Source organism: Siphateles boraxobius, unplaced genomic scaffold (assembly GCF_051911475.1).
Source record: "Siphateles boraxobius isolate OS27281-9 unplaced genomic scaffold, OSU_SipBor_1 9, whole genome shotgun sequence".
In the NCBI taxonomy this organism is placed as follows: domain Eukaryota; kingdom Metazoa; phylum Chordata; class Actinopteri; order Cypriniformes; family Leuciscidae; genus Siphateles; species Siphateles boraxobius.
In genome coordinates this window covers 14,737,853-14,882,031 of record NW_027509219.1, presented here as the reverse complement: position 1 = coordinate 14,882,031, position 144,179 = coordinate 14,737,853, and the positions used below count along the sequence as shown (strand labels likewise).

Genomic DNA, 144,179 nt, shown 5'->3' with positions numbered 1-144,179 from the left:
GTGGGAAAATGCCCTCACATGGAAGATTAGAATGCCCTGCTACAGATGCTGTGTGTCACAACTGTGGAAAAACGGGACATTATGGGAAAGTGTGCAGAACCAGTGTGAAATCTTTGAATACTGTCACTACAGAAGAAGAAGAGAGTTTATTCCTGGGTGCCGTGGATCCGGGAAAAGACCCGTGGACCGTGCAGCTGCAAGTGAGAGACAAAAAAGTGTGCTTTAAAATTGACACTGGTGCTGACGTTACCGCCCTGCCAGCCGAGGTGTATTATGACATTACAGGGGGACCTGATATGAAGCACCTGGCAGTGTCGACCCGCCCATTGTTTGGGCCAGGTGGCAATGTATTATCTGTCCTAGGTGTAGCCAGAGAAACACTGCGTAGAGGCGCACAGACAGCCACAGAGGACATTTATATAGTAAAAGACCTGCACACTGCACTTCTGGGAAGGCCGGCCATAGAACAGCTTCAGCTTGTGTGCAGGGTTGACAACATCACCATGGAATCGCTGAAACAACAGTATCCGAAGCTGTGCAGCGGCTTGGGTCTTGTACGGAGGCCGTACTCAATTAAATTAAAGCCAGAGGCTGTGCCCTTCTCTCTTCACGCACCACGCAGAGTCCCTCTGCCTCTTATGGGAAAAGTGAAGGAGGAGATAGACCGTATGGAGGAGATGGGCGTAATCACCAAGATTGAGGAGCCGACTGATTGGTGCGCCAGGATGGTGGTGGTTGTCCCGAAAAAAACAGGTACTGTTCGCATTTGTGTGGATTTCACAAGGATGAATGAATCAGTATGCAGAGAGAAGTTTATCCTGCCTTCTGTCGAGCACACTCTGGGCATGCTAGCTGGCGCAACAGTATTCAGCAAATTAGATGCCAATATGGGCTTTTGGCAAGTACCGTTGACAAAAGAGTCTGCCAAATACACCACCTTCATCACGCCTTTTGGGGGCTACTATTTTAACCGGCTACCCTTTGGCATAGCTTCAGCCCCCGAGCACTTTCAAAGGATGATGATGACAGAAGTGGGGTAGAAGAAGGGGTACTGTGTCACATGGATGACATCCTGGTCTGGGGACAGACGCAGGTCGAGCATGATATACGGCTACAGGCGGTGCTTGTGAAGGCACAAAAGGCCGGTATTACGCTCAACATGGACAAATGTGAGCTTGCACGCCATACAGTCAGATTCCTAGGTCATGTGATTTCAGCAGAGGGAGTGAAGCCAGATCCGGAGAAGACGAGAGCTGTGCAAGAGATGGACGCACCCAAAAATGTCAGCGAACTAAGGAGTTTTCTGGGCATGGTCAAACAGTTGGGCCGCTTCTTGCCTAACCTGGCTGAAAAAGACAAAGTGCTAGGAGACCTGCTGTCTAAGAAAAACCACTGGTACTGGGGGACGGAGCAGCAGGCGTTCTTTGATCAGTTGAAAACAGAGCTGTCATCCAAACCAGTGCTTGCACTATACAATCCAAACAGTGCATTAAAGATCTCTGCTGATGCCTCTTCCTTTGGCCTGGGGGCAGTCCTGCTGCAGAAGAATGATGCCAGGTGGTCACCGGTGGCATATGCGTCCAGGTCAATGACACCGACAGAGCAGCGCTATGCTCAAGTAGAGAAGGAGGCATTAGCTGCAACGTGGGCTTGTGAAAGGTTCAGCTGTTTTATCCTGGGAAGACCATTCGAGCTGGAAACTGACCATAAGCCGTTGGTGAGTCTGCTGGGCGGGAAGGCTCTGGATGACCTCCCACCAAGAATCCAAAGATTTAGGATGCGACTCATGAGGTATAATTATACAGTCAATCATGTCCCTGGAAAAAGCCTGTGGACAGCCGACACCTTATCTCGTGTTCCCATAAGAACCGCAGAGGCACACACCGATACAAGCCTTCTAGAGGACACCAACATCTATGTAGACTCTGTCATCTGCAATATTCCTGCCAATGGAGATTATCTGAGCAGCTTACGCGAGCACCTGAGGGCAGATGGCGCATGTTCTGCACTGATGAAGTACTGCACAGACGGCTGGCCTGACAAAAGCCAACTGCAGGGAGAGCTGAGACATTACTGGCCCGAGAGAACAGTGTTGACGGTGCATGATGGACTGCTGCTGCGGGGCACAAGGCTCGTCATTCCATCTGCCTAACAAGGTGATATGCTACAGAGACTACATGAGGGGCACCTGGGGGTGACAAAGTGCAGGGGCCTGGCCAAACAGACGGTATGGTGGCCAGGGCTCAGCAGCCAGCTGAATGACATGGTACGGAAATGTAGAACCTGCATTTAAGAGAGAAGGAATGTCAAACAGCCGCTGATGACGACGGAGATGCCAGACAGGCCGTGGCAAACGGACCTATTCATGCTGAAAGGCAAGACATACCTACTCGTAGTAGATTACTTCTCAAGGTATGTGGAAATTGCGCTGTTGTCACCCACAAAGTCTACAAATGTGGTGGTGCACCTGAAATCCATTTTTTCTCGTCATGGAATTTGTGAAGTTCTTCGAAGTGACAATGGGCCCCAGTTCTCTGGTAGCCATTTTAAAGCCTTTGCAGCAGAGTATGGCTTTGTGCATATTACAAGCAGCCCCAAGTTTCCCCAGAGTAATGGGGAGGCGGAACGCGCGGTACAAACCGTGAAAACCCTACTAACAAAGGCATCAGACCCATATCTAGCATTGCTGGCTTACAGAGCAACCCCTCTACAGAATGGCTATAGTCCAGCGGACCTGTTGATGGGGCGCTGCCTCCGCACTACTGTTCCTGCCCTTCCAACCCTGCTGACTCCAGTGTTGCCTGACTACAACGTGCTGGAGGCTAAAGAAAGGGAGAAGAGGGGGAACGACGCAAAATACTTCAACAAGAGACATGGCGCGAGAAACCTGGAGCCGTTAGTCCCTGGAGAGGATGTGTGGATCACTGATTCACAAGTTCAGGGCACAGTGTTATCTACACACATCACCTCTCGCTCGTATATCGTCCAGGTGCCTCAGGGCACGCTGAGGAGGAACCGGCATCACTTGGTGTCACTGCAGACCCTGCATTACCCTATTCATAGATGCCACCTACGTCACTAGAAATAGAACGCCGCCATATTGACGACCGATCTCGCCCGGCGCCGCCCAAACTGCCCATTTGACTGAGAGATAAAGACAGAGATAGACAGATAAAATTTTAATTTTAGGCTCCGATCCTTATTTGTTAACCCCAGTTCTCTTTTGTCCTTTATCATCTGCCCCAGACTTGCCCCAATTTGCCTTCCATGATATATATTTACCTTGTGCATAACCCCTCCGCATACAGTGGGGATCGCTTGAAGTCTTTCAAAGAGTACAGACGCGTATCAATATGCTGTGGCTGGATGGGTAAAAGACGTAAAAGTGTGGCACCTGGCCACCAAGGATTTATATTTAATCATGGGAAATGTTGGTATTATAAAAAAAAAAATCAAATGTATGATTTTGGTGGTAGTTTGCTCTGACTAAGTAGCGAGTTGTTAGCTAAGTGGCTCAGCTGGTAGCTTGCTAGCTGTTAGCCACGGCTCACAGCTAGCTGTCATTAATCTGAATTAGGCCTGTCGTGATAGTCAATAAATCAATTAATCGCACGATAAAAAAATGAGCTCGATAATTTTTCTGGCCGCGATAATTTCCTTTTGCATGCTTTGTTTTCCTCGATCGTCTCTCTCTCTCTCTCTCTCTCTCTCTCTCTCTCTCTCTCTCTCTCTCTCTCTCTCTCTCTCTCTCTCTCTCTCTACACCAAAGAGACTGGATGACAACCCTGTTTAAGACATAACCGACATATTTTACGTGAATACTCTCCAAAACGGACATTTAAACATAATGTTGTGTGTATTTGTCCATTTAGACACGAAACAGAGCTAAATTCATTACTCACGCACTGTATACAAGTCTATAGCTGCATGCTTCGGGTCGGGTGTGTGCGCACAGAAAGATGAGACATGATACAATATTAGACATTCATACAATATGAGACATTTATTCTATCCTTTTCTTTTGGTATAGAATAAAATACCAGTTCGGGGTTCCTCTTTCAGCTGTTGTTGCAGCTAACTGCACAACATATTGCAGGCAGTACTGGGACGCCGGTCGTCAAGATGGCGGCGCAAAGCTACAGTGACGTCATGTGAACCGAACGAATAGTTTATTTTTATTCTTTTTACAAATGTAATCAACATTTTCGTAAGTACTAGATGTGTTGGGATATTTAACATGCCATTTTAATTATATTATGCTGAAATGAACGAAATGACTCGAAAAAAGATTCGTTCATTTTGCTGAACAAAACTCAAAGATCCGAGTCAGTAAAATGATCCGAACTTCCCACTACTAGTTTGAGGCGCTCAAAGAATCGCCCATAGCTGACCTGATTGGAGCTCGCTGATTGGCTACAGATTATGTCAAACATTTATATCTTAAATCAGCAATTGGCTAAACTGCTCCAGAGACCCGCCTTTCTGGGGCATTTCTCCAGCGCCCCAGAGCTGATCACGTGCGCAGCGCTGGAGGGGGCGTGTAGAAAAAACAGACTTTTTTGAATTTTTATCGTATTTTTCACATATACTGGGTGCATTTAATATCTCAAGCACACAAATATTGACAATTTGTATATATTATTTATTTATGTATTTACAGTACATGTATTTATTTATGAATGTGGCTCATAAACTGTGGTCTGGCCAAAGAGTATAGAAGAACAAGAGGCGAAACTCTGATGCTTTTTTGGAAACAGCCACTAGGTGGCGCTTGGGTAGCGCGGCCGCCATTTTGGGGTGAAAATTCCAACTGGAGTCGCTGGACAACAGCACAGTTAACAGTTTTTTGAGGTAGTTTTTTCTTATTTATTGAGCATTTCCATTTTATGCAACTTTACACATTTACTACTATTATCAGTTACCAACTCCACTAGGCCTGAAATATATTTTGTACGTTTTAATCCCCTGGATCATGCTACAAACATGATGATCTTATAGAACATGATGGACAGTGGCTGTGTTTTTTTGTTTACATAGTCTTGCTTTAACGGTCATTAATAGTAGTACTGCAAGATAATACTGCAAAAAAACAAACAAACAAAAAACAGTTGACTGTAAAGCTATTTTATTGCTGTTATATATATTTATTGTCCAAGATTACAATTATCTGATATAGCATGTTCTTTACTTCATTTTATATGTCGGTATTAATTCAGTGTTTGTAATGCTAATAGCCTACTAAAGGTTTTGTGGGGAAAAAGTAGAAAACTTGTCTAAGTCTGTGAAGTAAACTGTTAAAAGAGATTTGATGATCACTAAGTTAGATATTCTGTGTTGTCATCATTCAGTTTGGATTTGATCTTGAACGTAGCCTACTTTAAAAACAAAAAATAAAAAATGACAAAGCAGCTTATATTGCCATAGCGACAGCAAAAAGCTAGAGGATAGTGATGGGAAGTCCGGCTCTTTTCAAAGAATCGGCTTTTAGAGCGGCTCGTTCGCAAACGACATTAACACTAGTGGACTGCCAAGTCGCTTTCACCCCAAAATGGCGGAAGCGTAGCGCTGCTGCTGGGCGCATTTGTTGCAATGGAACGTTCTATTGAGTTTCGCCTCTTTTTCTTCTATACTCTTTGGTCTGGCTCATGGGGGGGCGGCGCCCTAGCCCCCTCTATTGGCCGGCCCCCCCTGCAGAAATAGCAATACTGTGTAGTTGAAAACACTGTTTGTGTTCCAATCCATGCAAAATTCTGTTTGTGTTCCAATCCATGCAATGTTGGGAAAATAGGTGCATGCAATGATAGGCACATATAGTGACTGGTTTGTGTGTGCACACATTGCTTATTCTCCTCACAGAAAGACTTCAGAGAGGAGAAGTGTTCAGTTTGTGATGTCTGGCATCCAGTCATGGGCAGTTATGAGTAATGTAATTGAGTTTGTGTGTGTGTCTGTTGGTCCAACTGACCTTCTTGCCAGGCGAAAGAAGTGGGTCGGTGTGCATTCATTCTCTTGCATTCTGTCAAATACACACACTCACCGCGTACTGAGAGACCACATTACTACAACACCTGTACAAACACAGAGGTAAACCCAAACTGGCATTACCACTGTTAAAGAGAGAGAGAGAGAGAGAGAGAGAGAGAGAGAGAGAGAGAGAGAGAGAGAGAGAGAGAGAGAGAGAGAGAGAGAGAGAGAATGAGAATACTCAAAACAAATACTCAAAACAATCATAGTTTCAGACTTTTAATAATTTTATTCAAGGAATATTATTTTCAGCAATTGCCTTGATCACAATACACATTTTCATTATTTTTTAAACACTTTTGATATATTGGATCCTACAGCAGTACAAATAAATTGTATAAAAAAATGATTGTGAAAAAAATAAGTGTTACAAAGAGGGCTTATCTTGCATATATGTTGATTATATAATTAAAAGAATATACTTAACTGCAAACTGAATGTAATGTAGTCAGTATACTTAATTGCATGTTTACAATTAAATGAAAATGTATTATAGTTTAAATTTATATTAAATGCAATTAGTTGAACATAAGAGTGTTTTCACTTAAAGGTGCTCTAAGCGATGTCACACATTTTTTAGGACAAAACATTTTTTGTCACATACAGCAAACATCTCCTCACTATCTGCTAGCTGCCTGTCCCCTGAACACACTGTAAAAAAACGCGGTCTCTGCAGACACCCCAGGCTCCACAAACGGCAACAAAAACAAACTGAGCTAACCCGCACCGAGAAACATAACAAACTGTTCCAACCAATAACCGACAAGAAGGATTTGGGGTGCTACTCCGTTCTGATTGGCCAGACAGCTCAGTCTGTTGTGATTGGTCTACCGCGTACAGCGCGCGTCGAAAACAAAAAGCTGATTGCCATAACAACGTCAGCTCTGCTTGTCCTGAGGCTTCCTACACCGTAAACTAAACACAGTAACGAACAATGACGTCAATTTTACCAATGCGAGCTTGAGTCCGATGATGAAACATTGGAAGAACTAGTTATTCAACCCGAACCTCCATCGCAAGGACAACTCGAGCAGGACATTTCTCAGTGATACGCTACTCAGTTTGAGGAACATTATGGGATGTTGCAACTGTAATTCCTCACCATCAGCATTTACAAGTGCATTTTCATCAACAAACCATTTATTTTACTTATTTATTTACAGAGTATGTTTCTAATTTATTGCGGTGAACATGTGGAAACTGTATCAATAACAGTGCATGTATACATTAGCCGAGCTCTAGCGTGAATGACTGATGTAACATAAACATTTGTAAAACAAATCTTGCTCCATGCTTAAATCTTTACTCAAAGTAGTGAGAACGACAGACAATCTTGCATTAACACAACTTTAGGTAATAGTGTCCCACAACTGATTAGCAGAAGTATTTCAGTAAGACAATAAATATGTGAGTTAACCAGTTAGCAGGAGACCTACACAAAATAAAACTCAAAACTAAGTATTTTGAACACCATCTTTCAAGAGCAAGCGGTTTACGAATCTTGCATAGAACTGAGATTTGAGAAGCAGTCGTCAGTAAAATAAAGGGAACACAGCAAAAGATTAGGATTATACTGCTGTGGTATCTTTGTAAAGATGAGTTTTAACCACTGATTCTTCACATGCTCGTCCTTGGCATGCTCATCTTCTCGACATGATGCTGTCCAGCCTCCACAGGAATCAGCTGCAGTGTTTGAGGGGTTTCAAGTTTTCCCTGGTGTCTTCACGCGCAATATGATAAACACAGATTAGCTAAACACAGGTGGAACAAATGAACTTAATGACAGTGACCATAGAAACAGACGAGTGCGGGAAAATATAACAAAGGAAGATATGTGAGTGAAGAAAACAAAATACACAACACGACAGATGAACATAACAGTAACAGAAGCTCCCCCTCCCGCAAGGGGCGACCTCGCGCCGTATTGCATCAAAAGGGGTGGGAGCCCTTGGATGCTGACGAGTGCGTGGCCTATCTGGAGCAGGAAGCCTCCAGGGTGGAGCAGGCTGTGCAGGCGGCCAGGGCGGAGCTGGCAGTTCAGGGGACCAGGGCGGAGCTGGCTTTGCAGGTGGCCATTGCATAGATGACCCTTCAGGTGGCCACGGCGGAGATGGCTTTGCAGGTGGCCATGACGTAGATGACCCTTCAGGCTGTCATGGCGGAGATGGCTCTGCAGGCGGCCATGGTGGAGAAGACCCTTCTGGCAGCCACGCGGAGATGACCCTTCAGACGGCCATGGTGGAGAAGACCCTTCTGACGGCCATGGCGGAGAGGACCCCTCGGACAGCCATGGCGGAGATGAACCTTCGGTCGGCCATGGCGGAGAGGACCCTTCTGGCGGCCATGGCGGAGAGGACCCTTCGTGCGGCCATGGCGGAGAGGACCTTTCGGGCGGCCATGGTGGAGAGGACCCTTCGGGCGGCCGTGGCGGAGAGGGCCCTTCGGGCGGCCGTGGCGGAAACGGGCCTTCAGTCGGCCATGGTGGAAATGGCCCTTCAGGCGGCCACGGCGAGGACGTATAAAGCCCCGCCTCCACAAATTTTTTTTTTCTTGGGAGGAGGGAGTGACAGACTCAGGGACAGGCTCTGGGACAGGCTCTGGTACTGGGACAGGCTCAGGTACAGGCTTAGGGACAGGCTCTAGTGCAGGCTCAGGGACAGAAAGCTCGGGAACCATGACATTGACAGTCTCTGGCTCGGCGGACATGACGTGAACAGTCTCTGGCTCAGCAGGACTGACGTGAAGTGCGGGCTCGGTTAGGACTGACGTGGAGTGCAGGCTCGGCAGGGCTGACGAGGAGGGCAGGCTCGACAGGGCTGATGTGAAGCTCAGGCTCGACAGGGCTGACATGAAGGTCAGGCTCAACAAGGCCGACGTGAACTCAGGCTCGACAGGGCTGACGTGAAGCTCAGGCTCTGTGAAAAAGTTTGTCAAATTAACCTCTGTCGAGTCTTGGACGAGGATGGGAACGGAGGATTCAGGAGAGGCGATCTCGGCGAGACGAGATCATGAACTTGGAACGAACACCGAGGTGGTGACATGGCGTGCCACAGGAGGAAGCTCTCCAGACAACTGGAGAGTGCCTCTCTTAAGTCCAGACCGGAGAGATCTGAGAGCTCCCTTGGATTGACCTTAGCCCCCCGCCCGTAACACGCCTTGATCGTCTCGTCGTTTAAGGTACAGGTGATAGCGAGAAGACAAAACTTCTCCGTATATACGAACAGATCGCGGCTATCCTGAGCCATAGCCGTGATCTGTCCAGCGAGTTCCCAACTCATATTCTGGTCCGTTCTTCTGTTACGGTGTGGTGGTGGTAGGAATCACGAGAAGACGAAGATGAACAGGTAACAGGATTTAATGAGAACAAAACTTGCAGGAACCACTACACACACTATGCATAAACAAGACAGGCTGAACTGAAAGGAACTAAATACAGACACTGATGAACACAAGATTAGCTAAACACAGATGGAACAAATGAACTTAATGACAGTGACCATAAAAACAGATGAGTGGCGGGAAAACATAACAAAGGAAGACATGTGAGTGAAGAAAACAAGATACACAACATGACAGATGAACATAACAGTGACACAGTTAATGCATGCAAAGTGTGTAAATATTGCTGTCATGTGCATACAGTAAATAGCAAAGGTGCTGCAGTATGGAAGTAAACAAAGCTGTTATATTTGGGTAAAGATTACCAGCAGTGTAACTGACAGTGATTTGGGGGAATCTGTATCACATGTTATGATTTTGGATGTAAACTCATTTAACAAACTTTTTCATATTGTTTAAACATGTCTGTCATAATGCTAAAATATTACATTGGCCCTTATTTTTCACCCACACACTCCTCACAAGGACTTACTCCAAATCTAAGGCGGCCAAAAGACCATAAGCTTTGAATAATAGTAAACAAGTTGCCTGGAATTGACTATGTTCCCAAGTTTCAGTAGACTTGTAAAGCAGCAGCTGAAAATTTACTCATTTGCACTCCTCGTGGCCAGTTTTACAATGAACAGCTTTTCTGATAACCTGCCCTCAGATGATTTTACTTGTTCCCATAAAACTTTAGGCCACGCTCTCCTTTTCTGTCTCGCTCTGTCTGACAGTTTTCCGAAACTGAGTTCAAGGACTTTTTTTTATCGTGGGAAGCTCATAAAACAAACTCCAGTAAAGTTACTGTATTAAAACTTTAACAGCGAGTGGTTTTAATTAAAGGACTTTTATTTCCAAAACAGAGATTATTGTTGCGTATTGACCACCGTTGTATGAAGACGTACTGTTTTTAAATGAATAATTTTGCATGGCTCGAGTGAGCGAAACTGTTAGTAGGCCTACATTAGATGAGAACTAGTACTTCAAAAAGTTAAGGTGTTTTATAAATTAGTTTGAATTTCAGATGAATCAGTTTTCTTACTCCTTCTTTTGTGTGTTGCCCTTGAAGTGACCCAAAATACTTGCACACTTTATAATAATGTAATTTGGGATGAAAAATATGGCATCAAATCAGTTATTGGATATTTACAGTAGGCCTAATATTTAGTTTTTACATCTAGAACACACTCTTGTCATTATCCAATGTTTCTTTTAAAATGAAATCTAACAATGTTAGATGCCATCTTTAGTTTTAGTTTCATGTTTTAAAACATACTTTGACAAAATATAATTTTAATAGTATTATAAACATAATTTATCTGTAGTGTTCTGAATTTTAATATCAGCGCATTCCTTGGTCATTGCAATGTATAACTAAAACATCTGTAAAGCATCATATAACACAAATGTGAGTATCCAATTCAACTGATTTAATGTTCACCTCAATCACCTTTTATGTGAATTAAGTGAAAGACTCACACACTAACACATTCCTCATCTCTCCTCTGCTTTAATTTGCTCTCTATCAGATGATGTCACAGCTATAAACACCTAACATGAGAAGATAAAAAAAGATTTGTGGTCACGTTAATTTGACCAGAGGTCCTCTGATTCAGCAAAACTAGGGCCAGAAGCAGGTCTCTCTCACCTGTCCAAACAGTCACACACACACACACACACACACACACACACACACACACACACACACACACACACACACACACACACACACACACACACACACACACACACACACACACACACACACACACACACACACACACACACACACACACACACACACACACACACACACACACACACACACAAACAGAGCTGTGCTGATTTAATTGTCTTTGCCAAGCTGTAGAACTAATGTAAAGAAAAAAGAGTGGACCTCTCGACCTCTGAGCTGCAGTACAATCAACAGTCTCTTCCCAAACACAGCTGCTGGTCCCTACCCTCTAAAAGAAGAAAAACACGGCTGAACGAAAGGGTAAAAACTGACATGAAAAGGTGCGTGGAGCTGACATGAATTGTGGCTAATTCAGGTGAATTGTCCCCTTTTTGACATTGAAATGACAACCAAAATATGGGCCAATTTACCCTACCGTTCAAAAGTTTGGGGGTCGGTACCAAAAGCAGTTTCAGTATGCTGGATGCAGATCCTCTTGATGGAAGTGAGCATGGTCAGAAGGGCCATCTTCAAAGAAAGGGTACCTAACTCAACTGAATGTAGTGGCTCAAAAGGGGCTCTCTGCACACCCAGCAAGACTACAGAGAAGTCACAGGAGAGAATTAGGTTAGGCCTTGGAGGATTTCACCTCCTGGCACCTCTGAGGAACTTACCGTCCACTTCAATATAATGTAACACTTTTAAGGTGGATGAGGATAGCCGCCTCTCCAACCTCTCCTGCAAAGATTTGCGCATCTCTGTGGGTCTTCACCTCAGGATGAACACCAGTTCCCGAACTTATGCCACTTCAAAGCATTCAGCAACCTCGTAGAGGGTGATAGTCACCATCACCGCTGAAGATAGTCCACTTAGGTCTTCACTTAGGTTCCAGAGGTCTGGACGCGGGTGCCTAATTGTGCATTGCCCCTGACAAAGAGGTTCCTTCCTCAGGGGAATTCACTAGGGAGGGGCTGATGCAAGGAGCGTAAGCTCTAAGAACCAAGTCTGGGTGGGACAGTATGGTGCAACCAGCAAGTTGAGGGCAGTGGGAGGCTTCCTAGGATGCGAACAGGGTTACCTGTGCTTCACCGCATAGACTCCATATCAGCTGGACAAACTGTGGATGGACTCTCTAGTCTCCTTGAAGCACCACACTTTGTTAAAGCGTATACACTCGCAATTGAGTTTGCTTGGGATATGAGTGGCGCTGCTGGGATATGATTCAGTCGCTGCTGACTCCAAAGGAGGAGATAGCGGGTGAGTTGCGACATGAGCGTAAACCGCCTTGGTGATTTATATATGCCATTGTCGCTGTGTTGTCCCTCAGGACCAATACATGCTTGCCTTCAAACAATGGCCGAAACATCTGCAGGGCCTGTACGTCTGCAAGTAACTCGCGGCAGTTGATGTGCCAACTCAGTTGAGGTCCTGTTCTGGACCTCGAAGCTGCATGCCCATTGAATATAGCGCCCCTCCCTGACTTGAATGCATCTGTTGCAACTACAACAGGCCTGGACACTAACCCTGCCCATAGAAATGCAAAGTCGGTCCAAGGGCTGAACGTGCAGCAATTGATCGCCGTGATAGCCACACAATGCATGCCGTGGCGCCATGTCCATCTCGGGTCTCGGGTCTGAAGCCAGTACTGATGGCCATGTTATGCAGGGCAGAGGTGGCCTGTCCAGCACCACTGTAAGTCTTCGCCGTGAGGGACTATATGTACCTACTGGGCTTGGACTGAAGTCTGAGACGATTATGCCAGGTGGCTGTGTTTTGCAGGCATAAATGCACCGCAAATACAACCGCTCAGCTCCGAAGAACAAATCTGAATGATTGGATGCAAGCCATCTCCATTCATGCAAAATTCCACTTGCCAAATCTCATTGGACTTTTCAGAAGTATCAGAGGTGTTTAAAGCTCCCAAGTGTCCCAAGCTCCATAGTGTAATTTCATCGACAATGCCAAAGTGAGTGACAGCTAGGGAACAAAACAATTATCTTCTTTGTTATACCAAATTACGGCAAATGTGTCAAAGAACAGTGTATACTGTACAATAAGACTAAACGTGGACCCTTGACAGAGAGGGAGAGATTTGGAAGAAATGTCTTTTTACTTTGTGGACTCTCACTTCTTTGAGTATCATGTGTTGGATCAACAGTAGCAGGTTCACTGGACACCATTGCACAGGGTCAATTACACCTTACAGGATTCCTCAGTGGCATTAGAAAATATTTAGAGAATGAGGGAGATAGCCTAAATGTGCACGCCGCAATGCGAATGAAAGAGAAAATATGTCGCTTGCATGGACTCACAATAAAAAGCTTTTGATGCAATATTAAATGCTGATACAGTATGTGCATAATTTCACATGCTCCACTATTTATTTGACTGTAACATACAGTTTAACTGTTTCAGCTGAGTGTAATCTTTCAAATGTGCTATAAAAGCTGTAGCTGTAGTGCCATAAATCACAGAAACTCGATCTATCTGTCTGTCCATCTGTCCATCCATTAATTTGCCTCCTACTTTCAGTTTGAGGCCAATTAATCTTGTGGCATAAGACTGCGAAATATTCACCATCTTGTTCAGCTTTGCTTATTTTATTTTCTCAGATGATTTATGAAAATCATGGATTGGTGTAAAGTTTTTGGACTGCACCCACACACCCTCCAGCAGTACATTTTCTGTTCTTTCTTCAAACTCTCTCATTCTGGAAAGCAGGGACAATTTATCCTCTATTTCACATACCGCTGAAAGAAAAAAAATCTTATCACAAAGCTCTGATTGTTCAGTTTGAATGCTCCCTCCAACAGTAGAGTGCACTCACACAAACAGGCAGGAAAAATTTACAGTGTTTATTTTCTACTGGCTATATCCTGCTTCATGTGTTTCGTCCCAGCTGCTCAGAGCTTGTTTGAGAGACGTTGTTCGGAGAGCTGTAGCAGGAGTTTGATAAATGTGAGAAGCAAGGGTTTGTGGCGAGCTGTCAGTCAAAAAGGAGAAAGCTAAAACAAGCCCTTTTTATGAAACTGTTTCCATGCAGACCTGCAGATTTGTGGCCTCCATTAAATTAAGAGGAAATGAACCTCACTTCCTGATGAAATTTTAGCCTGTGTACTTATAAGTGATAATAAACTGTTCATGACGATTAGCAGATCTTATGGTTTGTATTTGATGAGTTCCTGACGGCTATGTCCATGTCTTCAGGGGGGAACACTCGAAGATATAGTGTATAAGGAAGTTTTGAATAAATGTTTCATTTTGTTTATGCACTTGTTTTCTTAATTTTACCAATGTATCTTGTTACCGATTAGATAAACAGATTTAATACATTACTACATAATCTGACAATATTAATTATATTAAAATAATATTCCAGGATAATTACAAGTAAAAAATATATAGATGGACCTCATTGAGTTCCATAGACGAGTCTGTGGTAAAAAATAATTTTCAGTGGTAACAGGCCACTTTTACCATCTGTGCTTCGCTGATGAAGTCCCTCCACTTTTACACATCTGCTCAAAATATTTTTGTTATAAACTTGTTATTGTTTGTATTTTTATATCATAAACTTATTTTTATCTTTTATTATACATTTATTTAGTTTTTTTTAATATTTGCATTATAAAAATAATACAAAGATTTGAAAACTAATAATATTTATATTATACATTTTTATATTATAAATATATTTATGCAGTATTTAAACATGCATATTTTGATAACCGCTGCTCTGTTTTGCTGTTGGTAATAGTTCAGGATTTGAACTCTCTGAAAAAAGCAAAGTCCACTGGTCCAACAAACAATCCATATAATAATATAGATTTGTTTCAGCATTTGTAATGCGAATTCTACACATTGGACAGAACAGACTCACTTGTTTTAAAGTCAGCATGAAATCAAAATGCAACGTTCTTGTTTTTTATTGAATATTGTAGTATTTATTATAACTGATTCATCTGTGAACATCATTATTTTTTATTAATTATTTTATTAACACTGTTTGTGTTTTATTAATTAATTATTTAATTAATGTGCCCTCGTATTAGTTAATAATATAAGTGAACTAATAATTAAACTAGGCTAAATTCAATAATTAATTAACTTTACACAGTTGTTGAACCGTACTGAATTAACACTAAACTGATTTCAGTTGAATGATGACACTATTGTCTTTTTAGAGCTGATTTACAGCAGAATTGAATTCTGTTTGCATCATTGAATCAATTTCTTGTTTATCACTGTAAACCTGCTTTGAATCAATCTGTCTTATCTGAGTGCTATAAATGTAACACTTGGTTTATTTTGGTATTATAAGTTATCTTCACAGTTCTTACCAAGTGCTTAAGCATGGGTTCTTGACTTTAATCTCTCGATATTACCATAGTATGGACGACACCAGTGAGAACCAGTCACAACACTTGCTTTTATTGAACACTTGAGTCTCTTTCTCCTTCCATGGCACTGCACTCACAACTTTTTACTAAATACTAATACCCCATACTAAATAGTCTTTAAAGCCTTACACTTTATTCAAACACTTATATTTTACTCTGTGCATAAATAAAGTTGACTTGACTTAATAATAGGGAAGAAAAAACGATTAAAACTTCCGTTTCATGCCGACTTCAATATTAAATACACTTGGTGTGAAGCAGTCCATAGGAATCTTTATCAATTTTAGATGAAAATTTGTGCTCTGTGTGAACCACATGTCAATCTTCTCAACCATTCACCCATTAATATTCACAGGCTGCAGCTTCCTAAAGTACGATCTTGTTTGCCTTATATAACTTCACTAATTTCCATGAACTATTTAAGCATTTTCATGGTTGTATCTTTATTAATTACATTTGAAAATCTCCCATGAGCAGTTGCTCCACTGACTGTGTCCAAGGGATCGGTTCTGAAGGCACTGTCCCACTGGAGGCATTAATCCAGAGAGCCTGCAGGGTATTTGGTTACTCCTTCGAGGCAGCTGGGTATGGGTGGGGGGCAGCTTGTGGTCTGGTCTGATTCTCTTTGAAAGAGGATAGTGGGTGTCGAACCCAGAGTGGATACACTGGGATGTGTGGTAAGGCTATGCTACGCTGAACAGACAAACATGTCTTAGTATGGCTCAGTCAACATCCATTTAACTGACAGACAATCATCAGGGAGTGTAAGAGATGAATATCTGGGGTTAATGGAGTGTTTCAGAGGCCGTGAGGGTTTGAATGAGTGGCTGCTGAAGGGCTTTAAGCTAGCGGTTAGCTTGGTAAAGTGGCAGTCAGATGATTGTTGCTTCATATCTCAGTCAAGTTTTAACTGGTGCTGTAACTGTTGATGAAGGACCGGAGTCAACTGTTGTTGATATCTTTCAACAAATGTGCACTTCACAAAATGAGTTGCAGATGTGTGTGCTGTACTGTAAGTGAGCTTTTGGATTGGATGAATCTGACCTTTAAATATTGAAGCTGTAGGCTGTAATACAGAAATGACATGTACTTACAGTATATTAGAATAATGATTTTCAACTTAGAGGCTGGATGCTGTACAGTGGTTCTCATCTGGTTTTGCGTCAAGATCCAGATTTACAGTCGACATCAAGTGGCAATTCAACACCAAACATTTTAATGTAGAAGAATAAACAACACTCTATGGAGAACAATTGTGGCTTTACGTCTCAAATTTGTTACTTTATTTCTACTATTTGTACCTTTATATTATCAATTGCTTTAGTTTAGACTTTAGTTCTCACAATGGGATGTTATTTCTCACAAGTGTGAATTTATTTCTAGTAATTGTGACTTTTTTCCCCACAGCTAGTTTATACCTCATCACTATATCTCCTAGTTTGGACTTTATTTGACATTTTTGCTATATTTGTGATAAGTATCTTCTTTGGGACTATTTCTTTATTACAATTGTGATTTTCATTTCTCACAATGTGACCTTTATTTTATTACACTGAGATGGTATTCCATTAAAAATATCCAAAGAATCAAACACTTAAATGTATTAATATAACCATGACATGCATAATTATGCTAAATTATGACTTTTATAATTTTGTGTAAAATACTGTTTGATTATAGACCTTCAATGCATGTATATATGGTTATTTGAATTTTGTAATTTGCATTATTTTGGGTTGCAACCTAAACTGAGAACCACTGTTGAAATAGATGCTTTTAGGTGTTTCATCATGCCCAATAGTACAACCCTTGCTGGAGGAGCGGACATATCTAGAAAGAAAAATGACAGCACGTTGATTGGTTCTTTTCGTTAATCTCACTCTAGTCCACTTTGCCTGCCTTAGTCCACAAATCACTTTTTTTGGATGGTGGGACTCAATCCTTCTGTACAGTATTTGGTCTGGCCACACAGTGGATGTGGAAAATAGCTCTGAGGTGCAGTCTGCCTGGCTTTGCTTGGCTGCTGCACTCCTGTTTTCCTTGGACATTGGTGTTAAAAGATGAGTAGCCGGAGTCGGAGGCAGCAAAAGACCCAGAAGCATTTGAGGATCAGACAAGGCCCTATAGCCCATGTGTGGAACATATAAACAGCTCCTCTAATGTTTACATAATGGCACATGACTCTCCCAGCATGCATTTCTTCCTCCCACTGATGGCTCAAATCCAGACAGGAGGACAAAAAGAAAGGAAAAATAGAGGAGAGAGACAGGACATTCCAGAAGGCTGCAACTGGAGTTCCTGTTATACAGAGAAATCAAGAGGAACACTGTGTGAGACCGACAGTTAGTTAGTGGACACATTTGGCTGCTAAGGGCTTTCCCAGATTTTATAGCCAATACATTAGCTAATCATCTTGGCTGGATATGGAATAATTCTCAAAACAACAAATCAAAAGAAATGAATGGATCTCCAGCTGCTATAAATATACCTCACTGCTTCCAAAGACTGAATGTCTTTCAAACAATGTATGAAATTCTTTATACAATGATTAGTTCTGGTCGTTCAAATGGATTGGTCTAGCAGCTAGGCTGATATACATTCAGGTGTAGGTGGACGAGAAACTGTCTTTATAAACAAGTTATTGAATCATTCATCTCATCATCCTATTTGTTTTAAATACTGATTCATTCAGGAATGAAACAAATTACTTTCTTTATAAATAATTAATTGAATCATTCTCTCAACCTTGTGCTTCAGAAACATTTATTCAGGAAAAATACGCTACTGCGTTTTGCTCAGACTTGTAGCAGTCATTTCTGATTTGACCTCACTTGGCAGTTCACTTCACAACTACTTTGGAACGATATATAATGTGTATAAAATACTAAAAACTATATGTCTAAAATACTGTGTTTTAATATCTTGTTTATTGAACTGTTGTATAAGATTAATGTTACCTGTGGCCGAATAAATCACAGCTGTGAGGTTCAGAACAACAGCACCTTTGCTTGTGTGATATTGCGTAAATATAAAATAATTTCCTGACAAAATAGTATTGACATGATTTCAACACAATTATTTTCAAAAGGTCTTAAATGTACAATGCTTTTCGCTGCCAACATACTCAAACACGCTCACCTAGAGCTGCCAGAGGCCATTTTAAAACCAAATACACCAACTGACACATGACCTATTATCAACAATAACATGTGAAGTTTTACCAGTCTCCAAATAAGTTTTGTGTTATTTCAAATGTCTCTCAGTTGGTCTGACTGAATCTAAATATGTAGTTTTTGTCATGTGTGTTTTATTTCAACCGAGCCAATGACAGTTGTGACAGCTGTATAAAGAAATGGCCGTATGGTGAAATTAGTTTCTAAATGGCAATGAGGTGAGTGTTTTTCACTGACAGAATAGAATGTAATGATGATTCTGTGGACCACACAATAATAGCTTTCTAAAACAGGTTCTAAATGGCACCAGATTGGGAATTTTGCTTTAACAACAACATAACCATTTTTGCTGCTAAACAATGATTTTAAATTCCACAAAGAACAGTAACATCTACCTAAAGAACCATTTTATGATTTTTTAGAACCATTTATCAGTTGATATGTATATAATAGACACACTATATTTCAGAAGTTTGAATCAGAAGTTTTTTTTTTTAAATAAAGAAATTAATTAACATTTTTATTCAGTGACAGTAAAGGTATTTATGTTACAGATTTTTTCAGATAATGTATCTCAGTTTCCACAAAAAATATTAAGCAGCAAAACCACTTTTAACTGTGATAATAATAAGAAATGTTTCTTAAGCACCAAATCAGCATATTAGAATGGTTTCTGACGGATCATGTGACACTGAAGACTAGAGTAATGATGCTGAAAATTCAGCTTTACCAATGTGAGAATAAATTGCATTATTTTATGTAGTTGAATGTAGTTGTTTAAAATTTTAATAATAAAATCACAATATTACTGTTTTTGAAATAAATAAATAAATAAATAAATACATGCAGATGTGGTGAGCATAGACTTTCTTCAAAAAAATTTTTTTTATCGAACGCACAACTTTTGTACGGTAGTATATATATAGCCTACAGTAAATATTTTCCATTGTATAACATATGACATTATGAGTCTCTAATGCCGAGCTCACACTGCACGATTTTCAAAGTAGTCGGGTCACTGTTCTTTTCACACTGCATGACTATCTGGGGCAGCATTCAGTTGCTGCTGTGTGCACATCACTGAACAATGGGTTTTTACATTGCATGACTTAACAAAAGAAGGAATCACCGCCAACTTCTGTCTTGTCTGCAAACTACGTTTCACAACCAAACACATGCGAGAAGTGATAAGGAAATAACGCAAGATCATGCGTGCGTGAGACCGAAGTTGTTATCAAAAATATTAGCCTGCAAGAAGATTGCGATCCAAATTGTATGTGCGCTGATTTGCAGTGAAAAGGAGAAAAAAAAAAAGATTATCCAGGAGGAAATTGTTGGGGAGCAATGATTGAATGTTCTGCAAAGAGAGTTTGGGGTAAATGAATAATTTTGCAATGTACTGCTGTTGCTGCTGGTCAAGCAAATGTTGGTGCTTTGTTTCTGTTTGATATAATTGTTAATATATCTAATAAAATACTGATATTCTCTCAGATCACGTCTTTGATAATTCACACTGCGTGATTGTCACTCACGTGAACGAGCACCGATTTGCCTATGATTTCGGGCATTTGTCTACAATCTCACAAAACCTGTCGGCGAGGAAAACTCTGCCCTAAAATCGTTCAGTGTGAACTTGGCATTAGTCTCTTTAAAAAGGGGAGCAAGGGACCCTACTTTAATACCCAAGAAGACATTTAGGGAGGGAGTTAAAAACCACAATCAACCCTAGAGTTCAAAGGGCAGCTTACCAAAGGGAGCCCGCGATGTTGTTAAAAAACCCTCAGCGGCTACCATCTTTGATGTTTCTGCCTCTCCACAAGAGAGGCTCAACCCCAAGGGAACCACAGGGGAGCCTGGTGTCACCGGGTGAACAACCCAGGAACCAAAAAATTGTTAACTCGTTTCTAGGGGGAAGAAATGCTGGTGTAACACCGGGCCGGCTCTGGGTTTACCTGTCATGGCCGCCGACCATAATGAGCGCCAGCTGAAGCCAATGATTAGCGCTTCATTGAACCACATGCCTGGGAGAAAGGAGTATAAAGAGAGAGACTTGAAGCACAGAAGTCCCCCGCGACATGCTCATTAAGTGAGTCTTTTTAAAGAAACCACGAACAGCAACGCAACGAAGTAAGTGAGAAAACTTCACAGAGGAAGAAGGAGAGTGACTGGCAGAAAAGAGAGTGGAAACCCGCTGCAGGATTCACGTGATTCACCGAGGAAAAGTTAAGTGCACCCCTTTTATGATTCACCTTTTGGAGAAAGACACATGTGAAGATTGCCATCATCAGTGTACGACTAACCTGTGTTTGTGGGCAGTGTGGGTTATCCTGTTGACAGTAAGAGTAGTGGCTGGGAAGATCGCTGAATCCATGTTCATCTTCTGAGTCCACTATTCTTTGGTTCATCCATCCTATGAAGAAAAGAGAAACGAGTTGATTAATCGCTGTGAAGAGAGAGTGGGTTTGCAGTGTCTGAAAGAGTGAACTAAACACGTGTGGAGATTTACAAGAGTGATTTATGCACGAGTGCGGTGAAATCAAACAACTGTGTTCTCTCTGAGTTTCTGACGGATAAAATTGACCCATAACTTTGAAGATTGTTTTGAATTGATCTGTCCCCTCAGCTGTGTCCAGGTCTCTGGGACTGTGTGTATGGTGCAGAGGAGAACAGCTCAACGCACCTCTATTGCCACCGTTCACGAGCACTGTACTCCACGCCAAAGAAGGTCCAGCCTCCCTATTTCTCCCAACGGCGCCGTTCTAATCTACCTAGAACGAGAGCGAAGGCTGTTAAAGTACCCCGTTTCTGTCTTCGAAGTCACTGCCTGTCCCACGAGCTTATCCAACGAGTCTGACGACGAGAGAAGTCACTGTCTGTCCCACGAGCTTATGCAACGAGTCTGACGACGAGAGGAGCCACTGCCTGGTCCACGAGCTTATTCAACGAGTCTGCTGACGAGAGAAGTCACTGTCTGTCCCACGAGCTTATTCTACGAGTCTGACGACGAGAGAAGTCACTGTCTGTCCCACGAGCTTATTCAACGAATCTGATGACGAAAGAAGTCACTGTCTGCACTATCTGTCCCACGAGCTTATGCAACGAGTCTGACGACGAGAAGAGCCATTACCCGTCCCATGAGCCACCAGGAGAGGGATATACTTACTTGAAGAACGGAAGAGTACCTACCAGCACTCCCCTCCCCGGTTCGCACCAAAGCCCCAGCCACGAACGTCCCTGCCCCTGCTTTTATCCCTTTTCAATTTTAATAAAAACTTACCTTGATTGTCTGCCTCTGGTGTCTGCTCCTCCGGAGTGTGGTAAATAACCCTTGGCCTTAACATCGGTGACACTAGCCTTACTTCAAGACTCCTGAAGTCTGGGGGTGGTGGCTCGAAGCCTTCTTTTGGTAGAACATTCCTAGGACCTGATATATTAATATTTTAGTAGCGATTCCCGTAGTAAGTGACAGATAACAAGGAGGGACACCACCTAGGCGAACTTCTTCAACTCATTAGCGTTGTCGTATTAGAAATATAAGGCCATCTCGAGGTGCACAGGAGGGGGCCATGATGATAAGGTAGAGTCCGAACATCAAGGGGGATAATGCATGGTCCGAACCTCTACAATCTATCAATCCGACCCTGGACCTAGGCCTCAGAGGAGCATACTGAACCCCAGCATTGCTTTAGACAATAAAATGAATAATTCATCTTTCCCCTTATCACAAATGTATCTCAGTGGCAACTATTGCAACATTTCATTGCCCGTGTGCTTTGTAGCAAGGATGGCTATATCTGCCTCAGGAGATATTTCAACCTTAACCTGTGTGTGGACAGCAGAGGTCACAGATTTATTAATAACATCCGCCTCAACTCTCTCTGCATCTAGTTCCTCAGAACTAGACATTCCACATTAATCAGTGAGATTGGAAACCTACATGAAAGTATTACAGCTAGCAAGGCAAGTCTCGAAAATGGAAAGGACTTCTCGTCAGTTTCCTCCCATGCCCCATCTACAATCCCCATAATCGATCCCCCTTGGCCTCTACAGCGACCTTGGGGCCCAAATTGCGAGTTGTAGGTGCTCAATTCTCATCCATCAAGAGAGAGTCAAGCATAGGTGGAGCTTCTCACCGTGACTGCTTCACAAAGCATGTATTCAACTCCCTCGAGAGCTGAACGCACTCCGTTCAAATGCTAGATTCTTATCACTTTATCAAGAATCAGATGAGAACAGTGTCTGCTGCCATGAATGCATCGCTATGAGTGCCCTCATCTCCCTCGAGAGCCGAACATGCTCATGCAAACGCTGACTACTATCCCTTTGGGTGAGAATCAAAAAACAACAAAACTTCTTACCATTCTCTTTCAGGAAGTCTCGTGAATCTCTCAAGGAGTCAAACGCGCTCCACCTGTAGCATTTGTCTTACACGCGCATACAAAGAAACGTCTCATGAAGACAAAAAGAGCTGATGACGTGTATTCAGGTTCCCCCTTTATTGTGACCTCATGGACTGCCGTCTGCCAATGGTTTATTTGTGTTTGTTGTCACACTGATGGCATTCCCCATAACATCAATCCAAGTGTTGAGATTCACTTTGAAAGGGAAATATTTCTATTATTAAAGTACAATGGTGGAGCCCTTATATGGGAATAATGAAAACTACATTGTTTAGTACTTTTTACATTGTTTCGTTTTTTTTTGTTCCTTGTTGTTTTGTACATTTATTTTACTCGTCTTCTTTACTGTGCTTTTTTTGTGTCAGCGTTCACCATCTGCACAGAATTCAAATGTCCAAATCACAGAGGGAGGAAAAGGATCCTCTGACCCTGATTAGTTGTTCAAACTCCTGACCCCCTATCAGTCTGATCTTAGATCAGATATCCAGAGCTCTGAGAGCAGCAAATAAACAGTGGAAGACTGTCGACCTGCTTCAGTAGGCCCGGGTAACGGAGCCCTGGTGAGCCATTTGGTCTTCTCTACACTTTTGCTCCGCTCACTGTGGAGTTTAATAGTGTGTTTTTTTAACAGCCTCCATCATTCTGGGAGAGTTTAGGGCGAGCAGCTGCAAGCCACGCAGGGGGAACTTGGTCAGATTCCAGTGCTTTCATTAACTATTACTTAAGGCACTGTATGAGAGGGGCTTGAACATACAGTACAGTACAAAATGCCTCTGTGAAAGTGCTGATCTGAGATAATATCCCTTAGGATCATTCAGTTAAAACTGTGGAAGCTTGATTCTGCCTCAAAATAAAAATAAAAATAAAATAAAAATGTAATATTGAGATAAAAAAGTTACACCGTGTCCTAACCAGATAAGATGCGATAAGATTCCTGCGACAAATAATTTGTCTGTCCACACTAGACGTGACGCGACTGCGAGATGTGTCAGTATCAATCAAAACCCTCAGCCAATCAGAACAGTGTGTGGGCGGAGTCTCACGGCAAGTGCACAGCACCAGAGCAGTGTTGCCAACTTAGCGCCTTTGTCGCTATTTTTAGCGACTTTTCAGACCCCTTTAGCGAATTTTTTTTTTAAAGCGACTAGCGACAAATCTAGCGACTTTTTTAGACAAACCTCAGTAACCTCCAGATGTTGCCAGTACTGTTCTGCGAGCGCGAGCTCTTGCTTTCCCCCTGCCGTCACTGTCTCTAACTGCGTCTACCTTGTTCAGTGAATGGCTGAGACGAGCAACAGCACATTCATGTGTTGAGCGCGCGACATTTTTTTTTTTTCCCACGGACTTGTCACTTATCTGCTTCTCTTTTGTTTTATTTTTAAAGAGTTTTGTTTGACAATTTTAATTTACTTTCTTTTCTTGTGCTTATTACTTGTAATACTCGCTATCACAGAGCTTTCACCCAGTTCCCGAACTCTCTCAATTCAGATAATTTTACACATATAAAAAGATTTAGTCATTCACTATATCATAGCTACTTGTTCTATTGTCTGACAAAAATAATATAGGCAATGAGAACAGCTTTATTGGAAATTCGGCTATATTATATTATATTAAAATACAGAATGTTAGCATTAATTTAGAGGGAAAACACATTAGGCAGGCAGAGCGCAAGTACGACGCGATGACGTCATGGATATGCTAATTAGCATATGACGTCATCTAGCGACATTTGGCGACTTTTAGGGAAGGCGTCAGCTACTTTCCTTTGAAAATAGTTGGCAACAGTGCACCAGAGAGTAATCTTAACGACACTCGCAAGAAAATGGATAAGTAGGCTACATAATCAAATTCACAAATATTACACCATTTAAACAGTATTCAAATAAATAGGCTACTGAGTTACTAAAACAATCTTTGTCAAATAATAAACTTGTTTGTTCACAGTTTTAACGTACATTCTTGTTTCCATTTGTTTAATTTCAAGATCTGAGGTGAATTATCCATTGTTGCTTTTACAGTTACAAAGCTGGGAGCACTAAGTGATATACAAAGTCACATTACACTCTTTTAACATTAAATAAAGCACATACACAGTACCTGAGATTATCATCACTTTGTGTTTGTTGTCCAGCGCGACGTCGCAGAAAAATTGAAACAGTTTCTAAAATAGAATCGCCGTGTGTCGCCGCCGCAGCTGGTTAGGACAAAAACATGATTAACATGGAAAAGATACCTTTTATTGCGTGTTGCGGTGTCGCAGCGTGTGTAGTTAGGACACGGTGTTCGAATAAGAAACAAAGTCAGATCGGTAAGATATAAAATTTCCTTTTCTTTTTTTTATTCTGAAGCTGGCTTCTAACAAATCAGCACAAAGAAACTTTATACAAAATCTATACCCAGAGTTAATAAAGAACATTATGCAGTGGATGTGAAGCAAGCCCATTTTTCAGATGGATTAGTGGCTTCCATGCCTCCTCTGACATGAGTTAAGCAGAACATGCAAATGAGCAGAAGAATTTCAAGCATTTCAAAATCCCCTCTGCTATAACTCTAAATTTGACTTATGTCTCATCTTCCAATCTCACTTTCTTTAAAGCATCTTTATATATATAAATGTATTCAACTCTTTTGTATGTAATGTTGCTGTTTGAGCATGAAAATGTCTGTCACATCCGCCAGCTGGAGTGCCCATGATCTCAACAGAGGACACTCCTCCCGACTCCTGCGATATTTCATCATGAACTTCAATTCCCATTAGTGTCATTAGCTTGTTACGACCTGCCTATATGCCCTGTGTTTACACTATTTCTTTGCGAAGTCTTGTTTGTGTCACCACTGTATTTCTGAATGCTCTTTCTGATTTTCCTGTGTAATGATTCCGACTTTTCTGGATTTCCCTGTTTACCTGATTTCTGTCTTGTGTTTTGACATTTTGCCTGTACTATAATTGTAGATTACCCAAATAATGCTGCATTTAGATCTCTTCAACCTGAGTGTGTCAGAGCAGTTTCGGACTGAAAAGTTAGTGAGTTATCTATATCAGTACGTATCAGATTGTAGTCTTAACAATCAAGCATGAAAACCTATTCTAGTAGCCCCCAAAAACAAAATCAAGATGTTGTAAAAGGCATAATAGGTCGTCTTTAAAAAAGAAACAGTCAAATGTTGCTCTATTTGGGCTAGATTAGAGCCAACATCAGATTCTTGAAAAGACAGTGAAGGTTGGAAAAATTGCAGTATATAGATTTTTCTAAACTACCAAATCTAAGCGAATTGGTATCACCAATTAAGGCAATGTAACATACTAAAGCAAAACTATTGGACTTTTGAAAATAAGGAATACTGGAATATGTGATGAGCTGAGGAAAGCAGGCGAAGACGAGGATCTTCACGCAGGATGATTTAATAAAGTAACACATAAAACAGAGACCAGGGGAATCACGGAGGCAATAATAACACATACAACAACTGACAAAGTAACAAGTGAAACACAAGGGCTATAAATACACAGGGACAAACAAGCTTAACTAAGAAATTAGGAAGCAAGATACACCTGGAAACAATCATGAACTAATCAACAGGAAAAACTACAAAGGACTACAAAACAGGAAATAATAAAAGTCCACACAAGACAAGGGGAACACAAGACAGGAATCGTGATAGAGTGTTACTCTACATTATCCTGTAACAAACTTCTGGAATGTTTAAATGTATAACAGTGGAAAAGATAACATTGAATCTTTTGCTAAATCTGTGTATTGGAACAAAACCAAGCAGAACAAGCACAGAGAAACCGTTCTATATTTAAGCCACCATGATGACAGGATAGCTTGAACACCGACAGCATTGATCTGTCTGAGCTTAGGCCAGGATCTCCCAGACACATGTGGGCTGCTCATGGGACTCAACATGCTTTAGTTTCCCAACAGTGCTGTAAGATGTTCTTATCTTTGCCTTTATTTGTGCTGAAAGATTCATTGTGAGTTTTGAATTGTGGGCCACCCTGATTCATTGCAAGCATTCACATACAGTATACACTTTCATTCACCTTTAAAAAAGGGAAGTGGCACAAAAATGGTTGTGGTGTGTGCCCTGTTACTCCATAGTGTTTAAAGTGTCAGCACCTGAAGCTATGAACCACTTTACCTGCATGGTCTATAAAGTCTCTGACTGAGCCAAATGAACCTTTTAACCTGTCAAAGCCCAATCATTTAGTTCTCAGTAACACTCAAATAGGAATAAAAAGGTTTCACAAGAGTTTAATTTGTTAAATACATCAATCACATGCCCTAACCAATTAGATATTCCTCATCAGTTCCAAAAAACAGTTTACTTTCACTGTTCATTTCTTCTCACTTACACTATGCAGTATGCATTCGCCCATACAAAAAAAAAGAGAGAATTGAACTACAATTAGTATACTTCTTTTAATCTAAAAATAAGAGAGTACACTTTGTCTATTTTTATGTATCAGAGATATATAACAAATGTGTACTTGGCTTATATAAGTAATACTTCGAAGTGTACTTTCATTAACCCAAAAATGAGCTAATGGTATAGCTATTATTAGTTGTGTCTACAACTGTTACTTAAAGAACACTCAAAAGTATACTTTTATAAACTAAAAGTTGTTCAGTTTAGTACTGAATTAGTACTGTATTAGTACACTTACAAGTATACAACTATAACTACATACACGCATATAAGTACATTGATTAGTATGTTTATTAGATAAAATATGCTTGGAAAATGTACTTGAAAAAATAGGGTAAAAATAACTAATAAATATCACCATACTTCACCAGTTGACTCATTACATTAATAATAGCAAACATTTATTCTATTACAAGTTTTTTTGTTGTTGAAATTTTGGTTTAAAAAAGCAAATGAGGCATTGTCTAATTAAATATACACTAATTTGGATACATTTCTTGAAACAAAATCTAAACATTGGATGAAGTCAGGTTAAAAATGATTGTTTCATTTATTTGATATATTAGATATGTTTTTACAGAGGGGATTTTGGATATCTCTATTTATCACTCATAATTAAATGTCCGCCATTTTTTTAGGAATAAAATGTTGTATAAATCAGGTAAATTATATTTGAACAACCCCCTTTGTAAAAACCTTCACAATATAGATAACAATAAAACGTCTCGGTTACGTATGTAACCCTCGTTCCCTGAGTAGGGAACGGAGACGTTACGTCGGATGACGACAAATGGGGGTTTCGCTTAGAACACCTATCGACTTCGAGTATTACAAAACGAGCCAATGGCGATGAAATGCCATGGGTCTGCGGAATTTGCATAGCGTATCTCCGCCCCACCGCGTGGGTATAAAGGAGGACGCCGGCAACATGCAGGTATGTCTTCGCTGAGGAGCCGAGACTGAACTCAGGCGTCTGCCCAGCGGTACAGCGGAAGTGGCAGGGAGACGTAACGTCTCCGTTCCCTACTCAGGGAACGAGGGTTACATACGTAACCGAGACGTTCCCTTTCGTAGTCACTCCGAGTTACGTCGGATGACGACGAATGGGGGTCCCCGTGAAATCACGCCACCTTCACAGCTGTCTTCCAGTGCCCTGCGAAAGTCTGATCCCCCTGTCGTGATACTGGCACAGACGAAGGAGTCCTACTTAACACAGGAATACCAAGGTACACTGGGAAGCATATCTCAGAGGAGATATGCCGCAGCATGCCTACCCGTAGGGAGGACTTAAGGTACACATATGGCCGGAGGGCTACATATGGAGGAACACTGGAGTGACCAGCCCGAGGGGTGGCAACTTTCAACTCCAGGAGGGCAAGATGGCTGCCAAGGGAAAGACACATGCTCAAGGAGGCTTACAGTGGAAATACACATGTGGGGGTTACTCAGGGAGGAACCATGCACACGGAGGCACCTAGCCGACGCCCAGGCAATAGACACTGGCGCCAGCGTCAACAGTGCAGGAGGAACTCAGGGCTTCAAAGAGGAAGGCTCACCTGAGGAATAATCGCACGTATCCAGTCCGTGGAGTGGAATGGCGAGCAAGCGAAGACACCTGAGCGGGTCCAGCACGAGAGGACACAGGCTCCACTCGGAGATTATAGAATCTGGCGAATGTGTTGGGTGTCGCCCAGCCTGCAGCTCTACAAATGTCTGCCAGCGAGGCGCCATGTGCTAGAGCCCAAGAGGAAGCCACACTCCGAGTGGAGTGGGCTGTCACACCAAGGGGGCACGGTCGGCCTTGCTGTTGGTAAGCCAAAGCAATGGCGTCCACTATCCAGTGAGACAACCTCTGCTTTGAGAGAGCCTTTCCCTTCAGTCTCCCACCATAACAGACAAAGAGCTGGTCTGAGGTCCTGAAACACTGCGTTCTGTCTACGTAAGCGCGGAGAGCGCGTACTGGACAGAGCAGTGCCAAGGCTGGGTCTGCCTCCTCCCGGGGCAGCGCTTGCAGGTCCACCACCTGGTCCCGGAAGGGAGTGGTGGGAACCTTGGGCACATATCCAGGCCGGGGTCTCAGGATCACGTGAGAGTGACCGGGCCCGAATTCCAGGCACGCTTCGTCAACGGAGAATGCGTGCAGGTCCCCTACCCTCTTGATGGAGGCCAATGCAACCAGGAGCGCTGTCTTCATAGACAGGAACTTAAGCTCAACTGGTTGCAGAGGCTCAAAGGGAGCCCTCTGCAGGGCATTTAAGACCACTGAAGGGTCCCAAGAGGGAACGAGAGGAGGGCGAGGAGGATTCAGTCTCCTCGCTCCTCTCAGGAACCTGACGATCAGGTCGTGCTTCCCCAGAGACTTACCTTGAACTGCTTCGTGATATGCGGCGATAGCGGCCACATACACCTTCAGGGTGGAGGGAGACAGCCTTCGCTCCAACCCATCTTGCAGGAAGGAAAGCACGACAGAGATCGAGCATCTCCTGGGGTCTTCTCGACGAGAAGAGCACCAGTTGACGAAGAGGTTCCACTTCAACGCATAGACATGTCTCGTGGACGATGCTCTAGCGGAAGTGATGGTAGCCGCCACCGCTGGTGGCAGGGTACTCAAACCTGCCTCGTCCCGTCCAGGAGCCACACGTGGAGCCTCCAGAGATCGGGTCGAGGGTGCCAAAGGGTGCCCCGTCTCTGAGAAAGGAGATCCTTCCTCAGAGGAATTGGCCAAGGAGGTGCTGTCGCGAGGAGTAACAGTTCGGAGAACCAGGTCCGGGTGGGCCAATACGGCGCAACCAGAATGAGCTGCTCCTCGTCCTCCTTGATCTTGCACAAGGTCTGTGCGAGAAGGCTCACTGGGGGAAACGCATATTTGCGTAGGCCCCGCGGCCAGCTGTGCGCCAGTGCATCCGTGCCGAGAGAGCCCTCGGTCAGGGAATAGAACAGGGCGCAATGGGTCGAGTCGTGAGAGGCAAACAGATCTATCTGTCCGTCCCCGAACTGGTCCCAAATCAGCTGAACCGACTGGGGATGGAGTCTCCATTCGCCGGAGATGGGCCGAAACCGTGACAGCTCGTCGGCTGCAAAGCTCCGATCTCCCGGAATGTAGATAGCACGAAGGGACCTCAGGTGCTTCTGACCCCATAAGAGGAGGTGGCGTGCGAGTTGCGACATACGGCGGGAGCGTAGACCACCCTGACGGTTGATGTACGCTACAGTCGCGGTATTGTCTGAACGGACTAGTACGTGTTGACCCCTGAGCAACGTGAGGAAACGGTGCAGGGCAAGGTGTACTGCCAGCAACTCGAGGCAATTGACAAGCAGAAGGCGCTGGGGTCCTGTCCAGGAGCCCGCGGCAGCATGTCCGTTGCACATGGCGCCTCAGCCCGTGGAAGAGGCATCTGTGGAGACAACAACATGCCTGGAAACTCGTTCTAGGGGAACACCGGCCCGTAGAAACTGAGGTTCCACCACGGGGTGAAGGTCTGACGACAGGTCGGAGTTACTGTAACTCGGAGCGTGCCATGATGCCATGCCCACCTCGGGACTCGATCGCGAAGCCACAGCTGAAGCGGTCTCATATGAAGCAATCCGAGCGGCGTTGCCGCAGCTGCAGATGCCATATGCCCCAGGAGCCTCTGAAACAATTTCAGTGGGACCGCACTCTTGTTTAATGGCTGAGTGGAGAAGGCGACCAAGTCCATGCCGAGAAAAGAGCTCCCCTGCACGGGGCAAAGTTACTCCTTTCCCAGTTGACCCGAAGGCCCAGACGAGCTAGGTGCCGGAGCACTGGGTCCCTGTATTCACAAACCTGGTCTCAGGAGTGAGCTTAAGACAGCCAGTCACCGAGATAGTTCAGGATGCGAACCCCGTGTTCCCATGGAGGAACAAGGGCTGCCTCAACAACCTTGTGAAGGCGCGAGGAGACAGGGCTAGCCTGAATGGGAGAACAGCGTACTGACATGCGCGCGCCCTGACAGCAGAACGTAGGTACGGTCTGAGTCGAAGGAGAACGGAGAAGTAAGAGTAGGCGTCCTTCAGGTCGATCGCTGCAAACCAATCCTGTGGCCGCACACATCCAGAAATGCGTTTGGCCAGGAGCATCTTGAACGGCAGCCTGAGAAGGGAGCGGTTCAGATGCATAGGTCCAGGATTGGCCGTAACCCACCAGACTTCTCCGGGACAATGAGGTAGGGACTGTTAACCCGGACCTCATCTCGGCTGGAGGGACAGTCTCAATCGCACCCTTCGCCAGTAGGGAGCAACCTCCGCTCTCATGATAGGGGCATAGCCACCGACGAAAGTGGAGCGGACTCCCGTGAAGCCGGGAGGAGACCGTGCGAACTGAATCGCAAAGCCGAGCCGATGGTTCGCACGACCCAGCGGAACAGATAGGGAGCTCTAGTGCAGGCTCCCAACTGTGCCAGCGGAGTGAAGAACCACAGACGTCCCCCCGGTGGTGCAGCGAAGCGGAAATGACCAGCCCAGACGAGGGCGGCATAGCGGCCCGGTGTGGGGGCAAGGTCATAACCGCACCCTGACAGAGGAGGCCAGGGAAGGACCAGCGTTCCACGGGGGCCTGCTCTGTCAGGGGTCTGGCGACAGAGGGGGACAGGGGCGAAACGGTCCGTGGACGGCACGCCGTGTCAACCACCTCTGGGGCAGAGGGGGAAGAGGAGAGCACGGCTTGTGGGCGGCGCTCTGTGTCGTCCGAGAACTCTTTATGCTCAGAGAGGAGAGAGTCAGTTCTTCCTGAATAAGGATTCTTCCCCAGCCCTCCACCGGGGAAAGGAGTGGCCCTGCTACCAACTCCTGGACAGAACTGAGTCTCATCTCTGAGCAGCCCATCTCAAAAGTGCCGCTTAACCCGGCGTTTAGCGGGGTGCGGGGCTGGAGAGGGCTGTGGCATCCCCCTACGGTCTTCCAGAGCCAGGCCCGGGTGAACGGGCGGGGTTGGAACCGTGGGAGGGAGCCTTCGGCGGTGGGCAGACTGAGGGATCTGAGCGGACGGCGGGGCCGTCGGGCAGAATAACCTCAATCTGCTCACGGGCGGTTGAGAACTGTGGGCAGAAGCACTCAATCGCACCGCCGAAGAGGCCGACCTGGGAGATGGGGGTGTCGAGCAGACGGATCCGCCCGACATCTTGCACATCAGACCGGTCAGCCCCAAACTGGTGAACATCACCTGACTCCGAGAGCGTACGGCCACTTTCGTCGCTCGGAGAGCAAGGTCAGTGGCGGCGCGCAGCTCACTGAAGAGCCTCGGGTCAGTCCCGCCCTCCTGCATGTCCATGAGCGTCTGGGTCAGGTAGACCAGCAGAACGGTCACGGGATGCAGTGAGGCAGCTGCCTGTCCTGTGGCACTATAGGATTTCGCCACAGATACTGTGACGAAAAGAACTACAGGCTTGGACGGGTGCTTAGGATTGCGCCGGGAAGCACTCTGAGGACACAGTAGCATGGCAACAGAGCGTTCAACCGGGGGAACCCCAGTGTACCCATGGGCAGCGGCCCCTGAGGGGAGGAAAGGCGGATGAGACCAACGAGAGGACCCGTGAACTCATCATGCACGTCCGGGAGGAAAGATATTGGGGTTTGCCGTGGACGCGTCGGCGGCCTCACCCAAAAACCAATCGTCCCGGGAAAGCATGGCCATCATCCCCGGATCAGACTCAGGCACAGCCGTATGCACACCAAAGGGTGGCAGCTGTGAAGAGTCGTCATTTCCAGAAGAATCAAGCCCACCTAGTGATGCTGCTACAGACACAGCATCATCCTCTGTAGCTTCAAATGAAAACACACGGGCCACCCGAGGGTAGACTCGTGGAATCATCAGTTCGCTAGCGGGCACCGTCATTAAAGAGGGGGGGCTGGGGCGTGGACACAGAGTCGGCGCCTTGTTCCAGACCAACACCCTCAGGTCACCCTGTCCACCAGCCGAAGATCGGGTAGTGGATGAGGGGACTCTCACTCTTGCGAGTTCACCGAGTCTCGACCTATATATGACGCGATGATCACGTTCCCAGAGAGAACATGAGTCATCCACGAGCGCTGTTCAAGCATGATCAAAGCCCAAACACACTAGACAGCGCTCGTGCCCATCAGAGTCCGATACCAGTCCGCTGCAACCAGAAATGCACGGGCGAGCCGTCTTTAAAAAGACGTGCCGCGTGCGAGCTCTTTTATGAGAGGAGAAAAAAACTCCGCGATGTTGAAGCGCACAGGGAGACACACACACACTGGCAGATCACTGCACAGATCAGCAGGCACTGTGAGCTCGCTGCAGATCGCCGTCACACCAACACCGGAGAGAGAAGCTCGTCTCATAGAGCGAAGTCAGAGATGATTGTGGAGTGAAGAAATATTCTTGGCTCCGAAGCGAAAACATACCTGCATGTTGCCGGCGTCCTCCTTTATACCCACGCGGTGGGGCGGAGATACGCTATGCAAATTCCGCAGACCCATGGCATTTCATCGCCATTGGCTCGTTTTGTAATACTCGAAGTCGATAGGTGTTCTAAGCGAAACCCCCATTCGTCGTCATCCGACGTAAATCGGAGTGACTACGAAAGGGAACTGTAAAGTTTGGTGTATGTAAGAGTTACTGAAGTGGTGATTTCTGACTAAATGTAGGAGGAAAAACTCATTTTGAGAAAACGGCCTTTAAAGATATGTACTGTAACTGAAATTTTCAGATGCAAATAGATAAAGAGCTCTAAAAGATACAGTTAAAAGTGTATTTTGGATGTTTTCTGTCCACTTATGAAAAACCAAAAAGCCAAAAATCTCAAAATTGACAGATGCATGAAAAAACACCTGTAATGTTCCCCTCAATGTATACTTCTTTTGTGTAAAGGCATCCATCTTCTTTTCAATCTTTTCAATCGGCCTGTATTTCGGTCTTTCGAGGCAGACCACAACAATTTCACCAGGCTTTTCTGTCCCTGGCCAGACGGTTTTTTAATGTCAAGTGGCAGCCATTCGGTCACGGTCCGCGTCCATCGACCGTCCGAACTCCTGGCCACGTGTCCGGCCCAGCGCTTTTTGGCCTGTTCGGCCTGGTTGACAGTATCATTGACCTTGCTCATCTTCCTCAGTTGCTCATTGCTGATGTGGTCTGTTCTCTTGACGCCGATCATCCGCCGCTCCAGGGCACGTTCGGTCACTGTCAGCTTCTGCCTGTTGGCCGCAGTCAGTGACCAGGTCTCAGCCCCGTAGAGCATGGCCGGTAGGACGGTGCTGTTGAACAGGTGGGCGCGCAGGGGGGCGTTTGTCGTGTTGGTGACTACCTCTGCTATGGACGCATAACTGACCCAGGTGGCCCTCCGTCGGCGTGCCAGCTCACGGTTGTTCTTGTGCCCTGCAGTCAGCTCCTGGCCGAGGTAAACGTAGCTGTCGACCTGCTCAATCTCCTTCTGGCCGATGTGGATGTTGTTGTTGGCGGCCTGGGGATTGCGCATCCACTTTGTCTTGGCCAGGTTAATTTTCAGGCCACCCGCCGCGCCGGCCTGGTCGAGCTGGTTCGAGTCGCAGCTGCACGTCGGCTGCTGACTCGCCGATTATGACGATGTCGTCGGCGAAGCGCAGATGGCTGAGCCACTTGCCGTTAACGCTAATGCCCTTGTTGTCCCAGTCGAGTTGTCGCCTTGACGCCTCTGGCGACGGGGATGTACAGTGGCCGGTCGAACAGGGTGATGTTGATGGCGCATCCACTGTTCATCTCCTGCAAAAGGGCCACGTACTCGTCCGCAACGCCCTATCATTGGAGGGCAAGCAGTACGACGTTGATCTCCACACTGTCGAAGGCCTTCTCATAATCTACGAAGGCCAGCACCAAGGGGATCTTGTACTCCCGGCAGCGTTCGAGCAGTTGATTCAGCACGTGTATGTGGTCCATCGTGCTGTAGCCAGACCGAAAGCCGGCATGTTCAGTTGGCTGTTGTTCGTCCAACTGCCTGGCTTGTCGGTTGTACAACACCCTGGTGAATACCTTGTACGTGGTCGGCAGGAGCCAGATGGGCCGATAATTGCTCAGCTGTTCGCAGTCACCCTTCTTGTACAGCAGCACTGTCTCGGCCGTCTTCCATTGATCCGGTGTTCGTCTCAGCGCCATGTATTGGCTGAAACGGCTGGCCAATGCTGCTCAGAGCGTCGGTCCGCCCCCAGCTCGGCATCGATTCCGTCCAGCCCTGGCGCCCGGTCTTTCTGGATGTACTGGATCGCGTGCCTGACCTCACTGGTCAACACTGACGGAATGGCTGGTATGTCGTCGTGCTGCATTTCGGGCGGGTCGACTGGCGTCTTGCTGGCAAACAGGTCCTTGTAGAAAAGGCTGCACTCAGCCTCGATGCCCAGCCGGGTTCTTGTCGTCCGTCTGTCTGGTATCTTTAGTGCCGGCACCTGAATGCGCTTCAGCTGCATAAGCCGTCTGCATACATTTTCTAAGAGCAGTAAAAACATTTTTTTGTTATTACACAAAAACTATTTGTCATTTTTCAGTGCACATCGTCTTTTTGTTTTGTGTTGCCATTTTTTAAGTTAAACACAAGTATCCAAGTCCTATTTAGTATGGAGAATTTATATTCACTATTAACTACGACTTTTGCCTCAATAAACTCCTAATTTACTACTTATTAATAGTTATTAAGATTGTTTTTGTTTTTTGCTGCATTTAATTTTACAGGTTGGGTAGGATTAAGGGATGTAGAATAAGGTCATATACTAAATACTAAAATACTAAACAGACAATAAACTAGTAATATGCAAGCTAATAAGCAACTAGTTATTGAGAATTTGACCTTAAAATAAAGTAGCTTACTTTTTTTTAGCAGCTTACCCGTTACCCGTTTTAGTACCCCCCCCCCCCCCCCCCCCCCCCCCCAATGGGACAGACATTAGCACCATCATTCTGTCGATCATGAGCCAAAACAGCAAAACAGCTTTGTTTGATTTTGCATGTTTGCCATCACATACATTATCTAATGGCTCAATACACCAATGACATTCGGTCCACCACTGCCCAGTTTTCTCACATTTCTCCTGAGCTCCTTCTCTCCAGTGTTAATGTGCTATCTCTCTATCTTTCTTGCTTCCTCCCTGTGTGTTCCAGCTGCAGAGCCCTCAGAGGAACCCGGCAAATACTTTCCATACCTCACCACAGACGAGAGAAAGAGAGTCTCGTTTTGCTTTAACATCTGGTCTGAACATGATGAGGGGTATTAATGAAATAGACGGATGTCTCTTTGGAGAGCGCTCATGGGGAAAAGGTTTAGCTCAATGGTTAGGATTAACCCCTTGAGTTGAGCTTCGCAATGTGTATTTTTTCCCCCCTGAATTTTTGCCACTGATTGTGTTTTATGACTAAAACATGTGCACCTATACATTATGAAACAAAAGAATATGTCTGGCACCAGAATGCAATATGTGCATTTTGATGTAAGTCGCTTTGGGAAGACGGTGTCTACTAAAACCATAATGCAATGATCACAGATGCAGTTATGTTAGTGCATGTGGATGTCAAGTGCATACTGCATCATATAAAGCAGTGATTCCTAAGCAATGGCAAAATGTTGTGTTAGAGTATGTTTGGATGGATTTTGTGTTTGCTTATTACTATCATTTGAAAAACAAATGCTCCATTTTGTCTCTCTAAAAGTAATTTCACTCTTGGCAAGCAGACAATATTAAGCAGTCAGTTATTTTATAGTGCATTTGAAAAACCAAGGAGTTCAAATTCAAACTCTAGGCTGTACAGTAATGAGGGCTGAAAAACTCCATTGTGGACCACGGTTTGCTGAAACCTGTCATTTTATTCAGTGGCTGTGAATACATTGGCAGCCTTGCTAGCTTTGAACTAATCAAATAAATGACACTTTCAATCCGATCTCAGAGCGATTATGACTTCCCTTTTTAAATGAAGGGGGAAAAAATGTTTGGAAAATTAAATTAGCTTTACATTTTTGGGGGAGAGATAGGCCCTGCCAACTCCAATATAATAACTGTAAGACTATTACTACCTAAAAATGGTTGGTTTTGGCAGCATGTCAGAAAGAGGGCAATAAAAAGTTGGTTTATTTGCCATCGTCCGATCTGCATCTGTGGGATTGAGTTCCTGAGCTTTTTACCAGCACTGAACCCACAACCTGAACACCACCCAATCCAGATCAGCCAAACAGGACCTGTTCACACATACTCTATTCTGCTGATTTCATGTTCATTCCTCCTCACAACCTGCTTCTACTGTAAACCACACCTGACCTCATTTCTGGCCTGGCACATACTAGACACTGCTGGGCTTGTAGTTTTAGACAGGTACGGTGTGCATAGGGGCACTGTTTCACAGAGCACTGTGTTTCCTCACGGTGACACTCGTAATGTGTGATTTCTCATTTTAGAATGTGAGCAGTAAATCATTCTCACACATTTATGACACTCTCTGTCTGTTCAATAAAATTGCTGACTTTGGTTGAGGAACTTGTGTGTGCTTGGATGTTTGCTTGTGAATAGAGAACATAAGCATCCCAAACCCTTCACAACTGTTCCTAAAATGTTGCTCCTAAATTGTTCAATAAAGCAATATTACAAAAGTGTTTTTTTAGAGCGCTGTAATTCAAATCAGCATGCTATGATAATATTGTCAAGTTAATATTGAATAACTCAAATTTTAGGCACAATATTGCAAGCTACCAAAAAAAAGAAAAAGAAAAAAAAGACCAAAACAAGCCACATAATTAACAAAATCTCTGATCAGCACACAGAAATGCCTTTTCCGAATGAATCATTGCTTATAAACAAATTAGCTGAGGGAATTTATTCAATGAATCACTTGTTTCATTCCTGAATGAATCAGCTGTTGGTAAGTCTGAAATCCCATGCTTTCTGAGTTGGTATACATTTAATGAGGAATTAACTTTATGACCATTGCGACGGAAGTGAATCAATCAAAACTAACTTTAGCTAGACAATAACTTTATTCTAGAGCTGCTGTAAAGCCAAACAATCTCTGTTACTTTAATTTCCTATTATCACTGTAAAGCTGCTTTGAAACAGTCCATATTGTTAAAAGCGCTATATAAATGAAGGTGACTTGACTTGACCATTAAAAATTTCTGTTCTAGTATGAATGTGAGTTGTATGAATGTAGGCTGTACTACATTTGTCATGTTGTCATTATCATGTGACTTTCAGCGTCAGTTGTGTCGCTTCAGTGCCATTCACAACTCCTCCAGTGGCCTCATGGAGTAGTAAAGTGTCCATTGGATGCACACTTCACTCTTGCAAGTAGTAAGCAATCTGGGTACTTTTCACCTGCTTTATGAATGCTATGGCTGCATTTGAAAGCTAAAAAATGCTGCTTTGCCTCCCTAGGCAGCATAAGTCATGTTGGAATCCTTGGAACGTTACATTCTGTTTGCTGAGATACCTTCATCTCACAGATGCAGTCTATGAATTCAGACATAGGCCTACTACTTAAATCACATGCTGTTTTTAACCTGCTTTGATTTAAGAAAATATGCATATTCATACTCGGGGCGTCACTTCTTGCCACATAGTGGCATATCTACTCTTGAAAAAAAAAAGAGAACTGTGTAAAAACAAGTTGGGTGTGCTCTTCTAGTTTAAATCTTATAAGTATATTCCGTTTAAAAAAAATGTTTACTTGCGGTTTATAAAATATTAACAAAATATACAGCCACTATACAGTGTACTTCAAGAGAGTACATTTTCATGACTATGAAAACAAATTATGTGATGTATATCCGAGTGAAATATCTTTTTGGACAATAAAAAAGGTGGGGTGGAACTCGATTTTGTCCAACGGAAATTGATTGGATCGTTGGATGGTTGTGGTTTGCTATTGGTCGATCTCATGTGATTGACAGGTTATCCCGCTCTCGTGCCAGTAAACACGTCATCAGAGAAGAGAAGAGATGGCGCTTCAAGAGAAAAGGGAAGTTATTTTAAGATTACAAAAAAGCACAGGAATTAAAAATATATATTTTTTGCATGGATAAGTCATTTATAATAAATACTGCAATATTCCATAAAATTAAGCATGGTCAATTTTGATATCATGGTGACAGTTAAGTGCACTTTGTAATCCTGTCAAATTACATTTTACATCGTTATGTTTTAATAATATTTTGTTGTGCTTTAAAGAAGTACACTTATTTTGATTTTGAGCAACATACTAAAGCACATCCAAAGTACTTTATCATTTTAATTATAATCTGTTATTTTATACATTTAAAGAAAATATAATTGCAACTTCATTACAAAAATGTGCAGTTAAATATAATATACATACAAGGTTCAATAGAAACAATATTTGTATATTTTATGTTTAGCATAAATGTTTGTCAGATCATTCGGCAGTACACTTTGTGCTTAAGTCCTACTTAAGTGGATCAAAAAAGCACTCTTAAGTTATAATACATTTATATTTAATTATAAATAACATGCAATTAAGTGTCCAAAAACAATATATTCCATTTACACTTCAGTATATTATTTCAAAGTATGTTATTTCCATAATAAGAACTCTTTTTAAAAGTATGCTAAAGTGTACTTTTTTTCACAACGGTATGTAACCTGCTAAAAGAGTCATTGAAAAATCATCACCACTGAAGTACAGACAGTCTGTCTGGAACGCACAAACATTGGAGCGGAGTCATACTAACAGTATCTGTCACAAGACGGATGAAGACTGGATACAAATATAAACATGATTTAACAAAAAGGCAGACAGGCATAACAGTGTGCATAACAGAGCATACACAAACAACCAAACCAAAGACTAAAAAAGTAGGAACTAAATATACAGAGATAATGAAATGAATACGAACAGGTGCGATACTGATGAGTGTGTGCAGAGGTGAGCCAGGAGGGATTATGGGAACTGTAGTGCGAGGTGACTAGGGATTGTGACAGTATCAGTATCTGTTCTTTTCTTTTCTTTTTCTTGTAGATGAGAGTGGAAGAAAAAAAAGTCATCAAAGTCTCTTTCACTAGATTAGCTGGAGTTGCCTGAACGGTGCATTTTTTGCATGGTTGGAATAGCTGATGGTAGTTTGACTGGGAATTTTTTGGAAAACTGTGCCAAAAGTTCTGGAAATCACTTCAGGGAGTTGAGGAGACTGATCGCATTTACAGGCATACATCTTTAACTAGTACCATAGCGCCTGACAGCGGTATGTGTGTGTGTGTGTGCTGAAAGCATGCTGGTATTTAAACTTGACCCACGTCGCACAAGACTTCTCTCTTATGATTCAGTGTGTTTTGAAACACTAGACCGATTTCCTCTGGATGGACGTTTACTGTGGTCTTCATGTTTTGTTTGGGGAGTCCTCCTTTCCCCTTCTGAACTTTTATGGCTACCTGTTATGAAACATAAATAACTCAAAAGTCACAAAGTAAAACAAATCTTGAATGAGGTATGTGTTTCAGTGGAGAAGTTTGCTTTCATGGGAAAAGAGACGGTTGTGCCCTCAACCACCTTTTTCTCTCTCTCTCTCTTACTCATTTCTCTCTCCTTTCCAAATTCTGGGCTTTTAGCCAGACGCCCTAAAAATAAAGACATGAGAACAATTTAATCCAGGTCAAGAGACTGAAAGCTGGGTAAAGATTCAAACAAGAACATCTCGGAAGTAGGACAACAATTCCATTAATCCCACAGACCTGCTGCCTTTTATTTGAGACTGTCCTCAAGTCTCGCTCTCTTCTTCGTGAGTGGTTATGAAAATTGATTTCTTGTTTGGTTCATATCACTTTACACAGTAGCTGGGCCACTGCGGAATTCACCATGCCAAATGTAATTTCAGGAAGAGAGAGGTCTGTTTGTGTGGAGAGAGAAGTACAGAGGGACTTCTGTTCTTGGCCTCAGTCGTTCAGTGAACGGTTTTGAGGGTTTGGGCTTGGGGAATAGACACTCTTCGTTTTCGAAATGTAAACTGTAAAGTGGAAACTGAACATGGGTGATTTGTTTCTTTAAGGGTATCAGCATGTCCACAGCAGGGTAGGTGCAGACATGTCATCAAGTGACAGAGTGACACCGTATATGGACTTTTTAACCACTGTTGGTTAAGCTTTATAAGTGCACTAAATGTAATTTAAACCAAACAATACAAAATCTGAACAGCCTGCTTTGTTTCATAGTTAGACTGAGCGATGAATAAACAACAGATTCAGCTTCTTTTTCCCCCCACAAAGTGGTTCAAGTTTTAGATGGATGGTTGGCATTGTGTTTGACTTAGATGTAGCCCATGAATCCGGATCTGTGTTTGTTAGATAAAAAAAAGCTTTCGCAAAAACCACAGCATGCTCTCCAGCCTTAACTGTTCTTTGGAAAAAGAAAGAAATGTGTATTCTCACTCAGGTCTTACTCTGTCATGCCTGTCTGCAAAAGGCATGTGAAATGTTACTGAAATGTTAACTTGTCAGTTGCATCTATACACTGTAAGAAAAAGAAAAAAAACGTTGCTGACTTCAAATTTTAAGTACAATCAACTTGGATGTTTAAGTTGCAACTTGCATTAAACTGCCTTTAAAAAATTAAGATGAATCTTGTATAACTTATAAAAAAAAGTTGAAAAATGCGTAACTTATTTTGATGAGTTAAAACAAAACATATGTTGTCATAACTTATTGATCATACCATTTTTTTCAGTGAGAGAGTGAGTGTATTCGTCTGCTTTTGTGCAAGGTCAAAGTCAAGATGTCCAAATGAAATGGTAAAACACTGCTCTCTTGTGGACATTCTCTGCTCAGAATGTTGAAGTCATGATGAACTTGTGAATATAATTCCCCACTGCTCTAAGAATTGATTTGATGTTGTTATGAACTCTCAAAATAATTTGTACAACTGCCTCAAATTAGCTAAGATTTTATTTAAACTGGGCAGCAGGAGAGGACTGAAGGACACGTCTGTTTTTTGTTTTCAGAAAATGCAGAGGCTTCACTCAAGCAGATTGGTTTTGTTGTGGAATTTTCCACTTGGTGGAGTTCCAGTCTGCACTTTTGAAGGCTTTTATAAATTGACTAATCCAGGAGATTGTATCTTGGCAAGAAGATGCTCCTCATGTTCTCATGATCAGACACTAACCTAAACAAGATTCATATTGTGTAGTGAAAAATATCTTACGATAACTTGGCTTCTTAAATAGTTATGAGCAGTTATGGCGTCACGGAATACAATTCCTTTTAAAGATTATTAAAATATTGGCTATTCATCCAAACGTTTATTACTGATAACTTTACACATGCTTAAAATTAGTTTTATTTGTAAAAGACTTAAAGAATAATGAGAATAATGATTAAAATATGTTTACTGAAGTTTAAGTTTATTGACTGTTGTGGAAAAAAAGGAAATGTATTAAATGAAAATATATGTTTTATTGGCTTACATTAGCCTACATAGGCCTATTCTAAAAATGACAAAAAAAAAACTAACAGTGGATCAGGTGATCTTTTTCCACTAGTTGGCAACTGTGAAATTCAAAGCAACTGTGAAATTCAAAGCAACTGTGAAATTCAAAGGAAATTCAAGTTTTTTTTTTACATTTATGAACATCTTTTTAAGCAATTTATTTTATATATTTTTTTATTAAGAACTTATAGCACTACAAACTAAACTATCATATACGCTCATAATTAGGCTACATTTAGCAGATGCCTTTAGACATAGGCTAATTGCCATGTACATTGTTTCTAGCCTAGGCCTACTGTAGATCCAAGATCAGTGTTTGAGCTACAGAATGAATGAGTCTTTCTTGTTTTTGTTTTTTTAGACATGTTGATTCAATAATTAAAAGGGCTATTACAAATTTTTAACTTTAATTTTCATAATCAGACAGAAATGAAGACTTCTCGGAGACGTGCATCAAGCGCGTTTCTATAGTGATGATGACGCTTCGGATCAAATACATTTCGGTTGACACAATTAACTCGCCATCGCCAGATATCATAGTTTATATCATATTAACAACCATTAAACTATTGATCACTAAAAGCCGATAATAAAGAGACTTGTGTGTGCGTTTCACCTGCGCCAGAGGCCCTCAGAGGTGCGCGCGCGCGTTTTCCTCAGTATCCCGGCATGCACCGCTTTATTTAGTGTTGTATCTCCGGGAGATGACAGACAGAGCCCTCTCTCTGCCCCTGCGAGGAGGAACCCCCCCCCGCGAAGACAGCCCGCAGACAGCAGAACCAAGCCCATCTCTACCCATCAGCCATATACTAATCTCAGCCCGTCTTTCTGGTAGGTGTCGGACGCATCTTTGAGCTTCGCTCCCGGTGTAAAGCGCATCTCAGCTGCACCTGCTCGCGCTCGAGCCCGAGCCGCTGACTGAAACAAGCGATGTGTTTCAAAGAATGCCTACTGTATGCTACTACATTATTCTGAAAAGAGTACTGGCACGTATAGTGTAAGTATGCAGCTTAGCGATGGGACAGATAGCGGTTGTTGTTGTTGTTGCTTTTGGTTGCTGCTTGTTGCGTATTTTCGGACGGATGAGGTCATTAATCGACTCGAATGAGCCGTTGGCTGATTATTGTGACAGTGCTAGACGATGGTGTGGAAGATGGGTGTTATAAAGTGGAATAACTTATAGATGTCATTGAACACATTATTGACACATTCTGGCTGCTTGTTTTGGATGTTGTGTGTAGGATACATTTTGGAGCAGAATGCATTTTAGGATAGGCTATTTGTGTTTAATTATTTATCATGATTGTCAGCTTACTTGTATTATAAAAAATGAACTGCTTTGATATAACTATCAATTGAAATTGTTATATATTTATAATATTTTTGTATTAATGCGTCAGCCTTTGTTTTATTAAAATGGTCTTAACTGAAAATCTATAGATTTTACTTAGCAGATACATTATGCAGTATTGTTTTGAACACGTGCTGTCGTTTCTCCAATGTTCACAGTTTTTGAGCAAAGCGCAACAGACACGGTCTTGTGTTTCTAGCCTTTTGAAGGTCTTATGATGTATCTATTATTTTTTAGGATGGTGGTTTATCTCGATTGTTGCGCTGTCCGCAATGCAGGTGCCGTTTATGACCCTGCTCATCCCCAGCCATTCTCACGTGCTTGTGTTGATGTGCACTGGCCAATCAGATGCTGCCATGAAAGTCCCACATTTTATTTAGCATGATTTTTGTACTGTCTTCTTCATATATGCTCCATATTCAGTTATAAGTGTTTTATTTAATAATTAAAACAAAAAGCAGTGACATCTATAGCCTAATAATATCTGATATTCAGTTGCTATTAATCTGCTGCTGTTTTTTGTGCAGTGCATAATATGTCATCATCTAGCTTACATCATGCTGGAGAATGAAGGCCTAGTGGGTGTGACTCAAGGGCTGGTCCTCTCCAAAGCACTGGATGTTTGTGTGCGTGAAGTGTCTATCAGGACTAGGATATAACAGTGTTTTAGAGTCTCCTCTAACGCTGCAGCTCATTGATTATTAATGCGAGAGGAGAGATAATTTGGAGGTCAAGAAAAAGGGAGAGAGTGAGAGACAGTACGGGGGAGAAAGAACAACAGAGTTAAGTACTAATGTCAGGGGGATTCTTTTGTCTCATGGGGAGCGGGGCGGTAGAGGCCTCACCCTCTGACTGAAGGGACAAACGTCAGTCAGATCAGAGCAAATGTCAGCATCAGCGCTATAAAATGTCTACCGGCCCATAAATGGCCCCTAAAGGAGGGGCGAGGGAGTGAGTCGTGACATATGCCGTGGGATATCACTTCTAAAGTGCTTCCAGTGCCTGTGATTGAACGGTTATTTTACGGTAAGCAGTTAGATACGGGATACAGATGGTGATGCGGTGCACTCTGATTCTGATGCTTGCTTGATGCCTCTCATCAGTCAATTATGATTTATTGTGTTATAACACTCAGAAAAATGGTACAAAAGCTGTTTCTGGGACAGTACCCTTTAAAAAGGTTCTAATTTTGGTACCTTTGAGGTACTAATATGCACTATTTAGGTACAAATGTGTGTCTTTTTAAAGGGTTCCGCTCCAGTGACCGCTTTTGTAAAAACAAATTCTGAGAACAAATTAAAATAGAATGCCTGTTGTGTTAAGGACTTGAATAATGGTCAGAGGCTTTAAAGAAAGGTGTCAATGAAATCCGAAAACAATGTGGGCTAATTGGGAAAAAAGTGCTCTTCCTACATTTTTGCTGAGCACCGCAAACGTACGTATGCATACTGTTCACTGCAGTTTCCTGCTGAAATTAATGCAGTGAAACACCAACAACTTTTATTTCACAAGTTCACATTCACAAATAAGTCAAATGGTATGCGTATTTGGCATGCTGTCCGATGAGAGGGCTCAGAGCTCGGCATTTGGCCCGAACGCAGAGTACTTCCCCCCGTATTCCTGGCTGTGATAGGAACAGGCCAAGAGTGAGAAGACGGATGGGGGGGTGGGAGAGACTATCGAGGAATGTAGGTGAGTTGACTGTGTGTATAGCTAGGCTTTCTCTCATGCTGATAGGATAGACGTGTTAATTGCTTAATCAGTTGAACGTGCTTCTCCCAAACTTTGTTAATGAAAACACTTCTTTTTTGACACAAATTATATGATCGCAGATTATCGATTAATAGTAGGGGTGTAACAATATATCGTGCAGTGTTTCCCCTACAATGTATTCAGCAGCAGCGGCGCCGCTGGATTTTCAGCGCCGCTGCAAAATCTTTCCATGATCAGCAATATCACGACATTCACTTACACACCTAAAAACACTGTCATGGCGACCGGCGGCGCTGCATGCGGTGGCTCTGAATCCCGTTGTTAACAAGGAGGAAAGAGCCACATATGGAAATATTTTCGATTAGACTAATGTCACGTTGCCATAAGGGGCCGTTCACATAGCACGTTTTTTTGCGCGTGCAAATTCATTATTTCAAATGCGGCTGGCGCGCTCGTTTTTTCAAGCGCGCCTCTGTTCATGGTTGCATAGCAACGACAGACGCCACGGGAGAGCAAGCGCTTGTGGAAAGGAGAAAGTGGTACGAACCGCGCTCTCCATGAGGACGAGGAAGTATCACCTACTGCTCATAGTCCTGATAATTAACGTTAAATCATATTTAATTTTTCAGATGAGTCTACTAAACTTGTTGGTGTCCTTCAGAAATCATTCTAATATGATGATACGTGATGCTCTTTTTTTTTTTTAAGATTCTTTGATTAATAAAAAGTTAAAAAGAACATCATGTAATAATTAGTGCTGTCAAACGATTAAAATATTTAATCGCGATTAATCGCATTAATGCCATAGTTAACTCGCGATTAATCGCACATTTTTATCTATTCTAAATGTCCCTTGATTTCTATTTGTCTCATTATTTTTTCTAATTTTAATGCTCTTATCAACATGGAAAAGTGGATCAGCATTAAGTTTTTTCTTAGCTGTGGTATCCATGTGCTTCTGTCTGAAGTCATCCATTGTAGAGCTTAGATCGGGCCCAAAAAAATCAAGCCCGACCCGAGCCCGTGCGCATTGTGTCCGAGCCCGGCCCGACACATAAACTGTAATTATGAGCCCGAGCCCGATTTAAACCCGTCAATTTTTTTCATACGTGGGTCGTTATAACTGACGTTCTCAACTATTTTCTATGTTACTTTCTCCCGCCCGCAACATTTTTGTCCCGCTCCCGCCCGCAAATACACTCTTTTTTTTGTAGGCTACCTCCAAATACTTTCGCCTACGTGTCGCCACCATACACATCAGCATAAATGCTCCTGATAAATTATTTGTTATTAAAGCATTAACACACAAACCACTGTTATAACATAAAAGCAAGCAGGCTACTGAGTGCATGGTTTGGCATGACTGAATGCGCGCAAAGTGCGCTCCCTTAATAATTCCTAAAAAGCTGACATCAGTTCATCGCAATCTCACACATCTGTTATTATCAGTGAAGCTGACTGCACAATGCATCTTTCATAATATATACACTTTGTTTGTTATAATTTGAGGATTTGCCAGCTTACAGAATTCAGCACTGAACAAAAAGTCTGTCTTGAGCGGTGAGGGGAGTCTATTTTAAATGCTTCTGATGCTTCTTCATATGTCTGTGATTGGCTACATCCCTCAACGCTGCAAACATGTTATAAAAAGAAACTCTGGCCTGTAAATCGTTTCTATTTTGTTTTAGTTGTTCTTGTAGCTTTTCTGCAACATATGAATAAAAATGTATTAGTTTTTATGTTTTATTCATAGATATTTCTAGTTTGCGGGAGTCCCGCGAATCGTTTTATTCTCCCGTATCCGCACACACAGTGAGTGCATTACCGCTCGAGCCCGCCCTCGCACTCGGCCATCAAATCTAGTCCCGCGCCGCACTCTATTGCGTTGAGAGTGCACGTCTCTAGATCGGCGTCTCGCGCTCGCGCCATCCACTCAAAACGTAACGTTAGCCTACTACTCTTTGGCCGGCGCGCAAGCCCAAACAAGTACGTGCGGCGTGCCTGTTGTTTTGTTTCCGGTCTAGCTATCCGGTGTGGTGTTGTTTGCTAGGCCAAAAAGAGCGTTAATCTCGCGATAAAAAAATTGACGCCGTTAAAATGTGTTTGCGTTAACGCCGTTAATAACGCGTTTAACGCACAGCACTAGTAATAATATTTCACTATATTAGGCTACTGTTTTTTCTGGATTTTGATTAAATAAATGCAGGCTAGATGAGCATAAGACTTCTTGCAAAAACAAAAAATACCCCCACAATATCATTCAATTACCAAAGAGCCTTAGAGATCTTCTATAAAAAGCCCAGAAAAATTAAGTGCTCACAGATTGGGTGTGGCCTTTCCCATTAAGATAAAATTTTCAATAAATTGTAAATAATCTTTTTCTGGGTTGTGCCGTTTCATTTTTCCCCTAAACAATTTCTACCAAGCTGAAAATGAACACAAAAGAAAACATGAACAGTCCTGTCTAAAATTATAAATGAAGGTTTCTGTTTGTGACTGCAGTTCAAGGTACGTGCTGCAATAATCATGCCTTGAATCAGTTGATGGTATGTCATATTTGTTTTTCTCAAAATGTCCATTTCTATCCACAAAACTTGCCAGAAGTCATGGTTTAAGGGGTTATTTTTAAAAAAAAATCTTCCAGGGTGCATGCCCCCGGACCCCACCACACGCGGCTTGGTAACAAGCTCGGGCACGTAACAGCACCGCTGCTGGAAAAATTTCTAGGGGAAACACTGTCGTGTCACTGTATACCGCAATACAAAAATGCAACAATATGTATTTTGAATAGTGACAATGTGTATAGTGTACAGGCTAGTTCACCCAAAATGAAAATTACTGTGCATGAAAAAATTCAAGTTTACAAAGTTGTCAGTACTACATTAAACTACTATATATAATGTTGAATATAATTTATAATAATGCAATGGGGGAATATTTGTGGGTCCTTATAATGCCACATGGCTTATGTTACCAATAAAAATGTGGCCTACATTATTTTAAATACATCTAGTCAGTGAAAGTGTGCAATTATATTTGTCTAAAATAATGTATTCATGAAAAATAAATCATGAATATTTTTATTCTGGTGTCACCATTGTTCTGTGCATTGGGTTAACAGCGCCAAGTCCAAGCCTATTCATTTACACACCCAAAGTAATACCAAATTTAGCATTTTAATCAACAGTTAATTTTTTGTTTAAGCTTTTACCATATGTCTTGGAGTATCGTATCGTGATATGTATCGAATCGTGACATGAGGGTATTGTTACACCCCTAATTAATAGTGAGACGGCCACAAGTCATATACGGAAAAAAGTCATAACCATTCCAATAACTCTGAAGCTGTTCAGTTAAGTTAAAAAACTGCATAGTTCCCCTTTAATATGTGAGTAACATTGCTTTTTACTATAACCAAGATATGCTGTTGTTGAATCACAGGTAATTCATCCATATTAGGGCTGCACAATTAATCGCAATGAAATCGCACACGATTCACACAGTGCTTTCAGATGGAGCAGCGTTTACAGGGCCGTACGTCAATGACAAGCTGCGCATAAAAAAATATTTGCAGCATTTGCGATTTCAAAATCGTGATAAACCAAATCGGTTTAAAGGGTTAGTTCACCCAAAAATGAAAATGATATCATTAATGACTCACCCTCATGTCGCTCCAAGCCCGTAAGACCTCCGTTCATCTTCAGAACACAGTTTAAAGGTTGTATAAGTGATTTCTGGCCCAAAAATAAATGTCTAATCTTTCCTAACGATCCGCTAGCTGCCCGTCCCATAAGCATGCCGTCCAAAAACCGCGTCTCTGTAGGCAGCGTAGGCTCTGAGATCTGCACACAAAAACAAATGGGACAACCACCACTCAAAACCAAAATAAACAGTGTTCCAACCAATCACTGACAGGGCGGGTGTTGCTCCGATTTCGCGTCCAGCCGTGCACGAGCGCAAAACCTCACAACACCCGCCCCTGTCAGTGATTGGTTGGAACACTGTTTATTTTGGTTTTGAGTGGTGGTTGTCCCATTTGTTTTTGTGTGCAGATCTCAGAGCCTACGCTGCCTACAGAGACGCGGTTTTTGGACGGCATGCTTATGGGGCGGGCAGCTAGCGGATCGTTAGGAAAGATTAGACATTTATTTTTAGGCCTGAAATCACTGATACAACCTTTAAGATATTTTAGATTTAGTCCGAGAGCTTTCTGTCCCTCCATTGAAAATGTATGAACGGTATACTGTCCTTGTCCAGAAAGGAAATAAAGACATCATCAAAGTAGTCCATGTGACATCAGCGGGTTAGTTAGAATGTTTTGAAGCATCGGAAATACATTTTGGTCCAAAAATAACCAAAACTAGGACTTTATTCAGCATTGTATTGTCTTCCGGTTCTGTTGGGGATCCGCGTTCACGAGTCCCCAGTGACGCTGATGACGTAAGACGCTGCTGACGTGTATCTGGTGCGTCCGTGTATTCGGGTTCAAATAAATATGGCTGGGCAAAAAAATGCAAGTCTTACTCTGTGTGGAAATCCTTAGACATGTTTGTGAAGATTGTTTTGTTTCCAGCGTATGTCTCCCTCAGACTGTAAACAAAGCTCGGGCGCACCAGACACACGTCAGCAGCGTCTTACGTCAGCAGCGTCACTGAACGCGGATCCCCAACAGAACCGGAAGACAATACAATGCTGAATAAAGTCCTAGTTTTTGTTATTTTTGGACCAAAATGTATTTCCGATGCTTCAAAACATTCTAACTAACCCACTGATGTCACATGGACTACTTTGATGATGTCTTTATTTCCTTTCTGGACAAGGACAGTATACCGTTCATACATTTTCAATGGAGGGACAGAAAACTCTCGGACTAAATCTAAAATATCTTAAACTGTGTTCTGAAGATGAACGGAGGTCTTACGGGCTTGGAGCGACATGAGGGTGAGTCATTAATAACATCATTTTCATTTTTGGGTGAACTAACCCTTTAAGTGCGATTACATGGAAATTGTGATTACTTGTGCAGCCCTAATATATTCTATAATATAATCTATTGCTGGAATTGTCTGATACACCAATTGTTAATGGGTTCCTGTTTCAGCGTGTCCATTATTTTAGGGGCGGAGCAATGAAGAGGGGAGTGTGTTTGTTTGTGTGTCAATTTCAAAAATCGCTTAGTTCAACTCACTGGACATTTCAATTTGAAAGTGCGATACGTGAGCACGTTTTTTCCAGTGAGCCTGGGTTGAACAAAAGTCTGTCCACATTAAAAATCTAAGAGGTAAAATTAGAATTTTAGAATTTAGAAAATTTTAAACCAAACAAATGGTATGATGTAAAATGAATAAGAAATATGTCAGATTCGGCACTATTTCTTGGACATTAATCAAAGTGAATTTGGGATGTTGATCATGTGACTCTGTGCAGCTAGTCAGATGTTCTTGCTTTCATTGAAGCTCAAGATGCTCTTTGGATCTTCTCATAACAGTCTGGAGAACACGGTCATCAGGTTTTACACAAACGTTTGGAGTTCATGCAACCCGAGTGTTGCTGTCATTCAAGCAAAACCAAATTTTAGTAGCTCAGTATATGATGTTTTTATGATGTCATGGCTGGTGCTGGGAAGCTCTCTTGTGTCAGGAAGTGCTCATGTCATTTACGAGGTGACACCATCACTTGCAGTTGTAGTACATTATTATAAGTATTACTCATAGTAGGCATACAAACTCCTACACTTTTCATTATTCATAAAATATTCATAGAATTTGCCTTCTCCAAGGAGCCTCGTAGTCTCTCTCTTTCTGTCTTTAAGTAATGGAGGTCATCTGTCAAAGTCCTTTGTTATGTAGCGGTCGTCTTGAGCATTACTGTACACAGCAGGTTTGACCGTGGCAAAGTCATTCTGACTGTGTGTAACGTCTGTATGCACTGTGCTGGGGAAAAACAGATGCGCTATTAACGACACCCAGCTAATGTTATAAGTGGATTGTGTAGGTGTCCACCTACAGTATAACTTGGAAGAACTGAAAAATGATTCTTCATCAGGATGTGTGTGTATGAGCAATATGGAATTTTACAGTGATTTCTGTAGGATCATGTCATGTGACACTGAAGACTGGAGGAATGATGCTGAAAATTCTGCGTTGACATCACTGGAATAAATTATATTTTGAAATATATTTAAATAGAAAAAAAGTTATTTCAAATTGTAATATTATTTGCACATGCATTTTTGATCAAATAAATACAGCCTTGGTGAGCATAAAATACTTTAAAAACCATATACCGATCCCAAACTTTTGAACAGTACTGTATATATTTCATTATATTTATTAAAGCTTAGGCCTATTTCATGGACCACCACTGTTCAAAATGGATGCAAACAACAAAAAGCGGGCTTACGTTATTAAAGACATCATTAATGATTATTCATTATTATTTATAAATATTCATAATTATTTTAGTTTTGTCACAAAACTTGGGTTGGACAAATGAAATTCCTCTTTTGTGTGACCGTGTCGAGTCTCTTTGAATTGCAAATCAGTAAATTCCTGTAATTCTGATTCAACTTCCTGCAGGGTGCTGCAACTCATTTCAGGTTCACGCTCATTCAAGTCTCACTCCTAAATTGAAGAGAATTTTTTTCTAAATTCTGAATTTTGCCAACCCTGCTTGTTGTTAGTTCACTGTTTCTGTAAATCTTCACCTTTGCATACTGTACGTGGTGATATAGGAGAAATCGAAAGGGCACAGGAGGGAAGACAGCAAGTGAATGAATAAAAGAGTGGGACAGAGTCTACTGTAGTCCGCACCCATAGCCTTCCATTACTCATTCATGCTCATAGGCTTTTCATGAGTTCCACTGACTAACTCCAACATCGTCTTACCCTTTTTTAGCCATACCGTTCATTTTCAAATATATGCATGTTGTTGTTTTTTTCAGAAACCCACAGTGCTTTTGTTTTCCCTTTCAGGGATTCCAGTCTTCCTTTTGTTGTCTGTCTGGTGAAGGGCTGTGGTTAGTCTGTCAGAGTGAGACTGTGTTTAAAGCGTCTGTTCCTGTCTTCTGACCAACCACACTACCAGTTTCGGCTGCTCCTTTTTCTCGTTTTCAACTTGATCTCATGACAAAAACGTGACTCTATGCTGTATAAGTATAAATCACTGCGGCGTCCAGATGAAATGTCCAGAATAGCAGAGTCAAATAGTGTAATTATCAATGCGGACCCTCAACATACCGAGGCGCTTTCTTCAATCTTTTTGTTTCTCCTCTGGATTCGTCAGTTTTATTCTGTTGCATTATCATGATAGAAAGAAGTGCACCCAAAAGGAAGAGTGTGCCGAAATACAATTGAGGCAATAAGATCTCTGTTAATAATTCATACTAAACACAGGGCTTTATGAGTACCCTTTTACTAAATCAAAGGAGCCATGAATGGGACACTTTTTATCTTCTGGTAGAAGCAAGAAAAATATTTAATGTGTTAGATTAATAAATTAACCCAGAAGTGAGTTTCATTTAGGTAGTACAAACTGGAATATGTTATATTAGGCTGGGCCAAAGTGTTATATCATGAGAAATTTAAGTTTATTTGATTTTTGTAATAAGAGACAAACGTTTAATGTACTGTAAATGTGGTTTTGTTTATTGTGATTTTGATTTGATTGAGTTCTGTCATGATTTGATCTGATTTCCTAGTTTGTCACCTAGGTTACCCATTAATTAATCATTCTGCTCAGCTGGTCTTGATTAGTTCCCTTTGTTTGCTCCTTGTATTTAAACCCTGTATTTCATTCTGGTCCTTGTCTGGTATTGTTTATATTAAAGTGTAGTTGTCTTGTTCTTTTTTACTCCTGGATTTTAAAAAAAGACTTTCTGCGTTCATCCTGAGTGGTGCGAGTTATACTACTCTTGACAGTAATCATATAACTTTTTAGAACGCAAATCTTCTGTCTCAGTTTAAAAAAATTTTTTTTAATGTTGACATTTTATTTAAACTAAGAAACTCAGCATTACAAAGTTACATTTCAGATATGACCAGAGAATTTGCATAAAAGTCAAAGTCACAGCAGTGAAATTATTTAAAATAATTAACACATAGTTTTTCACTAAATGAGCACGAGGAAAATCTTTTAACCTAGTCATTTTCATTTAATTGATATGCTATTTTTTTATTACTCTTATGCCCACCAAGCATTGTATCATATTTTTTTTGTAAAAATAAAATCTAAAAACAGTAATATTGTGAAATATTACAATTTAAAATAAAGTGTAATTTTAAAGCATAATCCTTTAGAAATCATTCTAATTGGCTGAATTAATGCCAATGAAACATTTCTTATTATCTGGGTTGGAAACAATTGTGCTGTTTAATATTTTTGTGAAAACCATGCTTCTTTTTTAAAGAATTTTTCAATTAATAGAAAGTTTGGGCAAAAAAGAAAAGAAAAAGGGCAGCATTTATTTGAAATAGAAATATTTTGTGACATTATAAATATCTATACTGTCACTTTTGAAGATTTACTGAATAAAAAAATAAATATATTTTAATATTTGAAAAATGCCATACAGAGACTGATGATAGTCAAACGAACTATACTGCACTGTCTTTACAACTCAAGTGTACATGACTATTAAAGCATTTTTAACACTTCCACAGTCATGAGGCAAGAAAGGATCGCAAAAGTAATCAAATAACAATAATGGCCAGAAAAAATTTGAATCACCAGCTATATACCGTACACATCCAATACAACCTAGCCCTACTTACACTTTAAGTGGATCAGAGAACTTAAAATGATGAAATATGTATGATCCTCTTCTGGATGGGAGAGGATACTTGAGCATTTCAGGGTCTGTGGAAACCAGCGTTCACCCCCTTAAATCAATACTATCTCCCTCGCTTCTCTGCCTCATCTGAAAGGCATTACGTAATGTCAAACCATTATGCTGTCATTTAGCTAAATATAGCTCTTTGTCCTTTCAGACAGAGGAACGATGATTCGGGGAAGGCTTTGTGATATCCGGAGTAAACTTAATTTGATTGCTGTAATGTATTTGTGTGTGACAGTGTCCTGACCTCACTATGGCTGTCACTCCATTGCGTCAGACATTTAAGCATTTGTCTCCGTGTAAACCTATCATTGGAGTGTAGCTTTAGCCAGGACTGTGGCATATGCTGTTTTAAAGAAGTACAGTCACAAATATTTCACTGCTGGTGAATTGTAGGATGATTGACTGTTATTTTGAACTATTTTAAAGGTTACACTTACTGAAAGAGTAGGAGAGAAACTGCACACAGTGCCAAAGCTACCAGTGCCTGATTTAAGGACCATGGTATCCCTGGTCTTAATTGGCCAGCAAACTCGCCTAACCTTAATCCTATAGAAAATCGATGGGGTATTGTGAAGAGGAAGATGCGATACGTCAGACCCAACAATGCAGAAGAGCCACTATCAGAGCAACCTGAGTAGTGCCACAGACTGATCGACTCCATGCCACGCCGCATTGCTGCAGTAATTCAGGCAAAAGCAGCCCCAACTAAGTATTGAGTGCTGTACAGGCTCATACTTTTCATGTTCATACTTTTCAGTTGGCCAACATTTCTAAAAATCGTTTTTTTGTATTGGTTTTTGTAATATTCTAATTTCCGGAGATATTGAATTTGGGATTTTCATTAGTTGTCAGTTTTAATCATAACAATTAAATGAAATAAACATTTGAAATATATCAGTCTGTGTGTAATGAATGAATATAATATCCAAGTTTCACTTTTTGAATGGAATTACTGTAATAAACTTTTTGATGATATTATAATTATATGACCAGAACCTGTATTTTCTATTCTTGTGTTTACAGGTGTCCTGGGCTAGTGTGTGTGCCCGTGTGAGTGAGTTTATTTCTACATGTGAGTGTGACCGTGTATTATCATAATGGCCTCGGCGAGTGTGACCTTGGAGAATCAACTGCACAGTGCACAGAAGAACCTGCTGTTCCTGCAACAAGACCATGCCAACACATTAAAAGGCCTTCACGCTGAGATCCGCCGCCTACAGCAGCACTGCACAGGTGCACACACATGCCAATACACTTACAGCATACAAGCATACACATACATTATTCACTTGTAAAATGTCTACAGTAAACAAAGCACTATAATCATTAAAATGAAGTCTAATTTATTTAATGGCTCAAATTCTTATTATAATTACTTGCTTGCGTAAAATAGTTTTGCTGAGCAATGAAGTTAAATTAATTCCAATTTACAGTGCATTTATTCATATTTTATTAGGCCACTTTGTATTGTTTTTTATTTTATTTTTGGACTTTTGACACTTTTTATTCAGAGGACAACTGAGATTTGACAAAATAAGGAGGAAGAGGGTAGGATGGGATTAGCATGTGACTCGAGTTGGATTTTAACTCGCCCACACACTTGCCCTCATGAAATGTTTCCAAGCCTGTGTATTACATGACCAGGTCTCTTTGGTGTCATTTTAAACATCTTCATCAGAAACAAACACAAGTCTCTGGCACATACTGCACGTACATCTTATGCAGTCCTGCCACGCTAATAGAGTAAAACAGTGCAACAGGGATTAATATTCAGGCCTGGGAGAATACACTTCATCTCATAGAGGCTCGATCCTCATTAATGCTGCCTCACACTCCAATCAACATGAAATCCTGGTCCTATTGTGTGTAATTCATTAATACACACACAAAAAAAACAACAACAGCAAAGTAAAAGCAAAATAACAAAAGAAAGTCACCATGAAATCCAGGTCCTATTTTGTGCATAAAAAAACAACCAAACCAGCAAAGTAAAGCAAAATAGGAAAAGAAAGTCAACGTGAAATCCTGGTCCTTTTGTGTGTGGTTTATTAATGCGCAAAAATAGAACAAACAAACAAACAAAAAACAATATAAAACAGCTAAGCAAAACAAATAAGTAAAGCAAAAAACAACGACAAATCAAATCTAAGTCAACATGAAATCCTGGTCCTCTTGTCTGCTGTTCATTAACGTGCTAAGCAAAACAGCAGATTAAAGCATAGCAAATCAAATCAAAACAGTCAGCATAAAATCCAGGTCAGTATTCACTCAAAGTACAGATTTTAAAGTTTCATGTTGTTTGACTCCTACATGCTCTTTTATCCCTGGTTGACTCTGTCTTCTGTTGCTCTCACTCTCTTGATCTCCTCCTGTTGCAGGTGATGTCTTGTGTCATGTGATCTTCAACTGCTGTCATTGACGGTAGTGTGATTCTCTGTGCTGCCAGCCTAACATTTGATCGCTCTCCCCTCCCTCCCTCACACTCCTCCTTTTGTCGTCCTGTCCACTCCCTCTGTCCTCTCTTTTGCTTCACAGAACTGACATATGAGCTGACAATGCGGAGCTCGGATCCAGGCGGTAAGATTTCTCACGCACACTTTGTGTGCCTGCATTCACACTCACATGTGGTCAGAACAAAATGCTTATGCAAGGGCGCTATGTGTGTCAGGTGTTGCTAGGATGCTGTTAAAGTGCCAAAAATTCACCCGTTAAAAGAAATCTCAGATAGCCTGGTAGATGGACATACAACCAGGAGAAGAAAGGCCGCTCATTTTTAGCTTCTTGTTTGTCTGGCAGTCTCTTTATTTATCTTCCACTGTCTTGCTCTCTTTGCAGAAGGCTGTAAATAAGCCTCTTTTTTTGTTTTCCCGCAAAGAAAGAGAACTGTGTTCCTCAACGGCGCACGTATACCACCACAGCCGTGCCTTGCAACCTGGCAACCAGCGACCCACCCAGCAAACACACACACATACACAGTCATTTCCCTCTCTCTCCCTTTATGTATTACCCTGTATAATATATGTTAGCCTTTCAGTCACAGCACAGACACACAATGCACTGATGAAACGTTTAGGCATCTGAATGCTCAACGCAGTTCCCACAGACATGACTTCCAAGTCTTCCAATGTTCTTCTGTACATGATAATGACTGACTGACTGTACATTATTAGCAAAATAGTAAGAAGAAATAAAAGTCCATTAAAAAAGAAACAAAGTAACAGCAAAAACACTGCAATCGACCAATCAGAATCAAGTATTCCAGAGAGCTTTGTAATATTGCTGTATAATGAATTTGTTTCACATTTGTTTGGCGTCTGTATGGTTGTTTGTGTTCCCGCATGTGAGCCAGTTTTGAGTCTAGCACAGGAAATGAGATTATGAATGACTGCGCTAATACAGCATTAATGCAAAAGGCTAATGCATCATCTGCAACCTGCTGACTAGATCCCTACGCTCATGTTCCTAACAATAGAAATGAGATTCAAGACCAACAGCACAGCCATACATCATAACACTTGTTTTTCATGTGCAAAGACATTCACAAATGACACTAGAGGGTTTGTAAATGAGAATCACATATTCCTCTCACTTCAGAGATCAAGCATCACCCTTAATCCAGCCATCACATAATAATTGAGATTATTTCTGTTACAACTTAAACCCAGCTCTTGACTGAAGTAACGGCAGAAGGTTCATTCTCATTACACTAAATGTCCGTAACGGATAACTACAAGCAATCTCTCACACTGAAGCTGTCGCTTTGACCTCAGATGACTGTGCTGGAGTGTGTTTTCGTGGTGGATATGTTATGGTCCAACTGGGTTTGTGTGAATAAGAAGGTGACCTCATTAACTTGTGTGGCTATTGCTAAGTGGTAATGAAGCGGTCAGGGAAAGTGAGAGAAAGAGAGCGAAAAATGAGCTAAAAAAAACCATGTCTTAAACTAGACGCTTATATGCACTGCTCTTGGTAGATTGGGCTGGTCATTATGGAAATGATCTGCATCTGTGTTCTTTAATTTGCGCGTCGTCAGTATTTCCACCGCTCCCATCAGCGCTTTTTTGGAACTGTGCTTTCACACTAATTTGCCCTGTTTAATAAATTTGTCCCTTTTTGGGTAAATTTTCTTCATTTTTCTGATTAATTTGATACATTTTGCTGATTTAGATTTTGAGTCACATTTGCTAAATCTTTTGTTACTTTTCCTGGTTAGTGCCTGGTTAGCAAATGCTTAGTTTTTGTAATGCAAATAAAGCACACTAAATTTAAATTTGAGAGAAAGCAGGAGAGTACATGAGAGAGGAATCCTCCCCTGAGTGCAATTGTTTAGACTGTTGCAAAGCTGAAGGTCAGTAAAGCAGGACACTGCTATTCCCTCAACCTTTATTTTCCATTATCAGTGTAATGGGAGATAGGATCTGTGTCTGTGTCTGCCTTGCACTCCCCCCCTCCTCTCTCTCTCTGAGGTGCCCCATCTAAGACGCACCCTATTCGCCTGCTAAATCTCAAGTGTTTAACATGACATTTATAAGACTAAAACAGTGTTCCACAGATTCCAAATGGATAACATGCTGTAAAAGATGCTTCAGAATTATCCGGTTTAATTTCAGTGTCTATCCAGCTAAATTTATGGAGAAATCGATCAAATCTGTGCTGAGCTAAGCTAAACGAGCTGTTCCCATAATACAACAAATGCTGTTTGTCAAAAGCTGAACATCGGATCTTAAGGGAGCGCTGGGAGAGAGTTCCTGTTCCTGGTTTGATGTTTCATAGCCATTAGTTTCTCAGAGGTAATTGGTTTATTGATATCTGATTCACAGTTCAGTGCTGCCCTCTATAGGCTAATGTAGAATGTTTTTAGTTTTTTTCAGTTTTTTTTTTTCAGTTTGCAGAAATATCTTTATTTGAACGTATTATTTCAGACTTTGTTTTTAACACAATAGCTTTATTCCAAAACCTAGTGAACTGCTACTCTGCCTAGATAGGCAGCTGCCTTCTATGATCATCACAGAACCTCACAAGCGATCAATTTAAAAACACACAATATAGCTATTAACTCATGCGTCACACAGATAGCACTGGAGACTAGAGACTCAGCTATTGATTTTTGAGTTTGACGTTATCATTTTACTAAGCTAACAAGGCTATACTTTAATAAGCATAATACACAGCACACACACATTTGATTAAATAGTCTTTTTTTAAATATACTGAAACTGTCAATACTTTTCAGTAGTGAATGAAACAGTTTTTTTTTTGGTAAGCTTTCCACACATTCTCCACCCCAGTCCTGGGGAGCCAGTGTCCTGCATGCATTAGTACCAATCCCAATGTAACCCACCTGCCTGTATTTTTCAGATAATTCTAAATACCTTGATTAGCTTGTTTGCTTGTGTTTGGTGCGGGTTAGCGATAAACTTAACAGGACACTGGCAATCCAGGACTGGAGTTGAAAATCGAAGTATATTATATATGTGTAAAGCATCCTTTTAAATGTTTGCATGTATCGTCTTTCTCTCTCTCAGATGATGGCGAGGCTCGCTGCAGAGAGCTCCACCAGCGCTGTGAGGAGCTGGAGGCTCAGCTGAAGGCTAAAGAGCAGGAGAACACGGAGCTCCTGCGGGATCTGGAGCAGAAGAACGCCATGATCTCAGTGTTGGAGAACACCATCCGTGAGCGAGAGAAGAAGTACCTGGATGAGCTGAAGTTGAAGAGCCATAAGTTGGCTGTGCTGTCCGGAGAGCTGGAGCAGAGAGCCAGCACCATCGCCTACCTCACTTCCCAGCTCCACGCCACCAAAAAACGCCTTCTCGCCGGCGGGGCGGCAGGTATAAGCCCCTCCGTCAGTCCCGTCAGCTCTTTCAAACCCAGCCCTCCCCCGGCTCCCGTGCCCGTGCCGTCGGGAAACGACAAGGACGTCCGGCAACCCGAGACTCCACGCAGGCGCATGCGCAAAAGCCTTTCGCAGCCGCTGCACTCTGAATACACAGAGCTGTACCGGTTGGGCGCTACAGACGGCCGTAGGGTGGTACTGAGAGATTCGGTAGATGCCATGCCAGATCCTACACCGTTCCTCCAAGCCAGAGAGCCAGCGGCCCCTGCAGAGTCTCAACCGGTGCTGCGGGAACGCCCCTCTGTGATCCCGCCCATCGCTTCTTCAGCCACACCCCCTACACCTTCAAGCCCCGCCCACATCCCTGTGCCTCCGAGCCCTAGGAATAGTCCAGCGCGGGACGGACCCCATCCCCGTGCTAACGCGCATATAGGAGTGGCCCATCGGATCCACCGCTCACCCTCATCAGGTGGAGGAGCAGCTCGGAAACAGGCGGAGGTGGAGACCCTGGCCGTGGACCAGGTCAATGGAGAACAGGTGGTTCGCAAACGCTCAGGTGCAGACAGAACTGTTTAAGACTGACAACTACGTCCTAAAACATCCTAAAACATAGTATATCAACATAGATGTATTAAGACCAATGCAGTATATGTGGAGCTCCTTATGACTGTGAAAACACACACACACATACACCCATACAAATCATCAACAAATCACTTGTCAATAAACGTATCAAACACAAACACACCCCTTGATACACTACGGATAGATATAGACAACTACCAAACACAGTCACGCAGCACAAACTTGGGAAATGCTGAACAATACACACTGGCGAGGTTTAGGCAAAGACTGTTTTTCCGGGAATGTGAGAGAATTTGAAAGATTGAGAGACTACGGATGGCAGCAAGAGCTTCTGTATGTCCTGCTGCTTTTATGCAACACTGTATAAACGGAAAGACTTTTGTTCATGGTCATTTGAATGACGTCTTTGTCTCACGTCGGTTGAGAAGGAGAACTGTGAGCATGCCAAATGATTGTTTTCCTGTTTTCCTTTCCCATTTGACTTTTTAGACTCTTTTTTGCGCGATCTGTTCTTCTCGTCATTAATGTCCCGCTGCGTTTTACTCAAGGTGCAAGCACGCACACACACACGCACACACACACTCATATATTGCCAAATCTCGTCATTGCCTGCTGATTTAATGTTCTAATGCATATTCATATCTACTCATATTTATTCATAAGCACTGCAGTAGTACTGGAATCTCCACTCTCCTTCAGCTCTCCTTCCCCTCTCACTCGCATATCTACTGGCTAATGTGAACAATCCTGCTGCTCCTTATTAAACTCCTACTGAAATCAACGTCTTAAAGAGGTCACTTCTATTCATAATCTCATTGCTGCACTTACTTTTATTAATAATTAGGGCTGGGTTGTGTTTACATAATATATGTGTGTGCACTGTGTATAATTATTTTGTATATATAAATACACACACATGCATGTATACATATAAGAAAAAAATTATATTTATATATAAAAAAAATTATATTTATATATAATATATAAATTATAAATAAATATATACAGTATATACATGCAAATATTTCTTAAATATATACATGCATGTGTGTATTTATATATATACAAAATAATTATACACAGTGCACACACATATATTATGTAAACACAAACTTTTATGTTGGATGCGATTAATCGCGATTAATCTTTTCCCAGCCCTATTAATAATACTCTACACATAATAATAATTAAAGATGTTGTGCTATTTGTTGTGGAAGGTGAACAAAAGTTAGAGCTCCATTAACATATATTGGGAAGAAATGCCTCCTGCCTAATTCTGAACACAGAGGGTAAATATTTCTGTGAATATTAAAGGGTTAGTTCACCCAAAAATGAAAATGATATCATTAATGACTCACCCTCATGTCGCTCCAAGCCCGTAAGACCTCCGTTCATCTTCAGAACACAGTTTAAGATATTTTAGATTTAGTCCGAGAGCTTTCTGTCCCTCCATTGAAAATGTATGTTCGATATACTGTCCTTGTCCAGAAAGGAAATAAAGACATCATCAAAGTAGTCCATGTGACATCAGTGGGTTAGTTAGAATGTTTTGAAGCATCGGAAATACATTTTGGTCCAAAAATAACAAACTAGGACTTTATTCAGCATTGTATTGTCTTCCGGTTCTGTTGGGGATCCGCGTTCAGTGACGCTGCTGACGTAAGACGCTGCTGACGTGTGTCTGGTGCGCCCGAGCTTCGTTTACAGTCTGAGGGAGACGTACGCTGGAAACAAAACAATCTTCACAACATGTCTAAGGATTTCCACACAGAGGAAGACTTGCATTTTTTTGCCCAGCCATATTTATTTGAACCCGAATACACGGACGCACCAGATACACGTCAGCAGCGTCTTACGTCATCAGCGTCACTGGGGACTCGTGAACGCGGATCCCCAACAGAACCGGAAGACAATACAATGCTGAATAAAGTCCTAGTTTTTGTTATTTTTGGACCAAAATGTATTTCCGATGCTTCAAAACATTCTAACTAACCCACTGATGACACATGGACTACTTTGATGATGTCTTTATTTCCTTTCTGGACAAGGACAGTATACCGTTCATACATTTTCAATGGAGGGACAGAAAACTCTTGGACTAAATCTAAAATATCTTAAACTGTGTTCTGAAGATGAACGGAGGTCTTATGGCCTTGGAGCGACATGAGGGTGAGTCATTAATGACATCATTTTTCATTTTTGGGTGAACTAACCCTTTAAGTGCGAGACAATGCTGTTTGTTAGGGTTATTTTGCACATTACATGTTTTTGGGATCATGCATTAAAGGAATAGTTCACCCAAAAATTAAGGTTATTTTATATTTTACTCAGCCTTTTGTATTTCAAAGGATCAAAATTAGAATATTTAAAGTGTAATGATCTTTTATTTATTTATTACTATTTATTATTTAAATGCAGTTTTAAATAATGAAGACTTGTATAGTGCGTTTAGGCTTGAAAGCTCAGGTCCTCGTTCATTGTAATTGCACCAGTTGCATGAACACCAGTTCATTCTTTATTTTATTTTAATTTTTTTATTCGTTATCCACTGAAGAACGAATTTTTGGGGGTGAACTATCCCTTTGAAACTTGACATTTTCCCTGTTATCCTCACACTTCCTCCCAGTTTATTGTTATTTGAAAAAAAACTGCATGTGCCTCAGATTCTATGACTCAATTTGCATAAGTTTATTCTGATTTATTTCACGTTCCAGATTATTTTTTTTTTTTAGTTTGCAGATAGAGAGAGGAAGCTGGTTGAGTGCTAATACACACCTAATGTAACCGCTCCATTCATACTGTATATGTTTCACATGTTAAGTGTAATCACGTCTGTTTATATTACTCTATGATGTACATTTAAAATTCTTGACTGAGAATCAGAAACGAAAAGTCTGATATGGCCAGAGCGAAGAACACATGGATTTCAATGTGTGTTTTACTTGAATCAAGCTACATTTACCCATATTTCCGACTGAAAAATCCAGGTATGTTTTGCATGCTGGGAAAAGGGGTAGGGATACATAATGTATCAAATAATGAGAATTTTACTGTACTTGCATGTCTCGCCCATTTGAATAGAAGTGTCCTAATGCAATTTGTTTGCATTTGTCTTTACTGATGTTGTCTTGATGTGAGAGAACCAGTTGTCTCAGCATCATCTTCACGTCAGAATTTCTCAGAATCCTCCCGTGATCGATGATCTTTTAAAGTGTGCAGCTCCAGGAGGTCAGTGAGCCAAGGGTAACTTATGCTTTCAGAGGAAAAGTTTATGATCCTTTATCTTTGAGCATGGTGTTTTGCATATGTAATTTGTTTGGATGTTGATGGAGAAACTTAAAGATTCTTCGAATACTAATATTCTGCACAGGTATCGACTTATAATGTAAATGATCATTTAAGAAATTAAAATAGAAACTTTAGATACCTCACATGGTATATGGTATGTGATCTTGATGAAGTAATTAAGGCTAAAACATGCATTCAAAGAGTTTAGAATAGATTAATATACATAGGCAAAACACTGTAAAGAAATATATGCTAGGAAATTTGGATACATGACTGTGCATATCTCAAGTGCTTATAAATAGAGGGTATAGGATATAAAAGGGGTACATTTGTCTATTCTACATTCCTTTGAGTTGTAAACCTGTCTTATCAGAACTCTACCTCATGGTTTGCTTATGGGTGAGGGGTATTGTGGATTATTTGTTAGATATAACAAATAATTGTGCGTCTGATCCGTCTCAGTCCCTATACCAGCATGGAAAATGGGATTGTTTTCAGTTTTTCATGAGTTGGTCCACCAGCTCTAGTCCAACACTATACCAGCTCTAACAGCATAAATGGACCAACATGGATTTTATCCTGTGTATCACTCACGAAATGAAATATGACAAAAAGTCAGGTATTGTAGGAAGTACATTTCATTTATTTTAGCAGTACAAAAATAAACATACATACTGATAAACAGATCTAAGAAGGTGTACAAGCAAAAGCAATGAGATCTTATTGGTTTAAGCCAATCAGCTGGTTGGTGAAGAGCTCGGGGAAGTGAGGTAGAACGCGCCCGAGCCCCTTTAACAAGATTTGCTCTCGACTCGACACACTTCGTCAAGCTTAATTATTGTTAATGTGATTTTACCATAAGCCTTGTTTTATTTGGAATGTTCAGTGACGTAAACGGCAGGAACAAACAGATTAAAACATTGAGAAGGTTGAAAAGGCTCAGTAGAGAACTAAACAATCAGTGAACAATATACAGGAAATATATACAGGTATAGGCCTATATATATATATCCATGATGCTCTGAAAAACTCTTTAGATAATAAACTACCTGCTCTTTATCATATATTTTAAATGGTACAAAATTCCATTATTCAAGGAAACTAAATGATGAAAAATCTACATTGTTCATTTAAAAAATAAACATCAATCTGATGTTTAAATAATGTACAAACTTCTGACTTCAGGCTTGTGCTCATCATAACTCGCTTCCAAGCCAAAACACATGAAACAATGTAAATGGACGTGGTCTATTTCTCGTGCAGAAATCCTTGATAGTGCTGTTTGATTGCATTTAGTCCGTGTTTTAACACTGCATGTCACAAATTTTTATCTAATTAGACAATTTTTTATTGACAGATGCAAAAAGGTGCCCAAGAATGACCTGTGCCAATTGCAAAAAGTGCCCTTTATGACAGAAAGTACCCAAGTAAGAATGACATCACGAGTCCCAAGACTGTCACGCAGTTATACAGGGGTCCGGCACTGGCAGCACCCGTGTAGTAATCCACATCTGTCCCGTTATGATCTCCTGAATACCCACCACCATGCCCCTGTCCATGCCCGTGCCCATACCCAGCGCCATAGCCTCCGTATCCTCCATAGCCTCCGTGCCCGTACCCGTATCCGGGTCGAGCCATTGAGCTCAAGCCGTGGCCGACCAGCATTCCCCCCAGAGCTCCAGCAGCAGCCGCTCCTGCTACCTTCCCAGTGCTGTGTCCTGAGGAGCCTCCGGTGTGGACAGGTGGGGCACGGTAATGCCCTCCTCCGCCTCCTCCTCCTCCCCAGCCCGCACGACCAGAGCTGCTGCCGCCCCAACCTCCACCTCGACCCCCGCCACGGCCGAAGCCCCCGCCCCGACGCGACTGGACCGCCGGGAGCATCACAGTCAGGAGTAACAGGCAGTTCATCAGAGAGAAGATTTTATAATGGGAAGACATGTCGGGAGACGCTGTGGAAACAGAAGGTCAGAGGTTGACTACATCCACGTGTACCGTGTAGACTGGTTGCAATTTACTAGATGAGATCATCTGAACGGCGTGTGCATGCACACTTTCTTTGAAAGAGTTTAACATAATCCGGAAAACCAATAAGTCTTTTGACTCGTCGGTCACAATGAGAAGATTTGTCCTTCAGTGATTAGTGGACACAGACAGTGTCATGAGAGGGATGTAGACAAAGCCAATGCCAAGAAGAGAAATTAGTCTTATCTACTGAAATGTGTAGAGGCTCTTAATGGCAAAAAAACTGTATTTTGTCTTGTATTTCAGTAAAAAAAATTCTTAAAACAAGACAAATGTACAAACCACAAACTGTTTTCAGATATAACTTTTTTTAATAGGTATATTAGTATTTTTAGTACCCTATTGGCAAGTCTTTTAAAAATCATTTTCAATGATATAATAATGAATATTATAATTATTAATGATTAATGAAAAATAATGTCTTTAATCAGTATTGTGTCTGTATATATATATATATATATATATATATATATATATATATATATATATATATATATATATATATATACACACAATACTGATTAAGGACATTATTTTTGTTGTAAATCAGGTTCTGTATTGACTAATTTATTGCTTAATTAGAACTTGAGAACCTTATGATCTTCCACCATGACGCACTATAAAATATCTCTATGAATGTTATGATCCAGAGTCAGACAATAAAATGAGAAGCACATGATCTGAAACTGGGCCGCCAGTCTGGCAGCTTTAGAAAGCTAATCTGTTTTTGTTCAGTGTTTGGTTATCTCATAAGAACATTCTCATCCCCTGCACAAATCGCACACATGCAACAAGACTTCGTTCATTTTAAAAATTGTTCGATTTTGGACTTTTACAATTAAATGAGTTAAAAATGTATAAGGTCACAAGGACCCTAATGTAAACCAATGGAATTTGCATGAAAAGCAAATATTTTATTTCTATCTTCATTGACCTGATATACAAGCATTTGATTTAAAATATGAACAGAAATAAACAAGAATACAACATTCTGCACTAGAATGTATGGCTATTGTACTTTCCTCCAGAAATAACAATATAAATAATTATGCATAGTAGATATTCTTATAAAATAAAATAGCTTAGTTCCTCCAAAGGAGAATACACTGACTTACGTTGAATACGTGTCTGCAGGAAATGTATTTTTGGAAGGTTCAGGGTGGCTGTCTAAGCGTCGTCCTCCTCTCTAGTCTGCTGTGCTTGAATGGATGAGAGTATGAGACAGAACTCACACATTTACACGTACACAGTGGCATTAACTGACTGTTGCTCATTCTCTGATTGGCTGAATGAATGAACCTACGTCGGTCCGTCTCACCGGCATAGGATCAGAACACTGCTCTAATCCGTCAACAGGATTAAGAAAGTCTGGATTTGACATACGTGTTTAGGCCCAGGGGTCATAGTGTGGTGTCGCTGTGTCTCTCCATGAGCTCAGAGATGGTTAGGTAACGCATTAGAGGACCTACAGTCAAATCATGTGGAAGACTGAGAGTTCTTACATTTACGCTGTTGTTGGTAGTGTGTGCTACAAAAACATTGGCCATTATAAGAAAAGCAATGTGGTCCAAAAGTCTGAGAAGACACATGTAAAACAGAAGCCAGATAACGTAGGCCTACATATCCAGGCCTCATCTGGGCTAACTATGTCACATATGGCTCAGTTCCGGCAGCAGAAAAGGTCATTTTGGGCTGTATCTGGCCCACACACATCAAGCTGGTTTTAGTGCGACTCAGGTTGAGTCATTGCCGTCATTCCATGAGGTATGTGGGCCAGAAGGATGTCGGAGATGTGGGCCACAACTGGGCCAGATGTCATTTGCTATTTGGGTACTGTGGGTATAATTTTAACTTGCGGTCTTTTGGACTTTCACTGTTAAATCCGTAGTGGGCATATTCACAAATATGTGTAGACCTAGATAACAAGATGTTACAAACGTAAATTGTCATAATATGAATATATCATTTATCAATATCATTTACTCTACTGTAGATGGAAATGTATGGAAGCCTGTTTCCACCACATAAAAAAGATAATTGCGACTTTTTATCTCCCAATTCTGACTTTTTCCATTCAAAATTATGAGATAAAAACTCGCATATAACTCAATTGTGATTTTTTTTTTTTTTATAATTGTGAAATAAAAAGTCGTGATTACCTTTTTTATCTTTTCTTCAGTGACGGAAACAAGGTTCCTAATGCATATAATGCATAACACATTTGTATTTTACCAGATTTGTCGTGCATATTAGGTGTAGGCACTGGGTGTAGCGATTGTATTGGAAGGGTTGGTGTAAACCCGAAATAATCTGATCTACAGATACAAATTAAGAATGTAAACTATTTTCTCAATCGGATTCGAAAAGTCCTTGCCAACATGCGCCGTGTCGTGATGCGTAGTATAATGATATAGCCTAGTACGAACTGGATATTTACTAAATATTTGCTGATCAAGTTCTTCTGACATAAATGTCAGCTTTCTTTTTTGATATAAAAAAATGACAATTAGCTACTCGGCACTACGTTTGCACTTAGATTTTATTTGGAATACATGTTGGCACATGTAAACAAATATGTGAATCGGACTGCAGTCTTTAGGGTTCATACTGTAGGCAGAAATGTTATTTAAAGTGGAAAAAGGTTCTTTAGAATATTAAAATGTTTTTCCCACTAAGAAAAAAAAAAGGTTCTTGAACTTTTCACTAAAAGTTTCTTTGGGGAACCAAAAATGGTTCTTCTCTGGCATCACTGCAAAAAACAAAAACAAAACAAAAAACATTTGGAAACCTTTCTTTTTTTTTATAGCATAAACTTTCAGAACCGGAAATCGGATTGGATTCATTCTGATTGATGGATATTAGTGATGTAAACAAACCTAATACACACGCACACATTTATGCCAATAACAGATAAATTTGGTTTTGGAGGTTTTTAATTTTGCCGATGATAACATTTTATTCAAATATAATTATCACCATATTCTTAGTTTTACAATCAGTATCATAATACAGACAAAAACATGCCAGATGTCAAAAGAAAAATATGAACCTCTTATCTTAGCAACTACAGCCAGGCTGTCCTCCTCAGGAACCCAAGTCACCATGATTTTGCCAAGAAAGACGTGTTCCTGGATCAACATATATTGTTGAGCCCGGAACAACATTCCTGCCCGAAAACAGTCATAAACTTATCAGCGGGAAATGATGGGTGAATAACAGTGGTGTAGAAGCACATCATTGACGTTGATCCAGGAACATGTACTTGGTGAAATCACATTCACCTCAGGTACCCAATCATGCATACTAGTCATACTAACTCACTCACGCTACATTCCCTTGTGCTTCTTCACTCTGTTCTCAGTCATCCTTTAAATTCACAGTCTTTTGCTTCAGTATGTGATACACCTCTTACCATCCTGGTACAGAAAGATCTGAATCACCTTCTAATAGAGACGTTGCTCAGTTGCAGTTCTGTGATCCGCTCACACTTCAGACAGGTTGGCTCAGACCGCATGTTTTCTCAATACATCCATGCAATGTGATCAGTCAGTCATGACCCTTTATAATGGGTTTAACCAAACAAATAATACTAAAGTTGTAAGCATTTCTCTTTGTTACTTTGTGCTTGTCATTGTAATATAAATTCCCTGGTTTAGTGGAATGTGCTTCTATATTATTGTACCTGGATTCACTACAGCACCAAGTAATGCAAAGGAAAAAATATACAAAGAATTTTTATATTACAAGATGTACCATCCATCTTCACTGGTCAGCAAATATCAATGCATATTTAGTGGTTTCGATTAAAAACCATTGAGGGAGGAAGGGGCTGATGACATTGTGTCTGGAAGCTCTGAGAGAGTCACATACACGTGGAAGCCTCTGGTAAACACTGGAGCTGCTTCTCAATGATACACCGCAGATACTTATATCTATTCAGAAACAGAGAGAGAGAGAAAGTTATTTAACCCTCTGATGCATGGATTATTCAATCACAAAGAAAACAAAATGATTATTTTTTACAAAAATGGCAACACTTGTAACACAATAAGGTCTCATTTGTTAACAACATGAACTGACAATGAGCAATACATTTGTTAATGTTAGTTAATAAAAAATACAGCTGTTTATTGTTTGTTCATGTTAGTTCACATGTAAGTCGCAATTCTGACGTTTTTTCTTGCAATTGTAAATTTATATCTTGACATTCTGACTTTATTTCTCACAATTTGGAATTTATTTCTCGCAATTGCAAGTTTAATTCTTGCAATTTTGCGGGGAAAAAAATCTGAATTGTGAGATGTAAACTCACAGTTGCAGGAACAAAAATCCAGAATTATGAGATTAAAAGTTGTGATAACCTTTTCTATTTTTATTTCGCGGCGGACACAAGCTTCCATTAAAAATTAAAAATAAATCCGTAATATTGGTAAATATTATTACAATTTTAAAAAATAAAGTTTTCTAATTTAATATATAGTAAAATGTAATTTATTCCTGTGATGACAAATCTGAATTTTCAGCATAGTTACTCCAGTATTCAGTCACATGATCCTTCAAAAATCATTCTAATTATGCTGATTAGTTGCTCAAGAAACATTCCTTGTTATCATCAATGTTTAAAACTGTTGTGCTGATTCAAATTTTTGTGGAAACCATGATACATTCTTTTCAGGATTCATTGATAAATAGAAAGTTCAAAAGAAAAGTATTTAAAATAGAAATCTTTTTTTGACAATAAAAATGTCTTTACTGTGACTGTATTAATTACTTTCAATAAATATATAATAAATACATAAATAAAAATCATACGGCCCTTCAAACTTTCGAACGGTAGCGCATTAGGCTATATTAAACAATAAAAACATGGCATTCAGCTTCAAAAAGTCCTGTCAGAAGACCTGAGCCTCCATGAGCAAAGACGACACATTTCTATCACAAACTTTAAATAAAAATATGCCTGCAATTTCCGACGTCCAGTATTGTGTCGTTGTAGCTGACAGCAGAGTCATGTGCTCTGAAACACTGAACAATGTTTTAACTGATGCAAAGCTTCTCCCATCTACTTAAATAAGGTAAATCATACCTGCTTCTCAGCTTCTGCACCTCCCTATCCTCCTCTTCCTTCAGTTTGGTTATGAAGCTCTGCAGGACAGGCATCTCAAATTTGATGTACTGTGCCACCTAGAGCAGTGGAGAGCAACTGCAGTCAGCTATGTCAATTTATTTGTATTTCAGTAATAGCAACCTCACACACACACGCACGCACACACACACTCACTTCAAAGGGAATCTCTTCTCCCAGATCCTGCTCCATGAGAAAGATCTTGCAGACGTGTTCACATGGTCCCTGAAGTATTCTCACCACTAAAGGGTAGTCTGTACGCTTCAACTGAACACGCTCTGAAACATAGAACACATAAACAACTAGATTTATACATTTTCTGAAAAAATTAAATAAAAAATAAAATGTATTGAGTCAACCAGCTATTTATTATCATAATTATTGTCCCTTTAGCACCAACAATACTTTAACATATTCTTCATTTATTAAAAAAACTGTTGATTTAAATACCTTAAACAAAACTGAAAATCATTAACAAGACCTTTTTTTTCCCTAAATATATTGTGTAATGTTCATTGATTTTCATTTACTACATAAATCAACATTTGTCGACATTAGAATCAACTTTGCGTTGCTGCCTGTGATCAAGGATCAGATTTCAAATGTCTACGTACAGAGTGAAACGCATATGTTTACCCTTTTACCCTAGTGTGCTTTTAGCCCAGTTGTACCCTAATTTTTTCTGAAGAAAATGTAATTGGCGCTTGTTCTTTCCAAAACTCTTCCTCATGGTGCAGTGGGGGGTTGCTTTGGTGTTTTGGTTACTGGTTAAAAAGATTTCTGGTTTCTAGATTTGTCTTGGGTCCCTCCTTCAATGTTAACCTATGTTATTCTTTGCCACCTTTAACATCAGCCAGGCAAATTTACCAAACATCAACATCAGCCAGAAGATATGAGGTATCATTCATGTCTGTTCCACAAATATCAAGTTTAATACTCAGGCTTGCGGTTTGTTCACATTTGATCCACAAATCTAAGGCTATGATCCCACTGCAATCATTAGCGCTCAATTCTGATTTATTGCTCAGATCCATTTTTGTTGTTGTTGTCCATCCAAAATCAGATTCTAGTCTGAAACTGGTCACAATCTTAAACTGACCTGCATGTGCAAAAGAACAATAACAATGTCGGCACGCAGTAGGTGTGTTGAAATTAATCGTTCAAAAACAAACCGTCAAACTCTGGTACCAATGTTATTTCTCTGTAACAGACTCTGTAACAGAGTTGACAAACAATACTATAAAGAAATTACTTTTTTCTTAAAAGTAAAAAAGGATGAAACTTATGTTTGGCATGCACTAATTTTTTTTTTGTTGAAATATGTTTTCAAGATACTGGAAAGAATTTCTGTTAGTGAACAGTTTTTTTGTTGAACTTTTTGAAATGCAAAATGTATCTTCAATTATAGAATCACTCATTTACAGCGTGTGAGCATGTCCCTGCGTGCGAGTAGCCTGTGTGTGTGTGTGTGTGCGTGCGAGTGTGTGTGGGCGTGTGTGACTTGTAACTTAAGTACACTACTTGACAGTTTAATGCTAGTGTTTATTAGTTTTTAAATGCTCCTATCATCTGCTGTGTTCAGACTTAACTTTTGTTTAACTACATTCAGGAAGTGAACTTTCTTGGAGCAGATCAAATAAAAAAAGGGAGTTCATATATCAGACTGATTGTATACCTTGACGAAAATGTAGCCATTTGCAGTAATATATTGCAACGCATCGTGATGCATCATGATATCGAATTATTGATTTGAAAATTGTAATCGAATTGAATTGTGAGACCAGTGATGATACACATCCCTAGCGCCAGCAACGAATTATATGGAAGCAAACACATTTACACGTTCATTTATAAGGTGATGTGCCGCAGAAGCCAGCGCAGAATCTGTGTGCAGGCGATAATGAGGATGCCGACGAGACTGAGGAGAAAGAGCAGCGTTTTTCTTGTACATTTTTTCCAAGTTTTGCTTGTATAGAGCTGTCACCGTAATATTTAAATGAGGATAACAGCTCACCGTCCCTCCACTGACTAACTTCACTGCCGTCTTCCATACTCACAGAGTTACAAAAACTACTTGTATGTAAATCCTTGGAGTGATTCCCATCAGCAGAATTGTGACGAATGTTGATCTAGAGTGACGTAAAAGTCTCATGAATTTTGATATCACTGTTCAGACTGAGGTAGCATTGCAAAGCATCAGACCTGTACTTGATTTAGGAATATATATATGGAAGTGGCCCAAATCAGAATGGAAAAGATCAGATTCCATGTGGTTTGTGCTCAAAGTTCACAGTTTTGGAAAGAAAAAAACAGATCCGAATCGTATATGAGCAAACCACACTCAAATGTTCAAATAAGTTACTTGTTTGGCTCTGCAAAATAACCGTACATGACCTTTTTAGTTTATTTTAGTTTTATAACTTCTCTTTTCTATTTTCTCTAAAATGTGAGGACATAAAAAAAAAAAGTGATTTGGGACAGGCCTGCAGCCTGAACGTAGCCTAAGCATCAGCGATTATAATAGTGATTAAAGCCTCCACTATAGAATAAATACTGTATAGTTTAAGTTGTGTTGTTCTCTGTCCACTAGATGGCGATTCAGTGTTGCACAGTCAAGTGTAAAATAAAAGAAGACAGCAGCTGACCTCCGCTGGTGTGAACGAGGTAGAGGGCGAAATCATCTGGGCTGTTCTCAATCTTAAACTTGTTCAGTAACACCCGCAGCACCTGTGGTGTGGTCATACAGCTGTTGATCCGTACGTTAGTAACAGAGCCAAATGCAGGAGTGAACACGGCCGTCTGAACGAGAGAGACAGAAAGAGGAACAAGAGATCGCATGACTGATCAACTTACACTCAAACGATCACAGACACACACACACACACAAAGGTCTTTTCTCAAGTTACCTTGTGGTTGTAGAAGTGACCGTTGATGGAAAATCTGTGCCTTCTGATTCGCCGCTGGTCACTAGGAGACCGTCTCCTGCCCCGTCTCAGTACACCGGCATCGCTTTTGGTTCTAAGAAGCTGAGCGGAGATGTCACACCCCTCTGCCAAGATAAAACACAAGATGAGGTGGGAAAACCAGTCACAGGTTTATTCAAAGCAATTGTTTTAAAAAGCAAGTTTTACCCTCTTCTTCTTCTTCTTCATTGTGTTGTGTTGTGCCGTTGCTTGATTGGTCCTCTGGGGGAGTCACTTCCATCTGAGGAGGAGATTGAGGAGTCTGTGTCTGACCCTCCTGACTGGACAAGTAAAGAGGAACAGAACAATTATTCCACTACATAGTCACAATTCACAACACAACGTTCTTAATATGTTTGGGCAAAAACATTTGAGTGAACTTTGGCTGCGTCTGAAATCGCATATTCTCTTGATCTTGAGTAGGTTCTTATTTTGAACAAGTCATTACTTCACGACCGCTAAAAAAAGTACACTCTATATATTACGAATGTTATCTTGACGTACTACATTTGCCATGTTGTCATTATCACGTGACCTACCAGCGTCAGTTACGTCGCTTCACTGCCATTCACAAATCCTCTCCCATGGCCTCATGGGATAGTAAAGTTTCCATCGTATGCACACTTCAGACATTGTGAATTCAGACATACTTCTTTTGTCACATACTGTTTTTCACCTACTATGTAGGGAAGTACATGATTTCGGATGCAGCCATTTTCTTCAATTTTCCACCAAAATTGTACCACCGACATCACATCACCGTTCAAAAGTTTGTGGTCAGTATGATTTTTTAATGTTTTTGAAAGAAATCTCTTATATTTGTCACAGTCAGGTTAAAATAATGAGAAGAAAAAGGATCTAAAGACAGCAATTAAGGTTTTATTTACAAAGTACTTAGAAACGGGAATAGAACAACCAAACTAAAGACCACATGAACTGACAAAGAACTGAAGGAAACACAGGGCTTCAACAGAACAAACAAACGACCAATGAATGCTAAATGAATGACAGGTGCAAGACATAATCAATGAACAACCAAGGAAACAAACTGAAAACTATCCCTGCATCCCAATGTCCATACTATCCATCCTATATGTGAGATTAGAATAAGTGTGTCCCAAAGCATAGTATGTTGAAAAGAGTGTGTCAAAAGTCCCCGGATGGTCTACTATTTCCAGTAGATTTTCGAAGTGTGGATCCATGCACACTCTGAAGGCTAATACTGCCCACAACCCATTGTGCTTTGGAGGAGGAACTACAAACACGAGTAAAAGACATGGTGGATATGCGTGACTGACAGTGAGAGGTTTAGATGATTTTAGTGACTAATAATCAAAGTTTAACCTGGTAAAAAATATTTATTTAATGCTATCCGTGTTATATTTCATCTGCAATCACAATGTGGACTTTTATAAAGATCCGTTTGACCATTAACTTTTAAATGCATCATTATGCATTAATAAGAGGAGAGTTCTCCGCATGAAAGGCCGAGACTGCAGATCAACATGCTTCTGCATTTCTCTCCGATGCGGTAGGAAATGACAAATGAGACGTGGAGGATTTTAACAGGGACAAGATGATTGACAGGCCAGTTTACTGTGACAGGATGCAATAGAGAGCAACCGTTAAAGACGCAGTTGTATGACGTGATAGTCTGTCCCAAAGCTTGTCTACTCTTTTGCTACACACTCAAAATTATGCACTTTTTCTTCACAAAAACAGTACTTACTGGAAACCGCTCGTTAAGATAACATAATGATCAAGACGTTTCTGGCACAAACTGATGCCTAAAGTCTTTCATTCTGTTTATCGACTTCAGTAGGTGCTGGAAACAATATTTGAGTTGGAGCTCTCAGATATAAATAGTTCTTTTGAAACCCTCATTTGGAGTTGAGGCAAAAATAGATCAAAACCATAAGACATTAGAAATGTGTGCATTATTTATATCACACAAGTCCAACACATTTGAGCTGACAGAATGCCAAAAGCACGGTCATCACAAGGATAGAGTTGCTATGGCAACAAACAAAGCAGGCTTTCAGTGTATGAGCTGCTATGGTGTGTCAAGGTTACTTGAGTTTAAAGAACTGGGCTTAGTTTCTATGATTATGAAGATGTTCATATGCTATGGTTGATAAGTTACAACGTAAGAACTGATTAATCACCATTTTATTTACTAAAGTGATGTTTAATGATGGAAAAATTCAGCAGTGCAAAAAAAATCTTAGTATTTATCAATCCTGAGCAGCAAATCATATTAGAATGATTTGTGAAGGATCATGTGACACTGAAGACTGGAGTTATGCTGCTAAAATTCCAGCTTTCAGATCACAGGAACAAATTACATTTTTAAATATATTTTAAAAAGTAATTTTAATTTGTGATAAGATTTCAAAATCACAATATTAATATATTCATTGTACTTTAATCAAATAAATGCAGCCCCAACATAAGAAACTTCTTTCAAAAACCTTTAAAAATCTTACCAACTTCAATCTTTTGAAAGTCAATGTCTATTTACCTTTTGATTAGTATTATTTTCCAGTAAAAACATCCCAAAACGAGATATATTTACTTGAGAAGAAACATTAACCCTCTTGGTAAGAATAATTACTGATTTTTGGCATACTATTCTTTCTCTCTTCACTGATGTATACTAGTTTCTCAATAAAGCATGTACAGGAAGTCAGTGAGCTAATGTAAAAATATCTAACCTCTGGTTGTCTAGGTTACACCCTGAGTGCCAGGAGGTAGATGAGGGAGGTGGTTTGATTCGCTCATGGTCATCCTGCATCTGAAGCCTGATTGGTCGACGCAAACCCCATGAGATATTGAGAAGTCCTTCTATTATCAGCTCCTCCTCTTCCTGCCGGCAGAATACATACAACATACACAACTTGTACTTGAGTTTGTTATCCTGATGAACAGAAGTGACGATGCATAAAGGGCCTGAATATTAGGTTGAAGTTACCCACAAGCCACCTTTTGACTTTTAGAATAAATGAGGCTTATAAATGATAAATACAGCATGTCAGTAATTTGGCACCTGGGCAAGCTGCATTTACAGACACAAAAGAAGCCTCAGTCACCCCCACACAGGGCCGCACATCCCCTCCAGACACAGACGCTTATTACTCCCCTGACAATAGTGAATAATTGAGAAAGCACCGAAGGGGTCAAACGCTTCCCCACCTGCCACACAATGAGTGTAAAACTCTTTCTTACCTCTCTGTGTCGTAGCTGCATGTTCTTCCCTTCATAGTAGAGATTGTAGGTCTTTAAATAAGAGAGAATGCTGCTCCTGAGAAAGAACAAAGTCTTGCTTAATAATTTAGTTAATCTTTAAAATGTGTGTGTGTATGGGGGGGTGGTCTTAAAAGGTCATTGGGTGCAACCATCTGAATAAAGAAATGAAACCAGCAAATATTTGATTAAAAATGCCATTTAAAAGTTGTAGTTATTTATTAATTCACTATTTTATTGAAACATATACATGCATATATGTATATATTTCATCTATGTGTATTTGTCAATTTATAAAGTGATTTTTTATTTTGCATATATATATCAGTAATTTGACACCCGGGCAAGCTTCATTTACAGACACAAAAGAAGCCGTCTTAATGCTGTCGAATCGAGTAATCGCGATTAATCGCATCTAACATAAAAGTTTTTGTTTAAATAATATATGTGTGTATATATTATTATATTTATATATGTCTGTGCATATATATAAATATGTGTCTGTATATACACACAGACATATATATATATATATATATATATATATATACACACACACAAACATGTGTTATGTAAACAAAAACTATGTTGGATGCGTTTAATTGATTTGTGTGTGTGTGTGTGTATATACAGTATATATATATAATTTGATTTGTGTGTGTGTGTGTGTATATACAGTATATATATATAATTTGATTTGTGTGTGTGTGTGTTGGATTATTGTATATATACATTTCCTGTACTTTCAAGTTACATGGATTGTAAATAATAATAATAATAATAACAATAACTAAAATGTAACATTGATGTAATATATATATATATATATAAATTAATATATGTACTATGTAGTTGCAAAATCTAATCTGGTTACTACGCACATTCTTTTCTACAATGTGATTAACTATTTTTAACTTTAATCTAGTAGGATTAATTAATTAAGATGAAATACTTTTATTTCATATCAATGTTCATGTCCATGCATTCTGTTGGGTTTATTTATAATATTGACACTTTCTGTACATAATCCTTACATAGTGAATACATTATTACTGAACCGTAACAGGACAAAAAAAGCAACCATTAGTTCAGATGTTATCACTCACTTGCTGATGAATTTATTTTCTCCAACCCGTACACCGTCATTCCTGTCATCCATTTTATCCCAGCCACGACTGCATGGAAGAACTCTAGAGAGACCGAGAGGGAGGAGAACGGAGAAAGAGAATCTTTCTGTTTCTTGTTTTAACATCAAAGAATTAACTCTTCGATATCTAGGTCAGAGAAAAAAAGAGGATAAAAGGACAAAAAACCCTTAAAACAAAACACACACTCCTCACTAGCGCATGTGTTTTTGACATCTCTAGACAAGAGACTCATGCTCTGTTCTATATCACACAAACTCATGTGAAGCCGACATCTGCAAGTCACAGCTGAAAGTAAACTATTCATGAGGATGTGACCAGAATAGACATGGAGCACATACTGGAATGAATAAGGGGATTGAAACAGTTCATCAACACATTTAAAGACCCCATGAATTCAAAGCTAAAGTTTTGTCTTCTTTAGTCCATGTGTGTTAGCTTTGAGGTCACCTATAGTATAACTCACAGCAAGAACTGGGAAATCTGGCACAGTCCATGAAGAAGAGATGTATTATAGAACTTAAATCAGCTGTCCAGGGACTCATTAATCCATTTCTGTTTGTCATATGCGAAATTTGTTCATTTTATGTCTCAGTTGTTGAATATTATGTGCATACAAATATTTCCACGTTAAAACAAACAAACAAACAAACAGTTTAATGTTTCTTTAACTGCTACTTTCGTCAAAGTTTGGGGTCAGTAAGATTTTTATTTTTGAAGAAATGAATACTTTTATTCATCAAGGACACATTCAATTGATCAACATTTATGTTACAAAATTACATAATAAATGCTATTCTTTTTAACTAACAAATTTCCACATAAAGATTAAGCAGTAGTGTTTTCAACATTGATAATAATTAGAAATGTTTCTTGAGCAACAAATCATCATATTGAAATGATTTCTGAAGAATCATGTGACTGAAGACTGAGTCTGATGAATGCTAAAAATTTAACTTTAACATCACAGGAATAAATTACATTTAAAAATATATTAAAAAAGAAAACAATTATTTTAAACTATCATTTTAAACTTTATATACTCATATCTGGCATTTAAATTTGATGAGTTTCTTCTGGGAAAACACAAAAAATACTGAAGACTCATTGTGCACTACACAGATTGTTGTCCAATCAAATGATCTCTAGATTAAGAGTGTCCCGCCCCCCAATTTGATCAGACTTTTAAGTTTAAACATTTAAACTGGTAAAAGATGCTCAGTCATAATGATGATCAATATATTCATTTTTTTAGGAATGCCATTGATTGAAATACAATCAGTTCTATAGGATAATACAGTATTGTCCCTTGTGGTTCATTACAGATGAAACCAGAGACTAAAATGAAACGAGATATAAAAAGTCAACAAGAAAAAATAGCCAAGAGAGCAATAATCGAAAGAAAATATTTTTTTAATTCATCCATAGAAGTTCCCCAACAGTTCACAGAAATGCTTTATATATTTCCAATGCAAAATGTGTAACGGGTCCACTTGAAAGACGGAAGAGTACAGTTAGTTATATATACTACTTTTACCTTTTCTATAAGGCTCAATGGCTGACACATAAACTCATGTTTGGAGGTTCCCCTGGCACAATACAAACTGCTCTACTCAAGGCTTCCTTCCTCGCCAGCTGGAAAGGCTTTACTGACGCTTCCGGAGACGGGGACAGGTGCGGGACAACAGGGGTACTGTTACCCTGCTGATACAACTACTCAACATCTCTGAGTGACTACAGGTCTGAACCAATCCTGTATCTCATTCAGTATACAACTGTCATTCCAACAAAGCTGAAATGAATAGTGTCAACCTAACGTTAAAGGAACTAAAAGTGAGGACATTGCAGTGACTATCTGCATAGTACGTGGTTTCACAACTTTGTAGGAGCGAATCAGTGTTAAGGCGGGAATAGTCCACACAAAAAAATTAAAATTCTGTAATTATTTACTCGCCCCCATATCATTTAAAGCCTGAATGACTTTCATTGTTCTGTGGAAGATAAAAGAAAATATTTTCAAGAATGTTGATAAACCATTTCGTTTCCAATTGACTTCCATTATATGGACAGGAAATACAATGGAAGTCAATGGGATCCAAAAATGTTTGATTAGAAATGTTCTTTAAAATATCTTGTTTTATAACAAAGACAGTCATATACAAGTTTGGATTGGAACAAAATGATGGTGAGTAAATAATGACCTTCACCTTTGGGTGACTATTCCTTTAAATACAGAAAAACACTGTAGAAAGCAGTCATTTGTCCTCTGTGTTACATGATAAAATAGCATAAGTTACTTGAAATCAACCTTTTTGCATTTATTCATCTTCATACAACAAAACAGCACATTTCAAATGCCACAAGAAATTGATTTAAATCCTGACTTTTATCAACAGACTGAAGAATACTTTCCATTATCTGTCTCACTATTTCATGGCATGTCTTAAACTCGCCATAAGAAGACTAACTGAGCTCATGTTGCACATTACCTTATCTCGGATGTAAAAGGCTCTTTTACAGCGGATCGCCTGGTGGTCTTTAAATGCTAAGGGAGTGCTGAACCCATGTGACTCTCCTAAACTCTTCCTCTCAGATTTGCACAGCGGAAACTGACACTGACTTCCTCAATTGTGGTTTCGCTGGCTGCGTCCTCCTCCCTTTATCTCCTTGTGTCTGTTTCTCTCAAGTTCACCAATGTCTTATGCACACCACCATCAATCTTATACCAACAAAAGATATATGAAACCCATCAACTTTATGAGCACTTAGAATCACTTTAGGAGAACTACTTAGTGTACACAGACATGAGCATGTAACTCAAGGGTCCGGTACACGCACAAACACACACACACACAAAAAGCACAGTTGACCTAGTGAGACCCCAAATGGAACCATTAAAGGCCTCATTCAATCCCTGACAAAACTCCTGCTCGACTATTCTTTCACAAGATTATTCTCCCACATGCAAAGGTGCAAACGGGTCTCTCTTTTGCATGGGCATGTTTTCTTATCAACACTGCCATCTCCTGACCCAGCGTTAAGTATGTGGCTGTTAGTGTGTGTGTGTGTGTGTGTGTGGCCCCTCCCACGTCTTTCATACACACCACTCGCTGCGCTCAATCAGGAGATGATGAAATATTCAATACCAATCGACCCAGAGCAGCTTATTCTGACATGAATATTTCATATCCCAAATAAAGTCCTGTCAGAACTACAGATGATCAGCTATTAGTTTCTGAAACACGTCCAAAAGTCATTGCCAACAGATAACGGGCATCAGATGGCAGGTGCAGATTAGAAGGGGTCTGTTTTTAGGGATGTATGATATATCAGTGCCCTTTCGACCGATATTGTACAAGCTCATTTCCCTGCCAATGTTAAATCGTACTGTAAACGGTAACACTTTACAATAAGGTTCATTAGTTAACCTATTACCTTAGTTAACAATGATTCTACAGCATTTATTAATCTTTCTTGATGTTAAAGTAAACATTTAGGCCTACTAATAGGCTACATTATTAAAATCAAAGGTTGTAATTTGTTAATTACACTGTGAACTTACACAAACAACCAATGAACAGCTGGATATGTATTAATTATCATTAACAAAGATTAATAAATACTGTAACAAATGTATTGCTCATTGTTAGTTCATGTTAGTTAATACATTAACTAATGATAACTAATGAACCTTATTGTAAAGTGTTACCAAGTAACTTTAGTAAATCTCAAAATGAATATCATTATTTATACTGTATGTTATGTCAGAAAGAATATATACTGTTTATAAGTTTGGGGTCAGTGACATTTTTTCTTCTAAAGAAAATAATACTTTTATTCTGCAATTAAATGGATCGAAAGTGACAGTAAAGACATTTATAATGTTACAAAAATGCTGTACTATTTATCAAAGAATCCTGAAAAAAGTGTATAACTGTTTCCACAAAAAAGAAAAAAAATTAAGCAGCACAACTGTTTTTAACATTGATAATAATAAGAAATGTTTCTTGAGCAGCAAATCAGCATATTAGAATGATTTCTGAAGGATCATGTGACACTGAAGACTGGAGTAATTTTTGATCAAATAATTTCAGCCTTTGTGAACAAAACATTAAAAAGAAATCTTACCAACCCTAATGTTTCAAGGGTAGAGTACAGTACAAATACTGGCCAAGACGTCAATCCAAAACATGCAGAACGAGGAAAAGGGAAAGCAAAGAGAGAACAAAAACATTTCACAATCTTATCTGAATTGTTACCTTTTTCTTTTCCAGTTAACTACTTTGAATCCTTTTTTTTTCCAAGATCAAATGTTGGTTAGAAAAATACACCCCATTATATAAAAACAAATTTAGATAAAGAAAATGCAAGATGACCCTGCTTCAGTCTCTGGAATGCAATAAGCCCTTTTCACGCTTTTCACTGGAACTACTCAAGCTCCACGCTTCGAGAGCCGTGTACTTTTCCACGCTTACGCAACTATGCACTTGAGCATTAAATGTGTCAGGGAATTTTGAAAAATGAATGAAAAAGAGCATGAGAACTGTTTTTACAATCTTTTGGACTCATGTGACTATCCAATCTGCCAGTTCTCCTAAAGATCAACTCAGCATCTACAAAATGTACCTAATTATGAATAATTACATGTTTTTCCAAACACAGACTGTCTGGTGGGGTTGGCACTTGAGTTGACCGAGCGGGCACATGTGTGGAAGTGCTGGGAAGATTGTGGAAGTGGGACAGACTGGATGGAAGTTGTGGTTCAGCATCCAAATGGATTGTTTTTGCTTAAGTTACTAGGTTATTTATATAATAAATTCTATCCGGATTATTTTATGCCTGTTCATGCTATTGTTTGCAATGGCTTTAATCCAACCACGGACACCAATCCATCCCTCTTTTTCCTTCCCACTGGTTTGAAAGTTATTCCAACTTGTTGTCCAATTCCAAAGCAACCGCTCACTAACCTCTTCCTTTAAGATACAGGCCAAGATCACACACACACACACACACACACACACACACACACACACACACACACACACACACACACACACACACACACACACACACACACACACACACACACACACACACACACACACACACACACACACACACACACACACACACAATTCCCTCACCTCCCCCAACCAGCATCTCCTGACGAACACTATAGCTCGGCAGCTATTGTTTAAATTGCCACGGCAACCTGGAAAACACTTGCAAAGCAACAACGAGCTTCGTCCAACAATGCTGAAAGTCACACGTCTGCTTCTTCTTCCTTCCCTTCATTTATATGTTCAGCAGCTTGCACTGCCACAGTTGTCGGCATGTTTACTGATGGCTGCTGCTGCTTTGTGTTTCTGAAACACTCAAGTGTTATGAAATATGACACAGAAGACAAAACACAGCTATACTTTGCATGGAAAATCCGCCTGGATTCCCAACTTGCATCTGAGACACTAAGGCTAGTGAGTAACTTATTTGGAACACTGAAAAACATCCATTTATCAAAACAAATGTTTTTTGGATGCAGTAGTTTAGTTTAGAAAAACTATTTCAAGATGAAGAGAAGGATTCTCATTTTTTCCCCTTGATTTTGTACTGGAAAGTAACTGAAACTCAAATGTGTCTCAGCCACTGCCTATCTGAAGGTGTGAGGATCACTGTTAAAGGGATAGTTCACCCCCCCCCAAAAAAAGAAAATGATGCTATCATAACCTATATGTAGTTTCAAACCAGTATTCTTTTTTTTTTTGTCAGTGGAACACAAAATATGTTTTTTAGAATGTCCAAACACAAAGTTTTCATATGGCTTTTCAAGTAGACTTGAAAGAATTGAGTGATTTGTACAGTATGAACTACTTAAAAGTACTCTTGAAGTCTTTTACAACAATTATTCCGGGTCCTCAAATCTGATTGGTCGAGCGCGTTCCAGGAGTGCTGATATTTACGGTAGTTCAACAGCAGTGGGACGTTTCATTTATTTGTACCCGCCTTTTTCCTACGCCCCATGACGCCCCTTTGCACGAATTATGGGAGTTACTTTACGTTAAGCGGAAAACAATCAGCGGAAGGTTTGCTTTATGAGCGCAATAAAAAGTGTAAAAGAATTAACGAATTACTACAACAGACCATGAACAAGCTTGCAATATTACGAACATGTTAAACATCTCTGTAGTAATAATGTCTGTATTATGTAACATATGTTGCCTTAATCAAAAATGTTCATTAAATGGAACTTTGAGTGAGAACATTTCAACGTGATTTCCATAATTTTGACTGACAATAAATACTGTATTTACCTGCTTTAGAAACATTTCAGTAATTAAATTAGAGGTGAAAAGGAGAGACAATTACATTTTAAAAGCATCCGTGTGAAAACAAACCTGGAAAGGGAGGATTTGGGGAGAAAAAAATAGAGATTCTTAGTACATTACAGTGAATTCTACATGGGATATATCGTAAATTAAATCGGGAGAACAGACCACAAGTGTGTGGTATATGTCGTTCTTTTTTATACTGTTACAGCGGAATAAAAAGCGTGGAAAACATGATCAGGAGGAAAATGCAGCGACTGAAAAGAGCTCTTTCCATAGATATATTTGCACCAAGCGTTACATTATTCTTCTGACGTCTGGAAATAAAAAATGAAGGAAATATTACAGCTCATTCAGTCAAACTGACGGATAATGATTATTTGAGATGCAACCTTATGATTTGGAATGATTTCTTGAGTGAAACTTCTCCAAACCGGAAGTGCCTCCCATAATCTAAATCGCAGGAGTAGCCTATCGTTAGGAAAAAGGTGAATACTTCCACTTGTCTGTGACTTTGGTGACTCACAAAGCTTGATGTTTTGGCTTCTTTTAGAACTATTTTCATTGGCGACAATTGAAGTAACTGGCCAATTTCAGACGGAATCATAAGTAATCACGGTCAAATCAGCTGTGATTGGCAAAATCAGAAGTTACTTAATATTTATGTTGAAACTGATTTTTTTTTTTCAGAGAAAAACACGGCATGTATTGGAAACAGTATTTATTCACATTGTAAATGTCTTTACGGTCACTTTAGGTCAATTTATTGAGCCCTTGATGAATAAAAATATAATTTAAAAGGTTTTTTTTTTTTTTTGCGTATGTGCTTTCATTGTACAGAAAAAAAGAAGCACGAACTTCTCTATTTGTGTTCCATGGAAGAAAGAAAGTCATAGGGGTTTTGAAAAAAAAAGTAGATGTGACAATTTAATTTTTTTGGGTAAACGATTCAAGATAAACCAGACTGGTTATGTAATCTGGCCAGATATAATGCCAGGCGAGACATATTACTTTCATTGCTATCACAGATAAATCTCAGGGAGATAAACAACTCTAAATGTTAAACACTGTGGCATATTATTCTCTTGACAAGAGTAGATGCTATTGTAATCTGAAGCCTGAATACTAGATTCAATTTCCAGTAAGACATTCTCAATGCATTTCAATACACAACTGATCATATTACACATTATGATACAAAGTTGCAAACACGTGGCAATAGCAGTTATTACAGTCATTCCCTGGTACACAAGCGTCCAAGTCTGAGTACGTCGAGACTAACAAACATCTACGAAAACAGTGAACACGAGCACCCACCACTCTCTTGTCGATCTCTGCTGCCCAGATGTCACGATGCCCGTCGCCCAGGGGTGTAAATCTTATCAATGTTTTTCTGTCTCCAGACACCACTCAATCTGAACGATTCTAGCATCCGAGACAATATTAACCGATACAGGGCTTTACTTGGTCCAACTCGGACCGAGCTTCTGTGCGAACAATCGCAGTTTGAGGGGGGCGTCCGTCTGAAGAAGAGGAGGAGGAATACCCCCCATCCGATGTTCTAGACCTCAGATAGCGCACCAGCCAATCAGCGCGCGCTCCGACGCCCCTTTGTTCGCGCGCCGCTCCTCTAGCGCTGGAGAACATATGCGTTCTGAGGGGAATACCCAAAACAATAGCCCTCTAAAGAGGAAAAGAAGGAACATAAGCTTCATTTTACCCGTGGTAGCATGTGTGACTAAATGCACAAAAGGCACAATTAACCCAAAAAGAGCCTATTTTATAGACTTGTGAACTATACCTAACTTTTTTTATTAGTCAAAGAATCCTGAAATATGTATCACGTGTCCACAATGCAGCAAAAACTATTTTCAACACTGATAATAAAAGGGAACCATAATTAATAACTGAGCACCAAATAAAAATATTAGAATGATATCTGAAGGATAATCACGTGACACTCAAGAGTTTAGTAATAGCTGCAAATAAAAAAATAAAAATTTCAGCATTGCCATCACAGGAATGAATTACTTTTACATTAAAATAGAAGTTATTTTAGATTGTCATAATTTTTCACAGTATTACTGTTATGCCTGCAGTTTTTTTCACTGGTTTATTCAAGGAGTTAAACACATTTTCTCATTCAGCAGTGGAAAATTTCGTAACAAATGGGTTAATGACGCTGACAGTGAGGATTAGATCACCATGGGTCATCAGGTTAGAAAATTAGAGAATCTGAGCTGGGAATAACTGGTATCGTTTTAATCTCTTGTCATCTGGAACCCTTCTATGATCTCCCCATCTGTTCCTTTAACACAGTTAAAGGGTTAATAAAGCCTTAAAAGCTCCAAAGTGTTTTGGGAGCTCAGGATTAAAAAAAGATTTAAAACTAATAGTACAAAGTAAAAAGGACAAATTATTTTGTTCATTTCTAAATATTGTGTTTTAATTGTTTTCTCTGTGTTTAAGGTTTTGTCCAGACATGTTCACTATTAGACACTTCTTGTAGGCCTGTAATATTTTTTATATGGTAAATGGTGATTCCTATTATATCCATAATGTACTTTTGTAACAAAATAGTTTTTTTTAAACAAATGTAATTTTACTCCGTTTATTAATGTTTTTACTCCACAGTTATATAAAAATATATATAAAATAACAGCTTTTTATGTAAAATTCACTTCATAAAAGACCAACATTTCTGACTTTCATTCATGGAGTTAACATGGATAATTTGACATAGTTTAGAGCCCATCTAATTTACCCATCTTTTATAAAATCCAGGTTTAAAAGTAAAAAAAAATCACTTTAACCAATAGATGGCTGCAGAGCTCCAATATTTGCTATTTGACTAACTGAAAGACATCTTTTCACAAGTTCTTTCATTTGAATTTATAACTACATATTATGAAATCACAATTATAACAATACAAATTACATTTTGTCAAACTTTACATTATGATTAGAATCAAACCTGAACAACTTTAGAGTTTATCATTTATTTCAAACATCTGCTTTTCATAAAATTCTACACATTTAAATTGTGCAACTATCTATGCGTGTTCTGTGTGGTTTCTGATTTTGAGGATGAATTTTGTTTATTTTCTAAGCGGGGCCAGACAAATGGAAACCATTAATTTGATTCTAATCATAATGTAACATTATTAAAAAACTTTTTTTTTCCAGTACAATAAAATGCTAAGCCATTTTTATTGGTATACTTGTGATATGTAGATATGAATCCAAATGGAAAAACTTGTGAAAAGAAGTCTTTCAGTTAGTCAAATAGCAAATAGTGAAGCTCTGCAGCCATCTACTGGTTAAAGTGACAATTTTTTACTTTTAAAACAGCATTTTCCAAAAGATGGGCAAAAATATTATACTAAACCATGCCAAATTAACAATGTTATCCCCAGGAATGTAAGTTAGAAATGTGGTCTGTAAGTGAATTTTATATACAAAAAAAAGCTGTAAAAAGCTGTTTTCGTATAAAAATTTATTTTTAAATGTATATAATAAATATTACAAAATATAATAAATCCTCCAAAAAACGCAAATGTAAAATTACATATGTTTTATTTATTTTTTTATTTTGTAACAAAATTAAGATAAAGATAACATTCCAATTTTTTTATTTGTAGATCTAGAAAGTATTGACAACTGTACAAAGTCTCATGCCATTTGTACAAAGATAGTTTATTTTAGCAAACGTCATTTGGTGTCAAAAAGACCCCGAACACGCTTAGCGCACAAGGGTTAAGTTTGTGTGTGACTAATCATGTTAACTTAAGACTGTTACGGTCAACACACACACTGGGCTGATGATGGAAGAAGCAGAAGTGAAGCACAGATATATGTGTAACCTGATATACTTAATGAGTTTTCAAGATCAAACAGAAGATCACTGTATTTTTTTTGTCACCTAAAAAGATAGTAACCCGATACACTTAACTAGTAATAATCACTAAAATAATTATTTTAAAATCTATTATTATTATTAAAGGCGCAGTAAGCAATTTCTGAGAAACACTGTTTATATTTGAAATCACCAAAACAAACACACCCCTAACCAAAATGATCACACCCCAATCTTGTTTCGCCCACAAATTCACAAACCCGCTAAGCAACACAGGCACCTCCCCCCTATACGTTCCTTACTGCTGATTGGCTACAAGTGAGTTTTGGTGCTCCGTCCGATCCACTTTCAACAGCAATTCTCAGAAATTGCTTCCTGCCCCTTTAACAACAATATAATAATTCCATGATACACACAAACAAATACACATAAAAAAAGACAAAAGACATTATGATTTGCTCAGAAACATCTTATTAAATATCTTTAGGAAGATGGAACAAAACAATTTCTGCTGTTTCTACTAACAGGAGTTGCAACGGCTGGTCCAAGAATATAGCACATTCTGCACTTAATATAGATATTCTTTTATTTATAATAGTCTCAAAGCATTGCACCTCTTTCTAAATCTATTAACATGAACGGGAAGTAATGTTAGAAAAATACAATATGAAAACAGTCTAGTTAACAAAAATATTCAATCAAACTAAAGATTTTAAAAAAAAAGACAACAAAAACAACAACAACAAAAAGATTTGTTTTTCTCTTAAATAATAATTTCACAAAATGGTGCGCTTTGCAGCATGATGGTTTAAGATTATATGATTTTTTTTCCGGACATCTTTTTTTGTCTGTAAAAAACAAATTGATGTATAAAAAACAAAACATTAAAAAGATATTACTACTGAGATAGACCAAGTATATTCTTCAGATATATCCCCTTCAAAATAACTGAAGGGTTGCTTCTCTTTGAATCACATGCCACAATGTTATTAAGACCCATCACAACCTTTAAATCTCAGCGGATACTGGGATTCATCACAACTGCTTGTGTTACCAAAATATTCTCATATCAAAACCATATGTAGCATCAATATTTTTTCATTCTAATAATAATGTGAATATTGGCCACCGATATATATATATATATATATATATATATATATATATATATATATATATATATATATATATATATATATATATATAACACACTGTATATTTAACTAATCATCCTCATTACAGGACAAACAAGTATGCGTCACTGCCATCGAAACCTTTATGATTGACAGATAAATCAACAGCACATGATGAAAAAGGTCTTCATAAGTGGTCATATTCTGTTTTCAATAACATTAAAATAAACTATTGAAGGATAAAAGTGATAGGTCCGGAGGACTGACACCACTGCAAGCACTATGGGTGTGAATGGAAGGGGCTTTAGAGGCAAACGGCACACTTTCTCAGTTGCATTTACTTTGGACAACCATTAAACAAAAACTTCAGAGTGCTGACTTTAGTTTTATAATAAAATCTTTCAGGAACAAAAAGTGCTATAGTTATGGATTCCTTATGACATATATGTTGTATGTTTTGACATTTAGAGATTTGGATTGTAATTATTATTCTACTCGATTACTGTAGCACTCTGTTCCAAGTGTTCACTAAACAAGATCTGTCTTTTAGGTCCCAAATACTGTCACATAAGTATCCTCAAACAAGTTAAAACACTCTATGATTGGTTCTTTCCTGTGATAATGCACAGGGTGTTTTTTTTTTATAAGTCTGAAAACAAAGTAACAGTTGTAACATTGTTACCAAGTGAAATGGTCCTTGCATAATTAGGGTTTTCTGTAAAACCAAAAACAAAACAAAACAAAAAATCAAATCAAACAAATCAAAATAAGATCAGAAGGCTATATTACAGGTTAGCTAGAGTGTGTGTGTGTGTGAGAGAGAAAGAGAGAGAGAGAGAGAGAGAGAGAGAGAGAGAGAGAGAGAGAGAGAGAGAGAGAGAGAGAGAGAGAGAGAGAGAGAGAGAGAGAGAGAGAGAGAGAGAGAGAGAGAGACGTTTGTTGGAATGACCCACTGAGGAAGCACCAGTTATGTTGTAAATAGAGACTGTGGAAATATAAAACGTCAAATTCTTTCTGTTGACCGGTTGCAACACACACACACCCCTTCAGCAGATCCAATCAAACATTTAGACTGGAGAGTTACTTCTCCCATTCCCTGCTTTCAATCTTACAGTCAGCAAAGGATTTGCACAAAGATTGTAGACGTAGGACATATAAATAAATAAATTACACACCAACAAAAGAAACTCTGCATCTAAAGTGGATACAGTATGAGATGGCAAGCCTCTGATACAGATACGACCATCAGATTGAGCTCTACGTGAGGTTATCACAGAGGTGAAAGCAAAACTGCACACTTTTAAATCAAGTAAGGCTCTTTCATGACCGCTGATGTCAACAGTCCATCTGAAAATGAGAGTCTCCAATGACAGAGTGAAATCAATTCTCTCAATTCGTTTCAATTGTGTAACTGAAAGTGTACATTTAAAGACTTTTTGTATGTTACTGTTAGATCATAACATTTCTGTAAACAAAAAATGAGATAAAAAACCTTTGTACTAGGAAATATTAACAAAATATTAATGAATAGTAATTATTGTGATAATGGAGTATTAAGGCCAATTCGACAAACGTTGATCAACGCGGACAATCAGCAGATTACGGTACGTCGCTTCTCAAACATTTCGTGACTCGAAAAGGGCGATTGAAGACGTTCAATGGGGTAACGCACCGATCAGTCAAAACCCGTCGAAGTGTCTTGCCATTGGTCGCCGTCTGTTCATGCAGTGTGAATTAGCCTTAAAGGGAACTATCCCGTTAATAGGATCTATACAGTTTTAGAGCCCGTCAATAGATGCCCACTAAATGCCCATCATCACCCAAAAACAAACCACATCTGCAGTGCTTGTGGGATCTACATTATAAACCACATTCACTTGAACAGCAGTGAGAAAGTGCCACCTATAATCAAACAAATGACAGACCAAAAATGTGACGCCCAAAAGAGGGCTCAATAGATTCCGACAAAAATAAAAATGCCATCTTTCAATGGGACTGCCTGAGTGCAACCATCAAGTTTTTTCCTTCCTTCTTTTAAAAACCATGGACTGTCTATACATTCGTCTTTCGTGTCATTTTACCTACTGCATAGCTATCTGCCTAGTGTACACCTCTGAAACTTGCAATCACTACAATTTCGAGGTGGCAAAGAACAGTATTTATTACTGGTGATAAGAAACGCCCCCTTCAACATTAACTATTTCTCAAAATAGCAGCTAACTAATGACATGGCTAAAACATAAATTTGAATCACTGGATCTTTTTCCTTATATTTAAGGCATTGGGACTTGCACATTTGGAAGCAAGACTCAGACACTAGAAGTTAAATTAGGAACAAGCAAACTACATTTTGTGCGTTAATTCAAGCAGTGCAATTCAAACATAAAGCACAATAACCTTGCATCACTACTAGCTCCACTCGCTTTAACACGATCCAAAACTGTGCCATGCATAAAGCGAGTATTGGCATGTTTGTGTGTGTTGTGAATGTGAAGGTGTGTGACAGCGGCCACTGCGTGCACGCAGGCACTCATTAGTACGTCATTTCATTTCAAACACATCCAATTATCTACACATTGATGCTTTGTGCAGACGGAGCGGTGCAGATCAGCCAAAAAAGGAACACTGATATTGGAAATTTGGTAGATTTTCCATCCATCAAGTCTCTGTTGTCATATCCTCCCACATCCAAAGAGATGAACAAGTACACCCTGCATTGCATCCACTCGCTGTTGTCATGGAGACACCTTCAGATGAGCTCCCAAGCTGCTGCGCTGTCAGAGTTTTCAGCAGCCGTATTAACATATAGAAACCAACTTTAGTGTTGATGACAAAATCAAAAAGTGAATCAAAAAGGATAGAGTTTTTAAAGGATTGTGGGATGAGAAGAGTTTATAGCTGGCTGTTCATTAAGGGACTGGACTGTAGATTTCACTGACTGAGTGGAATGAAGCTTTGTGACGACCATCTAAAAACCTACCGTTGCTAAACACTATACCCCACTTTCTCCCAGTTCTGGCTTTGTTGGCATTTCGTCCTCTCTCCTGTCGTGGCGTTCATGGCAGCTGCGGGTGAAGATGCTCCATTGGTAGCCAGCGAAAGTGGGGCTGATTGGGATGTACTTGAAAATGCGATGGCGCCGCAGGAAGTCCATACCAAAAGGAAGGTCGTAAGACTCCATTCTTTCCCGTTTAGATGTGCTGCTTCTACGATTCATCTTACGGATGCCCCTTTCCTCCGGGGTGCCTGGAATAATATAGAAACAGAATGAACTAAAGCATGACCAACAAGAGAAAAAAAAAAGTTTAGAATGTTTAACTCTCTGGGCCTCTACGAAAAATTTGACATGTAATTTTGGGGATGGGATGACACTTAGCGACTTTTGTTGCATTAGCAATGTGAAAACACAAAAAAATCAGGGACATGATTTGGATATGTTAAAGGGTACAAAAAAAAAAGTCACACTTGGCTCCTTCGTGGTCTCAAATGACCAACATAAAAATACAAACAAATAGGGCTTCAGAAAACAGATTTTTATGATTGTATTATGAGATTGGCACCTACCAGGAATAGTATTATCCAGCACAAACGCCACAGAACCTCCAACAAACATGGCAGTTGTAAGCAGAACGTTCAGGACCTGATCTATCTGCACAATACCTATAACAGAAGAAAAGAATAAGAATGCTTACATTGTCCCTCATGTAATCATCTCTCATAAAAGTATGTATGTATTCGTGTTTGGGCATCTACCAGTGACGAGAGGGTTTTCTTTCAGGTAGCTTGGCAGCACCAGGCCGAAGAAGATGGAAAAGCCAAGGACAAACAGGTTGCGGGACGAGTTGAGATCCACAAACTGTAGGTTGGAAAGGCCAACGGCGGTGATCATGCCGAACAGCGTGCAGAACAGCGCTCCCAGAACTGGGTCCGGCAATGATGCGAATAGAGCACTGAATTTACCCACCATGCCTAGCAGTAGCATCAGTGCTGCACCATACTGAATAACCCGCCTGCTGCCCACCTACACAATAAAACACACAGAGAGAGAAGAAACACTCTTATTTATTTGTATTTAATGTACTACATTGTATGCATTAGGATGTCAAAGCAATGGTTAAAGGTTCTCAATCAAATCAGGTTACAAAGAATCTTTTTTTGCAGTATGATGTCACTGATCTATTAAACTATATGGCAATCACACAAATGACAACACAAACACTGTTATTTATATACAGTAACAACTGAGAACCTTTTAAATGATAACCTGTCAACTGAAATATTAAAAATCATACCCACCCCAACCTTTTGTGTGTTTTTTAATGTCTCTGATGCTCACCAAGGCAGTAATTATTTGATCAAAAAATACAGTAAAAACAGTAATATTATGTGAAATATTACTATGATTTAAAATGTGTTTTCTACTTTAATACATTTTAAAATGTAATTTATTTCTGTGAAGGCAAAGCTGAATCTTCAGCATCATTACTTCATTACTTCAGAAAGCATTAAAATATTCTGATTTGCTGCTCAAGAAACATTTATTATTATTGTTTATACAGTTGTACTGCTTAATATTTTCGTGGAAAACCTGACGAATTTTTTTCAGGATTCTTTGATGAATATAAATTTCAAAAGAACAGCCTTTATTTCTAAATGTTTTGTAACAGTTTGCCATGTTTTTATTGTCTTTTTTGGTCAATTTATTGCATCATTTCTTTAGAAGAAAAAAACCCTCAATAACCCCAAACTTGAATGGTAGTGTCCATGAACAAGCTCATATTTAGTTAATTCCTAAACTGCTGCAGTTAATGCGTCATCACAAATTATAATTGTGCAACTGTAAAATCAAGGTAGAGGCCTCATTAGAAGTAGTAGAATGTGTGATAAATAAATAGTTCCCATGGGAACAGCCCTGTGGGAGTCCATAATCGGTCAGAGCTTATCTCTTTAATGAAGTTCACTGGCAACTCAAGAGCTGCTCACTTCAGCATTTACAGTCTTTAGGATACTAATGATCCACTGCAGTCACATGCTGCAATGTGCAGTGTGCCACGGGCTGTTCACTGATGTGCTTTTACCACCCAGCTCCTTGAAGCCAAGCACTGTTGATGGTGAAACTGGTTTACGAGTCAAGATAGTGCTATTTTGTTTTCCTTTGTTGTAAGTAAATGCACAAAATGGGGGGCAGTCGTGGCCTACTGGTTAGAGAGTCGGACTTGTGACCCCAAGGTTACAGGCAGAAAAAAAGCAGGTGGGGGAGTGAATGATATCCTAAATACCCATGACTGAGGTGCCCTCGAGCAAGGTACCTAACCTCTCATTGGGCACCACAGCAGGTGGCTGCTCCCTGCTCTGGGTATGTCCACGGTTTGCAGTGTGTGTCTTCTATACTCACTGCTCCTAATGTGTCTGCACTAATTTGAATGGGTTTAATGCAGAGGACAAATTCTGAGTACGGGTTAAAATTCTTGGCCTTCACATCACAAAAGAAATATAAGAGAGGGTGAATAGGAAAATATCCTACTTTTGTGATGCCCAGCACTCCGATGTTTGGGCTAGAAGATGTGGAGCCATTTCCTGTCCCAAAGACGCCATCGAGGACACAGGAAATGCCCTCCATAAAGATCCCTCTGTGGAAAAAGAGATTCCATTATGGGAATGTGGAAGGAATTAGTTTAGGACAATAAAACAAGCTAGATGTCTCATCAGTTTTTATATCACGTGCTGCTGTCTTTATGTTGTACCTGTTAATGGCATGTATAGGTGGAGGAGGGGCACAGGAGAGACGGGCACAGGCATAATAGTCTCCAATGGACTCTATGATACTGGCAACCACAGCACTCAGCATCCCGATCACCCCTGCTGCTGACACTGTAGGCAACCCCCACTGGACTAGAACAAACAACCAGACACACAAAGCAATATGGGCGATCTAAGCATGTTAGTACAGGGAAAAACCTATAGTATAGAAGGATTTAATTTATTATATTCACAAATATGCTCATACATTGGACTGCTGTAACACACAGAAGCTCTTCTCCAAAATCTAGTGAGCTGCCTACATAGGCAGCATCCTAAATGTCATGGAGCGAATAACGCTACATGCCACACTGGCTCAACAACAAATGATTTCAATAGAATTTGGTGTTAGCATGTTGCTACGTCATGATACTTTAATGAGCACAAAAGTAAATAGAAAACACAAATATTGTATAAAACACCATCTTTATTTATACTAGTAATTTTTATTCACTATTGAAGGAAATCATTTTCCTGCCTGTCATTATTTATTTATTTTTCACTTAGCTTGCAGTGTATTATAGGATTGTCTTTACCATGAAGGATACATGTGAGGCTGCCTTATAATTTCCCTTGTAGAAAAAAAGTGCACTTTTACTATTTGAAGTACACTACAAGTTCACATTAAATGCAGTTAAGTATAATTTTTAAAAAAAACGGTACTTAAAGATAATATTACTGACGACACTTAAGAGTACTTTTTTTAAGTGAGACTGTTTCTAATACACTTAAGTACACTTTTAATTAATTACTTGTATTTATGTCAAATTAGACATGCAAACACATACATGCACACACACAGTTTTACTATATTAGTGAGGACATTGCATAGACTTCCACTGATTTTATATATCAGATTCAGATATCAGATTCGATGTTGTGGACATGCCTGGGGGCTGGATACTTGCCCTTCATTATATATATATATATATAAACAAAAATATATATATGTGTATAATTGTGTATAGACACACACACACACTGTATATTATATATTAATGACACACACACACACACACTTACAGGGGTAGGGTATCTTAAACCAGGGAGCGGCTGCCAGGATGCCCTGTCGAGCATCTGTTCGGGCGTAGAACCCATATTTGCCCTTCTCAGGAGGAAACACGTCAGTCACCGTGAAGATGAAACACAAAAACCATGACACAAGGATAGCCATGATAATCTACAGAGAGAGAGAGAGAGAGAAAGAGAGAGAAACCCAACAACTTAAAAAAAGTAATCCAGACTTTTGAACACAAAATCAGACATGTTATCCAACCAACAGCAGACAACACTGACCGAATTATCATCAAGGATCAATCTGTGTATATTTTGGCTTGCCACTATCTGCCTCCCACGCTCCCTTTCATTGCCATGTCATTGTCTGCTGTGCTTCCATTTAAAAAACCAGGCCAAAAAGACCTCATCTCTAAAACAGCATGGCAATTACGGCAGTCATCAGAGCTGACGGCAGATTACATGCGCTGCCAAGGGTCTGAAAGTGCCAACTCATTCTGCTGGGAGCTGGAGACACCAGACTGCTAATGATCATGATCATTCCATTCATGGAAATGTGGAGCACTTTGGAAATAAAAGATGCAATTAAATGATTCTTGAGATCTGGAACAAAATATGTCTCACAAATTTACCTGCCAATAGATTAAAAAAATAAAGAAATATTTTGAATTGTACTGAGAATTGTTCTTCCTTTAAAATGTATATATTTATATTTATATATATATATATATATACACACACACACACACACACACACACACACAACCTCTAAGAAGTTTGGAATTACAATTACATTACAATGTTTTAATATGTTTGAACTTACTTATGTTCACATATTTTCATTCATTTATTTAATCAAAAATACAATAAAAACAGTAAAATTTTGTAATATTATTTCAATTTAAAATAAACACTTTCTGCTTAATACATTAAGAAATGTAATTTATTCCTGTCATGGCAAAGCTGAATTTTCAGCATCATTAATCCAGTCTTTAGTATCACATGATCCTTCAGAAATTATTATAATATGATGATTTATTATATTATTGTCAATATTGAAAACAGTTTTGGCTGTTTATCATTTTTGGGGAAACAATGATTCCATTCAAACATTTGAAGTAAGATAAAAAAAAAGGAGAAATTAATACTTTTATTCATTAAGGATGCAAGTGACAATGAAGATATTTATAGTGTCACAAAAGATTTCGGTTTAATAAACACTTTAATAAATGTAATAAATACATTTAAAGAATGCAAATAAATGCAATTCATTGAACTTTCTATTGATCAAAGAATCCTGAAAAAAGTATCACAATTTTCACAACAATATTAAGCAGCACAACTGTTTTCAACATTGATAATAATAAGAAATGTTTCTTGAGCAGCAAATCATATTAGACTGATTTCTGAAGGATCATGTGACACTGAAGACTGAAGTAATGATGCTGAAAATCCAGCTTTGCATCACAGGAATAAATCACATTTTAAAATATATTAAAATGGAAAAGAATTTTTAAATGTTTCCAAACAAAAAATCTTCATGTTTAAACGTTTAACAGGTACTGTGTATATATTCTCTACATCTTTATGAGCTTTCTTATCTTGGATTAATGTGGAGAAACTCACTGGGAACATCTTGAACAGCTGGAAACGGTAAGACGTCCAGCCTTTTTTAGATTTGTAGATGGGGAGCGGCAACTGGATGTTACGAGCGTACTGAGAGAACAGCAGCACCAGGAAGATAGTTCTGTTTAAAAGAGCGGAGAGAGAGTTTACACGCCGAGTCCACAGAGCCAAAGACTGGTTACATACACAGCCAAACGTGTTTGTGTGCAAGCCGTACTCACAGCATGGCAATGCCCCAGTGTTTGCCTGCCCTCTCTCCAGCAGCCTGGAAGCCTGAGAGTCCAATGAGAGTGACAGTAGGTGTGATGGTGAGCGGCCCGATGTACTTCAACAGGACACCTGGCAAACCTAAGGCCCCTATGACCACCTCGATTAGGGACGAGACTATTATAGCACCCTGGATCTACAGAGAGAGAGAGAAAAAGAGTTAGTGAGTAAATCTAATCATACAAACAATCTAAAAGAACCAAACAAAGAAGAAAAAGAGGAATTTACAATAAAAGTGGTAAAGGTTAAAAGCCATTAAGGTAGAAAAGTGACATTGACGCAATCCTCTAGACAGCGTAATGCTCCATTTAATCAAATTCAGCTCAAGTTGCTTAATCTTCATGTCTGCCACGGTTTAGACCAAAATCAACATTAAATCTGTTTACACAAGTCTCTTTAAAGACAGACAAAGAAACAAAAAAAAGAACAAGCAAAAATGTATGTAGCATTCATAACTTAGAAGCAATATTTATAGAGTATTTGAACACTTATCACTGCATTACTTCAAAAGAAGGTCTGGGTCTACAGTTATTCCTCTTATTTGTGCGTTAATTACATTTTATTGCAAGTTATATGCAAATTATTATATAATTGTATATACTAGTGACAGTATATCTTCATTTACAGAAATTTCTATTTCAAATAAATGCTGTTCTTCTGAACTTTAATATTAAAAAAAAAATTCTCACAAAAATATTGAGGAGCACAACTGTTTCAACATTGCAAACATCCATCCATCCATCCTCTGTAGGATCATGGGGAAATAGTAGTGTTATTTTAAATAGTTTTCTTTCACAATATTACTGCTTTCATTGTATAGATCAAATCAATGCAGTCTTGGTGAGCATAAGAGACTTCATTCAATAACTTTTTAAAAAATAACTAAAAAGTAGTTGCAGGAATAAAAGTGACTTTGACCAGGGCCAGATTGTTATGGCAAGGCGACTGGGTCAGAGTATCTCTGAAAGGGCAAGGCTTGTGGGTTGCTTCCAGTCAACTGGTCCGAGAAGGGACAAACCACAAACAAGCGACAGGGTGTTGGGCGCACAAGGCTCATCCATGCAAGGGCAATGAAGGCTTTCCCGTCTGGTCCGAGCCAAGGATAATGATAGTCATGGGTGGAATGTGTTACAACACACAGTGTATCACACAATGATGAGCCCTGTCCGCTGTCAAAAGTGCCTTCAATGGACTTGGAGCAGTGGAAGAAGTTCGCCTTGTCCTAATCACGATGCTCTGGGTAATGTTCTGCTGGGAAACTCTGGGTTCCGCCATGCTATTGGTTAACTATCCAGTTTTTAGTAACGTTTGCAGTGATAGTGGTCCTATAGATGTTAAGAGATTTTTTTACATTATAGCCATGCTCATGATCACGCCACAGCCATATCACCCTCTAGCCCAAGACTGGTTGCCCACTGAAGGGCTGAGCCTGGTCAGTACCTGGATGGGAGACCTCCTGAGAAAACTAGGTTGCTGCTGGAAGAGGTGTTAGTGAGGCTCACCCTGTGGTCTGTGTGGGTCCTAACGCCTCAGTGTAGTGATGGAACACTATACTGTAACAAGCACAGGCCTTCGGATGAGACATTAAATCGAGGTCCTGACTCTCTGTGGTACACTTCTCGTAAAGAGTAGGGGTGTAACCCAGGTGTTCTGGCCACATTCCCTACATTGGCCCTTATCAATCATGGCATCCTAATAATCCCCATCAACTGAATTGGCTCTATCACTCTCTCTTCTCTCCAACTATAGCTGGTGTGTGTTGAGCGCACTGGGGCCGTTGTTCTGTGGCTGTCATCACATCATCCAAGTGGATACTGCACACTGCTGGTGGTTGAGGATAGATCCCCTGATAGGATTGTAAAGCGCTTTGGGTGTACAGCAGTACATAGGAAATGTGTGATATAAATGCCTCATTCATTCATTCATGATAGCACCTAGGGTCCCACAATCCCATGGAGCAATCCTATTAAAGGGGTGGTAAAACACATTTTTTCAAAGGCTTGATTGTGTTTGTGGGGTGCACTGTAACGTGTTCATGCTTTGTTTTTAAAATATTGCATTATGCTGTACTTAAATTGTACTAATTATTATAGTATTACAAAAAATAAGCTTCATAAACAAGAATTTCATATAATCGTTCTAACAAATTATACTAACGTTACAGTCCTTAAAGGGATTTTTTTGAGTAAAGACTGCGGATCTATAGTGATTGTTACTGACTGTATGGCACCGTTACTTTTGTATTTTTAGAACGATAGTAGCAAAATATCTGTCGACAGAACTATTAACCCAAAATGAACACTAAACATGGGCTTCCAAATCAAACACAGAACCATGTTTAGCATGCCTGTAGATAAACAATACATAAAAGCTCTAATCAAAGAATAATTTACACTAATTCCAAGTTCGCAGTTGAGATTAAAAAAAAGTTTGTAACGTTAGGTGTTTGTCGGATAACGTTAAGTATGAATGAGCATTTAACAAACTGGTTTGCAGAGCCAAACAGCATTGTCATTTGTTTACTTCCTTGCTACAACATACAATTAACAATACGAACTATTGCAGGAAAACATATCAACGAAAAATAAATCATACTTGCAGGTTGTGGCCCGTAAACAACAGCTTCTGTTCTTAAAGTTGAAACTGCTCCATCTTTCAGGACAAGCCGTTGTTGCGAATCCTGCATTGAACTCGCGAAGATTGTGGAAGCTTTCCTCCGTAAAATGTGCAGCACAGAGAGCGAGATTTGGGTATATAATTATTAAAAATAAATTTTAACCATTGATCCCTAACTCCCCCGACCCTAGGAAAGCTGAACAAAGTGGACCTGCAATCCGGATGAAAATAAAAGCAGCGTTTCGACGGCATTGCGGCAACAACACTCCTATACCACAACAACTCTTCTCCAACGCAATATAAAATGGCCTCGCCCCCCTTATGTAGTATTCTCGGAGGAGGGGTTTAGTGGGGTTAGTGATGTCAGCAACCCTGGAAGAATGTATTATATCTCCCTTTGCTTTGAACGTTGAGCTTTGTAACTTTGCAGATGTTGTTTATGCTCAAACAGCAACATTACACACTAGCTAAAGTTAGAAAAGTGAAATCGTGTTTTACCACCCCTTTAAAAGCCACTATAGACCTTAACTTTCCACTTTAATTCATTAGTTTCACACCAGTTCCTCTATTGGTTTTACATTCCTCATTGAATACTTCTGTTCTCATATCTTTCGGTCTCTTTGTTTCAACACACCTCTCGTATCCTGGGGTACCAGATGTCTTCTGTGTGTGGCAGCTCTGTGGCATTTAATACAGCAAAACCTGTAGAGAAACATGACAATCTGATTACTGACTGAGAAAGTACATGAGTGTGTGCAGGGTTGCTGTAAATTTAAGGCCTTTTAAGACCTTTTAAGTCCTAAAAAAAAAAACTTTACGCTTGGGGTTGACAAAAATGATCTCGTGGGGGGGATATTTTGGGGGATTTTGTCATATAATAATAATAATAATAATTAGAATATATTTTGGTAATGCTATTTTACAGTGTCCTTGTTACATATGTTACATGTACTTACCATAGCAATAACAGTAAATTATGCATAATTACATGCAACTAACCCTCAACCAAATCCTAATCCTACCCTAACCCTATTGTAAGTACATGTAGTTAGACCTGTCCTGGACAGCTGACTGCTGAAGAGAATTCTCCTTTAATATTCTGAAAACAACTTTTTAATAAAGGGGCAATATTAAAACATGGGGCAAGACTTTTTAATGCAAGCGGGAACCCATGTGTGTGTGAGATGTACCTGTTGCGTTACATTTCCACTTTTCCAGTGAAAGGATGGCTCTTGATGGGGCGAGAAATGCAAAAGCACTAGCTTGGAACAATGGAAGCCTGGATGCAAAACACACACAACAAGACAATAATCAAATCACAAGAACACATACCCTTAAAAACAACAACAACACTTTTGTGGAAAACTTTGCTCGGAAAAATCTGCTATTACTAAAAACCATGGCATATATTATGTGTGGCTAACGAGAAAAGCTTTTAACCCCATCATGAGGTCACTCCCCTGAATCAATGATAATCCACCAATTCCAGAACAAAACAGTTTGGAACTCTTCAGCTACTGTTCCTAAACACTTTCCAACAATACTATTTACAGTTGACCGTGTAATATAGGATGAAATTTCATGAACTGACTTACTGCAAAGGTGGCACCCTATCACAGTACCACGCTTGAATTCACTGAGCTCTTCAGAACGACCCATTTTCCCCCACAAATGTTTGTAAAAGCACACTATAAAAAAGTTGCTGCCTTAAACATCCAAGTTGATTGTCCTTAAAAATTATAAGTCATTTCAACTTAAATTACATTTAACTGACTGAACAATTAGTTGAATCTTGTATATTCTATATAAAAAAAGTAGAAACTTATTTTGATGAGTTGAGGCATGTGTTGTCATAACTTTTTGATCATATTTTTTTTTACAGTGCAGTGTGCATGGCTAAGTGCTTGATTTTATACACCTGTGGCAATGGCTCTGACAAAAAAATATGAATTTAATCATTAAGAGGTGTGTCCCAATACTTTTGTGCATATAGTTACAGATCTGCTTGTGGATATCTAGTTAACTTGCCATGAAGCACCTCAAACAATATTTTCAAAGATTTATGCCACTAACATGACACTGGCAAATCCCCTGATAATTTCAAAATAAATTTTATCCAAATACAAATAAATAATAATTTATTAATATTTAACAAGTATACGATACTATTTATATGATATTTGATACAAATATGCAAAATACAGCAAAATTACTTTTTAGAAAATTTAGAAAACTAGTGTAATAACTAAAGTCAGCAGATAAATTAGTAAATTAGTGAATTGATACATATTCATGGTAATGCTCATGAGTGAGACATTTAGTGCTCAAACCACTAGATGTCTCCACACACACACACACACCACACACACACCACACACACACACCACACACACACCACACACACACACCACACACACACACCACACACACACACCACACACACACACACACACACACACACACACACACACACACACACACACACACACACACACACACACACACACACACACACACACACACACACACACACACACACACTTACTGATTTGGCTAATTTAATACAATACAGATTATATTTAAAAAGGTTTGCATTATGTGTGTCCACATAAACAGAATGTTTAAGGTCAAAAATCTATTCTTTATGATTAAAGCAATTAATCAGATGTAACATGTATCAGGAATCAGTAATGGAGAGTTAAGATTTTAAACTAGATTTCAAAAGTAAGTTTAAGTGTAAGAATGAGTAAATGTATATTTTTGTCTGAATATTTTTTATGGGTTTAGTTTTATTTAAATGATAATAACCCATACCTCAGGCACAAAAACACGCTATATGGAAATATACTAGTAAATATAGAGGCAGAAAATAAAGACCGCTCGCACACAGTGACTCAGCACACAGGTCTGACGGCAACACTTGCCCAGTCCTATCCACTCTTATCTTCCTCTCATTTCCCTTTTTTTTGGTCACTTGCTCTGGTTTCCCTGGAGACAGCATGTGCCACGAGCAAGTGACGTCAGAACAGAGGGATCAAATGCGCAAGAAACACATCAGACGGCCCTCTTACACATGGGGCTAAGTGGCCACTAAAGAACATCGAGTGCAAGACACAGAACAGGCCACGTCTATGACATGAACAGCCTAAAGGATCAGACCTCTACAGATACTCACCCTCCCCATCCTACAATATAGACTGTGTCTGTTCCAGATTCCTAATACACCTACACTGTCATTCATGCTTCCCTGTTGGGGTTTTATGTCACATGAAACTGTATTGCGTCAAAAATTACATTAAAGTGAATTACAGCAGCAAAACATCAACAGTGGTAACTTACGGAGGCAATAACAGCTTCCTGAATTGCTGTGATTGATGCTTTATATTTTGGTGCGGCCTTAAACAGATCCAAAGCACTGCTTATTTTATAAGGGACCAGCATGTACTCGTTTGTTTTAACAATCCTTATTCAAATCAGAGGTGAGCCACATAAGGGCAATGGAGGTGCTGGACATTCCACATTGATCTACCCAGTGTCTAATGGTTTGCAAATTATATGAATACACAAAATAAGTAAGAAACTGAATTTTGTCAACAGATGGTAGCACAGGCAAGTGACTGCTTGCTGAGCATTTCTGCTTGCCGAACCTCCGACGGTGCCATTGCGGTTAGCTGCAGGGTCATCAGCCGGGAGCCACCCTTCATTGATGTTCCGCTCCATTAATCCCGGAACATCTCACGGTGGTGGAGCAACAGCAGGGACGTCTCCCTGCCGCCCCCTGCAGCTGACCCTAGGACACTTGCTTTCGCCCTCGCCTAGTCCTTCCTTCTTAAACAAAGCCAAAAGCTTCCTTGCTCGGCCAGGTCTTTCAGCTCCTTTCTGATTTTGGGGGCCGGTGACTCCCATGCTCTTCAGGAAGCGCTGGGTGGATGCCCCCACGAACCCCCTACAGCCTCTCTGCATTCGACTGTGAGGTCAAGGTACCGATCTTTTCTCCTCTCAAAGGCTGCCTCCATTCCTCCCTCCCACGGGACAGTGAGCTGTACCAAAATTACTGCCTGGGCTCTGGCAAACCAGAGAATGATGTCCGGTCGAAGGTTGGTTGTGGTGATTTCCGCTGGAAACCTGAGCTGCCGATCGAGGTCCACTCACAACTGCCTGCAAGTCCTTATCTCTGTGGCTGCGTGATGCTAGGGGCCACTCCTCCCTCTCTGACGAATTGGATCGGCCACCTCGATGTCGGTGGTAGGCACTCCCTGGCTGATTCCGCCCTGCGTACCTCCAGGATCTCCGCCAACTTCCGCAAGACTGGCGCCACCAGTACCGACCCTGGGTTAGCGTTGTTTTGCAGCTTGACAGGATGTGCTACAGGCTCAGATTTGGGGCATTGCAAAGTTGGCAGCTCTCTTCTGAGCTACACCACAGACCGAGGTTGCTGGGGCTTGGGACGGTGACGTAGGTCGACCTTATGAGGAAACTCAGCCTGGCTTGGGGGATCTTCCACATGGCCTCCCAAACAGGCCAACGCTGGAGAGGCTTCCTGATGTAGCTGATGGCTTTTGAGGCTTTTTGAGCACATTTATTGAATCACGTTTCTGTTTAATATTTATAATAACCGTTAAAATGTTTGGGGTTGTTATGATTTGTTATAAATCTCTTATGCTCACCAAGGCTGCATTTATTTGCATTTATGCAGTAAAAACAGCAGTATTGTGAATTATTATTGATTACATATTACTCAAATGTTAAATGCTATAAAAAATTATTTTATATTTGCAAAGCTGAATTTCAGCATCATTACTCCAGTCTTCAGTGTCACATGATCCTTCAGAAATCATTTTAATATGCTGATTTGATTATCAAGAAACATTTATTCTTGTCATTCATTTAGAAAACAGTTGTTTGGCTTAATATTTTTGTGGAGGATTTTTTTTTTTGGATTCTTTGATGACTAAAAGGTTCAAAAGAACAGCTTTTATGTGAAATAAAAAAATGAGTGGGATGTGACATTATAAAAGTCTTTATAATTAATGCTACAACAGTTATTGGTCAATATTGGAGATTTTTTTTATGTGCAAATTATCTATCAGTATCATGCGATATTGGATATTATATGACTGTGAATTTCAAATTAAAATAATACAATTGTAATATTGGGCATGTATTGGCCAAAACATGAAAATAATACATGCATACATTTAGAAACAAATTTAATAGCAAACCATAGGCCTACAGGCTTAGGAAACGTAAGAGAAGGAACAGAACAGAACAGAAGTCAACCCAATTTCAGCTTGGCACACAGATTTAAGTCTCTCACATTGTGTCCCTTCCTTATTCTCAAGCCACACTAAACAGAACCAGTTTGCTGCCTGAATTGTAGCTCTATAAAGAGCTGGAGGCCTTCATTACCGAGTGATTAAAGACCCTGAAAGATCCACAGATGACCACAGCTAAAATTGAACTGAGTCATTTTCTCCAGACCTGCTGCTACACAACTGAGAGTTAGATTTTGTTTCAACAAAAGCAGCACTTCAAAAAATGTAACCGGACTAAAAAAAAAAAAAAAATTGTTATTGGAGAAGAGAATGTATTTAAGAGTGCACGCACACCCTACGCACCTTGTAAGAGTTTGTGTCTTAGGCTGGATTTGAGCTAAATCAAAGCGAGTGAAAAAAAAAACCCTTTACGCAATAGGAACGCCCTTCCTCTTCACAGAACTGAGTGAAATATTTCCAAATCTAGGTTACTGGGTCACTTCACTTTCAGCAGGAGGGAGAAGAAAGACAGGGAAAAGGAAGGGAAATAACAGACAGAGAGATCAAATTTACAGAATGTAAGGTTGAGGAACAGCAGGGGAAAAAACTGTACAAAGCATTGACCGAAACAACAATATAGTAAAAAGAGGAATAAAAAGAGACTCAATTGTTTTTTTTTCCTTTACATATATTATGGAAATGCATATTGAACTGTCAAAAGACTAAAAAAACATCTACATTTTTAGCCACATCAGCCAGCTTTACTGTATTTAAGAGTAGGATTATACCATGAGATAACATGTCATAATGCATGCCCAGACATACACAGAAAAAACAAAATGACAGCATTAAAGACTGTAAATTCCAAGTTCACCTTTGTCAGGTCATGACGTTTGTGCCATCGTTCTGACTTGCCTACCCAACCCACAAGAACAAGACATTCTGTACATCGCAACGTGCTAATAATGTGCCTTCGTTGTAAACAGGCAGTTTTACGATGACAATTCCAGATGATGACAGGCCAGTGTGAAAGCTGAGACTCTCCACTGATGTCTTGACTGTGGTAAGACTGTTCTACAGTAGGGATCACACTGGTAAATTAACTTGTGACAACACCGGTATTGTGGGCATCAGGGAGCCGCTATCAATAGGTATTGAAATTGACATTACTATATTGGTTTTGTTTAAGATCTTTATTTGTCATTGTACGAAATCAGTGCAAAGGCTTAGTTATTTAGCTGAAGGTTAAAACATTATACCAGTTAAAATTCCTCTTTGGCTAAAATGTGATTTGTAAAAACAGCTAAAATTGTTAAAGTTCATTTTGTAATTAAGATGACTTAAAAATGTTTAGTACTTGGTTTGTTGTGGGAATGGACCAGCCTGGTGAAAGATTCAAACATGAAGTTGATCTGTTTTTATGGGAATTCTAAAGTGATAATGTACCAACTTTGATGTATTAGAGGGGACACAATACATGTGATGTCCTGATCAATGTGACTTTTGGTTAATGTAATTATTTTCGCATTAACTAAAATTTATCCATGGCTCTTAATTTAATTAAATGTATTGTGTTCATTCCAGGGTTTTTGTTGTTACTGTTGTGAAAATTTGTTTGCGAATCTTATTTGTTTTCATGGTGCTGGCCACCTCCTAGAAATTCAGTGTATGTCTTGTCTAGTAAAGGCTGATTTATACTTATGCGTCGGATCTATGCCGGAACCTCTACGCTTTAGATTCTGCGTTGGTTTTCATTTATACTTCTGCGTCGTTGTCCATGTTGACGCGCAATTACACATGCAGAGGGAGCTTGTGAAACCCGAGGGAGCGGTTCTAGCAGACCAATCACAGCTCTTGCGTCCACGTAGAATTGACGCGTTGTTACATTTTTGGAGAGGTGCACGTCAGGGTACGCCGAAGGGTACGCGCAGCCTACGACGTAGCTACGGCGTGATTTCGACGCAGAAGTATAAATTGGGCTTAAGAGTCTTGTTACTTATTGTACCCTGGAAAAGTGGTGCTGATTTTGGTCCTCTGTCAGTTTGAGATGCTTAAGCTCAATTATGTCCTTTTTGAATACTGACTTTATCCTGTGATGTAGCTTTATCATTTTTTTATATTATTTTAAATGATAAAATAATTGTATTATTTTTCCTCTCTAATGAGGCTTGATCACTTTTTTTCTTGCGTAAGCAAGATTCATTTAAGACTGTCACAATTGAAGACCACTTTGGTCCCTGTTGTGGTGATGGACACATTTTTTTTTGTTGTGATTTGCTAAAGCTCATGGCAGATCCATCACATGAGCCCTTACTGTATAAGAAACAATATTAGTCAATGATGTCAGGATCTGTTGTGCACCAAAACCTCCAAATCATCTTTCCTTACTCTTCTCATGTGATGAGTGAAATCTGACCAAATGGTTTTTATTTCTATAAAAAAGCTAAACGAAATGAGTGTATGGCCGAACACCGTGTAACACCGACTACGCTAGCCTATTCTACAGTAGATGTTATCATCTTCTCTACCATATTTAACAAAAATAGAGTGAAGTAGAAGATTCATTACTTGCTGAGCAAAAGTGTGCTTGTAAACTAAGCCTGAATCTAACATCCTGAAAATAATCAATAAAACGACCCACATATAAAACACAATACTGTTTGTACAACAAACATGAACACAATTTACTGAAAATTTTCATGTTTCAATCACACATATACACAGGGGCTAAAGTGGGCCTGAACGGTCCGGAACTGCGTTCCGTCACCTCAGATAATTATTAAATAAATAGATGCATTAATATCAACGAATCTCGCTGGTCTCGAGATGGACCGACTGGCCGACCAACCTCCATTCCTCCCCGCTGAACGCGAGTGATTATAAATGCGTGAAATGCACTCACGGTGGTTGAGCGCAGTAAAGTTAGTTTAATGTTCGATATTTCGTTATACATCGTTTTCCCTTGCCACTGTTATAGGGTCGGCAGTCTTACAAAGATATCAATAGCAGGATTAGTTTTAACACATGTAACCATTATCGACATTAAATATTCGTTCTAAATCACCTTGTATTAATGCTGCATATTTATACCTGAGAATGCTTTGACGCGTTTCCACAACGCATGCCTAAGGGAATGTCTGGCAATTACACTAACTAAGTTAAACGTAGCCTATAATTTGTATTATTTAAAATTTCTTTTCAAATTCCAAAGCTTGTAGAAGGTTCCCTATTGGCAATACTGATCTGGTAGACTTGAGTAAATTAACTTATCTAAGAAAATTATTCATAAAACTCATCAGTTGAGCCTATGTTTACTTTTTTTTTCAGTGACACAGATAAAAATGAAAAGACTATCATTCAAAGTTCAGCTTTAGGAGGGGAAGAAATACGGCAGGATAAGGAGACTGAGAGAAAAAGAAAGATTGAGATGAGAGAGCATGTATTGACAAATAATCTAATGCACACTGAAATGGTTTTAAAGCTATTTATTATCCATTTTTTTTTGCCTTCAAGAGTCTTAAATTGCACATATGTAGGTCAGAGAAATCAAAAATTTCTCAGGGGAGCATGTCCCCTAACCCCTCAAACTACTTCACATCTAGGCCCTGTCCACACGGACACGCGTTTAGCTGTATAGCCTACGTAAAAAAAATTTAGCGGATCGGCGTTTCGTCCAGACGGATACGGCGTTTTGGGAGACTGAAACCGCTATTTTTTGAAACCGGGTCCCAGGGTGGATAAATCTGAAAACGACACCCTTGCGCCATCGTGTGTACGGCCAATCCGTATATTTTGTGAAACGATGATGTCATCACCCCACGTGTCGACTAGTCAGACGCGCTAAATCAGTTGGGTCTAAATCTTAAATAAAACAGCAACAACAACTGCGACTACTTGCTTGAGTTGATGTTCAGAAGCTACTGAGCCTCTTTTATTTCTTTATTTATTATTTAGGCCTACTTTAATGTATTTGTATTTTATTTCTTTACTTTTTTATTTGTTTATATTTCTTTCTTATGCTATGATGCTTGTAGGCTATTTTGTCTGATTAAGACATTTCATATTTTGTAGGGATGGGCATTTCAAGCAAAAATAATATTCGACGATCGCTGTGAATTATTTGATTAGCCTATTATTCAAAAAACGCACCTCTGCCCCCTCATGCTCACCGGTAACACGGCGTTCGCTCCGACATTAAATTTCTCTGTACTGTAGGCATGTTGTAGCCATTAAAGAAAAGTTAGTTTCATATTTATGTTTAAATAATATGTTATTTGTTCCATTTCATATATGTTGATTATATGAAAAGTGAACAGCGCGAGTAGCCTAATCATAAGATGTGCAATATCGAGAGACATCATTTTGACCACTTCATTAAGTTTTGTTTTATATAAAAATTTATTTAAAGTGAATTTCGTTTTGTATAAATTGTATCTTAATTTTAATCAATGTTTCTTCAACCAATTGCCTGGATTTAATAAATAAGAAGCAAATATAGCAGACAATAGCCATCAGGACACAGAGGCGCCGTCGCGATATAACTTGCATCCCACGTGAACTGGAGCTTGTCTCATAAATGAACAGAAACTCAGAAATATATCTAAGCTTGAAATGTCTTCTTTTAAACAAAACAATTCAAAACGAAAAATAACAGACAACTCTCTTATAATACGTATGAAGTGTGCATTTATCTCTATAAGCATCGTCACAGAAAACACTAGTTTATTAATAAATAGTTAAAATGTCTCCTTGCTATATTTGACACATTCATAATGATTAGGCTATTTGCCGGTTCTTTATGGCAAACTTCATGCGTCTGCTAACTAATCGAATATCATGACTCATTCCTATTTTGTACCAGGCCATTTATGGTTTTTCATATTGTTCAACAAAGTTCTTGGTTAAAAAAAAAGAAAAAGCTACTGTTCCTAATATTATTGTATACAGCGCGCAAGGTTTATGCGCAAGTCTTCTTCTCTGTTTTTAGTGTGTCTGTGTCAGAATTACAGAGCCTCATAATGGTCTGGCATGTATACTACATCAGTTTGAGTCGGTTTCAGTGTTTTCCTGTGTACGCAGATATTTCTTGAGACACTGCCGTGTTTACAGATTTTTTTTTAGAACGAGGGAAAAAAAAACATTGGATAGGTAAAGCTCTGGCTTCGTGTGGATGTGGCCCTAAATGCACATGGCTGTGGGGGGTAATGTGGGCGGGTGTGGCTACAGTGCCAGGGCTCAATTTTTGGCCCAGTGTTCAGCAATTTTAACATAGTATCGTCATCATATCATTGTTGATGGACCAAAATAAAACCATTAAAATATCAAGTAAATAAGTATTGTGATATGTGGTGCCACAGTGACACTCTTGTCCCAAAAAGTATTGCTATTCCACGATACTCAATATGTTGTCCCACGGTGAGTCATTTTTCCCTGTTGCACCTACACAAAATTTGAGGGTTCCCCCACCTACAAAATCCCACTTTAACCACTGCATATACATATAAAATATATTTATATAAAGTTACATGTTAACTGTTGTGCTTGTTAGTTGAGTTGGGTAAACTCCACAGACAGTGGAGCAGTGCATGGGATTCACCACACAGGCCAGATTTTAACCTTTGTTCCCCATTGTAACCCCATTGCTCAATGTGTCTGTTAAAGCAAGGTTTAGCTGTTAGAACATGTTCCAAACTCACACTTACCGGCAGCCAAAGGTAGTCTGCAACAGGGTGGTGATGCCCACGCAAAAGAAAATGGTGCCAATCAGCTGACTTGTTGCCCATTGGTCATGACCGACACACATGGCTTCAGCCAGCAGGAAGGGCACAGCGATAGTTCCACTGAAACAGGTAAGGTAGTGCTGAGGAGAAATGATGTGGAAAGAAAAGAATATCTAGCTCTTTATCTCTGTAATTGAGAACATCAAATCTTACACAAGCCTAGGGTAACTGCAGTAAATGTAGGGTCACTGCTGTAAAGTCAAGGGTCACTACTTTAAAGTTGCGTGTCACTGCTCTAAAGTCTAGGTTTCCCTAATGAAAGTCGAGTCACTTCTTCAAAAGTCATGGTTCATTGCTGTGAAGTTGTGGGTCACTGCTGTAAAGTCTAGGGTCACTACTGTGAAGTTGTGGGTTACTGCTAAAAGTCTAGATGTCACTGCTGTAAAATCAAGACTCACTGCTTAATAGTCTAGTTGCACTGCTGTAAAGTCGAAGGTCAACGCTAGATGTCCTTGCTGTAAAGTTGAGGGACACTTCTTCAAATTCAAGGGTCACTGCTAAAAGTCTAGGGTCACAGTTTCAAAATGTAGTTTTACTGCTGTTAAGTTAAGGGACACTGCTAAAAAGTCAAGGGTCAGTGCTGTAAAGTCTAGTTTCACTGCTGTAATGTCGAGGGTCACTACTGTAAGGTCAAGGGTCACCACTGTAAAGTCAAGGGTTGAGGGTCACTGCTGTAAAGTCTAATTTCACTGCTGTAATGTCGAGGGTCACCACTGTAAGGTTGAGTCATAGCTGGTATATGAACATCTTAAATGTCTAGGGCTCATCACAGTGGGTGTGTATGCGTTTGTACCTGTAAACCCAGGAACACACACAGGTACCAAGGTGGTGTGTCCTCTATGGTGTATATCATGTCCATTCTCCTGGCATCTGTGCTGTCTGCACTGTCCACAGTCTCTGACATGGAGCACTGATGGGGAGAGGAAACACAAGACACATGGGAGTTAGGCTATGGGACGTCCCTATGGTAACCTATCCCTATTAAAGAGAAGCTGAGTGAGAGCTGTACACTATAAATGGCATCAGAGCGCACAGACACAACCACACACACCAAAACTGCCGGAAATTCAAATGGCATCAGAGGGAGATCAGTGACACTATATGAAATTTTCCTGAAATGAACAAACTGCTTAATAAACTCAGTTCTAATCTTCCAAATTGAAAGAAGAGATTACTATCAGAGTTATTCTGTTACATGTTAAAATAAGCTGTAATGGAAAAATATGTACTATTACTGAAAACTAGTTTTAACAATTTAATTAATTAAACCACAAAGCAAAGATACAGTACAGCCATCAAATTATTGTCTGTCTTGTAACATTTTTCAAAGCAGTAAGATTAGCCTTCAGCTTTTCCTTGCTGCAGTAATCTTTGTTTTGAAGACAATATCGTTTTTTTGACAATGAAAATCTGTATTACCAGTCAAATAATTCTAATTTCTGACAGATATTACTTGCAACACACAACCAGAGAAAAAGTCAGAAACCCAATGTGTTGCATCAGCATTGCTGTACTTAAGGCAAACACTGAGGACATTCCACTGCAATGTTGTGACCTCCCAAATCCCTGATCCATCTGTGGGGGAAAAGTGCCAAGTCATAATGACTGAGCTATTACCGAACAGGGCTTAATACAGAGTGGATAAGCAAGACTGGTACGAGTAGCCCCTAGATTTAAAGGCGAAGTGTGTCATTTCTACACCAATAGCATCACCAAAAAAAACTCACCTTGTCTTCAGTCTGACTGTCTTTCGCGTAAATGGCCATGAGCTGTGTGTCCTCTGCGTCTTGATCTCCAGGGGTTTGCACGGCACCGTTAACCACCTGTCAAATACAGAGATATTTGCAAAGATCACATATCTACTAGGGCTGGGTATTGACCCAAATTTCACAATTCGATTCGATTTCGATTCACAAACTTGCAATTCGATTCGATTCGATTCAATATTTATTATTTTGGATATCAGGTAGGCTAGATACATGGCAAATTTTCTCACGGAAAACAAAACAAATGCTGTAAACTATGGGAGTCAGTTGTAGCCTACTAGGCTTTCATTAGCCTACTATAATATTGAAGGTAAAAATTAACTGATTTGTATACAAACACTTAAATTACACTTTTATTTATTTTTATAATATTAAAGTTATATGAAAAACCCTTTCTGATATAAATGGGATGTTATATGACATTGTTTACAAGAGGTTTCACTGACGTCTTTCCACGGTTGAAACACTGATTGAGCGATTCCATGTAACAAGATACGGATTTCGATAAGTTTAACACACTTTCAGATGCTCATTCATGTTTATTTCGCACTGTAACTGGTATTATTAAGGCGGAAGAGAAGATCATGTGTGCTCCGCGCTGCTGCTTCTCTTGATCAATAGTAACAAAACACAAAGATTATTTCGATTTATTGGATGGGATGCGCACTACAATGTTCCATTCATTCATCAACTGAAAACAGGATGACTAGCCTAATCGATTCTTGGGATTTAAAAATTGATATCGATTCGAAAAATGAGAATTGATTAAAATTGAGAAATCGATATTTTTTTACCGAGCCCTAATATTTACCAAGCAACAAAACAAGGAAAATGATTGACGCTAATATGTAGTTTAGCTTGGCACACGAAGGGTTACGATTCCAGAAGCTTTGCTTTGGTTCTCTTTGCCAAATTCAAATACCAGGGTTTCAGTGTCAAGCACATTAGTTTTACCTTACGACCTTTTGACATTAAACCCCGACACTGACGAGACTTATCAGCCCACTGAAGTCCACAAGGGCAATTTCACACACACATTTCAGAGAAAGGGTTATGCAGATAAGTGATCACACTCATGTAGGGAAGAGTTCACCAAAACAATGATGCTTTAGCTGTACAAGGTTTTTTGGTGGTTCTTCATGACATCATACTAGACAGAAGATTCATGACAGCACAAACAACCTTTAGTCTTTCAAACAATAATTACATACAGAGATTAGAAAAGAACACGAGTCCCTAATAATTAATCAACAATTGAGAACTATATAACAAAAGAACAAAACAAAAACAAAAGAATGATATAATCCGCATAAATGTTATAAGAGAGTGTTTGCTATGTAATTGTCTTTAAGGGAGTGGTGGGCATGACTAAGGGAAACTCAAGACTTGAATGTCTTCATAATGAGTGAACAGATAAAGTTACAGAGCACAGACCATAGTGGACCGACTGATAAAGGGACACATCTGTGGAAGGACGAGATAAAAACAACTCTCTAATAGATATCGTCTTATAGAAGCACACACACACAAGAAAGTAAACATTGCCTTCTTGACATGTTTATTAAATGGTTCACGCAAAAAATTACATTTCTGTCATTAATAACTCACTCGTATGTAGTTCCAAACCCGACCTTCGTTCATCTTCGGAACACAAATTAAGACTTTTTTTTTTCTGAAACCCCATAGACTGCAAAGCCATTACCACTTTCAAGGACCTTAATGTTATGAAGTGACGAGAATACTTTTTGTGCGCAAACCCCCCCCCCCCCCAAAAAAATAACGACTTTATTCAACGATTTCTTCTCTCCCGTGTCACTCTCTGACAGTGTTCATGTTGTAAACACTGTGCAGCGTTTCGGGGTTCTACGCCAGAACGCCGTCCCAGTATTGGCCGGATCCTGTGTCAGAATCACACGCATGTGTCATGGTGCTCACGTGAACAGCGTCAAAGACTGACGCGGAAGAGAAAAAATAGTTTAATTAAGTCGTTATTTATTTTTTAGCGCAGAAGATTGAACCACTGTAGTCACATGCACTATGTTAATGAAGTCTTTACTACCTTTCTTGACCTTCAAAGTGTTAATTGCTTCGCTGCTATAGCGGGTCAGAAAGCTCTCGGATTTCATCAAAAATATCTTAATTTGTGTTCTGAAGAAGGTCTTATGGGTTTGGAACGACATGAGGGTGAGTAATTAATGATAGAAATTTAATTTTTGGGTGAAGTAACCCTTTAAATGTTTAAGTATGCATGTTTAACAGCAACAACACTATCAAAAAGCAGCAGCTGGTTATTTCAAGTTGTTCAGGTTTTTTTTTGGTTGTTAAAGGAGAACTCCGGGCAAATTTTAAGTTAATCTTGATCGTTAAACCTTTGTGAGTACTGACTATAGAAAAAAAACCGAACCGGATTGGTGCTTGCTACGCGGACCTGCGACCGCGAATGCCCAGAGCTCCCACCCAGCTAAAACGGCAGCTATGGGGGCATGGACATAAAGAGCGTTTTTGAGCCTCTTAACAGACACAAAATTCAATTAAAATGTCTGTCCAACATGAACAGGGACCCTACATGTGAACAAGATACGTTTAGAAACTTAGCCATTGTTTCAACTCACCTAAATAGTCTTTTAGACGGCAAGCTGTAGTCTCGCGCTGCAGTCCCATGCTGTAGCCGGAAAAGGTAAACAACGTCCTGGTGGGAGGAGCGTTGATCATGTGCGACGAGTTAAGATCAGAGTTGCTTACAAGTGAAGAAGAAATGGTTCGTGTTTGTGCCTTTCCGAATTGTGGCAACAGAATGCGAAAATATAAGAGCTTAAATTTTCATCGTCTTCCTTTTCATGACCTCGAGATTCTGCAGTTGTGGCTAGTTGTACTTCAACTTGTGCAAACTCCCGTAGAAGTACTACGCGCTAAAGATTACCGCATTTGCAGCGAACACTTTGACAAGGATGACTACACACACTCAACACAGCGGGGCCGTTTGAAGAAAAATGCCATTCCATGTACGATGACGGGTGCAACCACTGTGGAGGTAATGTAAACTTTATTTATCCTTCCATTTGGGCACACACGGCATGAGGAGAGATGTGCATGAATGTTTTTGTAGTCTTATTTACAAAGCTTTAATTATTTCAATAGCTTCTTCGGCTTGAATTGTAATTGTATTGTTGTATTCGCTGCAAATGCGGTAATCTTTAGCGCGTAGTACTTCTACGGGAGTTTGCACAAGTTGAAGTACAACTAGCCACAACTGCAGAATCTCGAGGTCATGAAAAGGAAGACAATGAAAATTTAAGCTCTTATATTTTCGCATTCTGTTGCCACAATTCGAAAAGGCACAAACACGAACCATTTCTTCTTCACTTGTAAGCAACTCTGATCATAACTCGTCGCACATGATCAACGCTCCTCCCACCAGGACGTTGTTTACCTTTTCCGGCTACAGCATGGGACTGCAGCGCGAGACTACAGCTTGCCGTCTAAAAGACTATTTAGGTGAGTTGAAACAATGGCTAAGTTTCTAAACGTATCTTGTTCACATGTAGGGTCCCTGTTCATGTTGGACAGACATTTTAATTGCATTTTGTATCTGTTAAGAGGCTCAAAAACGCTCTTTATGTCCATGCCCCCATAGCTGCCGTTTTAGCTGGGTCGGAGCTCTGGGCATTCGCGGTCGCAGGTCCGCGTAGCAAGCACCAATCCGGTTCGTTTTTTCTTCTATAGTCAGTACTCACAAAGCTCTAACGATCAAGATTAACTTAAAAATTGCCCGTAGTTCTCCTTTAAGGAACCTTTGCTACAGTGATAAGATAACACACACACAAGGTTTAGACCCACATGTTGAGGGTCCAAAAAACACCAACTGTATAATTAAATCGATAACACCTTAAAATAAGGTCTTATTAATTAACATGAGTTAACTACATTAACATGAACTAAGAATGAACTGCACTTCTACAGCATTTATTAATATTTGGTTGTGATAATTTCAGCACTTAATACATTATTAAAATCAAAAGTTGTATTTGTTAACATTGGTTAATGTACTGTGAACTAACATGAACAAACAATGAACAGCTGTATTTTTTATTATTAATTAACGTTAACAAAGATTAACAAATACAGTAACAAATGTATTGCTCATGGTTAGTTAATGTTAGTTAATACATTAACTAATGTAAACAAATGAGACATTGTAAAGTGTTACTATTAAATTAGTAATATTTTTCAATATGGCACTATATGTTAACATTTGGTATTACACTAATAAATAATTTTTAATCATTTAATCGTGGTTAATGTTAATTTACAGATTATTCTTCACTGTTAATTCATGTTTGCTCCTAATAAACCTTATTCAGATCAGCGCCATGACGGGTATGAAAGCGAGGCTGTGAGGGATAGACTTACCAATTGTTTTCAATTGCATCTGCGGTAAAAAGATTGTATGATCACTTATAATTTCCACAGCTCATTGTCTGGGTTTTTTTGTCTACTGAAATTTATCTGAAAGATTTTTTGCAGTGTTTCGTCTGCAGAACAATCCAAAAACACATTGAATGTAGAGAACCCACTGAAGAGATGTACGTCTTTCCCTCACAACCTCGCATTCATTCCCGTTAAAAATCAAATATGGCGCTGCTGTGAATAAGTTCTATACATTAACTAATGTTAAACAACAACTTGAAATGTTGTAGTATTTAAAAATGTATTAGTACACTATCATGAAAAAGTTGCTAAGATCTTTAATTTTTTTTATAGAAGTCTCTTATACTCACTAAGGGTGCATTTATTTGATAAAAATACAGTAAAAAAGTAATTATGTAAAATCCTATTACAATTTAAAATATCTATATTTTTTTATCTTTTATATATTTAAAAATGTAATTTATTCCAGTGATGTCAAAGGTGAATGTTCAGCATCATCACTCTAGTCTTCAGTGTCACATGATCCTTTCGAAATCATTCTAATATGATGATTTGGTGCTAAAGAAAGTTTTTTATTATTGTTCTTACAGTTGTTCTGATTTTTTCAGGATACTTCGATGAATAGATAATTCAAAAGAACAGCATTTATTTGAAACAAATCTAAAAAATAAAAGTAACTGCCCCTAAAAATCTTACTGAACCCAAGCATTTGAATGGTTAGTGCATTTATAACTCCACTGCATTTATGACTTGTGTCTGCATCTTCAAAAGAAATGTTATGCATGCCATAATGGTAAATCTGTTGTTTGTCATTCCTGGAAGTTTATTGACACTTGAAATAGAACAAATTCTGGAAAAACACATTTTAAATGGCACTTCCTTATAGTAGGAATTTGCATACCACACTGACCTGCTTAAAAAAGTATATGTGACCATGCACACAAGTGGTTGACACACACCCTGTCCTGTCACTGAAATGACAGGTTTAAAGCCATTGTTTTTTAGCCCTATGATTAGCAATTCCACTCCCACACATACACACACACACACACACACACACTCACAGGGATGGGATAGAAGTGTGCACTGTGTTTGTTCTCCTCTTCATATTTGCCAGGCTCTGCGGTGGACTCCATGGATTTGGAGGTAGTGTTTTTACCAACACCCATTCCTCCCCTTTGCTCCTCTGCCTTGTCCTCCTCCTCTTCCTCTGGCTCTGGCTCTGTTCCTCTCCTCCGCTCCCTCTCACGCTCGGGTAGAAACACTGCTGCTCTGCCTGTCAGCACACACTCATGCTCCACTGATTGGCCAGCCAGATCATCTTAGGTGAAACAGAGCAATTCTATTAATGAATGAATTACGACATTGCCGCATTCATCTAATGACTTCCTGCACTTATTCAACAGAATAAAACAATCCATATAGGCATAAACCAATCTAATTCACTGAAAATCATCCATTTTAAATCTTGTGTTTGTCAAATAAAAATGGAACACTTCGCAAAGTCAAAGGCAGAATGAACAGGACAAATAACTTAAGCAATGAAATCTGAGAACATATCAAGTGAAAAATTGTTTATGTACTCGTATTAACATACTCAAATACCCACACTTACATTACTGTGGTTTTGAACTCAAACAAACATTTATTCAACAATAATGTGTGATCAAACATCTACAGTAACAAAGATAAGGAAAAGATGAATTGGAAAAATTGTTGAGCTAAAGAATGATAAAAAAGAAGAAAAGACTATAGAAGATTGGGAAGTGGGATGACAAGATAGGATGGAAAACATAAGGGAATGAAAGAAAGCGTGTGACTGGAGAAGGCTAGAACGCTTTATCAGCGGATGTTGTTGATTTTGTTAACAGTCAAGTTCTGTTTATTTTTCTTGTGGCCTTCCCTATTAATGACATTGATTCGACATGTCAGCTCACCACCAACGGCTGTACCCCTCCCCCTACAGCCCATGATCCCTCAGCAGCCTTGAACTCCAGGACGATCACATCTGCTTGGTATCTAGAAGCCATCTGGGTTCACAAACCCCCCTCAGCGCTACATGCAGTGCCAGATTCTTACACGCAAACTAGGAACTGTCATGACAAACGACAAGATATTTTGTCAACCGTTTGGCTTCTATTCCTTCTTGTGTAATGCCACAACCACTATGATATCTCACTGGTCTACAATTAACTGAACATTAAACATGAAATATTAAAATAAAATAATATAAACATTATACTTATTAAATGATGTGTTATGTACTTGATATTTTATTAATAATATACATTTTATAAATACGTATTAGACATAGATTTATATGAAATTTAATAGACATTATTAATAATAATGATACATATTTTATCAATAACGATTGTGATCTTTGAGAATCACAATTTTCCCACAATTCTGAATAAACAATTAAACAAAATAATATGTTACAAAATGTTAAATGCTTCAGACCAATTAATAATGTTTTATTTATGTGAATGAATTATATATATATATATATATATATATATATATATATATATATATATATATATATATATATATATATAGGCTATGGTAACACTTTATTTTACAGTGTCCTTGTTGCATATGTTACATGTTCTTACCGTAGTAATAACAGTACATTGTGCATAATTACATGCAACTAACCCTACACCAAATCCTAATCCTAACCCTATAGTAAGTACATGTAGTTGCTTAATATTACTCAGTACTTAAATATATAATTACACTGTAACATTGCCACCTTAAAATAAAGTGTAACCTAGGCTATATATATATATATATATATATATATGTACACACACACATACACACACATAAATGGTTTGAATGAATGATTCAATGACTCACTCATATCTTTTTCCATTAGTGGATGAATCAGTGTTTTTGAACGAATCTCTTGAATGAATAATTCAAATGACAAATAATTTTTTTAACAGTCACTTGTCACCAACTACTGATGTAATCAAGTTACCTTCAAATGGTGATTTACTCTATTTTGATCTCTACCATAGACAACAGTGTTTATCGATCTATAAACTTTTATCCGAGTACTTCTGTGATAATCTGAACGATTCTAACACAGAAATAACGATATGTGGTTGAAGAGTCTGTCTGAGAAGCGGTTTCATAACGATACATGACAACTGCTCTCTGTGGCAGGGAGAACGCAGATTTCAATGTTCGCTGTGATAGTAGGCTACTTGTCAAAGATTTAATAGAAATAACAAATTGTAAAAAATATCGAGTGGGTGTTTGAATCGAGATCACAATCTTTTAACGATAAATTGTGCGCACACTTTTTTTTTGTGTGGATAATTTCCTCATTCATTTGACCAACATACAACCAGTCAGACATGTTTTAAAGGCTTGGCAAAATTAATGCTGGGTTGTCAGGTTGCCTTCTTTAAAACCAAAATTACACTAAATGTGATTCTCGCAATGTAAATCAAAACAATGTCAAGGATAATGTCCAATATATGAAAAATACCCTCGGAACAATCTTTTATTTACAATATGCTCGAATGTGATTTTTAGATATTGCATTAAAGAGTTGCGGTCTTAAAACAAAATCTTATTTACAGTTTACTACGCAAACTGATACTAAGAAGGTTGATACTAGTTATTTTATTTGGAAAGCAGGTGTCCGAGTGCAAATCCAAGTGCAACTGGAGACAGTAAAGAAATAAGTACCTAATTCACACATCACTCCCACCAATCTGGTCGGCCGGAAGCATCTGTGTAGGAGGGGTTAAACTGGGAGAAGGGAAGGATAGAGGGAAGATGGAAAAGAGGAAGATAGAAGAAAAAAGAGGTAGGGACATGAAAAAGGAATGAGGGTTGACAAAAAGAAAGATAGAGGAGACAGGTGTTAATCAGCAGCCAAAATGCAAATCACAAGCCATTTTTCTATCATTCTATTTCAAATCATCATTCAATCTAAGAAGTTCAATAAACATTGATATTCCGAATGTGCAAGCATATAAGCAAATCTGTGCCTTATACTCCACAAAGCTTAAACAAATGTGTTAAACTACCAAGTTCCAACAAATGTTTGGCATGCATGCAGTTGATTGCCACAGACAATAATTTGGACTCTTCCCGTAGTTTGTACAAACAAACAAACACAGTGTTTACAATAATGCAACTTTCCTTTCCTTTAACTTTCAAACCAAGCAGCTTTTCGTCGGTCAACGCAGTGACCCTTGTGAACTCACTGCAGAATTTGCTTGGGGAATTTTTTCGCCTTCATGAAACATTCCCAGTAGAGATGCGCGGATGGGCTATTATTTCATCCGCAACCGCATCACAAAACTCAGAATCCCGGAATGAGCATGTACGAATTCAGAACGCGCTGATGTAAGATGTTTGTTTTGGACCAATCATAAAGCTCTCTCTGGCCATTTACTGCAAGCTCCACTGCTTTTATTTGTTTTTCTATGTAAAAATTGCCTAGATGGACGTGTGAACGTTGCGTCGCGTCTTGAGTTTCGAGACCCTTTTCTATTAATCAGCGCTGCGGTTCTTCAGTTACTATTGTAGTACTGTAATAAGTATTATGACAGATAGTGGAACTAAAGTGCTCATCCAGGCAGATAAAGAAAATGGCTCAAGCCCAAGGTATACTTTGGTTTTAACTGGTACACAAGGGTCCACGTACAGTGCGCGTGGCACAAACTTCGTCAAAGTATGTACAGATCCTACATGTGCAATGAATTTGTTTTGCACTAATCAGTTGTTCCTCAAGGTAGCAACACTGCCCCAGGTCATTGTTTCACAGTAGAAAATTAAAATAAAGAGACGAACAACAACAACAAAATATCAGACCACAACAACAACAAATGGCCACAACAACAACAAAATATCAGAGATCGCAACAACAACAACAACAACAGAGGGCCACATCGACAAGAGCTTGTGAGAGGGGGTTATTATCCTTTACTTTAAAAGAATACAAAGACATTTTTATTGGTCATCATAACTTCTAGAGATAAATAGCGCAGACACTGGACAAAGTTGAATCTTTCTAGAGCGCATGTGTCAACCACCCTGTATACTTTGAAAGGCTAAGAGTTCGACTGCATATGCTAGTGTACACGTAAAAAAAAAAAAAAAAGTATACACTGAGCTTCAGTGTTTAAATGTCATTTTCGATGAATGGCATCACAGAGTTTACCTGTATTTTGGTACTGATTTTTGAATGGCATCTTAACGGTAAAAAGACGCTGAACAGCACATTTGTGTATTTACCTGGAAAATCTGTCAATTTCACGGTAATTTATCAGAGTTGATAGGGTGAAAGGGGCTCATGTGTACAAGTAGCCTACGTATGTGTGTGTCTGCCTGTGAGGCACGTAGACAAACAGACTGATCATATCAACATTCAGCATTACTGCTGTGCTAGTCATGACCCATCAGGTATAGTATGTGTTCTAGTAATGTGATCATCAGTGGACGGTCCAAAACACAGCAGGACGGAATCATCCACAGATACTGCAGTCACGGTTTGAGCAGATTTAAGGACGATCAAGAACGATAGGCCTTACTATAACAATAACTATATATAAGAGTACACACTAACTCACAATAATGCTCTTTTTATTATAAGCTTTCTGCAGTTATGTTGTCTGTCACTTTAAATGTTCAAGCTCTTTAAAGTAGGTTGGATTTTGATTGGCTGTAGGGCTGCACAGTTAATCGCAATGAAACTGCACGGTATTTGGCAAAGGCTGCGATTATTTTATGCACCGCTTGTCAGAGCAGTGCGGCTGATCGGTAGTAAACGCTGCTCTATCTGAACGCCAGAGGGCGCTTTAACGCAGACACGCCAAATACGCCCTGCTGCAGAAATACAATAAGGCACATAATTCCAGGAAATCCCTATCGCTGTAGCTGAATAAACAGAAGATTGAAACGCTTTGATTGATTAAACATGACTTCTAAACATACAACTGCCTTATTTTGTGTTAGAAGCCACATCATCTCACAGAAGGATGCTCAACTGTCTTTATGAAGTGACTTTGGAGTAAATGTTATTAAATTATTTATTTTATTGGACAAGAGGCTCATAAATGCTTCTCTTGTTTGGAAATATGTTCGACACGTGTTGCATTTTCAAATGCACGTTATAAATGACTCAAACTCACAGTGCTTTCAGATGGAGCAGCATTTACAGAGCCGTAGTCTACATACCATCAATAGCCGCGTTTCCATTACCCTTCAAATTGCGCAAATTGAAATTGCGAATTGAAAATACATCCAGTGGAAACACGTAAATTTCGCCAAAAACTCCCATTTATTGCAAAGAAAGTTTTTACGCTCGCATGAGGTGGTTTCTCAGGCAATTCGCAAAAAAGAAATACTTCGCAAAACTGCAACGGAAACAGTTTTTGCACACTCCTCTGACATGTTTGGTATGTTTGGACAGAATACGAGACAGAGTTCTTTATTAAATTCATAAATACAAAAGAATTACAGGAATATTGGATTCTAAACCTCAAAGAAATGTCACAATCAAGACCTCGAAGCAGATATGAGGGAGAAACACCCATAAACTCCTCATATGTGCCGCTCTCAAGTATAAAAGGGTCTTTCCTTGTCATTAATGCTTGGATAACACACATACATCTCCTTTTAATAAAAATGGCTCGTGCGGTGGCTGGGATTTAGCCTACATAAACCCATAGACATCATATAGAGACTAGATGCCCTATTGGCCGCTGTGGCGCAAGAAATGCGGCCGCCATCTTAAACCGGTCATACTCCTATTTGCGTTGCATAGAAGCAGTAGATGCCAGAGCACTGTGCAGCATATTCCTGCTCAAATCGGCGGACCATCACTCGGGGATTACTTTTCACAAGTAAGATTTAACATTTAACATTACCGTACTATTGTTTGTATTTTGTGAGTAAAATATTCAATGTGTCCTGTATCATAGCTACGTGTATGACCTTTGCAGCAAAAGTACCCGCGTGAAAATCAGTTCGGTATTGAGTGAGATATGATTAATTAAATGCGCTGACAGCTCATTGCACCTGCCAAACAGATTACACTGAGCGGAGCGGGTGACCGGTTTAAGATGGCGGCCCCACGGCTCGTCCGCGCCAATAGGCAGTAGCGGTCGATAGGGCGTCTATCTATATGATGTCTATGCATAAACCTACCAAAAAATGTCCATTGCCATGATTTTTGGAATGACTTATCGCGAGAGTAGAAAATGAAGTTTCAGTCGCATAACATCAGTTAATGGAAACGCCGTCATTTCGCATTCGTTTTTTTGTCGACATTTAGAGAGAGGAAAAAAAAAAAACGCAAAAGTTTTGCGCAAATTTGTAATGAAAACGCGCCTACTGGCAAGCTGCGAAAAAAAAAACAAAAAAAAAAACTTTCGTTGCATTTGCCATTTCAAAATCGCGATAAGCCAAATCGGTTTAAGTGCAATTATATGGAAATTGCGATTAATCGGGCAGTCAATGTTTTTATTGTTTATCAGCTAAAAAAAAATAAAAAGTTATTTAAATGACATTATTCCTCTGTGCCAGTATCACTGAAGTTGTGGTCTGGACTTCTTTTACATTACGTTTTTAAAACGTAATCTTCTATTGCTACCAATGAACTAAAACTAACTTTTTGCCACACCTGCCAATGGCCGGTGACTTTTTACTGAGAAAATTTACTGGCCATAAATATTTTTTTTTACCAACCACGAAGCCAATTATTCCTTATTAAAGGGTAACTAAACACTAAAACAACTTTTTTTAGTGAATGATCTGTAAGAATGGAGCTTCATAATGCTGTTCATTGATTCGAGTACATTTTTTGACATTTGGGTTAAGTGTTTTAATTCTACAATATATGGTGTAAAAACGTCTGAGTGCTGCCTTCTTCAGGTTGAAAGGTGGCTACTGCAGTTGAATTTTCCTATTGGAAGTTGTGGTACCCTCTGACGTCAGAGGGTACCAGCTAACCATGAACCTTGCCTACAGTCAGATATTTCTAGGCCAAGCACATCCCTGGCAGCCGTGTCCGCCCTCTCATTAACAGTCAGGCCAATGTGACTTGGAACCCAGCAAAATATAATATTAAAGTTTTCCTTCTTTGAAATTCTTTTAAAATTTCGACAATTATTGGGTGGTCAGTCTTTATGGATTCAAGTGCTTGAAGACAAGACCTTGAGTCAGAGGCAATTAAAAAGTTCCATTCTTGACCTTTCTCAATATTTTCCAGAATCAGGAGTAATGCTCGAGCCTCAGCTGTGAAGATAGAGCTTTGGTCTGGAATTCAAATGCCATACTAGCCTTGATGTAAGAGAGGACCTGTCTCTTAAACTTCTTCACCTCACATATTATAAAGACGTTTGAGAGACAAGTCCTCTCTTACATCAAGGCTAGTATGTCAACTCACATGGATCCTTTACAGTTTGCATATCAGCCACACAAGGTTGTAAATGATGCCCTCATTTACATGTTACAGAGTACCCATGCCCACCTGGACACTACTGATGCATCTGTGAGGTCCACATTCTTTGACTTCAAGCACCTTCAATATGTCGGATCTGTTGCATTTACAACACGTCAATTCCTCCACTTCTCACGAAATACATGAAAGTAAGTGGCCGGAGAAGAATAGGGTAAAATGTAAAGCTGCTTACACAATGTGTATCTGATATGAATAAAACGTGTCGTCTTATTATATTGGAAAGGATTATTATTGGCGCTTCCACAGACATCAGTGTGTATTTTACAAACTCAAAATCATTGTTTTGCTAGTAATTATGTGTATTTAAATGTCTGAAACCTAAAATAAACATTATGTGGTTGAAAACACTGAATAGTTGTGATATATGACAGCGCTGAGTGCGTCCGTCTCTGGCTCAGCGCCAATCAATGCGCGAAGCACGTTTGAATTTAGCAGTTGATCACGTGATGCACTGACCGTTCTAATCAGTCTTGGCTGGTCCCTGGAGCGCACGATCACGTGCAAATGGGTTAACCAAAGAGATGGTAGGAGATTTTAGGAGGAACTGAGAAGAAAATCAATTCCGATCACCATCCGGGGCATCAAGGTGGAGATGGTATCCAGCCACAAATACCTTGGTGTGCAGCTCGACAGCAAGCTGGACTTGAAGAGTCACATGGAGACGGTGTACGAGAAGGGTCAAAGCAGACTTTATTTCTTAAGGAGGCTGAGGCCATTCAACATCTGCCGTCCCCTAACGTGCAACGTCAACCAGACCAGATTAAAAACAGCACCTTCAGTTACAGACTGACTGCATCAAAGTGCAAGTCTGATCGCAGCAATACTTCCTTGTGGAACCCCTAGTTCATTATGATAGAGTGGTTCCTATTTGAACACGGAAATTTTTATAAGAAGTTGGAGATAAAAATGGGTAGGTTGCCTCTCAAACCGATTTCATGTAGATCTTTGAGTATACCATATCTCCAGGTGCTATCATAGGCCTTCCGTAGATCAAAAAATACAGCTACAGCATGTTCTTTTTACGCTGTCCCGAACCAATGATTCCAGTCTGATGAGATGATCTAAGGTGCCTGGTCTAAAACCACACTGATAATCACTGATCTTGTGATTTTGTGGATCTTGTGATCCACACCATACCCCTTTTACCATTCTTTACATAGTTTTGCAGACACAACTGGTCAGAGCTGTTGGCCGATAGATATTTGAATCACAGTGGTCCTTACCCAATTTTGGAATGGGGATAACAACTGCTTCCTTCCAAGATGGTTGTATGTCTCCTGTTTTCCATATGGTATTAAAGATTCCCAGAAGAATACAAAAACTAATAATGGATTCTGTCAGGTCCAACAGGAGATCATTTGAGAGCACAGGAAAGCTCCTCCAGAGTAAAAGGTTAATTATACGGTTCAGAGTTATTTGAATGGAAAGTATAGTTCAAATTCGTATTCGGTTTAATTCAGGTTGACAGTTTTCTAGTGAATAGTTTTTTTTTTTTCCGAATGGCATTGCTAGAACATTAATTAATGTTTTGGCTTGTGGATAAAAGAGTGTCCTGGTGTTTAATACGCCGTACTTGAGGACGTTCCCCTCTGTTTTTCATCTTTTGTATTAGATATGCATTGTATTTTGTGTAAAAAAACATTTTTTTGGAATGTTAGTTGTTAGATTTGATACAAATCTTCTCCAGCTGGTCCGGTCTCTTTGTATCATTTATGACTCTACGTGCTTGACATATTTTAAATTTAATTTTCATTTGTTGAAAGCTTGTTGAAGATCCTCTCTATTTTTTCTAATCTTTAATAGCCTTTTTACAATTGAACCTTTTTACTTTGAACCTTGGGTTTGATGATGTCTTTGGTTCTATTTAATTTCCCATTTCCATAAGTATATCTGTGAAAAAGGGTCTGAAAAAGACAGCAGGCTTTTTCAAGTTTCCATCTAGGGTTTGTATGTTGAAAGTCTGATTTAATGGAGGTAATGAGGATTCCACATAAATCATCCCATTTTGCCACGAGAAATCAAGTAAAAGTTCACGCTCACATTTTGATATATCAATTGCAGAATTTGTTTCATGTCCTGGGTGCAAGTAGGTATTTGTGCCATCATTGAAATGGCAAAAAGTTGAGAATCATGGGTAGTGGTTGAAGCTTCTGCAAAATTTGCCTTAACACCACGACAGTTCCACAGAATAATAGACTCAATTGTTAAACTCTGGTCTTCACTTGTTTCGGTTTGTGTTTAACTAGAAGTTTAGGTGCTTTGCATTTTCTTTTTGGTTGAAGTTGAGGTTTTGCTGATTCATTTCAGGTTTTATTTGGGTCTGATCCGTCTGGCGCTCAGTCACCACCGCAGCAAAAGGTTTCTCATACTGAAAAGTAGGAAGCTTTTCAACCTATTTTCGAGCTTCTGCATAGTTTACTCTTTTAAGACATTTCACTTTTTGAATTTCTTTTATCCATGAGGGACAGTTCTTTGATTAAGATGGATGGTCACCTGTGCAATTCCTGCATTTTGGTAATTTTAAACAGTTTCCCTCATGTCCTTCCTCTACACAGTTATGCCAAATATATTTGTTATTGCATCCAGCAGAACTATGACCAAACCTCTGACAGTCGAAGCATCTCAAAGATGATTTTCAATGAATATGCTGACAGTGACTAGATGTCCTAAACAGATCCATTCTGGTGGTTGGGGTTTGTTGAAAGTCAGGATACATGTGCCAGTCTTTATTATTTGATCTCCTTTTCTGATTGAAATCCTCAGTCTTCACACTTAACAACTTCTTGTATTAATTCTGTGGTTATTTCAGATCCATCCATATCCTGAAGTTCTCTTGTTCAAATTATTCCACTACTGCTGTTCAGATATGGGTGGGTGGTGGCTTTCACTGGAACACCAGCCAGTGTATTTGCTCTCAACTAATTGTCAGCATGGACTTTTGAGCATTCTATCAAAATATGACCTGATCCACAACTTTTTTTACATCCTTAACCATTCCTGAGATTCCCTTTTGAATTGCAAATAGGTATAACTTTGTAAGTACCATGTAAGTTGAAAAAGATTCTGAGGATAAACCTCAGCCAATTTTCATTTTTTAATCAGTACACATCCAGCGTTTATGTCATCATCCGGATTCTGTTCCAATATTTACCCGTTTAAGGTTTGTTTGCCATATTTGTTGTAATTCTGATTCATCATCCTTGCTCCCCACCCACATCGGAGCCCAACCAGGGGATGCAGAGCCGTGGAACTTCAGCAGATATACATCAGGGTTACAAGGATGGTATACTCTTGCAAGAAGAACTAATGTTTAAATTGCTTGATTGACCCTTTGCCACTGCCTTCATGGAAGAGAAACATACGGCTGATTTAATTTCCAATGGGCACCCCATGACTGGCCGCTTGATTGGATCGGGCCCTTCCAACCGCCCGTCTATATGAAGTTGGAACCAAAGCATTGTTTTGGACCTGCAAAAGCCCCAGCTAATCACATTCCTCAAATGCCAGGACCTCTTTCTCCACAGACACGAATCACAACTCACGGCCAACAAGTTGCCCCATTTGTCGCCTGAACAGCAAGGGGGTGCTAGGGATCTATTCCACCCTGGGTCCCCATGTGGGCCAATTTGGTTGATATTCTGTTATTAAAACAATGGAATTCCTCCATTTTAAGTGTGACTTAAGTGACCAAATAAATTCTGGGGCCACTATAAATTTTTCTGAGAAACCAACAGTATGTGCAATGCAAAAGTGTGTGGTCAGTTTTAAATATTTTTGGAAGAACTCACTTATGTCATTTCACAAGGCTGCATTTATTTGATCAAAATACTATTACAATTTACAATGACGGCTTTCTATTTTAATATTTTATTAAATGATGACAAAGCTGAATTTTCTGCATCATTACTCCAGTCTTCAGTGTCTCACGATCCTTCAGAAATCATTCTTAAATGCTGATTTGGTGCAAAAACATTTCTTATTATTATCAAAGTTGAAAAGAGTTCAACAGTGGGGGGAAAAAACAGTGATTTTTCAGGGTTCTTTGATGAATAGAAAGTTCAAAAGTCCCTAACAATCTTACTGACACCAATCTTTTGAACAGTTATATGTATGAATTTTTATCATGTTTTTTTTTCCATGACAAAATGTCACCCATCTGAAGTTTATGGAACGAAAACTAGACTGAGATAATCAATCCAAAGAGACATAATTGAACTCACTGTTCTCCGTCAATAGCTTTAGAGGAACTCATCACTCGTGACTAATAAAACTCATCAGATTCCACACACATTCTTTATACAACCCCAGACTCAGCATTTATACACTCACAAACTTCATCTTAAAGCCTTACCAAGATCATTCAGAATATCCTGACCAGCCTTCCCGGAGCAAATGTTTTTAAAATTAGGGTCTAAGAACCCCCCAGCTGTCCACAAGGGGGTGCTAGGGGGTCCAAAGAAGATTAAAAAAAAAAATGAACAGTAAGAAATAAGACATGATAGGTACATAGCCTATAAATTAGTAAGTAAACTGATTGCCTCTTTCTATGTTTTTTTTTCCATCACCACTGTTGTCTTTCATTCGCTCACTGTCTGGCACTATTTTGTATTATTTCTATTATTAAACGTTTTTAATGTATAATGCGAGAAATGCTAGAGAAATAAATCTGACTTTAACTGAAAATATTATTATAATAATACCTTTACTTAATATTATTAAATATTCTCCATATAACATTTAAATACGTTTAACTTTGATAGGTTTAATCATTTTTAAGTTTTAGCTTTAGTCTATTTTTGTATATTGTTCTTAAGTCAAACTAATTATTATTCAATAACATTTAAAAGACAATTTACTTTTGGAAACAATGTGTTGTCAAATTCACATTTACTATTTTCAGTGTTGTTACTGTTAACTAAAATTAATCAATAAAAATCCTTATCTTTAAATAAAAATAAAATAAATTATAAATATTATAGAATAGAATGAGGCATTCATATAGCGCTTTCATGTGTACTGTACACCCAAAGCGCTTTACAATCATGTCGGAATCCCTTCTCAACCACCACCAGTGTGCAGCATCCACTTGGATGATGCGACGGCAGCCACAATACAACGGCGCCAGTGCTCTCAACACACACCAGCTATAGGTGGAGAGAAGAGAGAGTGATAGAGCCCATTAAATGGATGGGGATTATTAGGATGCCATGATTGGCAAGGGCCAATAGAGGGAATTTGGCCAGTTCACCAGGATTACACCCCTACTCTTTACGAGAAATGCCATAGGATTTTTAATGACCACAGAGAGTCAGGACCTCGGTTTTACGTCTCATCAGAAGGACGGTGCTCTTTGACAGTATTGTGTCCCCGTCACTACACTGGGGCGTTAGGACCCACACAGACTGCAGGGTGAGCATCCTCTGCTGGCCTCACTAACACCTCTTCCAGCAGCAACCCGGTTTTTCAGGATGTCTCCCATCCAGGTACTTACCAGGCTCAGCCCTGCTTAGCTTCAGTGGGCTGCTGCCCCCAGCCCAAATTATCATTATCTAATTATTACGTTGATAATAATAATTATTATAATAATTATTACCACAATTATATGTTGCTTGGGCAATTAACTGAAATAAATTTGCTTAAGTTAAAATACTAATATGGTGACCATATGTCCTCTTTTTCCCGGACATGTCCTCTTTTTGGACCAAAAAAAAAAAAAAAAAAGTGTCCGGCCGGGATTTCTAGATCGCCCAAAATGTCCGGGATTTGGCTTTTGCTTTCTACAGTCACCATTTTTGCATTGCTTTAGGTCCCGCCTTCTCGAACGCCACCATTGGTCATTCGATCGTGTACGTAATGCAAACATCCGTCAAACTGCATCTCAATCATTTCCCTCAGCACCACGAGAGCACAAGAGACAGAGCAGCGCTTGCTTGTCAACAGTGGCACATGACTCCTGAACAGCATAATTTTTTTTTAAAAAGCCCACAAGTAAATTCACAGATGATTTACAGAGAACACTGACATCAGTGGATCAAAAAAGTTGTCCTAAGACAAGAACGGGTATTGTAATTCATCCATAACTTTGATGAAAGGTTTTGATCCACTTCAATGGCTGACTACTGTAGTTTGAAAACCACTGCCACAGAGTAATCATTCTGATGAATAGAGTAATCATCCCCCCCCCCCCCCCCCAGGAAAGAGGCTGACCTTTCCACACCCATGAAAACACATTCCTCCATACCAGTTAGCTCGCACAAATATGCAGTTTAATTAGCCCTCTCGGTGGTGAAGCGAGTTTAGTGACAATACCGCAGCACTGCAGGGGAGCCTGACATCACTGGAGCGCTGCCCTGCCCCACTGAGCGGAGATTTAAACATCAGCGCACCTCTGCAGGGGGCTAACTTGACTTTCAGTGAAATCAAAGAATGACACATTCCTTTAGAAATGAATATATCCATAGGGTATCTTGGATGCACATCAATTAAACAGAAAAGGACCCCCACAGAATGGGAGGGGGCATTTAACTCAACAGGGGTTATCTGAAGGGCTTCTGTCAGCAGAACAGGGTGGGATTGAATCTGGTCTGCGCCAGATAGCATGACAACAACATTTACTGCAGCACAGCGAGGGAGATTTATAGAGGTTTTTATCAACTACAAGATCTCAGGAGATGCTGTTCAGTAAGAACAGGTGAATTATGGTGAGCGTCTAAATGCAGCACTTTAAGTCTGAGCCATTATGTTTAACTAGGCTATGTGAGGAGATCCAAAACAATAAATTTAAAAAAATCTAAATTTAAAAAAAGTATAAAGTATCAGTTGAAGTATCAGGTAAAAATGAACTCTTTACCAAACTATAATGATATCAACTCAAATAGATGTGTCAGATTGATCTATAACCTGTTTGATTCAGAGACACTAACAAAAACCACCGTCTGCACATTTTGTGAAATAAGTCACTGTCAAGGACGTCAAGGTTTTAAAAACCATGCAGTCAAGGACATCATGTGACCCTGGTTGTCTGCTTTGGGTGGAATTTTTGGGTGGGTACATAGCCGATGGCAAGTCTTTAACATGAGGACACAATCATCATTGTTTTAGTTTTTTATATTATTACTTTCTTTTATTTAAAAAAAAAAAATCAAAGTACAGATTGTAAGAGCAATGAGAATTAGGAAAGCACGATATATCGGCCACCATATCGGTATTGGCCGATATATGTCCATTTTTATGTTATCATTAGCCCAATAAGAAAATGTGGCAGATATATTAAAGCCGATAAATAATGGATAAATATTTCCTTCAGCTGAGACACTTCAGATGCACAGGGTTCACCATGATGGTTTTGAATTGCTTGAAATCACTTAAAAAAAGAACAGTAAAAAAATAAAATAACAAAATTTGCAGCTTAAGTCTGTCATATAGGCTACATAAAATTATGAGAACATCATTATAATTGTGTGCTTGAGACATTTTAATGGTGACTTATTTTTGTAATCAGGCTCTCAAAAATTATATAAAATCTGATTTAGATTTATTGGCCAATATATCGGTTATCGGATCTCAAATATATATTATAGGTTATCGGCCACAATTTTCATATCGGTGCATCCCTAATGATAAATAGCCACCAGAGATAAATTCTCAAAAGATGAACCAGATTATTGATCAAAACCAGATCATTGTTCAGATTAAAATCCATACATTTAATGGTACAATGTTTTTCACACAAGCAATAAACAAGGTAAAACCAGTGACTTATCTAAACAATCTCAGGGCAAATAAAGATTGATGCCAATAAATGAAATGAGCAAATGTCACTGGATCCTTCATTCATAAACCAGTGACATGACACCTTCCTCTTATGCAAGGTGTGAAACCCTCACAATTTACATTACGGCAAACCAACAGGATCTCAATTATGCTAGTCCTATAAGGGTGGTTTATGGAAAGAATCTCAATCAGAGGCCAATAAGTGTTATTCATAGGTTTTTACTAAATACAACTATAGAAATGAAAATTTCCACAAATGAAAATTCAGTCATCATTTCATCATGTCACCATGACTTGCATCTGTGGAACCTAAAATAATATATTTTGAGCAATGTCTCTATGTGATCACACAATGGAAGTCAATGGTTAAACATCTTAAATATCTTTTATCCAAAGAAGAAAGTGTCATACAAGTTTGGAACGACATAACAGAATTTTCATTTTTGGGTAAACTATCCCTTAACCATGGTCCATGGCATTGCCGGAACAATAAGACAGTAACAGCAATTAATGCCTTATTTTGCATGACCATATTCTACATCTCTTAATCCTACCTAAACTTAACAACCACCTCACTAACTATCAATAATCAGTAATTAGGAGTGTATTGAGGCAAAAGTCAGCTAATCGTTAGTTAATAGTCAATTGGACCATTTATGTGATCATTAATGTTTCCTCATGAAAAATGGAAAGAGACAGAAAAAGAGAAGAGAGAATCAGAAGACGTGTGAAAAAGACTGAAATAGCGTGAGTGAGAGTGTGTGAGTGATGGCATATTTTTCGCTTCAAGAGACTAAATTTCATTTTGTGAGTGATCAGATGACTGAGAAAAAGAAAGAACAATCAAAAAGAGGAAGAAAGACCTTAATACCATCTTGTTTTTCAGTGGTGAGTTACATAACGTTTTGTGAGCATCAGTCTGCTGGTGTGTTAACATGCTCTCTCAGCTTCACGGTTTAATTACATGCTTCTTCTCACTTTCCTTAGTTAAGCTGTCTGTTAAATCAATACAGTTAATTGGCAATTTATTAAAAAAATCCACTTCTGGGTATGTCTGGATCGACAAGTGAGCAATGACTTCTGCTGACAAATGCAGATTCTATTCTAAGATAAAAAAAGAAAAGTAAGACTATACAACTATGAGCATCCATCGCCTTTACCTTCTCTGTATGATATTTAGGCAAGCCAAAACCAAGCACAAGAGATTTGTTTAAGCAAAGCATTCCACTCAAAACAGTCTTCTGCTGCTCGACAGCTTGTGCTATAAAATACAGCAGACTTCCTCTGAGCTACATTGGTTTATCTAAACTGTTTATGCAGCCCTGGATGTCTTTCTGTTGACATAGGCTACTTTTAAAGATTTAAAAATAATATAGAATCAATTAGCCTATGCTCTCAGAAACATGCAGCAGAGTAAAGCATTTAGTTACTGTACTAAATTTTTTTGCCTATTACTTTGTATTTTTACTGTAGCATTGTTTTTCAGATAAACGAGTATGTGAACTTGACATGTGTCCTAAATATCTGCAAACATGGTATTTTTGTGCTTTAGTACAGTCAAAAAATGGCATACAGCTTAAACATCATTTTATTTATCTGCTATACTGTAGAGAGCTTTTTGAAGGATATTGGTTTACTTATGCCCTTTTTGAGCACTTGAGCTTAACTGATACTTGAGTGTTTGTAGACATTTAAGAGGCTGTTGTGTCCACCTTGATTTATTGCAATTTTGAGGCATTCTGCATTCAGTTATATTTTGATTTTAGAAAATAATACTCAAAAGAAAATATAAAAGAACATAAGATCCATACAATGAACCAGAGAAAGACGGAGAGGTAGGCTATAGGTGACCTCCATCCTCTATGCATAACTGGAAAATTCTTGAGGGCACGATTTGCTATTCATACTTCAGCGTTACCACAATGATGAAAAAATGTAGATGGCATTTCCAATCATTCTTGATTGCTGGGTAAAATTAATTTCATATAAAATTTCTGAGGAAGATTTAAACATGCATGTCAGATAGCAAGCTTTTACATTAATCTATGATTTTTCTTAGTGTGCAAATGTTTCCAATAAGACCCTCAACACACAGACTGATGTTATTACGACGGCTTTTGGAAAATTTTACTGTACAAAGATCAACATCTTGCTGATTAGATTTTTCAGAGCCAAATATTATAAACAAATACACTACCACTCAAAAGTTTGGGGTAATGATTAATACTTTTAGTTAGCAAAGATGCATTAAATTTATTAAAAGTCACAGTAAAAAAAGACATTAATAATGTTAGAAGTCATCACAATTTCCAAATATTTCCAGATTTTCCAAGACCGTAAAACATTTACACCACTTACGTTTTTTCTTACTGATTTGCAATTCAGCGATTTACGTTGCACCAATGTCTTACATGGACAATAAACTAGTAAAGTGTCTTGGCCAAGGGAACAACTGGGAGAGGTTAAAGTAAGCCTAGAAACTTACAGTTAGCAGCCACTAGACTTTATCTATACTACTGATTTCCATAGAAACACCTGACAGTTTTGACATCACTTATGGAAAACATCCACCAATTACCAAATCCATATTTAATGAGGGAGAAACTATGTCCAGGTTGTATCACAAATGATGATGTCAGGCATGAACCTTATGAGCCTGCTCTTCTTTACAATCTTTACCCTTTGCCACCTCCTCTATCAAACTATTACTAACCTTGACATACTTCTCAAAGATAATCAAAACAAGTATCCCTTTATTTAATCAACTAAGACAAGAACGTTTATTATTCAAACTATCATGTCACCATAATGGAACTGGATACTTGACAGAAAAGTACATTTCTCACTGCTTTTGAAGGGGGGAATTATATACTTAATACTTTGTTTGTTGCGTTTTAATGTCGTCTAGGATTATTAAATCTTAATTAAGTGATCAACCATGTGTGTTTAAGCATGTGCGCAGCCAAGAAAAAATAGAGATTAACCTGCTCGCTGTCACTTGTAGTTATTATAAGATGAAAAAATACATCTCAAAACAGCCCGGCTGAAAGCACGTGGTCCCTTTAAAATGAGCCAGTGACTTAACGTCTATATGGCTCAGCTCAACAGACAGATCGATAGTGCTGAACGTTATCCATACCTCAAAATCAAGTCTCATACACACATAAACCAGAGAACAAAACAAGGAAAAATGTAATTGTTCATATAACAGCGTCGTCTTTATTGCATGCAGTCAAGCCGGTTAGAAGTCATATTCTGCATAGCTGTATCGCATCGCAACGACTGAAATGAGGTGTTGATGGGATGCGATGCGACTAGGACATTTTCCGTTATAAAAGATATGAATAAAATATATATTTATATTTACAAGTACATCACTTGCGTCACAAATAATACACAAAATACATTGTTGCTCACCTTTCAGGAAAGAAAAAAACCGTTGTCCTCCTCTTCTGTAATTTCCCCTTGTGCTCTGTCGCGCTACTCTGAATGTCCTACTTCAACACTACTGAGAGTTAATACAGAAACAGCGACTTTCTCTGAGCAAACATCTTCGACAGGAATGAGTCTTCTGACTACACGGGCTTACATATGATGAGCAGGAGGCGAGTGGAACGGGGTTTTTCCCCTCTGTTATATAGCAACACACGGACTTACACACAGGGGCACTGTGGCTTTTCAACGCATGCTCAAAACAAACCCTGACGTCGCGACGCTCACAAGCCACGCCTTCTGGTGACTCTCGGCCAATATAATTGTTCAGAAGCGATGACGCGCAGCCTCCAGTCACCTCTTTTACAACGGTATGGTTTCCGCCCCTGTGATTCCATAAGTCCGCTGAATGCATCCTCCTTCACACGCCCCCTATCTGCCTCACAGGACCAACACTTCCTCTAAGTGTGCTTTTAACAGTAAAGATGGCGCTTTCATTCTCTTTTTTCCCAGAAGTAGGCTATCGATCAGACATATTTACAACATGCAATTATTCAAATAGATACATTTTTTTAGAGGCGGTAAGAGATTGAAAATATATGTAAACATATATTTATGAATTACATAAACATACAGCTAACTTTATTAAATGTAAATAACGATATGTTAATAAAAGAAGCACATAGTTTCACTCAAGGCCATCCGTGTTGTTCCTCGACGCCCCCTGTCGGTCTTCAGACTGCTCTGCGTCATTACTTAATTGACCTACATTCGGTCAACTACATAATGACAAGGCTCCAATGATATGAGGCGAATTTTTCACATTACACAATTAGTAGGAAAGCATCTCTTAGTTTTAAAACTTTGTGCTATTTAAGCGCCGTTTTGAAAATAACAACACGTGACCTGTTTTCCATTATCATCATTATTAAACATTTTCATTACAAAACTAATTAAATAATCAGCGAACAACCCACTAAAAGAACATGTAATGCAGACACACAGGGAGGTCACTGAGGGACTGTTATTTTTGCTCAGCAGAGGGCCATTGGATAAGCAGACGAAGAGTTTGTTGTGTAAATCATTCATTGTGTTTTTGCAAAGCTTTTAATGCAGGGTTTAAGAGAGCAGCAGTGACTAAGCTCACTGACATTTAATCTGAACACATACAATAGCGCCAATGAATAAATACAAAATTTGTTTTAGGTGCTTTTATTATATATGTTTACTTTGTCATGGTAATACAAAATGAAAAAAAAAATTGGTATAGGTATTGTCTTAATGTAATTAGGGGTTTGACGCCTAATAATTTTGTTACATTAAGCTGGCATGTCTGTGATGCACATACAATAAAATAAACAGAGTAGTCCTTAAATATGAGTGGTCCCAACACACTGTAAACACGGATAAGTGGAATCTACTTAAACAAACTAAGGTAACTCGTTGCCTTAATTTAATTAAGTAATCATAACTTAATTGCATCAAGTTTTTCTTACTTAATCTATTTAAGTTTTGTCAACTTAATTCTATCTGTGATCTGAGGAAGTGTACTCCCAGAGTGCATTGCGGCATGAATAAATGAATTGCTTTGTTTTACTATTTTTGGCTTTATTTTACCATTACAATTGTATTTGCTATCGTTATTGAGGTTATACTGACAAGAGACATCAAATACAATTGTAATGATCTAATTAATTAAATTAATAATAAAAAAAATTGTTACCATTGTTGTGGTTTGCATGCTGAATGTTGAAGTCTGTGTGTGACTCAAGCAAAATTGCAAGAAAATGTCACAAATATAGAGGGATTATTTCAACCCAATTAAAAGTTTAAGCCATAAGTGTTAGCAATAAAATGTTAAAAGATCATTAATATACATGAAATAGTTATGATAGATATCATTAATAAATTCATTCAAAACATGGAAATAATTTAAGTATAAATATATGTCATATTTATTACGTCACTTCCTTTGAAATCATATAATTGATTTCATGTTGCATCACTGCATCAATTGGAAGAAAATTACAATAATATAAATTAAGTTCCCAGTGCCCAACCAAAGGAAACACTTATCACAATAATGGTGAGAAATTTTAGGAAATCAACATGAATTTACGAAGTCAACTTATGTGACGTTCTCCCAAAATTGTTAGTCGAAGAAATCAGTGAAAAGTCTATTAAGATTTACCCCGCCTCAAAAACCCTTTGCCCCGCCTGCTATTTTTTTTTTGCTTTTGCAAAATGGTACTCAAACCAGTCAAGTAATGTGTACTTGGGTTTTCTGAGTAAAGAAGGCATAGCATGCAAACAGTACAGATTACTAAATTGTTTTAAGTAAGTTCAACTAATTCTTTGATATTAAGTCAAGTTAACTAAAAAGTGTTAGTTAGAACAACTGTTTGGTTTTACAGTGCACTTACAAAAGGGAGTACGTCAAAAAAATTCAACATGACTAGCTTTGTACTGCCCCCTGATGGAGTGAATAGGCAATGTTACACAAAATGAAAGGAATTTGGTTTGCAAAGAGCCCACATCCTTAAATGGTATTTCCCTAATAAAATAAATAATTGCAAATGTATTGTTCATTACATCCTCAAATGTAAGCCTGAAAATAAAAAGCACATCAAATACATAGCCAACATTTTTTTTTTATCATACTATAATATTATTCTTTGGTAATCGACTATTAAAGGCTACTACTTTTTTTCTTTCAGTATAGTTAAAAAAAAGTTAATTCCCATGGAATTTAGTCAATAAGTAAATTGTTATAAAAAGGTTAATTTAGTTATTTCGGTTTAAACAAAGTCTGCATTTTACTGCTTATTTTATATGAATTCCATTGCATTTCTACATTGGCTAAAGTTTCACCTTAAAATTTCAACAATGACATTCTATCAAATAAAACTTTGGTCCCACTTTATATTAAGTGGCTTTAAGTACTATGTACTTGCATCGAAAAATAAGTACAATGTACTTATTGTGTTCAGGTTGTATTGTAAAAAACTTTTGCTGCTATTGAGGTGTGAAACGGGTAAGGTTAGGGACAGGTGTGGTGGTATGGGTCGGTTTGGGTGGGAGAAGGGTCAACTGTGTAATTACAAATTTAATTACATAAATTAATTACAGCTGTAATTACATGCAGGTATTTTCAAAATATAAGTACAATGTAAAAACATGTTTGTAACACAATATTGTATCAAATTATTAATTTCAATGTAAGTACATAGTACTTAAAGCCACTTAATATAAAGTGGGACCAAAACTTTTTTTTACAGTGTCCTGGTTACACATTTTACATGAAGTTACTGCAGTAATAACTATAAATTACATGCGACTAACCCTAAACCAAATCCTAATGATCCTAACCCTAACCCTATAGTAAGCACATGTAGTTAATTGTTATTACTCAGCACTTAAATATAAGTATAACTACACTGTAACACAGACAACTTAAAATAAAGAGTAACCACATTTTTTAATAAATCTCACCCAGCTGGCTGTAAATATCATGAATCAATAAATGTATTTCTGCTCAAAAATACACATACGGGAAGTGATGTCACTCCTGGAAATAGCAGCAGGCGAGAGAATCGGAAGTAGTGCTGCCATAATACACGAACAAGAGCTAGACAGTGTTGACTTTGTCGTCTTCCTGCTTATTTAAGAGTTCAACGGCCTGAATCAGTAGCTAATCTATGGGTTAATTGATAGATGTAGGTTAGTGTGTCTAAAGGCCTCACTCAGATTCTACATGTTAACTGATTTACAGTTCAAGGAATCACATAGGCGATGTCATAAGATTGAAACAAGATTGAACATATGGGAAATCTTAAGATGAACAGCCAATAGAAAACATACATGAGAGTATAAGGTGAAAAGTACAGAGGTTAGAGAAGAGAGATTGTATTCCCTAGTTAGACACCCAAAGCAAATAAAATGGAGACGTGTCTCCAGCATGAACCAAAACACACACAGATTTGCATAAACACTGAAAATTTTGATAAACGTCTCTGTAAGGACATGATATTCTATATAAACATATTCTCGCACAGATATCGTGTTTTGGCAGGCAAATCACACACATGGAGAAGTGTAATCTGATTTTCTATTTCTGTTTTGCTTGGGGGAATTTTGTATTGTTATAATATATGGGATTTAATGGTTTTATAACTGACACATTTTTGTCACACACAACTTAAATATTCAACACTTTTTAGGCATTGTAGGCTTTGTGAACACAAACCAAATTGTGGAAATGATTTGAAAATGCTAAATGATCTTGAAAAAGTTGTCACCTTTAAAAAAATTATTGTCATAAATCAGGAATCTATGGTTTATTGTTAAAGTTGAAGTTAGTTCTAATATTACTATTTCTCTCTCTCTTTCTCTGTCTCTCTCTCTCTCACACACACACACACACACACACACACACACACACACACACACACACACACACACACACACACACACACACACACACACACACACACACACACACACACACACACACACACACACACACACACACACACACACACACACAGACATTGATTCTGGCCACCCATCTCATTCAGTTTGTTTTTTGTCACATCAACTTTAGAGTCCGATACACTTAGCCTACAATACATGGATGGACTCACAGAGATGGATTATTGAAAAAAATATTTTGTTCATCTGAAGAAAGAAAATTCTATACATCTGGGCCGGCATTAGAGTGAGTAAATGAGAGAAATTTGAGAAATGAGAGTGTACCTTAAACCCTTGTGCGACGTTGCCAACTGCATACATTTTGGAACAAGTGTGTATTTTTATTGGAATTTTACTATTTCACCCCCATTTACTTTACAGTAATAGGCTTTCATTCTGTTGGCAAGGCTTCACAATTTAAACTTTTCCTTTTTTTTAGCACATGGTGCCATTTTCTTAGTGTTGGCCTTTATCACTTTAGTCCTGTTTTCTGCTTCTACATATTATAGAGCCAATTGGATAAAATAATGTGTGTGCATGCGTGTAATTTTTGAGAGAGAAAAAACGTACAGTACTGCATATCACAAATCCAACCACTGTGTGCACCAGTGGAGTTTTGCTGGCATCTAATGGGGAAAATATGGTACTGCGCCCAAACAAAATCTAATTTTTTGAGATATCAACCTCAAATTTGGAACACAACTTATATTTAGATTTATGGATTTGATTTTCTAGCAGTTTTAGAGTTCAACATGTTAAATAAATTATGTGTTTATATTGTTCATAAATCATTTTCATAAATTAAAACATCTATAATTTTTTTGTTTTACTTTGTGAATCTTTTTTTTTTTTACTTCAACAATAATCTGCCAAGGGTCTTCTTCAAATGAGACCAAGTTTTTTGACATTTTTGTCCTCTATGAACCTATGTGTAACTTTTTTTTAAATTGATGCACAAGGGTTAAGAATGGCCTGTTTAAGGAAAAGCACTAAGAATAACCACTGTCATTGGCTAAATGACAAAACTTCTATCAAAAAAAGTCTATCATTAAAAGCATCCGTAACATTAACAGAAACACACTGGTTTTGATCAAGAGTAGTGCATCTTTTATTCATTAGATCTACATGAATCTGC

At 39.2% G+C, this 144,179-nt stretch overlaps 4 protein-coding genes and 1 pseudogene across 10 annotated transcripts; 1 reads left to right on the top strand and 4 right to left on the bottom strand.

The window, feature by feature from the left end:
• The first annotated feature begins 43,596 nt into the window (after positions 1-43,596).
• Positions 43,597-62,007, top strand: ccdc92 (coiled-coil domain containing 92). 2 transcript variants are annotated; one of them, XM_077222722.1, is made up of 4 exons: positions 43,597-43,739; positions 55,832-56,041; positions 57,344-57,385; positions 60,334-62,007. In XM_077222722.1, the coding sequence occupies exons 2-4, from the start codon at positions 55,906-55,908 to the stop codon at positions 61,215-61,217; spliced, it is 1,062 nt and encodes a 353-aa protein (XP_077078837.1). In that variant the 5' UTR covers positions 43,597-43,739; positions 55,832-55,905; the 3' UTR covers positions 61,218-62,007. The 2 variants fall into 2 exon arrangements, with proteins under 2 accessions (XP_077078837.1, XP_077078839.1); XM_077222724.1 differs by having other exon boundaries at positions 43,710-43,905.
• Positions 62,008-65,838: 3,831 nt separating this feature from the next.
• On the bottom strand, positions 65,839-67,824 carry prnpa (prion protein a (Kanno blood group)). Its single transcript, XM_077224524.1, has 2 exons — positions 67,652-67,824; positions 65,839-66,463 (listed from the first exon to the last, which is right to left on the bottom strand). Exon 2 carries the CDS (start codon positions 66,450-66,452, stop codon positions 65,922-65,924), a length of 531 nt encoding a protein of 176 aa, XP_077080639.1. The 5' UTR covers positions 66,453-66,463; positions 67,652-67,824; the 3' UTR covers positions 65,839-65,921.
• Positions 67,825-69,451: 1,627 nt separating this feature from the next.
• Positions 69,452-86,991, bottom strand: rassf2a (Ras association domain family member 2a). Of its 3 annotated transcripts, none has more exons than XM_077224517.1 (10): positions 86,653-86,991; positions 78,974-79,057; positions 77,850-77,925; positions 77,339-77,490; positions 74,793-74,905; positions 74,568-74,710; positions 74,307-74,460; positions 71,818-71,939; positions 71,623-71,720; positions 69,452-70,468 (listed from the first exon to the last, which is right to left on the bottom strand). In XM_077224517.1, the coding sequence occupies exons 2-10, from the start codon at positions 79,024-79,026 to the stop codon at positions 70,399-70,401; spliced, it is 981 nt and encodes a 326-aa protein (XP_077080632.1). In that variant the 5' UTR covers positions 79,027-79,057; positions 86,653-86,991; the 3' UTR covers positions 69,452-70,398. The 3 variants fall into 3 exon arrangements, with proteins under 3 accessions (XP_077080632.1, XP_077080633.1, XP_077080631.1); XM_077224518.1 differs by lacking the exon at positions 86,653-86,991 and adding an exon at positions 81,502-81,740; XM_077224516.1 differs by lacking the exon at positions 86,653-86,991 and having other exon boundaries at positions 78,974-79,076.
• A 5,362-nt stretch (positions 86,992-92,353) lies between these two features.
• On the bottom strand, positions 92,354-138,840 carry slc23a2 (solute carrier family 23 member 2). Of its 3 annotated transcripts, XM_077224508.1 has the most exons (16): positions 138,560-138,840; positions 122,584-122,646; positions 119,940-120,196; positions 114,409-114,504; positions 113,475-113,591; positions 112,604-112,761; positions 102,837-102,925; positions 102,281-102,348; positions 98,985-99,166; positions 98,764-98,884; positions 97,147-97,303; positions 96,069-96,216; positions 95,849-95,954; positions 94,078-94,345; positions 93,889-93,984; positions 92,354-93,570 (listed from the first exon to the last, which is right to left on the bottom strand). In XM_077224508.1, the coding sequence occupies exons 2-16, from the start codon at positions 122,594-122,596 to the stop codon at positions 93,317-93,319; spliced, it is 2,130 nt and encodes a 709-aa protein (XP_077080623.1). In that variant the 5' UTR covers positions 122,597-122,646; positions 138,560-138,840; the 3' UTR covers positions 92,354-93,316. The 3 variants fall into 3 exon arrangements, with proteins under 3 accessions (XP_077080623.1, XP_077080625.1, XP_077080624.1); XM_077224510.1 differs by lacking the exon at positions 122,584-122,646 and having other exon boundaries at positions 138,560-138,839; XM_077224509.1 differs by lacking the exon at positions 138,560-138,840 and having other exon boundaries at positions 122,584-122,842.
• LOC143732620 (uncharacterized) lies at positions 104,483-106,152 on the bottom strand (annotated as a pseudogene). The gene is made up of 3 exons (XR_013201144.1): positions 106,067-106,152; positions 105,567-105,804; positions 104,483-105,360 (listed from the first exon to the last, which is right to left on the bottom strand). The product of XR_013201144.1 is annotated as an uncharacterized LOC143732620 (transcript).
• Positions 138,841-144,179: the final 5,339 nt, after the last annotated feature.

Coding starts and splice junctions, on each gene's coding strand:
- ccdc92 (XM_077222722.1), top strand. CDS start 55,906: ATGGCCTCGGCGAGTGTGACCTTGGAGAATCAACTGCACAGTGCACAG. Junction 56,042..57,343: donor CCTACAGCAGCACTGCACAG/GTGCACACACAT, acceptor TTTGCTTCACAG/AACTGACATATGAGCTGACA. Junction 57,386..60,333: donor GCGGAGCTCGGATCCAGGCG/GTAAGATTTCTC, acceptor TCTCTCTCTCAG/ATGATGGCGAGGCTCGCTGC.
- prnpa (XM_077224524.1), bottom strand. CDS start 66,452: ATGTCTTCCCATTATAAAATCTTCTCTCTGATGAACTGCCTGTTACTC.
- rassf2a (XM_077224517.1), bottom strand. CDS start 79,026: ATGGATGACAGGAATGACGGTGTACGGGTTGGAGAAAATAAATTCATC. Junction 74,711..74,792: donor TGAAGAAGAAGAAGAAGAGG/GTAAAACTTGCT, acceptor TTATCTTGGCAG/AGGGGTGTGACATCTCCGCT. Junction 70,469..71,622: donor GTGCAGAAGCTGAGAAGCAG/GTATGATTTACC, acceptor GTTTCTGAATAG/ATATAAGTATCTGCGGTGTA.
- slc23a2 (XM_077224508.1), bottom strand. Junction 98,885..98,984: donor CACTGGGGCATTGCCATGCT/GTGAGTACGGCT, acceptor TCTTTTAAACAG/AACTATCTTCCTGGTGCTGC. Junction 97,304..98,763: donor AGCTGTTCAAGATGTTCCCA/GTGAGTTTCTCC, acceptor CTCTCTCTGTAG/ATTATCATGGCTATCCTTGT.